The sequence below is a fragment of the Chanodichthys erythropterus genome, chromosome 21 (assembly GCF_024489055.1).
Source record: "Chanodichthys erythropterus isolate Z2021 chromosome 21, ASM2448905v1, whole genome shotgun sequence".
Taxonomy (NCBI): Eukaryota; Metazoa; Chordata; class Actinopteri; order Cypriniformes; family Xenocyprididae; genus Chanodichthys; species Chanodichthys erythropterus.
In genome coordinates this window covers 19,947,891-20,092,069 of record NC_090241.1, presented here as the reverse complement: position 1 = coordinate 20,092,069, position 144,179 = coordinate 19,947,891, and the positions used below count along the sequence as shown (strand labels likewise).

The 144,179-nt window shown below is 36.4% G+C and overlaps 4 protein-coding genes across 25 annotated transcripts in view; 1 reads left to right on the top strand and 3 right to left on the bottom strand.

Annotated features, from left to right (window-relative positions):
• Positions 1 to 32,857: 32,857 nt before the first annotated feature.
• Positions 32,858 to 120,706, top strand: lrrc7 (leucine rich repeat containing 7). 4 transcript variants are annotated; one of them, XM_067373818.1, is made up of 27 exons: positions 32,858 to 33,356; positions 73,789 to 73,991; positions 75,663 to 75,780; positions 75,907 to 75,985; positions 78,443 to 78,532; positions 79,718 to 79,774; positions 80,601 to 80,664; positions 83,989 to 84,063; positions 84,390 to 84,534; positions 84,631 to 84,703; positions 88,858 to 88,987; positions 90,028 to 90,143; positions 90,696 to 90,765; positions 92,219 to 92,318; positions 92,411 to 92,535; positions 92,759 to 92,947; positions 94,459 to 94,581; positions 95,720 to 95,806; positions 98,758 to 98,869; positions 99,927 to 100,107; positions 103,382 to 105,098; positions 106,214 to 106,363; positions 108,881 to 109,006; positions 109,882 to 110,112; positions 113,665 to 113,757; positions 114,664 to 114,738; positions 118,521 to 120,706. In XM_067373818.1, the coding sequence occupies exons 1-27, from the start codon at positions 33,332 to 33,334 to the stop codon at positions 118,626 to 118,628; spliced, it is 4,662 nt and encodes a 1,553-aa protein (XP_067229919.1). In that variant the 5' UTR covers positions 32,858 to 33,331; the 3' UTR covers positions 118,629 to 120,706. The 4 variants fall into 4 exon arrangements, with proteins under 4 accessions (XP_067229919.1, XP_067229922.1, XP_067229920.1 ...); XM_067373821.1 differs by having other exon boundaries at positions 114,681 to 114,738; positions 118,521 to 118,618; XM_067373819.1 differs by lacking the exon at positions 95,720 to 95,806.
• A 117-nt stretch (positions 120,707 to 120,823) lies between these two features.
• On the bottom strand, positions 120,824 to 127,767 carry lrrc40 (leucine rich repeat containing 40). Its single transcript, XM_067373659.1, has 15 exons — positions 127,573 to 127,767; positions 127,106 to 127,287; positions 125,684 to 125,757; positions 125,464 to 125,593; positions 124,657 to 124,780; positions 124,429 to 124,571; positions 124,168 to 124,340; positions 123,688 to 123,778; positions 123,536 to 123,581; positions 123,306 to 123,414; positions 123,117 to 123,224; positions 122,905 to 123,015; positions 122,346 to 122,423; positions 121,528 to 121,713; positions 120,824 to 121,303 (listed from the first exon to the last, which is right to left on the bottom strand). Exons 1-15 carry the CDS (start codon positions 127,715 to 127,717, stop codon positions 121,198 to 121,200), a joined length of 1,806 nt encoding a protein of 601 aa, XP_067229760.1. The 5' UTR covers positions 127,718 to 127,767; the 3' UTR covers positions 120,824 to 121,197.
• A 1,700-nt stretch (positions 127,768 to 129,467) lies between these two features.
• Positions 129,468 to 140,066, bottom strand: meltf (melanotransferrin). Its single transcript, XM_067373534.1, has 16 exons — positions 139,964 to 140,066; positions 139,639 to 139,793; positions 139,320 to 139,419; positions 138,869 to 139,054; positions 138,631 to 138,781; positions 138,461 to 138,528; positions 137,996 to 138,180; positions 137,695 to 137,857; positions 136,795 to 136,946; positions 136,523 to 136,619; positions 136,096 to 136,290; positions 135,047 to 135,200; positions 134,890 to 134,957; positions 133,933 to 134,120; positions 133,665 to 133,857; positions 129,468 to 130,661 (listed from the first exon to the last, which is right to left on the bottom strand). Exons 1-16 carry the CDS (start codon positions 140,010 to 140,012, stop codon positions 130,594 to 130,596), a joined length of 2,172 nt encoding a protein of 723 aa, XP_067229635.1. The 5' UTR covers positions 140,013 to 140,066; the 3' UTR covers positions 129,468 to 130,593.
• Positions 140,067 to 141,245: 1,179 nt separating this feature from the next.
• dlg1a (discs large MAGUK scaffold protein 1a) overlaps positions 141,246 to 144,179 on the bottom strand; it is a 141,054-nt gene continuing 138,120 nt past the window's right edge. For all 19 annotated transcript variants that reach the window (XM_067372569.1, XM_067372570.1, XM_067372572.1 and 16 more), the window contains one exon: positions 141,246 to 142,974. In XM_067372569.1, the coding sequence (XP_067228670.1) occupies positions 142,868 to 142,974 (107 nt within the window). In that variant the 3' untranslated portion in view covers positions 141,246 to 142,867. The remainder of the gene's footprint in view (positions 142,975 to 144,179) is intronic.

The window sequence follows — 144,179 nt, the reverse complement described above, 5'->3', positions numbered from 1 at the left end:
ACTGTGATTTATCTTAATAATTATTATTATTTTTTTTTTTAAACTTAGGTAGGCTAAAAAAAAAATTAAAAAAAATTGGCAGGGATAGATCTTGGATCTTGACCCATATTTTCTCAGACCCAATACCTTTCAAATCAACATAACATCAAAAGAGACCCCAGTTTAGTATCTTAATGCATATTTTTGGTCATACTGCACACAATTCATCAGCCTTCATAGTCTCCTTTTCTCTCTTTTGCAGGTGCATCTGGAAACAAGAGGCAGCCTCTTTCGGTCAGTGCTTCAGGACTGAGAGTGTAGCATGGGCGATATAACAGGATATGCCATCAGAGTCTAGTGGCTGGCAGGATTTGGACAGGAGGCTGAAGATGAGGAAAACATGAGTGTTTGCACACAAATGAACTGGGTGGCTGTCTGTACCCACCAGTGATAATCTACACAAGTCCTGCCTGCTCTGGGAGTCTCTACAGAGAGCGGCCAATAAAATCTACAAAAGGTCATCCCATTTCTACTTCGGTAAGTGTGAAAAATGGCAGAATAAAAAAAAAAAGCAATATACTGACAATGACCCCGCTGGTGCTGTCTGTCTGTGGTTTTTTTTAAATGTAATGTTCTCTGTTCTGTTTCACATTAGAGCTTGGGTTTGAATGCTTAAAAAGAATATGAATGAGGTTCAAGGAAAATAGTATATTAAAAGGGATGTGGTAGAGCTGGCCTTTGTTCTGTGCCTGTTACTGTTGCCCTTGCTGTACAAGTTACTGCTACTGTCATGACAATCCAAATGGCTCCATAATTTCCTGTGGTCATAGAGGTCTATTGAATGGTTGAGTGAACTTTTCTTTTGTAATGAGCTCACTGAGCTTTATTGCAGTCTGAATGTGAAACAGATAATGGCATCATTTAACTTCTGGCCTTGCCCTGTGATCGAGATTGGTAACAGCTGGACACAATTGTCCAACAGTTTTGATTTGGTGGCTATAGACTATTGAGTTTTGTAACAGTACTTTGCTGAATACGAAGATGGGCGAGAATAGAAACAATTGAGAAAGTTATGTTTTTTTTTTGTTTTTGTTTTTTTTAATTGAAAAAGGGGTGTGATTTTGCAGTAGAGTTTAGCGTGTTTCATATGAAATATTTTATGTTGGAAACAAGAGCATGGCCAAAACAGAGCAAGTATATATTGTTACTAATGTACTTCTAAGGTAAAACGGGGTCAAGTTTTCTCTTGAAGGCAGCGTATTTATATTAAAATTCTACCCATAATTCTTTTCAGGCTGATGTCTCAGTAGTCTATAAAATACTGTAATTAAAAAATATTTTCTATGTTAAAATTCCTTAAAAATATAAAAAATTCTATATCAAAAACTAATAACTTATCCACATACTAGGGCACACTGCCTATTATTGATGTTAATTAATGTTAAGTAATATCCAAATAGCTTCTTAAAGGGATAGTTCACCCAAAAATGAAAATTTGATGTTTATCTGCTTACCCCCAGTGCATCCAAGATGTAGGTGACTTTTTCTTCAGTCGAACGCAAATTATGATTTTTAACTGCAACCGCTGCCCTCTGTCAGTCAAATAATAGCAGTGGATGGGAACTTCAACTATAACAGTAAATAAAACTTGCTTAGACAAATCAAAATTAAAACCTGCGGCTCGTGACGACACATTAATGTCCTAAGAGACGAAACGATCGGTTTGTGCGATCGGTTTACCTCTAATACACCACTATGTCCAACTTCGTTCAGCTTCCTGTTAGTTTCCTGTTATATTTTAAATTATATAAATACTGTTCGGTTTCTCGCACAAACCGATCGTTTCGTGTCTTAGGATATCAATGTGCCGTCACGAGCCGCAGGGTTTAATTTGGATTTGTCTATGGAAGTTTTTTCGACTCTTATTGTTCAAGTTCACAATCACTGCTATTATTTGACTGACAGACTGCAGCGGTTGCAGTTAAAAATCATAATTGGCGTTCTACTGAAGAAAAAAAGTCATCTACATCTTGGATGCCCTGGGGGTAAGCAGATAAACATCAAATTTTCATTTTTGGGTGAACTATCCCTTTAAGTTACTGTTGTAAATAAAGGAGTCTAAAAAATAAAGTAAAGAATATGACAATAATAGCAAATAATGACATAATGATATATTGAGATGCTATTGGATATACACTTGACCTTAAGATCAATCAATTCCCGATGGATAAAATGTTTCACTCTACTTTTTATGGCCAATAACTTAAATAGTTTCTATTAAACAATTATATATACAAAGTATTATTTTGCCTAAATAAATAAATGCATAAAATACTAAAAACTAAAAGTTGGGCATCACAACTTTATTATCAGTATGAAAAAGTATGGATACTCATTTTGATATCTGCTAAATTACATTTATCAGTGTTGTTAAATTATTACACTTTTTTAATGGTTAACATTAAGTAAGCTTTAGATTGCAGCAAAGTAATCAAAATTTAAAAACCGGCCAATATATATCCAATATCGACCAAATGCCAGTAAATTACCGATGTAAACTATATGTTCCCATTAAATTGTAAATCTCTAATCTTTCAGCATTCACATTCATTTGGGCCATGCTAGCCTAACTCTGACTCCTTGGTGAAAATTCCTAGATGTATTTTTGTGGGTGAGTCTCAGTCTACTCATATGTTCAAATTGGGTCTGAGTGATCTACACAAGTGAGTGTCGCTGTGAGAGGCCTAATGAATTGCTTCAGGAACACTTCTCGCTCTCAGCTATTCAGCCAGGTGTTCTCATTAGCACCTTCTCGCTTTGGTGAGGAGAAAAGAGATATCAGGTAGAAATGAAGTCATGCTGAATTCACTATGCTTTAATTTTTGACACACATTCTCCTCAATCCTTGTGAGACTATACTCTTAATGTTTTTGTTGAGTCATGTGTGCTTTATTCATTTTGCAATTCATTTATATGCACAATCGTACACCAATTATGCTTAAGATTACAACAGTCCAATATGCGTAAACACCTGATTTATTTATCAGCTGAAGGCTTCCTCCTTTTTTCGCTCTGCTCATAAACCCGTGTTACAGTAGTTTGTTCAGAGCGTGCATGTTTTGTGCACATGACCGCTTAAGTTTTAATGTCTCTAAGACCGGAGAACAATTGCAAGGTTTTTATCATCATGTTGTGCATGTAACACAAATTTACAAAGCTTTGTTGAAAAAGAAACCTACTGTATAATTATGGACAAGTTCCTAAGATCACATTTAGGCTTCATTCAGTTTTTAAGGGTTGAGATTATAGCAAGTGTAATATTTGGGACACTTGCCGGATATGTCATATGAGAATGCTGGAATTTGGTGTACAACAGGTGTTAATCTAGCCGAGAATAAGCTGATCAAACCTTTAATTCACTGACGAACCCTGTGGGATCACTTATTGTCCTATATATGCAGATTGTATATGCAGAATGCAGAATATCATGCTATACTAAGCAATTATTTTGTTTATTTCAGATGATGACAGTTTATAAAACAGAAGGGTTGTATCAGATAGCAGATGGGGATTTCCTGGCCTTTATCCTCTTGTCTATTGTACTGATGGGAAACTATATTGTGGAAGATTCACAGTTTAGAGTAATGGTGGGATAACTGGATGAAAGCAGTGAGTTAGAAGGAAACAGCTCTCTGGAGATCGAAATCTTCAGAAAAATGTAATGCAAGTGGTCAAACTCCCACCCACTCTGAATCTTCATTATAATCCTGTGGAATTTCAGATAGTAAGGTTCGGAATTGTGCCACTATTGGCTCGTCTTGCATTAATAGTGATGCTGAAATAAAAGTATTCCACATAGTATTTTGGCACAAATTCATCTGGCATTTTGTAGCAGTGGCCAAATTAGGTAGATGACAACATAAACACTGTCTCTCAGTCTCATCCTTAAATTTTTTTTATTTAACCTACATTATACTTCACATGCAACAAGTATAAACACAGTATGTGCAGACTGCAATGGGTTTTAAGTAGTTAACTAAACGTAAAACCAACAAAATTCAAGAGATATTTAGAAATCAACATTGTATATTATATCTATTCAGCCTAATTTATGTTAACAATTTTTAGTGTTGTAGTTAGTTAATAGATTTTCAGTGTTTAACAAGTCAATTATGCAGTAATTATTCTAAAACAGAAATTTAAAGTATAGCCTGCAACTATTACTAGTGTTTTCTGCACCCTCTAGTTAAACCGTTTAAGGTCAGCATGTACAGATCTTGTAGGGAAGATCAGGGATTGTTTAACATTTTAGTTTCAATGTCTATTGCACATTGTTGTTGTTGCTTATTTATTATCAACAATAATGTTATGGTAATAGCCATTGTCAGCAAAGGTTGTGGTAAAGCACACGAAGATTCAGGCAAACAGTCTTTAATAAACTCCATAGTTAAATCCAAGGACATATAATCGAAGTTAACACAAACAAGACCAGATAAATGAGAACTGAAAAGACTGCAACTTAAATACAAGGCAAATGAGGGTAATAATGACAAACACCTGTGATCATTAAATGAATCTCCATGACAACTCATAAGTGCTAGGAATCTAAACAAAGGAGAAGAGGAACTAATGAATACAAGTCCATGACAACTAAACTAACAACATAACCCGTGACATCCATGCACTGTAAAACCGAAGTGTGAAATTAATTAAATGAAATTAGTTTGTTTCACTCAAATAATAATGGAAGTTAATTGTACTTAATAGAAAAAAGTTGTGTGAACACCAAATTTCATTGTATTAAAGGTGATAAAGAGGATCTTTTCGTCGACTGAGAAACCAAAGACTGTTACTGAGTTTTTGAAATGAGCGCATGCGTAAGAACAACCTTTAGAGGGAACGCCTCCAAAACTCGTAAACACTTGTATTGGAACACGAGTGTTTACCACCGGCATTCGCTGTATCGTGTTAGTGGATTCATTACGTCGGACTCACCGCAGGTAACTCATAATCTGCAGTTGTTACTCCTGTCTCCGGACAAAAACATTGCATGCGGCGGCTGTTGAGTGTGGAAAGTTACTGGAGCGCGCAGCGATTGACAAGCCAGAGGGCCAATTGGCTGATGTTTTTAAGGCCCTACCTTGTGCACAGATGATGTATATTAATATTATTACTTTCAGTGCACCTAATAAATAGTCTTTTATCAGTTAGTAAAGACAGTTTCAAGTAATATTGCAAAAATGTGTAAAACAAAACATCCTCTTTAGCACCTTTAAGCTGAACTTAATATGATTTAGTTGAGTTACAGCAGATTTCTAATTCCCAGCATGCTTTGTGTCAGACTGTATAAAAAATACTGAAATTAAAGCTGCTGTCTGCAAGTTTTGCCTCTTTGTCGCCATCTCTGTTTGCAACCTGCAATTGCAGTGATATGTGGAATTATTATCTTTACGTGGGTTGTGCATCGGCATGGCTCCTCGGCGCGGATGAATCTAATGTTTGTTGTCAGTCACCCGACCTATGTGGATACTCTACTTTGGAATCACAGATTGTAGTCTTGAGGTATGACCAAAGTAGGAATTTTCACCGGAAAATGTTGTCTGAACAAGTACATTTCTGCCACTTTTGTTCTGACCAACTGTGGGGAAAAGCATTAGCCTACAATAAATCGTGCTGCCGATAATGATTAAATCTAACGATCGCATAGCTCATATAGCATCAAACCGTGCAAATTATTATTGTTGTTATACTTTGTTCTCAAATTGTTAATGTTTACAACATCAGCATTGCGTGACTGTGTATTTAGTGTGTATTAGCGTTACCTGTAGATTTCAACTTCTGTAGCCACTCCGCAGTCCGAAGTCTTTTGCTTGTGACTATGGGTGAATCTCCAGTTGTCACTGATGATTGTCATTTGGACTTTTCTGGATTAAATTCCGCCATCAAAATGATAAGTTTAATTATTGCAGCTGCTGTGAAAAAATATAAATGATCCGCTACCAGCAGCATCCTATATGTATATAGCTGGGACTCCTTCCTTTCTGTTTACAGATGTGACGTAATGACGCAAAGACGATTTCCCGCGGAAATCTACTAGTATAATTTTATTATAAAACATTATTACAAGCTTACTGTTGTGAACCGGGCTAAGGTAAGGAGGTAGTTTTGAACACTGGCTGGTTATATACTAAAAAAATTATTTTGGATCATTTTTAACCAAAAAACTGGACTGCAGCTTTAAGTGTTATTTTGTGTGTTTTTGCACAAGATTAACATAGGGAGACATTAGATAGTGTTTAATCTTGTGTCATGTTGGGATTTACATGGAGTTTTGTTAAGTTAGTTTTTTTTTTTTTATGTGGTGAAGAATAGAGCCTAGTTAGGTTGAGGATGGGCTGCAAAACTTTTAAGACCACATATACTATAATGTTGTTTGATTATATACATGCAAGTAATGCCAGTCTCTTTGATAGTTATAATAGCATGTGTTATTTACTATCTAACATTTAACCAAGATCTGAATGTGATGTTTATGTAAATGAACTGTATGTAATTAACATTATTTGATTAGAAGGGTGAGGCTGAGAACAGTGAAGGGATGCCGGTGATGATGTGATGTAATGAGAGACACCTGTGCACCACACTGGCCTTGCTCCGCTTCCACGGTTCTCGGCCCCGTCCCACTTGTCACCAAGTGTTAGTTTATGAGTTAGTTTACTTAAATGTTTTGAGGTAATAAGTTTCCTCAAATGTTTTGGGTATTCTGAACTTATTTAGTTTTACAGTGTGGTATTTTTGCCAATTTTTTAAAGGTGTAAATGAAAAGCTAGTTAATTTTATTCATCAAACAATAGCACCTCCTGATTGAGTTCTGCCATTCAGCATTTATTAACATGATCACAAATCAGTTGCTTTCTTACTTTTTAACTGTCACCTCTGGTGGTCACGATCATGTCATTTCTCCCCTGTAGCACTTTTCTATTGGTCACACTGATTTTACACTAACTTATATTCCAACACTCCTCTACAGATCACAATTTAGTTCTAGATAATGCATTAAGACCAGTTTCTTTATGATACATTTTCAGAAATGATATTGTTACTAAAACCCATTCTTCTGCATGAGTAGCACACACAGAGCTGTGGCTAAATGTGCTTTAGCTTTTATTTTTAGACTCCCTATGTGTGGGCCTGATTCTATTGCCTGGAGTATTGCAGTGTGCTTTGTATCAAATTAGGCAATTATAATGATCCTACATACTTACTTTATACACTACATTTGAGAATGACAGCACGCTGCTAGCATGTAGCCTACAGCTCATTTGCTATAGACATGTTTTTAAAAATTGTCAGAAGAACTTCAAAAAGAGTTACAAATACATTTTTACAAATACAATATGAGCAAATAAAGTGTGGTGTGTGTGTTTGAATTTTACCCTAACACAATTTTATAATATATATTTTAATTTTATATATTATATATATATTTTTTTTTTCACTCAGAAATTGCTAGTACATTTCACAAACAATTACAAAGAATGGCAAGTGACACATTGTAAAATGTACTCCAGTAATCTTTGTTTTATTTACAACTTTTTTTTTTAGTGTATATTCTTTTTCAATCATTTGCAATTAAAACCAGTTTTGTATTTGTTTCACAGCCTTGAGGTTTTTTACAATAGCACCTAGATTATTTATAGTCTCTATTTCATAATTGCAGTTAGAAACTTGTTTCATTTTATAACACATACTTGAAGTTTGACCGAACACTGATTATTTGTTCAATTTTAGTGACATTTTTCAAATGAGGAGAGTGAAAACTTGATTGTACATTGAGGAGAAAATGTTGTTCCGCTTTCACTCAGAGGTCAACCTAATTACGTTCAGTCATATTTCCAAAATGACTGGCTTCAGGGCTGGCAATGATGAAGATGCCGTTGAGTCATGCTAATAGATCAGACGAACAGATCTCCCTCCATGGTCTTATGTAGATCAGTGGGACTTGTTGCCATGGTAACCGCAGCAGATGGAGCATAGCTACACCTCAGCAGCGTGGATAGGAGAGAAAGCCTGGAGTCCCTGAAGAGGCAATGTGGTAGGTGGTGTAACACTAGTTCCTGCAGTCAGCCCCCCTTCTTCCTCTCAGACACCCACTCTCAAGACTTACCAGTCTCTGTGTCCATTTCTTCTTGTGAGTTAGGCCTCATGATCACTTTTCATGCTGATATTGTCTGTTGAATGACACGTTATTCTGATGTTTGCATTTTAAGTCTAATGAGATTCATAAATAAAACATTTAACCCCCCAAAATTTAGTCAGGAAATGTGAGGCTCATTAGCTCACATTAACATACTGTACATGCAAGTCATGAAATGAGCTTCTCTTTGGAAGCTCATATATTTGCACTGTCTCAGGGTAATCTCTATTAACATTTGTTGCAGGCATATATTTTCTTATCATAGTAATTAAATAATCTGAGGGCTGTGCAATGCAATCACAGTAAAGTAATTAAAACAATCTTGAGGCCATGCAATAAAATATTCTGTTTACAACTCAAGCTTAGAATGAAAGAAAACATGTTTTCAGCATTTCATAATTCTCATATCTATGGATAGATGAGATTTGTACGGTTAAATCCTGTTCTCCTTCATAATGTTTCCATGACATTCCACTTGGATTGTCTCCATGACATCCCACAATGTTTCCATGGCACCACAGAAACCTAAACCTGTCTGCCAGGTTCAGATATGTAAACCGGATTCAGTTCATAACATGACTGAATAAAAGTTGCTACAGATAAATGAATAATTAAAAAGTGCATAAAATATAAATATTCTAGTTATACTAAAAGTATAGATGTGTTTCTTTAATTATAGCACTTTTATGTTCAAAGAGGGTGATTTTTATTTATTTATTTATTTACAAATTTAACAAATTTCAGATTCATGATTTTTGTTACATGATGTTTGCATTAACTATTTTGGAAATTTCATTTACATGCTTTCATGCTTGCTTTTCTTTTTTTTTTTACCTTTTAGACCCAAAGCTTAAAAATATATATATACATTTTTAAAATGAGGAGTGAACTAATTATAAATTGTTTCATTGTTTGTAGTGTGTAAATGATTTACGCAAATTATGACTGTCCCTCAGTGGCATAATTTCCACCATGACTAAACAATTTTGCCTCTAAGAAAGATTTAAAAAGTTAATAGGCTGCTTGTTGGAGTTGGACATTGTATTACAAAAATGCTGTTTAAAATCTTATTTATAGCAGCATCAAACACAATCAAATTCAATGTTCATGATGTTTCACAATAATCCCCTGGTGATGCATGTACCTGTATAGACTGTTGAAACTTTTCAGAGTTTTTCACAGATCACAGATTTGTTCTCAACAAAATTTATGTGAGAGTTAATTGAGAGTTTTCTCGTAATCACCACTGCTGGCTGAGGTTTCACACTTCCCTATGCCTTGCTGAGTCTGGCACAGTCTGAGGTCTGCCGGTGAGGCCTGTGGCTTGCTTGCCTTTCAAACCTTCATTATACCAGCATGACAGCACATATCCAGTCTGTCACAATGAGGCTTTACCCTGTGCTTATCTGAGTGGATATAACATCAAGTTGAGGATCTCAGGACCTGAAAAGTGATGCTTTCAATGTGTGTTTAATGTTATGTAAGATGAGATCAGCTATAAAAAGTTAAATATAATTGCTTTACTTTTAGTCAGCTGACATCTCTGTAGTTTTTACATTTATGGATAAAAGATGGAAGGATCAGCTGAAATTAAATACATTCATTATTCTTATTCAAACGTATACATTTGAAAGAGATTTTATCAACAAAGGACCCTCTCTGTAGCGGAAAAGATAAAGCTCCCTTGACACTCCATGTTCTGTTGAATATGGCTTGAGAACTGATCCAAAGGAATATCTTAAATGATTTATTGCATCGTGGTGCAGCACAGCAATGGTCTTTGTAAAGCCCTAGATACTTTCTCTTGCAGAGAAAAAGATGTTTGCTTATCATAACACTTGAGCATATTACTATTTTATGACACCAAATGTACTGCGCTGAGTGTGGTAAGGCGGGCTAGTCAGCACATGACATATGAATACATGTACATTTTAAAAAATATTATACATTTTTAATTATGCATTGTCTTAGGCATTATTGGCTTCTATGTTTTAATCTGTCCTTCACTTTTTCTTGCGTACCGGCACTTCTCACATGTTGCGGTACTCTGACCGGCCCCGAAACCCAATTTCAACCCTCGGGAGTACCAGCACTTTTTTTTCCCACTTCGAGGACTGATTTTAGAGTTAAAGGTCTGTAAACTAAATAGATATGTCCTTCGGAAAATTACCAGTACCTTTTGGCTTCTAAAAAGGGAGTTTATTTTGTATAAAATAACATTGCAGTTTCCATGACTGGTTAAAAGCAGAAGCATCATGCCCATTCACACTGATTTTTGAGCCAAACGGATTTTAACTTAAAAAAAAAAGTATAGATGTGTCTTTGATAACTGAATTGCATGATTTTTGCAGTTTAAAAAGTGTTTATTTAAATAGTGTGCACCCTGAGTAGGGAACAACACACTGCGTCAGTAACTGAGGCTATGGGAACACCCCTGGGTGGTACCGATGGTTTAAAGCCCATATACAGGTGCTGGTCATATAATTAGAATATCATGAAAAAGTTCATTTTTTTATTGTAAATTATTTTTAAAAATGAAACTTTCATATATTCTAGATTCCCTACATGTAAAGTAATACATTTCAAAAGGTTTTTTTTTTTTTTTTTTTTTTTTTACAGCTCTTGAAAGTCCAAAATCCAGCATCCAAAATATTAGAATATTTCCTAAGATCAATCAAAAAATGGATTTTCAAAACAGTAAAGTTCAAGTTCTTTAAAGTACAGTACAGTCCAAAAGTTTGGAACCACTAAGATTTTTAATGTTGTTAAAAGAAGTTTCGTCTGCTCACCAAGGCTACATTTATTTAATTAAAAATACAATAAAAAACAGTAATATTGTGAAATATTATTACAATTTAAAATAACTGTGTACTATTTAAATATATTTGACAAAAGTAATTTATTCCTGTTATGCAAAGCTGAATTTTCAGCATCGTTACTCCAGTCTTCAGTGTCACATGATCCTTCAGAAATCATTCTAATATGCTGATTTGCTGCTCAATAAACATTTATGATTGTTTTCAATGTTGAAAACAGTTGTGTACTTTTTTTTTCAGGATTCCTTGATGAATAGAAAGTTCAAAAGAACAGCATTTATCTGAAATACAAAGCTTCTGTAGCATTATACACTACCGTTCAAAAGTTTGGGGTCAGTAAGAATTTTTATTTTTATTTTTTTGAAAAGAAATTAAAGAAATTAATACTTTTATTCAGCAAGGATGCATTAAATCAATCAAAAGTGGCAGTAAAGACATTTATAATGTTACAAAAGATTAGATTTCAGATAAACACTGTTCTTTTGAACTTTCTATTCATCAAATAATCCTGAAAAAAAATATTGTACACAAATATTTTGTACAATTGTACACATTAAATGTTTCTTGAGCAGCAGATCAGCATATTAGAATGATTTCTGAAGGATCATGTGACACTGAAGACTGGAGTAATGATGCTAAAAATTCAGTTTTGCATCACAGGAATAAATTACTTTGTGAAATATATTCAAATAGAAAACAGTTATTTTAAATTGTAATAATATTTCACAATATTATTGTTTTTGCTGTATTTTCAATTAAATATATGTAGCCTTGGTGAGCAGATGAAACTTCTTTTAAAAACATTAAAAATCTTAGTGGTTCCAAACTTTTGGACTGTACTGTATGTTCATTTGTACACTCAATACTTGGTCGGCAGCACATATTACAACAAATGACTTGCTCCTAGCACAAATTACAGCATCAGTGAAGTGTGGCATGGAAGTGATCAGCCTGTGGCACTGCTGAGGCACTATTGAGCCTTCAGATCATCTGTATATTGTTGGATCGACTGTTTCTCATCTTTCTCTTGAAAATATCCCATAGATTCAGGGGTCAGGCATGTTGGCTGGCCAATAAATCACAGTAATATCATGGTCAGCAAACCACTTGGAAGTGGTTTTTGCACTGTGGGCAGGTGCTAAAGTCCTGCTGGAAAAGGAAATCAGCATCTCCATAAAGCTTGTCAGCAGATGGAAGCATAAAGTGCTCCAAAATCTCCTGGAAGATGGCTGCATTGACTTTGCGCTTGATAAAACACAATGGACTAACACCAGCAGATGTCACGGCCCCCCAAATCATTACTGACTTCAGAAACTTCACACTAGACTTCAAGCAACTTGGATTCTGTGCTTCTCCAGTCTTCCTTCAGACTCTTGGACCATGATTTCAACATGAAATGCAAAATTTACTTTTATCTGAAAAAAGGACTTTCGACCACTGTTCACTGTCCAGTTCTTTTTCTCCTTAGCCCAGGTAAGATGTTTCTGATGTTGTTTCTGTTTCAGAAGTGGATTGGTAGTCCTTTTCCTGAAGATGTCTGAGTGTGGTGACTCTTGATGCGCTGACTCTGGCTTCATTCGACTCATTGTGAAGCTCTCCCAAGTGTTTGAATCGGCTTTACTTGACAGTATTCTCAAGCTTGTGGTCATCCCTGTTGCTTGTGCACCTTTGCCTACCCAATTTCTTCCTTCTAGTCAACTTTGCATTTAATATGCTTTGATACATCACTTTGTAAACAGCCACCACATTCAGTAATGACCATCTGTAACTTACTCTCTTTGTGGAGGGTGTCAATGATTGTCTCCTGGACCATTGCCAAGTCAGCAGTCTTCCCCATTAGTGTGGTTTACATATAGGATTTAGTTTTAATCCAAATGACGCATATGTGCTGAGTGAGCGATCAGCCACCAAGAGTATGCAACAGAAGTGCACATGCTCTCTCTGTTTCTCTTTACACAGTCAGATAGTAATATGTTTCTCATTTTACTTTCTTTGCTATTGACATATCCGACCGAACTATAAACTTTCCTGTGATGTCTGTAAAAAAAGGGATGAGCTCAACAAGCTTGCACGTCTGCGCTCAATCCACTCCGTGTGTTTCGCTTATCAACTCACGAACAGTAGTAAATATTTAATTTTTTAACTTTTAATATTCTTTACTTCATAGATATCTGTTTTTTATATCTCCATTATTCTCTCTGATTGCTCTGTTGTCAGTATTTCTTTATTTGATACAAACATTGTACACACACTGCGTGGTATCAGGTTTTTGTTTTGGTATCGGAGCATTTTAATGAGTATGAGTACACAAGCACAGTATCGGGTCCCATACCAATATTGGTATCAGTACATCCCTTGCCTTGACCAACCCAGGATCTGACAAGATTTGTAAATTACTGATGTGCTTGAAGGGAAGATCAAGCCATCGGGAGAACCATCTTAACATTCAGAACTCAAAGTGAGGCTAATTCCAGCAGGACCAGAATGACCCTCCAGGAGCACAGAAAGGTCCCAGGAAGGAATAGAAGGCACATGGAAAGGCCTCAGCTGTCTCACTCTGAAGATAAAACTGGAGAGCAGGGAATGCCTTCCCAAGAAAGCACTATCCACCTCCCCTTGCTTGGCAGCAGCCGCCATATAAATCCTTAATGTGGTATAAGCCACACTGGTAGTGAACTGCTCATGCAGAAAATCCAGCACTGAACTCAAAGACCCCCCCACCCCCCCCCACCCCCCCTTAAGAGCATAGAGCTTCCTAGTGGATGGTGTTCTGAACCTCAACAGAGATACCATAAACATCAGGAGTCCCCACTCAGGGGCCAAACCCAAAGCCTCCATATCCTTGGACATGAGTGCCAAATCCTGCCTTGAGCCTGCGTCAACAGGTCCGCTCTGATTGGGATCTCCCGAAGAGGAGACTCCAAGAGAGAGATCAGCTTCGCGAATCAAATCTGGGTCGGTCAGAATGGTGATACTTGCAAAAAGCGAATCTTGTCCTCCTGCAATCTGCTCATCACTAAGGGAACAAATTGTATAGTGGAGGAAATATAAAAATGCAGCTTCGGCCATGGGTGAGCCAGTGCTTCTATCCCCAGAGGTGCAGGATGCAACAGGAGACACTGAGCTGACTCGCTCAAATCAAACAGATCCACCTCCTCCCTGCCGAAATGTTTGTCTGAGGATGCAACATTCATTCACCAGACCAGAGTCCGTGCCTTGAAAGGAAGTCTACTGCTAGATTCACTGCACCTGGTATATGAAACACCCTGACAGACAAGAACCTGTCTTGTCCAGAGACCAGCGCGATCGATGTTGTCTGTCTGAACAATGATGTGATTACCTCAGAGGACTGAAAGAAAATGGCTCAAGCAAGATGGACCTCTAACATCTCTAGGCAGTTTATGTGCCAAGAGAGACACCTGTCGGTCAGCCCTCGAAGACCGGTCAGGGTTACATCTGTCATGATAGAAAAGCGACAACAGACACTGCTGCTCACACCTTGTACAAGAAATTGAGGGTGAAACCAAATGGTGAGAGCCCGAAGGCAACTGCAGACTATTACCCTCCGGTGGGCAGAGCAAGAAGGATGAATACTTATGGACCTCATCCACCACTGAATTGGCCTCGTGTGAAGCAAGTGGCCGTCATGAGGCCCAACAATCTGCGGCAAAGATCCACAGACAAACTTTCGCCCCATCTCAAAAGATACGAAAGCAAACCAACAAAACACAACCAGGAGACAGCCGTGCCTGCATAGTGCATAGTCCGGTTGCATTCCCAGAAAGACCGTCTTCTGACTCGGAGTGAGGACACTTTTCTGGGAGTTCAATCTGAGGCCCAGGACCCAGTGGTGTTATAGAATGCAGTCCCAATGACTGCAAGCCAACTGCTTGGACTGTGTAATTCATGGCATGAATGCCCTGGAGTCTCAGAGGAACTAGGGCAGCATCCATACAGTTCCATACATTGCCCCCCAAAGCGAACCTGAGAAATTTCCTGTGTCTCTGAATGATCTGAAAATAGGTATCTTTCAGATCCACAGAAACAAACCAGTCAGAATCAGAATCAGAATGTGCCAAATGTGCACAAACACACAAGGAATTTGTTGTGGTTTTCTACAGAAGCTCTTGGTACACACATACGTACAGTATGACATGAGAACAGAAACATTTAAATAAGTAAACTAAGAAGAAAATAATAAATAAGTAAAATAAAATAAATAATAATACTAAAGTGGTATATATCTGGATCAGAGGACATACAGATTTGTATTGTATATACAGCAGGATGAATAATATATATATATATATATATATATATATATATATATATATATATATATATATATATATATATATATATATATATATATATATTTACACAACTAATTTTTACTCTCTCTCAAGTACTAAAAGTGAATACTAAAACAGAAATTGCTTTGTTAGCTGTTTAGGCTGGAGATAGCATTGGGGAAAAAACTGTTCTTATGCCTAGATGTTCTAGTGCACAGAGATCTGTGATGACGTTACCTGCCCGTTTCTTCACTCTGTTGTTGAACAAGTCCCAAAGGTTGTCCTAAAAATCCGTTGCAGTTTTCTTATATCTGACAGAGGAGTCTTTAGAGGTGCAGTCATTTGTGTAGAGGGAGAAGAACAGTGGGGAGAGAACACAACCCTGAGGAGCTCCAGTGCTGGTGGTGAGGGTGCTGGATGTGAGTTTTCCCAGCCTCACTAGCTGCTGCCTGTCTGTCAGGAAGCTGGTGATCCACTGACAGATGGAGGTGGGTACAGAGAGCTGGGTCAGTTTATTCAGGAGGGTATCCAGGATTATGGTGTTGAAAGCCGAACTGAAGTCCACAAACAGAATCCTTGCATAAGTTCCTGGTTTGTCCAGATGTTGTAGGATATAATGCAGTCCCATATTGACTGCATCATCCACAGACCTGTTTGCACGATAAGCAAACTGCAGGGGGTCCAGCAGTGGTCCAGTTATGTCCTTCAGGTAGGCCAGCACCAGTCTCTCAAATGTAAGTAAGGAGGTCTCTCTCTCCTCCCTTGTGTAAGAGAGTGAAATCTTCCTGACGTGGATATGATTTCCACGAGGCGGCCGGACTTGTTGCTGGAATGGACTTGTGTTGGGCTGGTTCATTATTTTGAAATGCCATAAAGCACTTCACGTGCTTATCGTATCGTCGCTAGCAAAAGAGCAGGCTTCAGACAATCAGTACCACCCATAGCATCAGCTACCAACATTCTTGTTTAGGGCTATTTTTGGATCACAGATGACAACATAGATCAGTGATTCTGATATGATGTTGGGCTTAAACTGTAGGTTTGTCAAAACTAAATAAAATGAATACCAGTTTTTATAGATTTAACTATTGCATTTATAGTTTCTATTTAGAAGATATGCTTTGTAAAATGAATAAATTGTTTTATTAATGATTATTATTTATTTTATTACAATCTTTATGTAGAAATAAAGCTAATGTAAAATAAATGCTGCATGCAAGTAGTGGGTATTTCAACGATTGACTCGATTGTTTTGTATCCATTCACCAAAAAGGTATTGAGATTCATTCAATTCGCTTTTCTGCACTTTATCGCTACACCAGTAGGTGACAAGTGAGTTGTAGCTGAATTTGTGCCACAATTCTGTGCAATTGAATCATTTACTCATCTGATTTTCAAAAATTATTTTGACCGAAACAAGTCTTTATTCCCCTTATTAAATGTTGCATCTGTACAAATCTACTAATAGACTTAGACTAGCATTAAAGCAGTCTACAAATGACAACAGATCTAACCTTTTGTCCTTGGTTTTTGATTCGTTCACTTTTTACAAAAAAGATTTGTACTAAAACACTATGCTGCTGTTACGGTGCTGTATGCAATAGAGAGGAGGCATCAACGGAAATCCACAATAATGGGTATTTTAATGAAGAAACACTGAGACGAAGCATAAACACTATACAACATAATATAACATATAACAGAAAAGGAGTGAAGGGAGTGAGTCCATATAAATAGGGAGTGTTGACGAGGGAGTTCAGGGGATGGTCTGTGATGGGGAGATGATGAGGGAAGTGAGTGCAGGTGTGGAGAACAGGAGTATTATGGGAAATGTAGTTCGGAGAACAAGGGATCTGTGACAGCTGCCTGTTTGAGACAATAATATTGTTATTATATATATATATATCACTCAAAAAGTTTAAAATATTAACATAAACATTTAAGGAACCAGTTTAAAGATTTTTTTTCTATTATTCAGAAGAATTGTTTCTACAAATAATATAATCCATTTTGTTATCATTATTCTTGCCTTTCTGAAGGTATTCAACTTATCTCATGTCTAAACAAATCAGATCGGATATTTAGTTTGACAGACAGTAGGTTTCAGAGGCTAATCCTGTTGCCTGACTGGAATGAATCCTGCCTAATAATTAAACAATAACAAAGGAGAAGGGAAGACAGTGACTTGGAGCACCCCAGAGACAGTTCTTGGAATACTTAAAGCATAGATTTGCCAAATAGAATTGCCCTGCCAGGCAGACAAGTGATTAACCAGTCTGCCTCAGATAGCTAAGATTAGCAGAGATATGTGGTTATGCACAAAACATTTGTTTGCCTTCAGATCCATTTGGCCCCATGCAGTTGTCCAATTCAGTTCCGTAAAGGTGAATTATATCGATGTGTAATTCTTGCTTTGGGCCTCAGGATTCCATGTTATATTCATGCCATCTGTTACACAAGCTGATCTGACACAAATATGCATCTGTTCAGCTAGTATGTTAACATTATCCCGGAAGCTAGCCCCACCTGAAGAGACAAATCACAATGTTGTTTTCAAAGTGCATCCATGTGCTGTGTAACACACATAGACAGTAAAAGAAATGGACACAGCGACCCCATTGGAACTCAATTGAGTCAAGTGAAGCCCATTTTTAGCGATTTTTAGCACTTCCTTTTCTGACGCGCAGACTCACACTAAGCTTGATGACGTCCGCAACCTGTCTGACAGATGTAAATCTTCTAGTAGCTGTACGTGCAAACTGCCATCGTTAATCTTGCAGAGACGGCGAGCTTGAGCGGGGAGTTCTTTGGCGTGAGTGAGCAGGAGTAAGTATTCTGATTAATTATTTTGTATAGTATTTTAAAATGTAACTCCAGTACGCCATATTAAGATAATCTCCCAGATTGCCTGCGAGCTTCTCCTCCTGTCTGTACGGTAATTTCGCTACTGTGCGACAGAGAGTCGAGTGTTTATGACGCAATCGTTAGCTTATTTTTACAAAAACTGTTTCTACGGGGCCATAATGTAACATAGAAGATAATGGAGCCCTTTATACATTGTCGTGTATCTTTGGAAATAAATAATGGACAAATGGAGTCTTTAAACGCCTCAGATGTAAAGTTATTCACTGTCAAAGTGACGCCAAAATGAATGGGAGTCAATGGGGATGCTAACGCAAGTGAAGTTCTGCTACAAGATGGCGGCACCCGGCCGACTTCAACTTCCGGTCGACTTCCTTGGGCACTGGTAACACAGGGATGCCTATGAAGAAAATAAATAAAAAAGAGAATACATGAAGAAGTGTGCATTGTGCAATGTGAATTGAAATTTATAGAAAAGACTGACAAATGGAGCCCGATCACGCGGAAATGCGTATCAATAGTACAAGTTTGTAATCTCGAAGAATATATACGCCAAAATGAGTTTTGGTGTGCTTATGGTACGCCAGTGGCGATTTCTTTAAGACTGCAAGGGAAGCTCGGCTTCCCTTATAATGTCACAAAATTAATGGTCAAATATGTACTATTGTATTAACATTTTATTGACTAAAAATGCGTTAGAAAACGTTCATCTCAAAGACGAGTTCGTTCAGAATCAGTTACATATAGCAGGTCGGCTGACTCGATTTCCTTCTCATACATTCCCGCAGCGTCACAGTGCATTTCCCTATTGAAGCCCAGCGTCCATTGACTTCAATGGGGCTGCCTTGAACGGTTTTTTTCAGCGCTTCGAAACTAGACGGTCATTGGATAAACGCTGCGATTATGTCCCGCCCACGGACGCTCAGCGTCTCTGGGGGTGAATGGGGAGTGGGCTGGCCCGGACTCCGAGCTTCTGCGTGATGATTGGAGGGTCTGTCGAAAGACTGCATCTCCTTTTGACTGACAGCGATTCTGTACTATAAGGAATCCCTGAAGCTATTCACGCTCAGTCCCATCGCGGATTTCTCAAGTTCAGTCGAAATAAAAACTGCTGCAACCTATTTCTTTGATATTTGCTTGGCGAAATTGCTTGATTTTCATCATACATTTCACACAATTATACACCACATTCCTTGTTTCAGTTTTACAGAGTTTAATATTTTTTTTAGATCGTTCATTCATTCCTTCATTCATTCATTCATTCATTCATTCATTAAGCAGCCTAGCTCTGCTGGCCATTGAGAGGACACTGGTCAAGTCACTTGAAAAGACTAGTTGGTACGACAGGGTCACAGACCATTTTCTTGAAAAGGAACGTAGGGCAGAATTTACTTTTAAATAAATAGACAATTTTATGATGTAGGCCTGAGCTTCCCCTCTCTGACAGACCAGTAGCCGCCACTGTGGTACGCATATATGAAACGCACTTTATGGCGTATTATACGTATGAAACCCCGAGCCCCACACCCCCATCCTACCCAAGAGTGTATCATATACACGCCATAAAGTGCGTATCATATGCACGCGAAAAAAACGCATAAGAACGCCAAAACTCATTTTGGTGTATATATTCTATGAGATTACAACTCGTACTATTGATGCGCATTCTCATGTGATCGTGTTGGACAAAAGATATTGTTAGAAAAGTTTTTACTTTTACAGTTCATGTGACATATGGCAGTAACCAAATGGTACAACAGTCTCAATGATGTCTATGGAAACATCTTGTTGTTAAAAATGTATATTTTATTTTATTTTTTCACATGCCTGTTTGTGTATGTAAAAATGTTAAAATTGAATGTAGCTTCTTTTTAAAATACTATGACATTAATTGAGTTGATATTTATAAGTGCAAATTTAGATAACCTGAATTACATTTCTACAAATGAAATACAGTAGTACAGTGTGTGTCTATGTATATGTCTGCTGTAATTCAGCCATTTTTGGTCATTTGTCTTTGTCTGTGGAAAATGTGCTTAGCTGACAAAACTTGCCATCTTTTTTTGCCATTATTTTGCTCTCTTTGAAGGATCTGGACTTAGTTCCTAATCCTGTTGTCCTACACTTCCTCTTCAAGCACTTTATCCATCTCCTCAGCTCTCACCCAGAAAGAATGGAGAGAAGGATGAGGTTGCTATGGCAACAGAGAGCCCACAGGGAAGCTAAGTACAAATAGTGTTGCAGGGTTGAGATTCCTGCTTCAGATGAGGCGCAGAATTGAGCTTCAGAAGCTATAAATATTAGCTTTCTTTCCAATTTTGCATCTTCATTAAATAAGATAAATAGCGTCTGCTGCTTGGCCATTGATGCATGATGTCATGCTATCGTCAAGCCTGTGTAATGGAACATTAGATAGTGAATGTATTTCAGAAACTCTCTGAGTCTGCAAATTTACACCTGCATAAAGGATAAATTGGCATGTCATCACAATGTATTCTCAGGTGTTGGCAAAAGGATATATTTTAGGGTTTGTAGACGTATGTTTCATCATTAGGTTTGCAGAGGTCTTGTTCACAAATTACAAATTCTGTCAGACCTGATTTTGTGAATAGAAAATATTGCTTTCAGTCAGGAAACTGGAGATTTTCCCTTTTCAGTTATTAGTGTCAGTGACCAGCTATCTAGCTAATATGCTAGCACTACTTCCTTAGAAAAATACAGCAGTCAAAAACATTTTCAATGTAAAAATAAAGCATTATTCCTAGGGCAGATGAACAGCACATTTGGCACAAAGAAAGCTGCTGTTCCTATTGCAGGAATATTGCATTGCAAGAGAAAAAGTACAGCTCTATTTCTTAAGCAGAAATTAATCATTGCATCTTGAGCAGAACAACATTGCCTCATGGGAAGAAATACAGGACTCTTTTGGAGTAGATATAGCAGCGATGGGACAGTTCACTACTGAACTTTTCTAATATCCCAGGTGCTCTCACATGGGTGGATTTTGCCCTGAACAAAAAAAAAAAAAAAAAAAAAAAAACTGTGACTAGAAGTTCCACCCAAAACATGGTTTGGGTCAAATATAAAGCTTTATGTACTGTAAGGCAAAGGACTGGCAAACTCCCTATTGACCATGATTTCTGTTGTTGTTAACCTTTTCTCTACTTTAAAAGGAACATTTCACCCCAAATTTTTTAAAATCATTTTTCAATGGTATTTCAACTTGTTTTCTCTGTTAAGTGAGATTGTATAGCGTCTGAACAAAGTGCAAAAAATTGCGTGACAAACCAGCGCGTTCACGTTTATGAAGTAATATAACAACAATTAAAGGGTTAGTTAACCAACATTAAATTTCTGTCATTAAGTACTCACCCTTGTGTCGTTCAAAACCCCTAAGACCTTAGTTCATCTTCAGAACACAAATTAAGATATTTTTGATGAAATCCGAGAGGTTTTTTATCTCCCATAGAAAGCAACGAAATTACCACTTTCAAGGTCCAGAGAAGTAGCAAAGACATCATTAAAATAGTCAATGTCACTACAGTGGTTCAACCTTAATGTTATGAAGCGACGAGAATATTTTTTGTGCAAAAAAAACCAAAACAAAAATAAGTAATGTATTCAACAATTTCCTGTCATTCTCTAATGCTGTTTTCGTTGAAGAAACAGTGCAGAGTTTCCATGTTATACATCAGAACGCCTACTCTGTATTGGCCAGCTCCTGCGTCACGCATGTGTCGTGGTGCTCACATGAACAGCATCGGCCAATACTGAGTCGGCATTCGGACGTAAACACGGAAGCCTCTCACATTACAAATGCACTCGCTCTTACCTTAAAAATAAGTTGGATGTTGCTCAAATCTCGTTTGGGGTTATGTCTTATTAAACTTGTAACATCACGACTGGCCATGTGACACACAGGAACCAATGGCATTTGGCATCACTTTATTCAAGAGAGAGCATGTGTGAGTAATTCTTCCCAAATGTTGTTGACTGAGCTGAAATATTTTGGAAAATAAAGGATCACTTTGGTTTCACACTGGGTGCTGAGTGTTTTTCTCCCACATTCTGTTTTTTTTTTTCTCTGTGTATTATGATGTTATGTGACAGCAAAGAAAGGTGAAATTGAGTTGCTATGACCATAATGTCTTTTCAAAAGCAATCTGTTTTATCTGATATTTTCAGAAGGAAATGGTAGGGAATGAAGACAGCCATTTTGGAGTAGCAGTAAAGGGCCTTAGGGGGCCTTTATTTCCCAACAAAAGTATTTTCACCTCAGTGAGTGTAAGAGGGAAGTAGTGTCCAAATAGATCTGCAGGTCCAGAAAGTGTTGTAAAAGATATGTACGCAGGGAGAGAAAAAAAATCCTTGAGCAATACTCAGTGGTCATTAATAATGATGAAAATACTCATGTTTTGCTATTGAATTGATGTGGTTTAATGGTTATGACCCTTTAATGTGTGTGCTCATGTCTTTATTGAGGAAATAAGTCATTGAGGATTAAGTCATCTAACACACAATGCATCTGACTGATATGAGTTTGTGTACACCTCTCTAGTTGTCACGCTTTTGACTATAGCGCAGGGGTGGCTAACCCTGGTCCAGGAGAGCCTCAGTCCTGCAGAGTTTAGCTCCAACCCTGATAAAAACTCACCTGCCTATAGCTTTCCTATAGCAACACTTCAGACCTTGAATAGCTTGTTCAGGTGTGTTTGATTAGAGTTGGATCTGAACTCCGCACTGTGGCTCTCCAGGACCAGGGTTAGCCACCCCTGCTATAGTGAATGTTATACAGAAAAGTCTTGTTATTAAAGGTGCAGCTGGTGATCTGGGAAATACTAACTTTACCCTGCTAGCATTGAAAGCATTAAATCCCACCCTCCATGCAAATCGCCGTCCAAAGCCACACCTCCTCCAAAACACATGAACGCGCAAAGGTTCAAGATGACCAGAGACAACGTTATTGGAGTACATCATGTGTCATTCACTGGTGAGAAAACTTTACAGTACAGTGAGTAACTTTGAAAACATAAAAATGGTTCCCGATAAGACGCTGGGTGCTGCTGTCGTTGAGCTAATTCATAAAGGTACACAAACTACATTACTATCAAACCTACCTACTACCTACCTGTACAAAAGAAATACTGTAACCATCATCTTTCAGACCCTTTGACTCCTGCAGAACTTATATTAATTCTGTTTTAGCTCTTTTCTGATCCAGACATCACAGCCTTTTCTAAGGCTGTCTTTCTTTTTTAGATCCTTTGACAGTGTCACTTGTTGTCGGTTCAGAAGGAAAGTTAGGTTTTTGCTGTTTGCCTGTCATTCTCGCTCTGTCTGCACAGCATACAAGAAACGCGCTGATGACGTATGATGTCTGTGTGAACAGGCTGCGCAATGGTATGCAAACACATCATTTCGTTCGGACTAAAAATACAACGGTTGAACGAACATTTTATGGTCCTACGCTTCCACAGATAATATATAGCCTATTTTTAAAAATACATTTAGATCGCTTAACACAGTGATTGGTATTAGGATATGAGGAGACTTTCAACCAGTATAACAAAAAATGTTTCTGTAGATAATCACCTATTGCACCGTTAAGTCAGATATTAAAGGTGCCATAGAATTTAAAATTGAATTTACCTTGGCATAGTTGAATAACAAGAGTTCAGTACATGGAAATGACATACAGTGAGTCTCAAACACCATTGTTTCCTCCTTCTTATGTAAATCTCATTTGTTTAAAAGACCTCCGAAGAACAGGTGAATCTCAACATAACACCGACTGTTACGTAACAGTTGGGATCATTAATATGTATGACCCCAATATTAGCATATGCCAGCTCATGTTCAAGGCATTACACAAGGGCAGCCAGTATTAACATCTGGATCTGTGCACAGCTGATTCATCAGACTAGGTAAGCAAGCAAGGACAACAGATAGAGCGATAATAACTAACATGATCCATGATATCATGATATTTTTAGTGATATTTGTAAATTGTCTTTCTAAATGTTTCATTAGCATGTTGCTAATGTATTGTTAAATGTGGTTAAAGTTACCATCGTTTATTACTGTATTCACGGAGACAAGAGAGCTGTCGCTATTTTCATTTTTAAACACTTGCAGTCTGTATAATTCATAAACACAACTTCATTCTTTATAAATCTCCCCAACAGTGCCATGTTGGCAGTGTTAGCCATGGAGCGTAGCCTCAAACTCATTCAGAATCAAATGTAAACATCCAAATAAATACTATACTCACATGATCCGATGCATGCATGCAGCATGCATAATGAACACTTTGTAAAGATCCATTTGAGGGTTATATTAGCTGTGTGAACTTTGTTTATGCACTGTATTATAGTCGAGAGCTCGGGGGTTGGGGAGCGCGAGGAATTAAAGGGGAAGCAGCCTGAAATGGTGCATTTATAATGATGCCCCAAAATAGGCAGTTAAAAAAATTAATAAAAAAAAAAATCTTAGGGGTATTTTGAGCTGAAACTTCACAGAGACATTCAGGGGACACCTTAGACTTATATTACGTCTTGTGAAAAAATGTTCTAGGGCACCTTTAAACATTTTCACTGATATTTCCTAGAATGAAGGATACATTTCACACACATCGAGCCCAATAACAGGGCATGTTGTCACACTATATGGGGTAAACTGTCACAATGAAACCTACAATTAAATACCTATAACAGTCTTTTCAGTGAAGTTTGAAACACTAACAAAACATAGAATTAATCAAACAGTATTTCTAACAAGTAAATTTATAATATTCCAAACACTCATGATAGCTTGCCAGACCTGAATAATACAAAAAAATTTCAACTTTTTTTTTTATTACTACATTCAAGGTTTATTGTGGTTTATTGTATTTAAAAGTGAAAAAAAGTTAAAGTGACATGACGTGTAGCCATGTATGGTGTCCCATACTCGGAATTTGTGCTCTGCATTTCACCCATCCAAGTGCACACACAACGTGAACACACCGGGAGCTGTAGGCCGCCATTTTATCGCTGTGGCTCCCAGGGGTTAGGTGCCTTGCTCAAGGGCACCTCAGTTGTGGATAATGAGAGCGCTATTCATTCACTCCCCCAATACATTTCCCGCGGGTTGCAAGTCTGACTCTCTAACCATTAGGTCACGAATGCCATTTCTTTACCCAACTGAAATTACAAAAATAGTTTTGTGAAGAAAAAAAAAAATCACACTTTCCTTGTATATATGCATTAAAAAAGATGATTTTTTTTCTATACAAACTCTTTAAACTAGTATATTCATCTGAATGTATTACATCCACTGCCATGTTAGCATTTTACATGTGAACTATAGAGTGAGTTGTGTCGTTTCCCTGCCATTTGACTCCTGGTTGAGGAAGAAAGATCTTTCTGAAGATAAAAAGCATGAAATGGTGCAATGTTGTGCAAAAGGCATGAAAACAACTAATATTGTGTGAAACTGAATGGAGATTATCAAATTATCACAAGATTTGTGAGTGATTTAGAGCACAGCAGAACTCGGTCAGATAAAGGCTTATTAATGAAAGTTCCTGTCAAAAAAATGTATTGTATTAAAAGGGCAGCTATAAAAAAAGCCAGTGTTGAGCAGCAAACAGGTATTTGAAGCTTCTGGTGTCTCTGGAGTCTCGAGAAGCTCCCCAATGCAGGCTTGCAGTTGTGTGTAAAGATGCATTTCAGCCACTCCAAACCAAACCTCACAAAGAGAATCATTTACAGTGGGTTTAAAAATACATGAAGACTCATTTTTAAATAGTTTTATTCACTGAATAATGCCGTACTACTACTGGATGGTCTAAATGGATGGATTCCTGGATGGTTGGTGAATGGCCACCACGTTCCAATAAGACTGCGTTGTAAATGTTTCTCTTTGTTAGGTTTGGTTTGTGGTGTTTAAAATGCATTTTTACGCACAACTGCCAGCCTGCATGGTGAGGTTCTCAAGATTCCAGAGACACCAGCAGCTTCAAATACCTGTTTGCTGCTCAACACTGGCTTTTTTTATAGCTGCCCTTTTAATACAATACATTTTTTTGATAGGAACTTTCATTAATAAGCCTTCATCTGACCGAGTTCTGCTGTGCTCTAAATCACTCACAAATCTTATGATAATTCGATAATCGCCATTCAGTTTCACACAATATTAGTTGTTTTCATGCCTTTTGCACAACATTGCACCATTTCATGCTTTTCATCTTCAGAAAGATCTTTCTTCCTCCCCATATTGCATGAGAACCATAACTTGCTTAAAAATGTGGAACAACCTCTAAGTAGGGTTTCCATAGATCTGGCAAATTATTTTGTCTGAGATTTATACCAGTTGTCTAAAAAGACATGGATAAACAAAGAAACAAACATTTTCTTAGAAAAACTAAAATCTGAATGTTTATTGTACTGAAATCTTACTGATATGTCAATTGCATAATAATTTGGAACGCAGTGTATATGCGTATTCAAACACTTGGTTGGTGTCTGAGGCAAATTGTTGGCTCAGAGCAAAAAAAATCAAAACAGACTTTTAAGTAATCCATTATGTTTCAAGAAAGAAAATATTACTATTGACAAAAAATGTATCCAAAAATTCTGTGTTGAGTCAAAATTCCATAGGAGATGAATACAGGTCAATTTGACCCCTCTTTAAGCATTCTTGGGGTAGTGTTACAAAAAACACATTTGCTTGTCTATCTCCACCCTGTATCTATTTCACTATCTGAATAATCACTAAATTCTTTATTATGAGAAGAGTAGGAGGCTGAGTGTTTGAATGGAAAGTGGAGAGTATAGTTGTAATAGCCATGTTGGGATTAATTATGATCAACTCCCTTGGAATCAATATATTATCATGAGTCTGAATTCTTTTAATCAGTGCTCTAAAAGAAGTTCACATGGTTTTTTTGACCTCCAACAATAATCTACTTGCTCTTAATTTAAGATCATTGGAAATGTGAGCTGTGACAACAAATGACTCTGAAAAATATATACATATATTTCAATGAGTCCTTATGGAAATAGATATTGTACATATTCTCATCAGTATTACTAAGATACATTTAGTGTTTAATCTCCTCATAGATGGAATCTTGAAGGAATCTTTAATTTATTTTAAATGGCATGATCAGTTGAATCCCTAAAAAAAATTAAAAAAAATAAAATAAAATTAAATTCTTGTTTATTTTCAACCATTTTTCAACCATTTTTCAGTGGTTTATCATCTTGAATATTGTATCTGCATATAAAATGCATGCATTCATGCACAAATAACTAAATACATTTCGCTGAAAAGTTTACAGATAAATGTGTTATTTTTTCCCCCTTTTTTCATGCCCTCAGGTTTCACTTTCGTTTGACTAAATTGTCATATTTGGTGTCATTTTACCGATCTGTTTTGTTCCACTGCATTCAAAAGAATGTCTGTTAGGTGAAGTAATGTGAGAGAATAAAGAGACAAATCTCTGGGTGTGTGTAATGTGTTTTGGTAGCAGGTACATTTTGCTGTCACTTCAGAGTGTTCACTTCAGTTAGCTGATTTGACAGTCATAAGACACTGAGAAGGCTCTGCTAGCAGTGTATTTAAAACACATAAAGCTTCTCGCTGAGGTACTATGCAAAGATCCTGATATAAGCATTAAAGGGCCCCTGTAGATAGATATAGCATGCAGATCTTTAATGAAGCAGTCACTACCTGAGTAGCCCTGTGGGGATTTTTATGAAACCAAAAAATGCAAATTAGGCCGATGTTGCTGCAGTGGTTGACAGCATTGTACAACTTAAGCCTGGCTTATACAGACATATACTGTATTTACATCTGAGCATTAGGAATGTGTATGTTAGGTGCTTCATTTGCGTAGTGATATTAGCTATTTAGGATGCCGAAAGCATTCAAGATGGTTTAGAAGCTACATTTTCTTTGATTTTTGTCATTGTCTTTTTATTTAGAAGCCACCTTTTCTTTTAACTTCCCTTGTTTTGTTTTGTTTTGTTTTGATATTTTAAAATCTGAACAGTGAAGCATATTTTTCGATTTGTTGATTCTTGCTCTGTGACTAGATATAGTTCACCCAAAAATAAAAATAAATATTGTGTCATCATTTTACTCACCCTCATATCATTCCAAAACTGGATGACATTCTTTCTTCTGTGGAGCAAATAAGAAGATAGTTTGAGATATGTTTATACATTTATTTGGAAATTTGGAACAAATTCTAGAACAATGGAAGTTATAATGTAATATTATAAAAAAAAAACAATGTAAAGTACACATGAGCAATTCCCTGAACCTAGCTTTATTTAGACTTTGTAATGTCATGACCTCACACCATGAAGGAACATAAAGAAAATTGCCATTACTTTCAAAGCAAGTACATATAAATGACACTAGTATACCACAGAACATCTCTACACACACACACAAACACACATGCGCACACACACACACAGATATATATATATGTGTGTATGTGTGCACGCGTGTCTGTGTATTTTCCCCCCTAGAAGCAGCTGACCATGTAATCCATTTAAGAGTTCAGCCTGCTTTTCAGAATAGAATCATATATGTGAACTTGTCAGAAACTGTAATGGAAGTCCTTAAAAAATGGAGCAAACCAAATGTAAAAGAAAAAAATATATATATTTCCTGGAATATCGCTATTGAAAACAGACAGGTTACTCTTAAATGCACTTTCACAAGTTCATAGTTCAAGATTCAAGATACTATCATGGCACTTTTATCCAAGGTTTATACAAGTCCTGTTTATACCTGTCAGGCAGAAAACTTGTATCTCCGTACTGTATATATCATTACAATTGGTTACCATTTACATCTGTCTGTGGGTTTTTGCAAATATTTAATGAACTAAACACACATACTGTACAATGTGTAAATGTGTCAAATTCTAAAATATTTTTTTCAAGAATTTGACTGAAATATTATCAAATATAGAAGTGTCCAAGGGGATATTGTACTATTGGGTGTTTGGTGTCCTTTGGGTGTTAGACACATTTCCACAAATTTCTCAAATTTTGTCTGTTGAACTGTTTGTGGAGACTGCTCTGCCATTATTAGACTGCTCTACCACTTTATTGCTCACTAGTGCATTATTGTGAAATCATTGATTTCAGATTTACCCACCCCTAAACATCACGTAAAAACAATGGGTACTTTGTAAGCTGGTTATATGTTCTCTTCTAGTTTAAGTGGATGTTTCTTGGCTAAAATAAGCTGTGGAGTGGTTATATGGTAAAAAAATAGTCATTTGGTGGACTTGGTAAACTGAAAAGGTACAGTGTAATGGTCCTGAAGATCATTCTTGGTTTCTTCTTGATTTTCCCAGTTAATAACTGAGGTTGATTCTAAACAAACTCTCTAATCATAACAATGAAAATGAATTCACATGTTTTACGTGGACAGAATTTTATATAAAGTAAATATTGTGGGGTTAAAGTTTATTTTTACAATAAGGTTTCATTAGTTAGCATTAGTGGGATACTTCTACTGCATTTATTATTCTATGTTCATTTCAACATATACTAATACATTATTAAAAATCAAATTTCAAAACATTTTCAGCTGTTAACAATAGCAGCAGAACTTTATGTCAGACAGCATACAACATATAAGTTGAACACAGCATAATAAATATTAAATAAAGTTGTATACAGTGCAGATGGAAAAAACAGTTCATTCCTCAGAAACAGATGCAGTGCAAATTAGAAATACATTAACAGCTTTATTCTGGTAACGTATAAAGGTGACTTTAGTGTCAAGGTGGTGCTTGCCGCGGTCTCGGGGTTCAACAACAACTTCATTGCGCCATGTTACCTAAACACATTCACATTTGAATGTATTAAAAGCTAGATAAATAAAACAATTTTAAACTGGACAGACTTTGTCATTTGTTTACATTTATATTTAAGAAAAAAATCAAGTCAGTAGTTAGTAGTTAATTAATTAGTTGGAGACAAAATACATAAATAAATAAATACAACACTTTTGTTCAGGCCCCCCCTTTAAAAAGATTTAGCCCCCCTATAGTGACTGTCTCTGCTGTATGGTCATGTAAATGCATTAAACTGATTATGATATTGGTCACTGGCCTTGTGAAGAAATTAATTTATATGTGCATGTCAAAACAAAGGTAATTCTAGGTGGTATTGAACACATTAAAAATCACCATGAAATCAAAATCGACTATTATAATATTACAATGTTTATTATAAATGATTTATCTGTGCACAACATTATTTCTTTTTTTAAATTCAGCCCTTGTACTCTTTAAACAAAATACCACATAATCAGAAAAGAGATGTCAAAGTTACTTTGATTAAAGGTTATGACGTGATTTTAAAATAATAATAATAATAATGTTGGTGATGTGCATGGAAAAATCATTTATAATAAATATAAAAAAAAAATTGTACATTTTGATTTCATGGTGACTAATTTAAAAATCACAATAGGCATAGGCTATAAAGATGATTTTCATCGTCATCTAAGAATGTGGACTACAAAGTTTTGTGGCTGACATCAAAATACCACAGTTTTAAAGGGTCAGTTCACCCAAAAATGAAAATTCTGTCATTTATTACTTACCCTCATCTTCAACCTTCATTCATTTTCAGAACACAAATTAAGATATTTTTGTTGAAATCCGATGAGGCCTTCATAGCCAGCAATGACATTTCCTCTCTCAAGATCCATAAAGGTACAAAAAACTATTATATTTAAATCAGTTCATGTGAGTACAGTGGTTCAATATTAATATTATAAAGCAACGAGAATATTTTGGTGCGCCAAAAATAAATAAATAAATAAATAAAATAACGACTTAGGCTATTTAGTGATGGCCGATTTCAAAACACTGCTTCATGAAGCATCGGAGCACAAATGAATCAGCGTGTCGAATCATGATTCAGATCGCGTGTCAAATTGCCAACGGCTGAAATCACGTGACTTTGGCGCTCCGAACCGCTGATTCATAACGTTCCTAAGCTCCCTGAAGCTGCGTCCGAAATCGCATACTACATGAGTAGGTACTACATTTGAATTTGAACGTACTTCCCGACCGTTAAAACAGTACGTTCTATATAGTATGAATATGGGTAGTATGAATGGAATTCGGACGTACTACATCCGCCATGTTAATGTTGTCACTTGTCATGCGTCGTCACAACAGCGCGCAAATTTAAATATGTCAAAGTATAATCACCTATTTAGCTAGGAAATTTTACCTCAGAATAAAAATACATCTGTGAATATCACGACAGAGGCTGATTTGAAGCAACGAAATTAAGCAATTTATTGTTAAAATGAATGCATATAAAAATACACGAGAAACAAAAGACATGAATCAATAAACTAGCTTGAATACATTATATATAAATAGTGTGTAGATAGACAGAGAGGGCGAGAGAAATGCACAACATGGCCTAAATATTATATACAATATATACAAATAAATACAATGATAATAATATACATATTCTAAAAAAAAAAAAAACTACAAACTGTGAGCCCTATAAACTACTGCTGCCTGAATGTTGCTGTCCGTTAAGTTTTCTAATCTCATTAAACTGCTTAACAACGAACGTCTCCGTTAAATAAAACAGTGTTAACAAGCGGATGTAACGTTATCTCGACCTGTTGGTTAGCTCGATGTGCTGTCAGTAATAATGATTAAACATCTTTTTACAACCGACTCTTAATCTTCTCATTACATTGTTTAAACTTTCAATAAGTCAGCCGTTTACTTACATTATGTTAAACAAGTGCAATTTAACCACAATAAACAGTTTTTCCCTGAGGTACTGAAGGACTTGAATGAGCTGCATATCGCCGCTTTCCGCCATTTTTGAATATGAAGAATCCTCTCCTTCGGCATCACGGGATAGCGCAGCGTCCATCGAATGCCTACTACAGAATTCGGGCGGAAGCAGTAGGTCATCCGGGTACTTCTCGCCTACTGTTTTTCGAATACTATGAATTCGGACATACTACTCGCCTCGCATACTGTTTTTCGCATACTATATAGTAGGGAAGTATGCGATTTCGGACGCAGCAGTGTTTTGAAATCGGCCATCACTAAATAAGACGTTATTTTCTTTGTTTTTTTGGGCGCACCAAAAATATTCTCGTCCCTTTATGATATTAATATTGAACCACATGAACTGATTTAAATATATGTTACCTTTATGAATCTTGAGAGAGGAAATATCATTGCTCCCTATGGAGGCCTCACAGAGCCATCGGATTTCAACTAAAATATCTTAATTTGTGTTCCGAAGATTAACGAAGGTCTTAGGGGTGTGGAACGGCATTAGGGTAAGTAATAAATAACATAATTTTCATTTTTGGGGGAACTAACCCTTTAATATATGGTATTTTGACTTATTTAGGCTAGTTATCTTGGTAAAGTTTTGCGAGGGTAGTGAGAGACACATTCCCATTACTCCATCCTACAAAAAAAAAAAAACATTGAGCAGATGGGCGGAATAGTGTCGTTAGAGAGACTGGAGTCACGTCACACCGGTTTTCCTCTCTGCCTCTCCTCCGCACGTTCTCTCTCACTCAGACCACTCCTCTCTCCTCTCCTCCGATCACTCCCTCTGATGATCCGATTCTCCGGTACCGGAGACGGACTCGCGCTGCGCTCTTGCTATCCTGAGGAACTGCCTCGCGTTCATCCGCTGTCCCACCGCGCTGGATTTGATTCCTTAAACAGAATAAGGGACAAGATGGCTCGAATACAAGAGGGAACGAGCGGGCCGTAGCTCTTTACTCTATCTCGTCACGACATGTCACTTGTCATGACTGAGCCGTCTATGGGCTTCATTGAATATGCGTAACGAGAGAAGCAGATACGGTTTAATCGTTGGCAATGAACTTGACTTTCCATTCCTCCACATCAACAGGAGGACATGGCTCAATACACAAATTCCTAAATGCTTTGGAACATAATTCATTTTTTGCATCATCTCAATAAGGCACCAGTAGAACAGTTTGTCAGTGCACAGCGCATTATGTCCGTTCAGTGCTGCATTGATGAAACGCTGGAGCGGAGGACAGACCGAAACGTCGTGTGATGTGACTCGTGTCTCGGCACAAGATCCGTCCTGGGATTACTGCTGGAGTACCAAACAATCTGTAGAAATAGTCTAATGGACAATTACTCGACGATTCAGTGTAAGTAATCTTACTTTAACGCTAATATTACGTGATGATATTCAGATGCATGTGATTAAGCACTTTGGGTATAACGGTTTAAAGGCCCCGTGTAGAAAAGTGTTTATGGTTACAAAGTATGTCGATTGGTTTCCCCCTATATATTAATATTAATATTAATATTAATATTAATGGGGCAACACAATTTATTAGAAAATAAATTAACAGAGCGCTGTTCTGGTATTTATTTATTTAGTTATTAAAAAAGAAAAAAAGAAAAAAAGGTGATGGGGGGCCATACTCGGGCTAAAAGGGCTAAAATTGTATACTTTTGAGATTGCAATATGTTTTTTTAAACTAACAAATAAGTATTTATAAGCATTTTATTTTTATATCTCATCATGAGGTGTATAACAAACTCCTTTATAACAAATCTTGAAAACAATTTGTTGCAATTCAGGCATTTTACATCGTTCTCCTCTGCCAAACTAATTTTTGGTGCCTTTTCTTACCAGAATGGGTCTTTTTATGAGGGGCCTTTAGCCCCTGACTCAAAGTTTTTTTTTGTTTTTTTTTTTTTGGGGGTGGGGGGGGTGGGGGGGGGGTATTCTCACATGCAAGCAACATTTTCAAAATTCTTAAATCTTATATAAAACTAGTTAAAATGTGCATTTTGTCAGGATTCAGGTTGAGGTTTGTCATTGTATGCAGTGACCTTGCAGTGCATATGTGACAAAACAGGTGTTTAGGAAAGGTGATGTCTGTTGGTATGTTTTGAGAGACAATAAATTCAAAACTTCCTTTCATAAGGAAATTTTAATAATTTTACCCTACTTCTTTGAAAATATAACCCCTTTAAAATGCTATACAGGTTCACTGCATATTTACTTAAAAAGGTTAAAGGGTTAGTTCACCCAAAAATGAAAATGCCGTCATTAATTACTCACCTTCATGTCGTTCCAAACCCGCAAGACTTTCATTCACCTTTGAAACACAAATGAAGATTTTTTTAATGAAATCTGAGAGCTTTCTGTCCCTCCATAGACATCTATGTGACAATCACTTTGACGCTTCAAAAAGTTCATAAAGAGATCATAAAACAAATATGAACATATGATTTGAGTGGTTTTGTCCAAATTTTCTGAAGAGACACAATTGCTTCAAACAACAGTTTGAGTTTAGGTTTGAATTTTGCCTTTTGATATTTTTAGAGGGAATACGTCAAAAAACACTCATTGCTAACAGTTATTGTATTAGTTAGCTTTGGCAAAAATGCTCTGTCCATCATTCTGCACTTCCTGGAACATTTAAGCAGATATTTCTTAACATAGCTGCTGTGAATTTAGTTTCCCATTCTGCTTAGAAAGGCAACGCTATTACCCCTTACATGCTAAGCTGCCATATTCTGTATGCTGCAGATAAGTTGCTGGACAGGTGTAAGCAGATTAGGGGTGGCAGTGCCTCATTCTGCCAGAGAAATAGGACCATAGCAAACGTGACGGCTGAACAAAAGCTGAGTGGCACGGCTGGTGGAGAGATGTTTGTATGATGGGCCTTGTGGCTGTCAAGAGATAAATAGCCCTCTGCTAGAGGAGGGAGTTGGAAGGCCTGCTGGATCTGTTCCAGGAGCTTGGAGAGAGCAGAGGGGAATGGAGGCTGCCACCAAGGGCACTGATATGAACCGTCCTGCTGCCAAATGCCAACCGCTGTCTGCGTATATATATAAAAAAAGATGATTTGTTTTTTCAAGCAAGATGCCTTCAGTGAAAAGCCTCATAAAGACAAATAGTTCAATTAGCAGAATAGGATCAGCTTGTGCTACAACTGGGTTTATGTGACTGAATCGGCCTAATACCTGATTTGTATTGTCGGTCTTGTGTGAATAGATCTCATCAGTTGCTATTGTGACAGGAATTTGCAAATTTTACATGTTCTGTTCATTTATATCCTTCCAATCATAAGCTGTGTTGTCCATTAACAGTTACAGTGTCACAGCCACATTTTGGATGAACTCAAATAAAAATGAGTTTTGGAGTGTTAATAACTCCAAATAATCAAGTACAAAATTGAGGCTGGGGGAATACCCACAAGCCCCTGTGCTTGAATAATTTAATTATGTATGCTTGATCAAAGCATGTGAGCTTATGGGGACATGCAGTAGTTGTTATTCAAAGATAAAATAGGCTTTAGCTCTTTTGAGTATTGTTGATGGCTCACATGGGCCATGTTAAATTCATTCCATTTCTCCCATGCAAATATTTTTTATAAAAGTGCAGTTTTATGTGTATTAAAAATTAATTTGGGAGAAAATCAAGTGTGTTTGTTGCCTGACCCAATGTCCAGCCAAAATTTCATTTTACAAATTACAAATGTAAGTTTCATTACATTACAAATGTAAGTTTCTTCAAATGTTTTGAGTAAATTTAACTCATTAGGGTTTACAGCAGTGTTATTTTATTATCACTGAGATATGATTACACTTTTTATTTATATATATATTTTTTATTTATTTTTTTTTATTTTTAATTTCCATTGAAGTTAGTTTTAGTAATTTTATTGTGTGTTGTTATTTTTATTAGTTTTTACAATATGTCTATAGTTTTAATTTTTTTCATTGCAGTTTTATTTTAGTACAGAGCCCGCACATGACAATTTGTTCCCTCCATTTACTAAATCTGCGCACGATTTATATTTAGTTCCCTCGATTTAATAAATTGTGCGTACAATTTAAACATGCGCGCAATTTTGTAAATCGAGGGAACGAATTAGTAAATCGTTTTATGCGCACGATTTAGCCTACTATTTTTTTCCTGCACGTCATGTCCGGGGCTCCGTAGTAAACTAAATGAAAATGAGAAATGTTGCCTTGGGAACTAGCTGAAATAAATAAATATTTTTATATTTTGTTTTATTTCAGAAAATGTGATCATTTTTATTTCAAGTAACAAATTTTTTTATAGTTTCAGTTTTAGTTAACTATAATAACCCTTAACTATAAAAATGTGCAATTTTTCTTGGTTTTTTGTGTTGTATAGGGTTTTCTGCTACTTGTCTAAAGCTGCTTAATTTTCTGTTTATTTCTAGATTATGTCATGATACTTATGTTTGATGTCTCAGTGATTTTGACAGAATACAAGACTCAAAATGTTATGCAATGTTACTATCCTTAGACTAACTTTTAGAGTTTTTCTCTTTGTATGATAGCGCAACACAATTAGACTAATGCTTTTCTTAATGCTGCCCAGAGTTTTGCCCTGTGGTCTGCAGCCCACTGCTTTCATTTGCTCTTAAGGTACATTACAGTACATTGCATTTCTGTTTTCTGAAGGTTTCTTACAATGAAGACCATTTTCACAGCCTTAGGCTACCATTACATGAAGTATGGAAGTGGCTTTATAAGACGAGTCCAGTCCATACAGGTCCATTCTATTTTTTTAAGTAGTTTCCACAAACTTAAACGTTAGATGTCCTTAGAAAACCCAAACTGTGATTTCCATTGATTATATTCCTTGAATTGACCCCTGTCTCTCTTTTTTTATGATTTCTAAAATAGTAAATCTTCATGGTAATAGTCTTAATTAGCTAAATGGGCTTTATATTTGCATAAATAGTCTCAGTTCTTTGAATCTTTCATATTTTGTGTGGGGTTTCATGCAACATTGTCAAAAGCCATTCATAGGCCTGTAGGCAGTGACAAGAAAGAGAAACAGTTCACTCCATTAGCAGTGTGTCTGAAGACATGACGCAATGCTTTCTTCCCCCCTCACTTATTAATTATAGTAGTCTGCTGAGATTTAGATTAAAGCTTTGCAGTCAAGACTGTATTTGGTGTATAAACAAAGTAAAAGTAATTAAAGTTTTTCGAACTATTAAAATAACATATATAGCATTTGATTTAGAAGAGCACAGATGGAAACAGTACAAACAGAGATTATATTTGATTTATATTTTGAGTGGTTGCGTCACATTTGGTGAGTAATGTCATGATTCTCCATATGTGTTTATTCTTTGTCTGCAAACAGTGAAAATAAGATATGGCAACAATGGTGCAAGATATCTCGCTTAGATGCACAGACATCAATATTTTTAGAAACATGCCTTGACTTTCTCCTTACTGTGAGCGTAGAATGTCAGATCTGCTCAGAAATGATCATCACAGGCAACCAAAAGAGTCAGTGTTTCAACTACAAATGGCTAAAGGCTAAAGTTTTGTATTGAAAAAAAAAAAAGTAATCTAATTAACTGGTTTTACAGTATTCAAGTAAAAAAAATTGAATTGATTGAATTGAAATTTGAATTGATTAATTCAAATCTGTCGTCTCACATAGCCAGATCTATATAATCTATAGTCTCAAATATACTTTATAATCAATCATAATCAATGTAATTAACTCATCTGTCAACATGATGCTGGTGAATTGCAGAGCTGGTGCAAACATATCCACATATCCACATTGCTATGATCAAATGCTTTCTAACTGCAGCTTTGTCACTGCTGGCATTTTTGTTGTGTGATTATTTTGTTATTGAGAGGAGAGCGCACAGCACATATTTACATATTCATATAATCTCTCAACAGTGTGGATGGCGTTTGCTAACAGTATACAGCTGCAAAACTTCTGAGCGAAGAACGAAAAAGAACTTCGCCATGAATAGTCTATATTGGGGTCTTATATCACATTCAGTCTCTTGTACTTTACTTGTGCACGAGTGCAAGCATGAGCAATAAGTTGCTGGCTGCAGTTCACTAAACGGAAAGTGGTGTCGCTAATCACAAGGGTTTTCTGAATTCTATATAGAGCCTTTAAAGGTGCCCTAGAATTATAAATTGAATTTCTATTGGCATAGTTGAATAACAAGAGTTCAGTACATGGAAATGACATACAGTGAGTCTCAAACTCCATTGTTTCCTCCTTGTTATATAAATCTCATTTGTTTAAAAGACCTCCGGAAAACAGGCAAATCTCAACATAACACTGACTGTTACGTAACAGTCAGGGTGTACGCCCCCAATATTTGCATATGCCAGCCCATGATTGAGTTATAACACAAGGGCAGTTAGTATTACACAAGGGCAGAATGTCTGGATCTGCACACAGCCGAATCATCAGACTAGGTAACACCCAGATAAATACAATACTCACACAATGACGAACACTTTGTGAAGATCCATTTTGAGGGTTATATTAGCTGTGTAAACTTTGTTTATGCTGTGATAGAGTCGAGAGCTCGGGAGGGGGCGGAGACCGCGCGGTTTAAAGGGGCCGCAACCTGAAATCGGCTCGTTTCTAAATATGCCGTAAAATAGGCAGTTAAAAAAATGAATTAAAAAAAATCTATGGGGTATTTTGAGCTGAAACTTCACAAACACATTCAGGGGACACCTTAGACTTATATTACATCTTTTTAAAAAAAGTTCTAGGGCACCTTTAAAGGGCGTAGCCATCATTTTAGAAGCGAGGGGGACAGAAATGTTGGGTGTAATACCATTTTTTATCTGACCTTTTTCTAATTGATAGATTTTTTTAATCTCTTTTATGCTTTTAATTTGAAATCAATTTGCTTTTAATGAGAAATCAAATACACTGCTGAACAATAACCAACATCTAATATTTTCCCCTATATTTTATGACAATTTTATGATTAGTTTATGTACTACAAACACTTGTGCATTAAGTCCTTATGGATTTTATACAATGTAAAAAAAAGAAAAAGAAAAAAGCAGAAAATACAGTACCTATCAAAAGTTTGGAAACATTACAATTGTAACTGTACAATTGAAATAGGCTTATGTCTCTTCTGCTCAACAAGGCTGGATTTATTTAAACAAAAATACAGTAAAAACAGTAATATTGTGAAATATTATTACAGTTTAAAATAACTATCTATGTGAATATATAGTAATTTGTAATTTATTCCTGTGATCAAAGCTGAATTTTCAGCATTGTTACTCCAGTCTTCAGTGTCACATGATCCTTCAGAAATCATTCTAATATTTGACGCTCAAGAAACATTTCTGATTATTATGAATGTTGAAAACAGTTGTGCTGCTTTATATTTATGTGGAAACCATGTTACCATTCAAACATTTGTGGTAAGATTAAAAAAGAGATAATACTTTAGAGATAAATTACATTTATCAAAGTGACAGTGACAACAAATGCAAATAAATGCTGTTCATTGAACTTTCTATTCATCAAAGAATCCAGAACAAAAGTATCATGGTTTCCACAAGTAAATAATCAAATCATGCTAAAAATTCAGCTTTGATCACAGGAATAAATTACATTTTAAAGTATATTCACACAGAAAACATCTATTTTAATTTGTTATAATATTTCTGAATATTACTGTTTTTACTGCATTTTTTGATGAAGTAGCCTAAATTCAATCTTGGCGAGCATAAGAGAAAAAAACATTAAAAAGGTTGTCAATTAGCACTGCATTATTCATATACAATTTATATTGTCAATAAATACCTTGAGATGGCTTGAAAAACACACATAAACCATATCTTGTTGCAATTGTGTGTTTTCTTCATGTTTCTGCATTTTATTCAGCTGCTTCTTGAACGAATAGCTGGATTACTTCTATGAAACCGTTTTGGACAAATCTGCGAGAGAGCGCCCTCCGGCTTCCAGTATGAATGAAACATATATTACAGGAGAATGCTCCATAATCGCCTCATTTTAGTGAAGAATAAAATGACAAGTCATGCAAAAAGTACGGGGGACGAATTTATGTTTTATTAAAAGTGCGTGGACTGATCCATGTGCGATTTAGTCCAAATTTTCTGCAGAGACAATCATCATATAAACAGTTAATTTATTTTAGAATTTTCCACATTTAGGTTACCTGACAAAATATTTTTAAAGCTCATATTGTCACATTAGAACCAACTAGATGTGATTAAGAGGAACTGAAGTGCATTTGAGTTAGAAGAGCACAGGTGCAAACAGTACAAACAGAGATAATGTTTCACCCCAGCACTTCTGCTGCAAGCTGGTTTGTACAGTTGTGCGTTTAGAAACAATTTATTTAAAACTGTCAGATACCTGTTCAAGCTGTACTGAATTACACATCATATTTGAACATTCATGTAAATAATAATTATAATTATATTATTATTATTCTCTCTTTTGTGGCTGTGTCCTCATTTTGTGTTGTTTCCATTAGCAGCAGCAGTAAGGTGAATTCAGGCAAATTAGGCCACATTGTGACAGTCATCTCAATGTCAAAACAAGGCTCAGTATATCTGAATTTAATCAGTATTTGAAACAAAATTGCATGCTAACTCCCTTAAGGGTTTTTAAGATTCACATCACATTAAAGCTGTTTAGTAAGTAGTTGTTGTACGTATGTGGTGGTGGCTTCTTATGCTTAGGTTGGTCTTTGCAATGCTGTGTGTTCATATTGTGCTGTGTGTGCTGATTTTGAAATTCTATTAAAAAAATAAATAAAATTATTTAACAATCAGCGTAACATTCTCTGAGATTAGAGGAACCCAGCAGTCTCTCATGCAGAAATGAAATCCCATAGGGCCTCATCAGAATCATAATGCCATGTTAAGTAAAGACTAAACAGCCTGCTGACAGACATTCAAAAGCATTATGCAAGTGCCTAAAAACTTTTTGAACTGGCAGGATGTTGTCACTTCATAGGTAAATTAGGTTTTGGAGTGACCGAAACACGTTTAATTACCGCTTCTTTTGACTGTGTTCAGTGTCTATTTCGTGCACACAACATAATCTACAACAGTTAAACATGTCAGCTGTGTGTACACTAGCTCCGGATTGACAGTATTAATTTCTCAATTTTAATTGGTAATGATAGTAATTAGTCGGTGCTGTTTTCTGTTGATGCGCAGCGTGAACAAAACTGTCTGCCATCCAATAATCACAAAAAAAGCTTTGTGCTTTGTTCCTTTTAATATTAAAATTTTAATTTTAAAATTCAAACAATAGGCCTAAATGTCGTTTTGCCGCTCCTTAATACGTTGCGCAGCACGGATCAAGCGCGCATGAACTGATCATCTCATCTCCTCTTTACTACATCATGAAACAAACAAGGGTGAACACCAGAAGGTATGTTAAAAGAGATATTTTACAACTTACCGAAATGAATCCTGTCTCATGTAATCACTCAATCAGTATTTCAACCAGGGAAAGACGTCAATAAAACAGCTTGGAGGCTATACAATGTAACTTAACAGTAGGCTACATTTACCTTTACATTTCAAGAAAGCTATTCAATGTCCATAAACTCATTAGTTTGCTGGAAAAAATAACTCTAGAGAAGAGAAGTTTGCTAAATATACATTGTATTACATATGCATTATATTTTTACTTAACCTGTTAATGATGTATTTAATGTATGTTGGAATGAATCTGTCATGAAAACAAGTTATTACAGTTTATTGTTGTTTAAATGTTTATATTTCACCAACAAACTGAGTGCAAACAATTCTGTTATTAAAATGTTACATTTAATCATTTGCTGATGGTTTTATCCAAGGCGACTTACAAATGAGGAGAACAATCGAAGCAATCAAACCAACAATAGGGCAACAATATGCAAAGTGCTGTGACTAGTCCAGTTAGTCTAGCACAGTACACATGAACAGTAGATGTAGCAAGTTTTAATTAAATAAAAAATAAATAGATGAACAGAATAGAATAGTAAGTGTTAGTATAAAAGGGTCAAGTGTTGCCGAAAAAGATTTCATTGAATTCATTGATTCCATTTCTTGAAAATGGCTAAAGACCAGGCCCGGCGCCACGAGGGGGCAAAAGGGGGCATTGCCACCTCAGATCTGATTTGTGCCCCCTCAGTTTCAATTTGTACCCCCTTCACCCCCGATTTTAACCCTTTAAAGCGTGCAATCAATGTGATTAGAACGTTCACTGCTAAATTCAAACCTGCTATCGTGCTGCTGGTGCTGAGCCAGAGATTGACGCACTCAGTGCTTTTCATATTTCACAACTATTCAGTGTTTTCAACCACATAATGTTTATTTGATGTTTCAGATATTTAAGTAGACATTTATATAAAGTACTAGGGTATATAAAAAGACATTTGTTTGTTAAATGCAAATTCCATACACTGATATGGAAGCTTCAATAATCCTTTCAATTATAATTTGACAAAGTTTTTTATTCATATCAGATACATTGCGTATGAAACAATAAAGTTTACCCTCTTCTCCCTGTTCACCAGCCACTTACGTTTATGCATTTCAGGAAAAACGGATGAATTTACGTGATGAAAATGCGACAGATCCTCTGTTTTATCAACTAACATGATCATTATAAATGTGTTTAAACAACAAAACACATTCACTTCCACATATTTGACATATCGGAATATATAATATAATTCATGATATAGTTAACAAGTTTGTGAATATTTTGAATAAAAAAATAAAAAACGAAATAAACGCGATACCTGTTTGGCTGCATGACGTGTCGCCAGGGGACATTCTAAAATGCTTAACGTGGCTTAATGTACCCTACTAAGACAGTAAACAGACCAAATTCAGTAAAAGCATGCTAATAAAGTATACTATGTACAGAAAAGCAGTTGAGCCCAGAATTTGAACTCAGCACATTTAAAGCTGCAGTCCGCAACTTTTTTTATGTTAAGATTTACAAAAATGATATAATGAGAATATACAAAATGAATCCATTTTCCAAACCATGTTTTTGTCTTATCCTGAATCATTATGGTACACTTATAATAAGTGTTTATATTCTGACTATTTCAGACCAGATTGGTAGGACTCGCCGCAGAGTATCATAGTAACTGCGTGATTCGCCATAGACATACACGGAGAAAAGTAGCTCCGGCTAGAATGTTCCTCCGCAAGACGTGTGCAGTTCTGTTTATTAACCGCTAGAGGGCCAAAAATCACGGACAGCAGCTTTAAATTCACGTTTAACATCGTTTAACATCGCTTAATGTAAAACGTTCAACATCGCTTAATGTAGCCTATAAGTGATAGGAGATCAAATTCTGCACAAACCAATTTTTCTGTAGGCTATAGTATGCTTTATTAGTATGGTGTTTACTAAGTTTGGTTTGTTAACAACACTGTCTTAGTAAATTAAGCCACGTTAAGCTTTTCTCATTAAGCTTTTTCACGTTAAGCACTTTAGAAAGTCCCGTCTTAGGGGAATTTAAAATAATGCTCTAAAATAACGGTCGCCTTAATATAGTATATAATATAGAGCCCCTAGAATATAGATATAACCCCCCCCCCCCCCCTCCCTTCCCCATTGGCCCCCTCCAGAATTATGAATGCCCCCCAGGTTCTTGTGTCCTGGCGCCGTCTCTGCTAAAGACTCAACAGCTCGGGTTGAGTTAGGCAGTTCAGTCCACCAGTATGGAACAGTCAAAGTAAAGGTCCGTGAAAGTGATTTTGTGCCTCTTTGGGATGGCACCACATGTCATTCACTTGCAGAACACAAGCTTCTGTAAGGCACAGAAGTCTGAAGTAGTGAGTTTAGGTATAGGGGTATGGTTAGGTATGGTTTTTCTGTAGGCAAACATCAGTGCCTTGATTTTGATGGCAATTGGCAATTGGAGAGGTGTGACATGCACTCTCTTCAGCTCGTTAAAGACCGCTCTTGCTGCAGCACACTGGATCAGTTGTAGAGATTTGACAGTGCATGCTGGAAGGCCTGCCAAGAGAGCATTACAATAGTCCAGTCTGGATAGAACAAGAGCTTGGACAAGGAGTTGTGTAGCAAGCTCCGATAGGAAGGGCCTGTTCTTCCTAATCTTATATAAGGCAAATCCGCAAGATCGGGCAGTTCTAGCAATGTGGTCTGTGAAGTTTAACTGATCATCAATCACAACTCCAAGGTTCCTGGCTGTCCTGGATGGGGTTGTGTTTGATGAACGTAGCTGAATGGAGAAGTTGTGATGATGTGTTGGGTTGGCTGAGACCACAAGCTGTTCTGTCTCTGCAAAGTTGAGTTAAAGGTGGTTGTCCTTCATCCAGCAAGAAATGTCTGTCAGGCAGGCTGAGACGTGAGCAGCTACTCGGATCATCTGGCTGGAATGAGAGGTAGAGTTGTTTGTAATCAGCATAGCAATGATAGGAAAAAACATAGTTTCTGAGTGATGACATTTAGATGGAGAAGAGAAGCGGTCCAAGCACTCAGCCCTGAGGCACCCCAGTAGCTATATGTTGCGACTTAGACAGCTCATCCCTCCACGACACTCTGAAGGACCATTCCTGAGAGGTCAGACTTGAACCACTGGAGTGCTGTTCCTGAGATGCCTTTCATCATGAGGCTTGACAGGAGGATCTAGTGGTTAATTGTGTCAAAAGAAGCAGACAGATCCAGCAAGATAATGATGGTTTGGAAGCTACTCTTACCTGTCTCAAAGCTTCAATAACTGAGATAATACAAAAGTAGTGTTAGCTATTTGAGTGTTGATTATTTAATAAGTTTGAATAATTAATTGATTAATCATTTATTATTTATTTTTTGTTTTGTTTCTGTTGTCGGTCAAGTGCATCCTGAATTTTCGGTTTTGGCCCAGAATTTTCATTTTTGTGCATCCATAGTAATAATAAAATTTGACTTCTAAAGATGATTGATTCCCTTTGCTTTGATCAGTGCATTAGCTCTTGGCGACTTGACAGAGCACTGCACAAATGAGATCTTATAAAAGAAGCATTCAAAAATGGATTATTTTAGTTTTTAAGAATGAATGGATGGTGCCGAGTCATCTCTGTGCTGAAATTGGGCTGCGCCTGAGGGCATTTATTCACTTTCTGGCAGGAGATGTGGATTTTGCTGTGAATACTTTCTTTTTATTCATTTTTATTCATGTAGATCATCGTCTCATTCATTTATATAACTATATTAATTTTATTGTTACTAATAATCACAAACATTATCACTCTCAAAGACTTTTGCATTGACTTCCATATCATAATTTCAGCAGTTGCTTACTAAATGCTCATGTGGTGTGTCACTTGGAGAACATCTTCATGTAAGAACGCTATTACCATACTGTACATATTGCATGCTATCTGACTGGTTGTAGTTAGCTATTGTACTGAAAAACGTTGAGAACAGAGTTTATATTTATGTACATGAATTCAGTGATTTGGTTAAGAAAACATTTTTATGCATGCTGTTTTATGCGTCCTTTTTATCCGCTTGCTGTGAAAATGTCCATTCCTACATACTCTATTTTCATCTTCTTTTCTTACTGTATATGCTAGAGCTAAAAATCCAAAATGCACTGTAAATTTGCTCGATTTAATCGAGCTTGTACTTTAGTATTATTGTAAAAAAATTTAACTCACTGTAGGTGAGTAGCTTTTGTTAAATAAAACACCACTTGAAGTAGCCTTGTACTTTTTCTCTTCCCTAATGCTGAAGCAATCAGAAATAAGTAGGCCAGTGTTAAACGTGCCTAAGAAATAATATATGATGTGATAAATCCATGCATGGGCTGCTGCCGCCTGTGGACTTTAATGATATAAAGCACTTAATTTAAACACCCTTTAATTCAGCCATTTCAAATTTTGAGACCAAGAAGACCACTGTCTTTGTGTGGCAGGATGTGGTTATGTTTGTTTGTATGAACAAAATGTCTTATTACATATATATTTTTTTCCTCATACAAAGCTGTCAAAATGGTTCTAGCTGTGCACAGTATATTTATGTATTTGTGTGAGCTATATTTCACATAGAAGCTTTTCTGCTTTTCTGCTACCTTAAGATGGGAGGTTCTCCTTTGGCACTGCCCTTTTGAATCAGACTCAGCACAATAAAGAACAAGAAATTTCCATTTTCCCATGTGTCTGCCTGTGACCACATGACTCTATACTGTCTAAGTCAGTTTAGTGCAGAGAGTCAGAAGGGATTACTCTTTCTTGTATAAGACCATACAAATGGAGATTTCACATGCAGTGCATTGCTTTTTAATCTGTTACTTGGGTCATAGTCTTGTGGCTCAGTGCGTCACGCGTGGGATCCTAATTAGACTGTGTTTGATTTCTGGCCAGTACTTTGCTTGCAATACGTTTTGGTGCTCAGTTGTGATTGTTTTAGACTCGTTGTGTTATGGAGAAAGGGTTTTAGACATGGAAAAAACATTAACTTAGTACTAAGACATACATTTTAGATACTTACTCATTTGACTATGTAAGTATCCATACTTTTCAGACTATATGTAAACATAAAAATCACCATTAACTTCATTCATATACCATATATGTGTACATATGTTGAATTAGATTTTATTTTTATTTTAGTTCATTTTGTTGTGTGTTTTATTATTATTATGTTTAAGTTATGTCTGTATAGATTTTAATTACATTTTATTTATTTGTTTAGGTTTATTTAGTTTTAGTTATTTTATTACTTCAAGTTAAACTAAACAAAAATAAGAAATGTTACCATGGCAACAAGCTAAAATAAAATGTTTAAGGTTTTTTTTTTTTTTTTTTTTAAATATATATTTTTATTAATAACAGAGCAGCATTTGATAACATATTAACATCATAAGCTGAAAAGGCAAACTCTTGATTATCTTATCTTATGAAGTAATGCAGTACCTTGCACAGACTCGAGTTTTGTTTCTAAATGAGGGTGATGTAAGGTCAGTGACATAATGTTGGAAAGTAGAGAGGAATTAATGAATTGTGAGAAATGAATATCAACCTCCAAATGTAAGATATCTTTGCTGACTGTTCTGTAATAGCAACTAGAGCTCAAGTCAAACAAAATAATCAAGTCAAAATGTAGTTTGGAACTTGATTTTATCCATCAGGATTTAATTATTATCATAGGTTCCATTTTGTTTTCATGCTGACTTTAAGGTGTTGTCTCTACCTGAAAATACCACCTTCGTATTATAGTCTTATATTATAGTATTTCTGACTTTTAAAGCAATTAATTTAGAAGATACCACATGAAGCACGTTTTGAGGTTATCTTTTAGGTTATTTTTCAGATTGTAATTTTACAAATGGTGGGAGATGCTGCTGCTTGTTGGATGTTTTCCAGCTGGAGCATTTTAAAACTTTACTGCTTTCCATTATCTCCAGCCTGTGCTTACACAGAGGGCTCATGGAATCTCTCAATTCACTGCCAGTGCACATGGTCCATTAACTCGGCACAAGAAAGTCATTGCAATCAGCTTACCATTTAATTAGTTTTTACTGGGGTATTTAGGAACTTGTTTTTCTTTTGAATTTCATGAATACTGCACAAAGTGGGAAATTAATAGTTGTCACCCTCTATCAGCTTGCGAGCAACTTCCAGTACCACCGTTAGGCCCAGTCACAGCACTGGATAATGCTAGTGAGATTACTGTACATGTAAACAGACTTACATTGCTGGGTTGATGACATGGTTTTAAGCTACCAGCATGGATGTTGTTTGCTTATCAGGCCTGAGCCTGTGGCACACTGATTCTTTCCCATATCAAGACCGTTGTAGTTTAACATGGATGCTGCTGCCTGAATGAGATTATCCTATTTCTGCCTCCTTATTTGCATTCAGACAATAGCATGTCACACTACATTTCCCACTCATTGTATTAGAGGCAGCAGTTTTTATAAAAATAACTTTGTCTTAAAGGAATAATTCAGCCCAAAATGAAAATTCTGACATTATTTACTCGTCCTTATGTCATTCCAAACTATTTTTTTTTCTATGAAACCATTCTCAGACTCTGAGGAGAAGTGAAAAGTTGCAAGATTCCAAGGGTGAGCTACCTGTTCTATTTCCTTTCCGTCTTATCTAAAAAAAGCTCTCTCTCTTCTGCCTTGTGTCCTGGATCTGTCTCCATTAGCGCAACTGTCCCCGGGCCCCAAGATCCACATAGGCAGCTAGGACTCCCTTCCATCAAGGTGACCTAAAATACCCATATCTAGAATGTTTAGCCTAAACTTTGAGTTTTGTGCATATTCTCTTGGTGTTTGGGAGTAAGATTATCTCTTTTATCACTGTCATGTCTAATAAATCTTTAGGATAGTTACGTAAGAGGGTTTTTTAACTTTATGGGACAAGCTGTTTTGGGTCCATAACTAATTTCACTTTGATTATTAAATGACATATCCTTGCCTATCAGTTCATCTTCTTATGTTGTTTCTGCTTCCTCCCAACATACTTTGACTAAAGGCCTTCTCAGGTCCTAAGATCTGAACCCCAACCAAATCGACATGAATCACTTCTTACTAGGGTTGGGTATCGTTTGAATTTTACTTATTCCGATTCCGATTCTGCTTATCAATTCTGATTCTTATCGATTCCTAATTTCGATTCCAGTAAGGTTAAAAAAAAAATTACATATCATTTACATTTATTTCATTGTAGTTAAAGGCTAAAGAACACTTACACAAGGAACTTTTGCCTATGGTTTAAAAATACCATAGCAAAAACAACTAGCCTAACTAATATAAATTTCAAGCATTATTAAATACAAGTAAACACCCAATAATTAAAAAAGAACTAATAAACCAATTAGCAATCACAAAAATGTGATACGATTGAAATAAACACTTTTAAGATTTTCAGGTATTCAGGTACTTTAATCAAATGTAAAATAAAACTGCACTTTATGAATAAAATATACATTACAAAAATAGTCACAAAAGTTATTTAGTCAAGAACAGCGAATATTAGCCTGCTGTCACTTTAAAAGCTGCACGGATCCAATGTAATGTTATGCTTTTTTTTGTTGTTTTTTGTTAACTGTTTACATTTACTTAAGACATAACCGATTGTGTTTACGAGGATATTTTAACATATTTTTGTGTGTATTTGTTCGTTCAAGTGCAAAATACGTGGAAAAGAACTCAGTATTCACTATTCAGTATGAGAAATGGCACAGCAAACAAGTCTTCTTGTTACCTCACTCTGTTGAACAAATTGCCGTACTGTACATGTACTGTACATCAGCTCTAGAAATCATACAGCAGGGGTGCAAAACTCAATTCCTAGAGGGCCACAGCTCTGCAGAGTTCCAGCCCTGCTCCAACACACATACATGTAGTTTCAAATAAGCCTAAAGGACTTGATGAGCTTGATCAGTTGCGTTTAATTAAGGTTGAAGCTAAACTCTGCATAGCCGTGGCCCTCCAGGAACTGAGTTTTGCACCCCTTTTGGGTGTCGCACATATTCGTGGATGTATGGGAGCCGGATGTTTTGGAAATAGACATGGGGGGTAGAGACTATGGCGAGAAACAGGTGGATGTTCTGATGTGAGGAAAAACACATTAAATTTAAAGTTCATCAAATGAATTTGTGTTTGATGTTTTTTGCACATCTACATGGTGTCAGAAGTGGGATCCTTCTGGGGGCACACACAGTAGGATGCACCAATTCATCCAGGCGCATGTGATATATGACTGGAAGCTTACCAACAGTGTCAGTACGAAACAGCTCCCCATAATCAGTTATCTCGGGGGCCTGTTGTTGTACAGCATGTACTATTTCTGGGCTAAGTTGTATGAGATTTAATGTCATACAGTGTTGTGCTCTCTTATTTGTCAGTGTTTGATTTTGAAGAAATGTTTTGTACTTGTGTGAACAGTGCAGATAACTTCAAATGGAGCAAATGTAGCCCATCAAGACTATTCCTGGACAGGGACAAGAGATGCTCCATTTTTGCAGATTTTTTAAAGTGTTACATAAGCAGGACAGGTGACAGGTCTTATCTACATAATATACATAGACGTAAAATGTAAAAACTTAAATGTCTTGGAAATAGTAGCCAGTCAGTTGTTTTAATTGTCATATTTGAGCATGCACATCAAAATACATAATAAATAGCACATTTTATCTCCGAAGCAGATGACTTCTAAAAAATTGTAGACCAGTGTTACAGGAAACAGTGCTATCAGTTAAAACAGCTCAAACATGCATTTTAGTCTGGGACTAGGCTTAAGCCTTGTATGTGAAACTGGAGGAATATTGCCTATTCTTTGTGTATGTCAAAAATGTGAGAGAATATGTTTTCTGTGGCATCAACTGCATTTAAATGGTTTCTTGTAATTGATATCTGGCAACAGAACATAATTTTTCCGTTTCGGCGAGCAATTCCTAGTAGATAAACCGTTCAAAAGCTTTGTGTTGCACCTCAGATGAAAAGGAAATTTATATTAAAGGTGCCGTAGAACGTCTTTTCAGAAGATGTAATATAAGTCTTAGGTGTCTCCTTGAATGTGTCTGTGAAGTTTCAGCTCAAAATACCCCATAGATTTTTTTTAAATAAATTTTTTTAACTGCCTAATTTGGGGCATCATTAAATACGAGCCGATTTAGGCTGCGGCCCCTTTAAATGCTCACACTCCCCGCCCACGGAGCTCGCGCTTGCCTTTAACAGCATTAACAAAGTTCACACAGCTAATATAACCCTCAAAATGGATCTTTACAAAGTGTTCGTCATGCAGCATGTCTAATCACGAAAGTACAGTATTATTTGGATGTTTACATTTGATCCTAAATGATTTTTAGGCTATGCTCCGTGGCTAATGGCTAATGCTACACTGTTGGAGAGATTTATAAAGAATGAAGTTGTGTTTATGAATTATACAGACTGCAAGTGTTTAATAATGATGGCTCTTGTCTCCGTACATTAGCAACATGCTAACGAAACATTTAGAAAGACAATTTACAAATATCACTAAAAATATCATGATATCATGGATCATGTCAGTTAATATTGCTCCATCTGCCATTTTTTGCTGTTGTCCTTGCTTGTTTACCTAGTCTGATGATTCAGCTGTGCACAGATCCAGACGTTAATACTGCCTGCCCTTGTGTAATGCCTTGAACATGAGCTGGCATATGAAAATATTGGGGGCGTACACCCCGACTGTTACGTAACAGTCGGTTTAATGTTGAGATTTGCCTGTTCTTCGGAGGTCTTTTAAACAAATGAAATTTATATAAGAAGGAGGAAACAATGGAGTTTGAGACTTACTGTATGTCATTTCCATGTACTGAACTCTTGTTATTTAACTATGCCAAGATCAATTCAATTTTTAATTCTAGGGCACCTTTAATGTTAATAAGTAAATCTCCACACTCATTCTTTAAATGCCATGGGTATTGCATAGCACAGTTTTATGAACAAGAAGGGGGATAATAATGTTGTCAGAATTATTTAAAAATTATTTATGCAAAAATGAGTACATCCCACAACAAAAACTAATACATCTAGTACTTTGTATGGCCTCCATGATTATTAATGACAGCACCAAGTCTTCTAGGCATCGAATGAACAAGTTGGCGACATTTTGCAACTTCTATCTTTTTCCTTTCTTCAAGAATGACCTCTTTTAGGATGCTGGATGGAGAGTGATACTCAACTTCTCTCTTCAGAATTCCCCATAGGTGTTCAATTGGGTTCAGATCAGGAGCCACTGAATCACTTTCACTCTGTTTTTCTTCAGAAATCCACCAGTGGCCTTAGATGTGTGTTTAGGATCATTGCCATGTTGAAAAAGTGCACGACGACCAAGGGCACGGAGTGATGGTACCATCTTCTCTTTCAGTATAGAGCAGTACATCTGTGAATTCATGATGCCATCAATGAAATGCAACTCCCCGACACCAGCAGCACTCATGCAGCCCCACATAAGGACACTGCCACCACCATGTTTCACTGTAGGCATCATGAATTTTTCTTTGTATTCCGCATCTTTGTGACGCCATACGGTTTTGAAGCCGTCAGTTCCAAAACCATTTATCTTAGTCTCATCGCTCCAGAGTATAGAGTCCCTTGTTAAATTAGTCATTTGTAGTCTAAAATTTAGCTTTGCTCCAGAGACTTTCAGTGGGGTGTACTCATTTTTGCATTACCCTAATTTGAGTAAAATTGAAAATTTTGTTCTTTAAGTTATATTATTAACCTTACTTTCATGTTATAAGTTTAACAGATGTTATATAAACTTAGTCCTATCAACATTTTGGAAATTGTTGTTGTGTTCAGTGAGATATTGTTTAAAATGTTACTTTTCAAAGGGGGTGTACTCATTTACGCTGAGTACTGTACTTTCAAACATTTAAAAGGATATTTCCCCTCAAAATGACAATTCTGTCATCTGTTTTTTGTTTTGTTTTTTGCTTCAAACAGTATTTTACAATATTTTCTATATGGTTTTTCTTTTTGTTTTACATAAAAGTCATATGGGTTTGGAACAGCATGAGGCTGAGTACAAATTTTCCCATGTCTGGAATGGGAACTGGGCCGTGGATCATTTACTGAGGTTTCAAAAAACAAACATTCAGACAAAGATCTCAAAAAGAGCATGCACATATTGGTAAACACGAGCGTTGTTAACCAGATAATTTACAGTAAAATCCTCAGATATACATGCATACATTTACACTGTTTAAAATGTAGCTCTGTAGAAGTACATTTAATGTAAAAGAGTTTGCTTTACCATTATTGATTTGACTTTGTACTGAAACAAATAAAATCCAAGAAAATGATTCCTTGCCAGCGGATCATTAATTGATTCTGAATTTAAAGCCGTGACTCTCTATTTGCTCTGCTCTGGGAAGGATAGGTTTGAAGATCCCAGGGGCATATTTGTTTTCCTGCATGTCTTCTGCCTCTGATTATTGGAGAAAGCTGCAGTGTCTGCCAAATAGCTGTGCCTCATGCTGAGGCAGCAGTGAGGCTGTTCTGAGCAGTCATGGTCATTGAGAAGGAGAAATGGTGCAGAGCCAAATGGAGGGAAAGCAGGTTGCCTGGTCATCACAGCAGTTATATCCAAACAGTTGTCTCCTTTTTTGGAGAGGTTCAACAATTGTTCAGTGATCCCAACAGAATGTCTCTGACAGGGCATGGTGAGGTTATAAGTATTTGTGGCATCTGTTTGCTCGACTAACAGACACAGAAGATTCATGTTTTATCAAACGATTCTCGCATGAACGCTTGTGACAGATGTCTCTACAGCAGTGGTTCTCAACTGGTTTGGCCATGGGACCCACATTTTCCCATGGACATTAAGCCGTGAACCAAATTTTTAGGAACTTGAACCAGGCAAATTTAGGTCTCAAAAATAGTTGAAACACACAAGTACCATCCCACTTTACCTAACTCGTTTTCAAAAATACTATAAAGTTAGTAAGTTGGTATGAGCAACCACAGTCTTCAATAATTGCACATATTTTGGGTTAAGGTTATAGAAACTACAGTAACCATGGTAAATACATAATACTAAAATTAGATGTTAATAAAACATAAGAACACAAACAGATCTTGATGAATAGATCATACCTTTATGCAAATCCTTCCCAGTTAACAAACAACATACCAGTTATGTTACTTATTGGTACTTTTTTTGGTAATGTCATGATTGACAACGTAACTACGATGTTGCATGGTCATAATTTCATTTGCTCCTTGCATAGCCTATAGTGAAGTGTGCGCTGTGAGCACAGTAACGTCTGACGGGACAGGAAAGTTTGCTTTTCTGAGATTAGACTGAGAGACTTTTTTATTTCGTAACAAGTTATGAAAATAACATTAGAATAATGACTCATGCAGGCTAGAATAATGACTCTAGCCTGACAACATCTCATCTGACAGCAGATACTGAATCAGGACAACACATTTTTCTCGAGCACTCTTTACTTAAACTGTGTCTGACACACGAGTCAACAGTTTTCTTGCACGTCTTCCAAAACAAAAGTCTTGCATCAGAAAAACATTTAGAAATTTTGTTGTTGTTTCTTTAACTATACACTCCGTGACCCACTCAAAATGGTTTTGCGACCCACCAGAGAAACACTGCTCTACAGAATGCTGTTTTTAAAATCAAGCCGTTTTCATGACTATATTTGTTGTACTTTGTTAAATCTTCTGACTGACCTTCAGCTTTTCAAAAACTACAATGCCAAGCTTCACTGTGCTTTCCCAGCAAGTGTCTATAAGATGAATACGTTTTTCGAAAATTCTGCAAATCTGTTTCTGTAACCTGCTGTTAGACTGAAAACTGACCCTTTATCTCATCATTATACTGCATGTCATGAGAGAATGATGTACATTGTGTACGTTGCTGGCAAATTATGCTGCCAATGGTAACATCCTGTGCCCTCTAAAATTACACAGCCCACATATGCCAATCTTTCCGCTGCTATTTCGTTGTCATCTTGTATATTGAATTAAAATACACTGTGGACCTACACAATCTTTTCAGGATCTTTCAGTCGCAGCTGAAGTTTTTTTTGGATTGCATTATTGTAATTTAATTGGCATGCACAAATGTTGTTTTGTGTGTGTGTTTTCCATAACACATGATTAATCTATAGATATTTGAAGTTGTCATAGTTTTGTAAATGTCTGTAAATTTTCTTTGTAAATAACATTTTTGTATTACCATTTGCTCCAATAGCAAAAGAAAAAAAAAAAGCAGTTATTATTATTTAAAAAAAATACATGTTAATTCATTTTTTTGTCATTCACTGCCAAGGTAATAACACAAGTTTTTTAAATCTATACTAAAAATATTCAGCCAACACTGATTTGTTTAATGCACAGATCTATTTTGAAATTTGATGCTTTTCATTTGTTGCTATGGTTATCACTATCAATCATCTCAATTTCGTAACTCACAAAGGCTGCGCCCCAAATGGCGCATTTCATGTTCACTTGTGGACTTACGTGGCCGCTGCGTGAGTGTGTCCGTTAAGTCCATGAGACCGTAGGGTGTTCCATTCATAGTTTTAGGTTTCATAAGGATGCTTGCGAGCACCCCCTATGATACGGTCTAAATCTTAACTGAAAATCCTCGCAAATTCTATTTCTTTCTAAGAAGGAACATAGTTGTGAGGATACTGACTTTTCTAGAATTTTTACAGAAATGGGAGATTCGAGATCAGTCTGTAATTAACTTATTCTCTGGGATTAAATTGTGTTTCTTTTTAATGAGAGGTTTAATAACAGCCAGCTTGAAAGTTTTGGGGATATATCCTAATGACAATGATGAATTGATAATATTAAGAAGAGGATCTGTGACCTTTGGAAACATCTTTTTTTTTTTAATAGCTTAGTTGGTATAGGGTCTAACATACATGTTTGATTTAACAAGTTTGGGCAACTCTTCCTATCCTATAGAAAATAATGAATAGAATTGTTCCTCAGGAGGTCTATGGTGGACTGTCTGCTGCGATGCTGTAGTAGACGGTTGCATGGTTTAATTTTCTCTCTGATAATATCAATCTTGCAAGTAAAGAAATTCAATTAATTACTGCTGTGCTGTTTGGAAACGTCCAGACTTTTTGAAGCTTTATTTCTTGTTAAAGGGATAATTCACCCAAAAATGAAAATTTGATGTTTATCTGCTTACACCCAGGGCATCCAAGATGTAGGTGACTTTGTTTCTTCAGTAGAACACAAATGATGATTTTTAACTCCAACCGATGTCTGTCAGTCTTATAATGCGAGTCAATGGTCACACAGTTTATAAGAGTCAATAAACATGCACAGACGAATCCAAATTAAACCCTGCGGCTCGTGACGGCAAATTGATGTCCTAAGACACGAAACGGTCAGTTTGTGCGAGAAACCGAACAGTATTTATATCATTTTTTACCTCTAAAACACCACTATGTCCAACTGCATTCAGCAATTGCTTGGTGATGTCTGATCGCGCTCTGACAACGGCAGTGATGTCTCGCGCATATACTTCAGTGAGTGCCAGACGCACTGCCATTGTCAGAGACTGACAGACAAACAAACGGTTGGAGTTAAAAATCATCATTTGTGTTCTACTGAAGAAACAAAGTCACCTACATCTTGGATGCGCTGGGGGGTAAGCAGATAAACATCACATTTTCATTTTTTGGGTGAACTATCCCTTTAATTTAGCCACTGTACCAAATAAATACCTAGGGTTGTGTTTGTTTTCTTCTAAGAGAGTAGTAAGCAGATCTAGCAGTTTTTAAGGTTTTTTCTGCATGCAGTAACACTGTCCTTCCATGCAATGTGAAATACCTCTAGTTTTGTTTTCTTCCAGCTGCACTCCATTTTCCATGCTGCTCTCTTGAGTGCGCGATTATGCTCATTATATTGCTGCATTGGACTGTGTTCCTTAAACTTCTTTAAGCGCAAAGAAGCAACCGTGTCTAAAGTGCTGGAGAAGAGAGAGTTGATAGTTTCTGTTGCAACACTGAGTTCTTCTAAGCTATCTTTTATGCTGAGGAATTGAAACGAATCAGGAAGATTACTAGTACTTGATTATACTTGAAACCAAACCTCTGAGTAATACTGAAAATATTACTTTTGTATTTACTAGTTTGGGGAACAGACACAGTCTCTATATTAAGATATTTAGATGAAAGAATCTCCATGTGTTGAGATTTATTTGACTTTTGTGATGTGAGGCGACTAGCAGACAGTCGGTTTAGCTAGTCTGTCTGCTCCCTGACCTGGGCCCCAGTTAAGGCGGGTTCAGACTGCACAATTTTAGCCCCGATTTTGGCTCACTGACAGGTTTTGAGAAATCGCCAAAAATAGCCCAAAATCGCAGGCAAATTGGTGCTCGTTCACGTGAGTGACAATCACTCAGTGTGAATGAGAATGAGAGATTCGCAGACGAGTCGCCGACGCCTGTGAGATATTTGGCATGCTAAATATCCAACCCGATCTCACGGCAATACGTACGTATTTTACGAGGTGGCTAAATCGTATGAATTCATACGACCTCACTCGTACTAATTCATACGTTTTTTTCTAAATCGTATGTGTTTTACGAGTTGACAAATTCGTATGAATTCATACAAATGACCTACCCCAAACCCCGCCCCTAAACCTAACCGTCACTGGGGTTTAGACAAATCGTACGAATTCGCACGAGTGAGGTCGTATGAATTTATACGAAATAGCCACCTCATAGAATAAGTACGAATTGGTCGTGAGATAGCGTTGAAATATCTGGACCTGTCGGCTATTCAAAATCCTGCTGTGTGAAAAGTGTTCTGACTGAAAACTACATAGGGGATGACCGACAGCCAATGAGAGAGCAAGATACAGAGCAGCAGGGAGTTCGGGGAGGAGTTGTGGACCACAATATCAACAAGCATGGCTTCGTATACATAAACATTACAATTCTATCAAACAGAAACAAAGCACAAACATTTGCTTGACCATCCGCAAAAGCAGCACGTTGAAAAGTTATGTATTTACCTCAAACTCTCATTGCAGAACACACAGTCCTTGTTCCTCGCATCTCCCCAACCATTTCTCCTCCATATTCTTCTTTTCTTTTTCTTGTTTTAGCTGCAAATCAGCGCACAGGCAATTTGTATTGCAAGCTTCTTGCAGGCTAACATTTTTAATAATAATCCCAGTGTTATGTGAGAACTCCGTCTTGCACGAGTGATATCGCGTTGTTTCCTTGTCACATCTCACGTGTGTTTGGTTGTGAAACGTAGTTTGCATGTCAGACAGAGTTGTCTGCGATTCTTCCTATTGTAAAGTCATACAGTGTGAAACCTTCTGTCGCCAATCCATCGTGCAGTATGAACACAGCAGCGACTGAATGCTGGCCAAGATAGTCATGCAGTGTGAAAAGATCAGTGACCCAACTACTTTGAAAATCGTGCAGTCTGAACTTGGCTTTGGTCAAGTTTCAACTCTAAGACTATGTGCCATATTACTAGAGAAAAAGAGTGGCACCACTCAAGGAGGGATGAAGTCCATCTCTTTTCAACAGGTCAGTTCTGCCCCAAAAACTTATCCAATTACAATTGTCCAGTCTCTGAAATCTATGTTGTTCTGTGGACACCACTTAGAAATCTAGCCATTGAGTTAAGACAAACATTCCCGGCAAACATTTGACTATGGTGGCTGGTGTCTCTAATTTCACGTTCTGTAATATAGATTTGCCAATATCTAGGGCACTTTCAACAGGTTTCTCAGTGGGTGCATCACTTAGTGGGGAGAACCTGTTTAATGTTTTGATTGGACTGGTAGAGTGGTGTTTTGTCCTGCTACTATGCCGTCTCTCAGCCACCCAGTTGCCCTGCTGCAGGGGCTCTGCAACAGGAACCAAACAATGTATGGGGTTCACAAAGCTAGTCACATCCAAAGCCATATCTAGAGCCCTTGCATTATTACTATCCTCGATTAAAATTCGGATGTGTGTCTTTAATTTTTGAATTTTCCCCCCTGCATATATCACATGTAAAACCCTCAACGCTGACAGAGAAGGCTACTCTAAACATGTGGCAGGCAGTGCAAGTGACAATAACAGGACAAGATACCATGACTCACCATAACAGTATACAAGATCAATGAAAATACAAGTGTGTTGATATATCTGCAGATGAAAGTGTAGCAATATAGTTAAGAAATTGGCTTTGGAATGTAACATTCTTGCCATGTTTTTTAACAATAAAACCTAAAAGAAAAGCTAATAAATAACCTAGCATTCTGATCTACAACAGTATAGACATCTTGTGGAATAGTTTTCTCTACTAATGTGCAGATGTGCTCATATAATCCTGTTTCCCCCTTGAGCTTAACTGTCCTGAGGCAGGACTCCCAGGAGATCAATGTCAGACTCAACCACAATCACAAAACCCACAGTCTCACACATGCAACTCTAGAAGAGATCAGAGGCTCTATTTTAATTAGAAATAATGGTAACACGTTAGCTAACATGACATTAGTTAGCATGAACTAACATTGAAAAATACTTCTAAGGTGTCAGTATGTGTTGCAGCGGGGATGAAATAAAGTCGATTGATTAACAACGCAAAAGAAACCAAATATATTGAATAGAACACCGGAACGGAACATCCAACTTAATAAGATGAGAACGGATAATGAACTGAACAAACACAGGGTATAAATACACAGGTAAACTAATTAATGAAATGAATATCAGGTGCAACACATAATCAAATAAATGAAAAAAAATTGAAATGAACTCAAACACAGGAAACAGAACTAAAACACAAGCAAAACCCACCCAAAACAAACACAAGACCAGATCACCCATGATATAAAGCAGTAATCTTAATGTTAATTTTAACCTTTACTAATATATTATTAAAATCAAAAGTTGTATCTGTTAATATTATTTAATGGACATGAGCTAATAATGAACAATTGTGCTTGTTAACTAACGTTACAAAGACCTTAACAAATTCTGTAACAAATGTATTCCTCATTGTTAGTTAATATTAGTTTTAGTTAATTCATTAACAAATGGTACCTTATTGCAAAACGATACTGAAATAATGATTGTTTTAAGAAGTACACTAAAAATTGCAGGATTTCACTTTTTTATTTAACAGTTACTTCCAATACAATAGTTTTTACACACATATTAAAGCGGAACTCAGTAAGATTTGCGAAGCTCCCCCTACAGGTTCCTTCAGTGAATCACACTTCCGTAAATACTCCAAGCACAGCTCTGGACTACAACGACTACAACGCTCACCAGCGCAGTAGTTTTGCAAATACAGTACAAGAAATCTCGATGGAGGTGGGTAATTTTTAGAAATTGTCTTATAAAGTCATAATATATACATTGTTTTTGAATTACCGTAAAGCATTTTGTCACTCTCGCGTGAACGTGAATATGAGGCGAGGTCGGCGCAGCTCAACTTGCAAGTGCTGTTTTCTGGCGTAGGCGTGCCAAAGGGGCCTCAAACACACCACTACAAGTCAATTAACCATCGTAAGGTAAAAAAGTTACTTAGTTCTGCTTTAAGATATTCAGAATTTACTCTGAAATCAATGCATTAAACTTAAATGCATTAAGCTGTCACCTACTACTGATGTTTAAACAAATTTCTGTAAAACATAGCATTGGACAATAGTGTAAATAGTGTTTTGTTTGAATTCACAATGTGATATTGTGGCGACCAGGGCGGGCGCGAGCCGTGAGGGAACGGCGCGAGGCCGGTGGCGCGAGTGTTAATGAGCTTCACCTGGGAGGCGCACCGGCCTTGAGTCCCTCACGGAGGAGCTCCGGGAGCATAAAAGGAGGAGCGACTACAGTGAAGGACGAGAGAGGACCAGGCCTGGACTTTATTTTATGTTTTTTTATGTTTGTGTGGCCAGCAGACGTCCGCGAGGGTCTGCCGGCATTACTTTCGTTTTGTTGTTTGTTTATTTTTGGAATTAAAACTTTTGTTGAACGTTCGCCGGTTCCCGCCTCCTTCCCACATTTACGAACTGTGTTACATTGGTGCCGAAACCCGGGAGGAAGGAGGGACATGCTGTCGGAGAGCCCTCGCTGCTGAGGGGGATCGCGGTGCTGCGGAGTTCGGGCAGCGAGTGTGTGTAGACCGTGAGAGGCTGCCCGAGGCGGTGGTACTGGAGCCTTGTGAAAGGTGGGAAGGAGACCCGGATGCCGTGCTCCTGGGATGAGGTGGGGTGGCTGCCGTCCAGTAGGGAGCGGAGGAGTCGCCGCCGTCTGCCGTGGGCCGGAGCCTGCTGCCATCCGCCATTAAGGGGAGGAGCAGGGGACGGGGGACTCGCTGCCGGCTGCCCTCAGCCGGAGGAGCCATCGCTGGCCGCCAGGAGGCAGTCGAGGATCGGGCCGTCCACCAAGCGTCCAGTGCCATCGCATGTGGCACCGCGAGGAAAAGCCTCTTGGCAGGCTGAGGACCGAGCGGCAGTGTGTCTGGGAACCGGACCCAGAATTTTTTTTTCCTCTTTCTTTTTCCTCTCTCCCCTCTCTCGTCTTCTCACTCCCCTTGCTTCCGTCTCCTTTCTCTCGTCTCGTCTGTCCTTACCCCCAGGTGCTGCGGCCGCCGAGACAGGTCCCGGGGGGGAGTAGAGCGCAGTCTCGGGAGTATGGGGGTATGTGGTATGTGGCGACCAGGGCGGGCGAGATCCGTGAGGGAACGGCACAAGGCCGGTGGCGCGAGTGTTAATGAGCTTCATCTGGGAGGCGCACCGGCCTTGAGTCCCTCACAGAGGAGCTCCGGGAGCATAAAAGGAGGAGCGACTACAGTGAAGGACGAGAGAGGACCAGGCCTGGACTTTATTTTATGTTTTATTATGTTTGTGTGGCCGGCATATGTCCGCGAGGGTCTGCCGGCATTACTTTCGTTTTGTTGTTTGTTTATTTTTGGAATTAAAACTTTTGTTGAACGTTCGCCAGTTCTCGCCTCCTTCCTCCTTCTTCCCACATTTACGAACTGTGTTACATATATGTTATTTTGTTTTTTAAAGGGTTAGTTCACACCAAAATGAAAGAGCTCACCCTCATGGCGTTTTAAACCCATACACACATTTTGTTCAACTTTGAAACACAAATGAAGATATTTTTATAAAATATCTGTCCCTCCATTGAAAGTCCATTCCAATACAGCTTTGCTACAAAATGTTTAAGAGATCAAAACAAGGGGTGTAATCTAATCTGAAAAGACACAATCACTTTTATTCATACATAAACATGGATCAACACACATACAGTACGTAAAGCACATAATATATGTGTATGTACAGTACTGTGCAAAAGTCTTAGGCCACCATTAGATGTTGTTTTAGCAATGATATAATGACCATAAATAATTATTATTCAGTCTCTTTATTAGAATATAACCAGAAAATATATTAAATTTGTATGCAGTATTAAAAAACAGAAACAAATCTGAAACAACAGCTTTTATAGGCTAAAGTAGCAAGTATTTAGTGACCTACCCTTACACTTGAGCAATATCAACAACCTGGCTCTCTTAAACATAAATGAAACTGAAAAGGACTGGCCAAGAAAACTGTCAAAATCTGATGAGAAGTTTCTCATAGTTTCATTGTTGAGAAAATGGAAGGATTCCAGGAGGTCACACTAAATACTAATTTTTTTTAAAAGAAACAATTTTGTTCAGATTTTTTTGTGATATTTTCTGTTTATATCGTAATAAAGAGACTGAAAAATAAATATGGTTATTAAAACATTGCTAAAACAACAAAGCTGGTGGTGGCCTAAGACTTTTGCACTACTATATATATAGGCATATATATATATATTAATTTGATTTATAAGTTGAAACTTTGACCTTTATGTGGCTCATTTTACTGACTGAGAGAAGAATGTGTGAAATTATTGTAAGAAAATACATTTCAGCTTCTAGAGGTGGTTTCCTAGGAAACAGTTTTCAGCTATTACGAGCAATATGTATCAGGCTGGCTGCATGTGGCTCTGAGAATGCGGTTGTTAGATATACATGCATTTTTAATGGCCATATACAATGTTCTGCTTTTATTACCTTTAAGAGTGCCTTTACCCCTTGCTTCAGTCAAATAAATAACCTTTATAAAACAGAAGAGATGTTAAAGTCTGTTTGGCAGGATAAATGTAACCTCATTCACCGGCTGAGGAGGGACACTGATAGCATTTCATCTTGTGGCATCTCCGCTCTCTGTAGATCTCACATAATGCGGCCTGGCTTCACCAAAGTCATTAGAGTTATCCTCTACGGGAATGGCAGTGAATTATCGGAGATGTCTTTATGTGAGGCGACTGCAAGACAGAAATTAAGCCATTTTGCTAGAGCGGAGCTGGGAAACTTGTGAATGTGTCCTCTCGCCTTTGCAGAAGCAGCTCTTGCGTCATGCAGTTTCCATAGCACCCTGGGCAGATCTGGCTACTCACTGAAATCACTCAAGACTGCTTGTTTATGTACTCGGCTGCAGGCTTTCCTATTGGATAAAAATGTTGTTACTCTGTGTTGGATTTAAAGTCATTAAATGGATAGTTCTGTTTGTGAATGCTGATTGGTCAGTACGGTGATCCAGCCGTGTTATATTCCAGGATTCAACAGCTTTGACCTGTTTACCATACCACTGCGCATCTCCCATGGTGGATCGTTATTTTGTTGCATAGCAACGTGCTGTCATATCTGGGACTGTTTCTAAAAATAAAATAAATTTTTTGTAATGAAAATTTGTATCCTTAATGTTTTTATTATGTTGTAAGTGTTGTGTAATAGGAAAAGATTGAGCATTATTGTGAATATAATCACAATATAGATCTGCCATTTAAACCTTATTTATAAGGCTATAATATACCAATATTATGTGAACATTAAGTAATTTGATTATGTAGAGGTTTTGATATTTTCTTTATTCCATATTTCGTCTTTTGAAAAGTAAACAGCTGAATTGTTGGAAGTGTCGAACCATCCAGAGCTAATGTTGTTGAGCTAATAGATAACTGACATGAAATTTTAGAAAGTTGGCATTTCCTGTGGTGTGACATTCTGTACTCCATTTACAATTTTTTTTTTTTTTTTATTAGGCAGCTTTTATGATCTTGACCTCTAAAAATAATATTTGTACTTTTAAAAATGGATCTATCACACTGTAGGATCATTTAAATGTGATTTAAAAATGTAAAAACATGAAAAAAAAAAAAAGTGTAAATGGTGAACAGTAACAGGACATAAGTGTTACGGTTTGCTGTTGTAGAGATGAGGCGTTTACGGATTTCCACAATAGATGGGTTTTTATTGACACAAGCAAACACTACCATATAACATTTGGGATAACATTTAGGACAGACAAGGAGTGGAGGGAGGGAGTCCATTATATAGGAGGTGATGATCAGGAACAGGTGCAGGTGATCCTTGACGATGAGGAGATGACGAGGGAAGTGAGTGCAGGTGAGGAGACTAGAGGATCATGGGAAATGGAGTTCTGGAGACGAGGGAACTGTGACAGTACCGCCCCCTCCCGGTAGGCGCGACCACGCGCCGTAGATGTAACACCGGGGAGGGGGGGTGGGCGCCCTGGAGACCTCATGCCGGTGCAGGGAGAGGCATGGGTAGGAGAGGAGGGTCCATGAGCCATGGCGGGTCAGGCGCAGTGGGTAGCCATGGTGGGTCAGGTGCAGTGGGCAGCCATGGCGGGTCAGGTGCAGAGGGCTGCCACGGCGGGTCAGGTGTTCTTTGAGGCCCACCTACATGTATCCCACCCCTGGGTACTTGCCCCCCCCCAAAAAAAAAATACTTGGGGGAGGTTAAGGAGGGACTTCAGGAGTCGGAGGAATGGCGTGGGTTTGTGGGCAGGAGTGGGCTCGTGGACGGCTGAGACTGAAGCGGCTGGCTCGGCGGCGGCTGAGACTGGAGCTGAGGGCTCGGCGGTGGCGGCTGGAGCTAAGGGCCAGTCCATCCCCTCATACTCCACCAGAATCCCTACAGCCACTGGAGAGGGCTCGGAGAGGGCTCGGAGAGGGCTCGGAGAGGGCTCGGAGAGGGCTCGGAGAGGGCTCGGAGAGGGCTCGGAGAGGGCTCGGAGAGGGCTCGGAGAGGGCTCGGAGAGGGCTCGGAGAGGGCTTCTTCCTCCTCCTCCACCTTCTGGGCCCAACGGAGGATTGTGGGTCCAGCGTAGACCAGGAAATCAGTTCACTGGAGGGATATGTGGAGGAAGAAGGAGTCTGACCAACTGGCCTGGCCACCTCGGTTTCTGGAGGGACTGGACGGGATTGACACATATCCTGAACCTCATCGACACAGAAATTAGATGAATGGTTTCGCTCAAGGAGAAATAATTTTCAGGTTCATCAAAATGGATAGTGTCATCGTCCAGTCCGTCCAGAAACAGGGTGTTCAAAAGTGCATCTGACCAGTTAGTCAGGAAAGCAAGCTCTAAACTCCTCCACATACCTCTCCAGTGAACGACCAACCTGGAAGATGAGATGAGCCGGTCGGCCGCAGATGTAGTTGTGAAAGGCTGAGAAGGAGTTGGAGCCTCGGGGATGAGGAAAATTCCCATATTATCCTTTGTGGATATCCAGTGGTATTGGTCTGTCCTTCTGTTACGGTTTGCTGTTGTAGAGATGAGGCGTTAACGGATTTCCACAATAGATGGGTTTTTATTGATACAACGAGGAGACAACAAGCAAGCACTACCATATAACATTTAGGATAACATTTAGGACAGACAAGGAGTGGAGGGAATGAGTCCATTATATAGGAGGTGATGATGATCAGGAACAGGTGCAGGTGATCTGTGACGATGAGGAGATGATGAGGGAAGTGAGTGCAGGTGAGGAGACAAGAGGATCATGGGAAATGGAGTTCTGGAGACGAGGGAACTGTGACAATAAGTTTGTCCTCCGCACTGTCCTCACCATATATGGTTAAACTGATAATCATGATTATTTTGCTCAAAAATTATGATCACGATTATTATTCACACTTGAGAACAATGAGAACATTTCATCAGAATTTTTTTTTAAATCATTTATCACATCTACAAAAATGTACTCTCTCCATTATGAAAACTGGTAAAACCTTAAGAAGCTTCTCTCAAAAGCTAAAACAGTGGAATTTCTAATATTAATTACAATAATTCCAAATTATGAATTACATTTTTGAATTAAAACAAAAGACTTTGTATGAAGCACAGATGTTGCGTAACTGCATTTAATAAGCAAACACAACTGCAAACTATACAGTCAAGTGTGTTTGCCACATTGGGAAGATTATGTAAACACTAGGAAGAAAATGTGGTAACACTTTATTTTACAGTGCCGGAGTTACACATTACTACATGCACTTACTATAGTAATAACAGTAAATTATGCATAATTACAAGTAACTAACACTAAACCAAACCCTAACCCTAACTGTATAGTAAGTACATGTAGTTAATTAATAGTACTCAGTACTTATTTGAGTAATTACAATGTAACTACGCCACTGTAAAATAAAGTGAAAACGAAAAGGAATCCATTTAAGAGAAAAATTCTAATTGGGGGATTTAAACTGGCAACCCTGAGCATAAAAGCTCATGGAGGCTCGTTACCAATGCAAGATAACAGAGACGTAAAACAAATTCCCTTAAAGACAAGTCATTTCACTCGGTGGCCATCTTTGAAATGCCTCTTGGGCATGCAAATGCAGCTCCTATCTCTTTGAATGAGGAAACATCAAATTCTCCAAAGCTGTTTGCCAAGCTTTTAGTTAAATTTCATATTTGAAATCACCAATGAAATCTGACAACAACTGTCTCATACATTTTGTTTCTAAACGCTCAAATCATGACAAAAAAAATATTTTTCAGGCTAGATAAAGCTAATGCTTATGCGCAATCCTAAATGCGCGTCTCTTGTGCTTTCTCATTTCGAAGGCACGCATCTGACTGTTTCTATAGGAACCGGAGCTTGTAACGGCCACTGCAGTGACACGATGACTTTACCAATTGTCGATTGGCTCTTATTTAGAAGGCGGGACTTAATCCACCATATCGCGCATTGCTCTTTCTCCCATTCACAATAATACGTGTGAAGCGTCTTGTGTTATTCTATAGTCTTTGACATAAAATGAAAGAAAAATATGGTTTCAGGATAAATAACCAGCCAGCAAATATCACAGACTATTATGCTCAATTAATCGAGAAGCAGAAATCATGATCACGATTGAAATGCTATTAATCGTACGGCCCAACTGTCCTTAATACATTCATAACCTAAAATCTTGATTTTTTTCTTTTTGAAAGTCATTGGATTGTGCTAATGCTTCTCTCCATTCCTTTAGAGTTGAATACACTTTAGTTTTCATTTTAGAAAATGAAAGACAACAATGATAATCAGAATCTCTCACATAACAGATTTTGCTCTCCATGTCTTCCCTGAACCAGAGTCGAGGGTGCTCCGATTACCCGACTTGTGGCATGTGTGTACCCACAGCAAACTGGCAAACACATGAAACAGTGGATGATTACTGTAATTAATTTGTCTAATGTAGCAATCAACCAAACATTTCCTCCTGAGGAATAATAATCCCAATAATGAGAGGAAGGTGCTTTAAATGCACTTAATGAAAAAAACTAAATGAACTGTAGACAGGAGAATGTTCAAATAAATAACAGGTTTTCACATATGTCTTTACAAGACATTAAACAACCTTTTAAAAAATATTAAAATATGGTTGTATTGTCAATATTATAGTCCCCTGGTAAAGTATTCCTAAATTGTAATCAGAACACTAACAATTTGAATCTAAACATCACAAAAATGTATATTGGTGTGACTGACCAGCGAGTGTTTGTACTCTTTGCATACTTGAATAATGAATATACAGGTGCTGGTCATATAATTAGAATATCGTCAAAAAGTTGATTTATTTCACTAATTCCATTCAAAAAGTGAAATTTGTATATTATATTCATTCATTACACACAGACTGATATATTTCAAATGTTTATTTCTTTTAATTTTGATGATTATAACTGACAACTAAGGAAAATCCCAAATTCAGTATCTCAGAAAATTAGAATATTGTGAAAAGGTTCAATATTGAAGACACCTGGTGCCACACTCTAATCAGCTAATTAACTCAAAACACATGCAAAGGCCTTTAAATGGTCTCTCAGTCTAGTTCTGTAGGCTACACAATCATGGGGAAGACTGCTGACTTGACAGTTGTCCAAAAGACGACCATTGACACCTTGTACAAGGAGGGCACAAAAGGTCATTGCAAAAGAGGCTGGCTGTTCACAGAGCTCTGTGTCCAAGCACATTAATAGAGAGGCGAAGGGAAGGAAAAGTTGTGGTAGAAAAAAAGTGTACAAGCAATAGGGATAAACACAACCTGGAGAGGATTGTGAAACAAAACCCATTCAAAAATGTGGAGGAGATTCACAAAGAGTGGATCGCAGCTGGAGTCAGTGCTTCAAGAACCACTACGCACAGACGTATGCAAGACATGGGTTTCAGCTGTCGCACTCCTTGTGTCAAGCTGCTCTTGAACAACAGACAGCGTCAGAAGCGTCTAATAACAAAAAGGACTGGACTGCTGCTGAGTGGTCCAAAGTTATGTTCTTTGATGAAAGTAAATTTTGCATTTCCTTTGGAAATCAGGGTCCCAGAGTCTGGAGGAAGAGAGGAGAGGCACACAGTCCACATTGCTTGAGGTCCAGTGTAAAGTTTCCACAGTCAGTGATGGTTTGGGGTGCCATGTCATCTGCTGGTGTTGGTCCACTGTGTTTTCTGAGGTTTATGAAGATGCAGATTTCACTCCATGCCACGCCGCATTGCTGCAGTAATTCAGGCAAAAGGAGCCCCAACTAAGTATTGAGTGCTGTACATGCTCATACTTTTCATGTTCATACTTTTCAGTTGGCCAAGATTTCTAAAAATCCTTTCTTTGTATTGGTCTTAAGTAAGTGATAATCTAATTTTCTGAGATACTGAATTTGGGATTTTCCTTAGTTGTCAGTTATAATCATCAAAATTAAAAGAAATAAACATTTGAAATATATCAGTCTGTGTGTAATGAATGAATATAACATACAAGTTTCACTTTTTGAATGGAATTGGTGAAATAAATCAAATTTTTGATGATATTCTAATTATATGTCCAGCACCTGTAAATGCAATGAAAAGTTTATCATGTTGCTGAAAACATATGCTTGTGTATTACTACAAGTCCACGCATAATGAAGGGCTATGCTAGGACCAGCCAGTTATTCAAATTAACAAATGATACATCTTCGTGGTAAAACATTTTTGCTCAGGCAAGAATATACTGTCTAAATGTCTTTACTGTTACTTTTGATCAATTTAATGCATCCTTGCTGAATAAAAGTATTAAGTTCTTGCAAAATATCTTAGTGACCCCAAACAAAACCTTTTGAACAGTGGTGTATTGATGTCGTTTTTTGTTCTTTGTAGCATGTCTTACGTACTTTGCCCTTCACAATGTCTCATGCACAGAAATTGACCATTAATATGCATGTTTTGAGTGTATTATATAATGAAAATTTTGTTTCCAGTTCAATTCAGGCTTTTGTTATGTAAACTCATTTTCATTCAGCTGCAGTGATGACTGTAGTGGCACCTTGGCATTATCTTTTCTCCGGATCCAATAAGAGGACACAGAAGGACCCATAGGAGCTGTACAAATGACTAGGGTTCACATACAAGTGAATCAGAAAAATCCACTATATTATCTGAGACGTTTTTATTTTCTTGTGGGTGAACATGACTTTATCTTATCAGAACCGATTATCTCTCTCTCCAAGCACATCTCCTGAAAGAAAGTCTGTTATCTCGAGCCATTGTTTTGTTATCTCACAATCCCCAAGGAAACGTTGTTTTTCCTTTCACGTGGTGGCTGACAGATCTCGGCATGTGGCGGTCATTCAGATGGAAGGATATTAGATCTTAAGCTTGGTAAGGTGACCAGATAAAGCAGATACAGTGGCCTGTAGTGATATTGCATTTTTTTGGAGTGGTCTTGTGAAATAATTATGCCCCCTCCATACACTTAGTCGGTTTTCATCCGATTCATTCATTTAAAGTATCACCTGTCCTGTAACTCTTCCTTCTTCTTGCATCATTCTTGCCTATTGGTTTAGTTACTATGCAACGCCTCTCAAGACGACATCATCAGTGAGAGGAAGTGACATATTCACACAATAATATAGAAGAAAATTTATATTTCCCATATGAGGAACTTCATAGACTAAAAAAAAAAAAAAAAAATTAAGATGTATTTGTATTTGAACTGCATATAAAATTTCCATCCATTTACATTACTATTTTACATTTTTGCAAGTCCATCCACAATGAAGGGGTATGCTTGGACCAGCCAATTATTCAAATGAGTAAATTATACATCTTCGTGGTAAAATAATTTTGCTCAGGCAGGAAGAACAAATGTCTTCGCTTTGAATTCAGTTATATACTGTATATATACTGTATATATTGTACTACCCTTCAAAAATCTGAAGTAATAACCATAATGTGATGCATATTTGTCAGTCAATGATAAATGAAACAGGTAAGATTTCTGTACTCAAAAAAACAACAAAAAACAAATAAATGAAAATCATGACATAGTTCATTATTGTGGCATAGTTTATAGTATATTTGCATCGATTTGATTTTATTTAAAATATGTTTTAAATAATCAATTGTTCAAATTGCTTAGAATCAGCAAATATTATTATTTTAACTTTTTATTCAGTTAAAAAGTATGGAAAAAATATGGTTAGCTCTGGAACAAGCAATATTTAATAAGTTATAATGTATGAGATTAAAACAAGTTAGATTTATTCATGATACAAAAATAACTCTGGTTATTGTGTATTTAATATACATAGAGTTTATTAGTACTATTACAGAAATCATACCTGTTTTCTGTTCTTTGCATTTATGCATGACTGTATGACATTCATTTATGTACTGTATGTCTGACAAATATCCATAACATTAAGTTTATTATTAATGCGAAAACTGTGTAAATCCAAATAGATGGAAATTACATATGCAATTCAAATACATAAATGTTAAATTTAGGTCTTTTTTTGAGCAGCAGGATAATATTTGCTGTGTTCAAGCAATAGCAGCCTAAAATTTCCACTCTCTTACACTAACTCTTCCTGAAATTTTAATCTCCAGAATCCTCTGTGTAGTCGTTCATCCAGAGCGGCTGCTTGTCTTTGTTGAGTGGAGGATGTTTTAATTATCAGTGATACATTTGCATTTGCAAGGGACAAAAGCACTCTGCATTAGTGCAGCTTGTCTTTCATTTCAGACATTATTCCCTAATGCCCTCTTAAACATTGTTTTAGCAGCGCGTTTCCATCCCTGAAGAACATTATAATGCCCGCTGTGTCTCTTCTCTCTCTTTGGCTTCTTGTCAGGACAGAGGAAGTAGAGACATTTCTCGTCACAGTTGATTGATATAAGCAATTTTGTGTTATACTGCTTCCTTTTTCGCTGACTGATATTTGCGATTAGCTCCCAGACGGGTTTCTCTCATGGGTATTAAATGAGCTTTCATAATCAGATAAACTGCTTTGATTTATGACACAGGTTACTGCACACTAACACCTCTGAAGTACAGCATTGAGTCTTTATGTCAGATTGTTGTTGTCTTAAAGGGCAGAAATTATGTTATCAGACACTTTATGATGCTCATCTCAAGGCTCAAATTAAGGGGATGTGGCGCATTTTATGTGGGATCTGGTAAGGCCTACCATCTCCGCCTCGCATGCAATTACAGCACCCTGTCCGGCAGGATTAGACTTTTTTTTTTTTTTTTTGCAGTTAATGTATGATTTTGAATTTCGTTATGGAAGTCTGAATGATAGTGAGAAATTGGTAATTCAGAAATATGTGACTGCACATGGAGGTGTTTGTGTTTATTGGAATGCAGGTTTTTGTTTTTTATTTGCTGTAAATTAAAGGAAAAAAGGCATTAAAAGACTATTAATTTATATAAAATCCCTGACAAAAGTGTCTTATGATTTAGCACATTTGGCTGTTGATTATCCTGCCTCTTACACTAACATTGCCAAAATAATAAATAAAACTGAACATGAAATATTAATTTGAGTTGAAATTATTTTAGCTTACTTGTCGATTATCTTGAAAAAAAAATTAGGTACAGTATGTGAAGCATGGCAGCTGGTTTGAGCTTGTTTAAGCTGGTCTTTAGTTGGTCCTCCTTAGCTCAGGCTATAACCAGCTCAGGACCAGCTCAAACCAGCTCATGATCAACTAAGGACCAGCATAAATGCTAACATGTTTTTGTCTGTTTTAAGTGCTCTATTATCCAGCTATTTGTGTCTCTTATTGGTTCCTTGCTGGGTTTTTTTTTCTTCACACTTTAACTGGAGACTCCTGAATTTCTAACAATGTATCAAAAGGTTTATGCTCACTTAAAAAAATAAAAATTTAAATCTCAGAGGCTATTTTTACGACTTGAGGTGCTTCAAGTTACGTTGAAAAGAGAGAGACCATGGAGTGATACAAGAGACTTGAAAGTAACACTTGTCTGTTACACAAAAATTTACACATGAAACAGTGGATGATTACTGTAATTAATTTGTCTAATGTAGCAATCAGCCAAACATTTCCTCCTGAGGAATAATAATCCCAATAAATAATGAGAGGAAGGTGCTTCAGATGCACTTAATGAAAAATCGAAACTAATTGTAGACAGGAGAATGTTCAAATAAATAACAGATTTTCATATCTTCACGAGACATTAAACAACTTTTTAAAAAATATTAAAATATGGTTGTGTTGTCAATATTATAGTGCCCTGGTAAAGTATTCCTAAATTGTAATCAGAACAGTAACAATTTGAATCTAAACATCACAAAGTGTATATTGGTGTGACTGACCAGCAAGTGTTTGTACTCTTTGCATATTTGAATAATGAATATAAATGCAATGAAAAGTTTATCATGTTGCTGAAAATATATGCTTGTGTATTACTACTTTACATTCTGCAAGTCCATGCATAATCGAGGGCTATGCTTGGACCAGCCAGTTATTCAAATTAGCAAATTATACATCTTTGTGGTAAAACATTTTTGCTCAGGCAGGAAGAACAAATATCTTCACTTTGAATTCTCTTTGGATATACTTTATTTTCCCCTTTATGTTGTACTCTATACCCTTCAAAAGTCTGACAATTTAAAATAACTTTTTTATTTTGTACTTTTGTATTTTTTGTACATTTTTATATTTTAGAATGTATTCCTGTGATGGCAAAGCTGAATTTTCAGCATCATTACTGCAGTCTTCAGTGTCACATGATCCTTCAGAAGTCATTATAATATGCTGATTTGATGCTCAAGAAACATTTACTATTATTATCAATGTTAAAACCAATTGTGCTGCTTAATATTTTTGTGGAAAGTGTGATACATTTTTTTCCTAGGATTATTTGATGAATAAATAAATATATACACACACACACACATATATATATATGTATATATATATTTTTTTTTTTCCTAGGATTATTTGATGAAGAATATATATATATATATATATATATATATATATATATATATATATATATATATATATATATATATATATATATATATATATTCATCAAATAATCCTAGGAAAAACAATTTATCACATACGTATATATATATATATATATATATATATATATATATATATATATATATATATATATATATATATATATATATATGCTGAATAAAAGTAAAATGGACCAACTTACGTTGAAAAGAGAGAGACCATGGAGTGACACAAGAGACATGATGAAAGTAACACTGGTCTGTTACACAAACATTTTCACAAAACACTGTTAACCAATGTTCGTTTTTACTTATTCTTATGTAACTTTATTACTTTGAGTTTGGTGAAAAATATTCACAATTTACCAATGAGAAGTACTCCAGAGAGGTGTGTAATAAGCAAAGATAATGATAGTCTATAGTAAGTTAGTTTCATGGATAATAAAAATCTCAACCTCAGCTTGAATAAAACACAAAGCTCCAGACAATTTCCTTTTGGTACCAATTATAGGGACAAAGTGGTACTCTGCAATTTGTTGTAAAATGCGTAGGATTTAAATGATAACAGCTTTAATATTGTAGAAATGTATTATGTGAATGTGTTTGTGATTTAGTGAATCAGCAATATACTTATGAGAATCCCTTTTTTGTATGTGTTTTTCTGTCATAAACTAGCATGTTCTTTTCCTTTCTCTTCCTTAAGTGCAGTGTCTGGAGATGACTACTAAGAGGAAGATCATCGGCCGCCTGGTGCCCTGTCGATGCTTCCGGGGGGAAGAGGAGGTCATCTCAGTGCTGGATTATTCCCACTGTAGCCTGCAGCAGGTCCCTAAGGAGATCTTCAGCTTCGAGCGCACACTAGAAGAGCTCTATCTTGACGCCAACCAGATTGAGGAGCTGCCTAAGGTAAGTTGTCAAGTGTCAGCTTAAACATGCATATTGTCTGCCTAACAGTGGATACATCAACTCCTGAACAACATCTTGTACAGCAGTACAGCAAAGTGGTGTATGAAATTGTGATTATTGATGTGATTGTTTCCTTATAAAGCAAAAGTTTTCAAAAGTTTTAATATAATTGATTAGTTTGTCTATAGCATTTATTCTGATATACTCCTTAGATAAGTGTTTAAGCGAAAGTATTTTCACACTTAAACTCAGTGCCATTCTTAAAGGTGCAGTATGTAATAATTTTGTCCGCTAGAGGTCACTAGAAGCCTATTCAAAACAAAGGCGTAGCTTGATGACGCCAAGTTTGAGCGCAGAATCTTGGGGCATGTGGTCTTCATCTCAACGGACGGTGCAAAAGAACAGGGATAGGACTGGGGAACAAATCATGTTCATGGATGTGATTATTAATGTTACTGTAGTATGAAGCAGAGCAGGGCAGAGTGTTGTGGGAGCTGAACGAGGCTGCTAGAGCGACTGTGCAACACACGCCTCACGATCAGCGGAACTTTTATTATGCCACAGTCGCTGGCGCCGCTTCCACTTTTCCGGTCATGAGTATGAGGTAACACAGCTCTGTTTATCATATTAGATACATTTGAGTGTGTTGAAAATTATGTTATAACGTAACGTGCGTTCGCTTGGCGGCTGCTGTGAGACACTTGTTTCAGACACACTGCGGTAAGATAGATCGATTTTAGAATATCATATTAAATGCTGGATGGCTTGTGTTGATCAATGGCATGCAGTTCATTTTCACTCAAGTGAACAAAATATATAGCACTGGCCTAGTGGTTTTTGGATATTTTACTGCAAAAATATTACACATTGCACCTTTAATCTGTTCTGCTTTGTAACATTGCTATGTAGCAATGTTAATTTTTGCTTATTCTTATGTAACTTTATTACTTTGAGTTTGATGAACTTGTTAAGTTGTTAAGACTTAGTTAGATTTGTTAGAACTTCAAATCTTTAAACTGAGTTTACTCTAATGATTGACTAAACCAACAATAAAATATAAGTGAATTTAACTTAATGTATTTGAGTTTACAGTACTCATACTTATTGGTTTTAAAACTGAAATGGTATAAGGCAATTGGTTCCTCAAAGGATTTGAGTTACCGTAATTATCAGGTTTTACAGTGTGGGTTAACACTGTGTTTCATGTTTAACACTGTTCATGCTTAAGTTATTAAGGTTTTCAGCATCCTTCAGAAATCCTTCTAATATGCTGATTTGGTGCGCAAGAAACATTTCTTATTACTGCAATGTTGAAATGCTGAAACTAATACTTTTTTTTTTTTTGTACAGACTTCAGTGAATGAATGAATTGAGACTACAAGATGGTTTTAAACTGATTGTCGGCTCAGAAATATATTAAAAAAAAGGTCACTGTTTAAATTTTAACTCTTATAGATGGAGTATTTAGCTTTTCATTTCTTAAACAAGCATGTAGGAAGACACATCATGGCCATATTCCAGGATGACAATGTCAGGATTCACCAGGGTTAAAATTGTGAAAGAATGGTTCAGAGAGCTATGATGGTTCTGCATATACTGTAATATTCAGAGTTTCGTCAAAAAATGAACACAACCTTCAACCAGGTCTCCCTATTTCTCCGTCTTTCTCAGCAACTCTTCAACTGTCAAGCGCTCAAGAAGTTGAGCATGCCTGACAATGACCTCTCCAGCCTGCCAACCACCATCGCCAGCCTTGTGAATCTAAAGGAATTAGATATTAGTAAAAATGGTATATCCTTTACTCAATTTATTCTATGTATAATTAATTTAATTTGTTTTTCACATTGGTATGATTGTATATGATTGTACCTTTATACACAAATGTATCAACATGGTAAAACTGACTTTATTTCAGGTATTCAAGAGTTTCCAGACAACATTAAATGCTGTAAATGTCTATCAGTTGTGGAGGCCAGTGTAAATCCTATAGCCAAGTAAGTAGAGTTGCTCACATCATAAAGACTGGGAACGTAAAGGGTTAATTCACCCAAAAATGAAAATTCTGTCATTAATTACTTACCCTCATGTTGTTCCACACCCGTGAGACCTTTATTCATCTTCGAAACACAAATTAAGATATTTTTGATGAAATCAGAGAGGTATATGACTCATCATAGACAGCAATATAATCAACACTTTCAGCATCCAGAAAGGTACTAAAGACATTGTTAAAACCGTCGACGTGACTGCAGTGGTTCAACCTTAATTTTATAAAGCGACGAGAATACTTTTTGTGCAATAAAGTTGTTATTTTTTTTGTTTGTTTTTGCACACAAAAAGTATTGTAAAATATTGTAAAAAGTATTTGCACACAAGAAGTTCTCGTCACTTCATAAAATTAAGGTTGAACCACTGCAGTCACGTCGATGGTTTTAACGATGTCTTTAGTACCTTTTTGGGCATTGAAAGTGGTGGTTATATTGCTGTCTATGGAAAAGTCATTTACCTCTCGGATTTCATCAAAAATATCTTAATTTGCGCTCCAAAGATGAACAAAGGTCTTAAGAGTGCGGAACGACATGAGGGTGAGTAATTAATGACAGAATTTTCATTTTTGGGTGAACTATCCCTTTAAATGTTTGATAATTATTGTATAATGTACATATGGGTTATTGACAAATCCATGTTCATTTTTATTTTGATTTTATATTGATAGAGTTTTGGTTAAATTTTAACCTTTTTTTAAATCTCATTTGCCTTTGCTAGTTTATTTAAATGGTACTGTGAAGTGTTTTTGTTATTTTTTAATACAAGTATTCTATTGTAGACCCTCATATATGAGATGGTAATACTAAAACTGTGAATAATAAATATAAAAAGAAGCATGCCATTTGAAGCATTTCTTCTACTATTTTTGCCATTTCCTTCAAACTCCATTTCCTATCTAGTTTAGTTTATCATACAGTATATGAATTGGCTGTATTTATTATCTTCCCACTCAAATGGAAGAAGTTAGTTGTGTTCCTGGTTTCCTTAAGATTAAAGTATTAAAGGCCCCGTTTTTCGTGGGTTTTTGAAGCTTTGATTGTGTTTATAGTGTGCAATATAACGTGTGTTCATGTTTCGCGTGTAAAAAAAACACAGTATTTTTCACATAATTTACTTATCTGTATACCGCTGTTTCCACTGTCATAAAAACGGGCTGATGACTTCCTTGTTCTATGAAGTCCCTCCTTCAGAAATACGTAACGAGTTCTGATTGTGCCAGCGGTTCCTGTGTTGTGATTCGACAGCAGCTTAGCGCCCCTTGCCCGGAAAGGTCACGTCTCTTACCATAACGTGGAGATGCACATAGTTTTACATGTGGATTATTGTGGTGTTGTGCCGAATGAACACAAAAGACAAAAATTCCCGAGAGACTGAACTCTTTAATCTCCACAAGCAGCAACAGAAAATGTACAACATTAGCACTCACTCAGAAGAGTACCTCATACGGAAAACAGCGATATACTACATAAACATAGTCCCCTCTTGTGGCCATTATGTGCACTGCAGTCCAACATTAACTATTGCAGTAAGGATACCACAATTGTAATTTTCGGGAACCGAGTTAAACATAAATTGTAACCATTGATCTCTAAGTACAGCGTCCCTGGGAAGGCCAAACAAAGGTGATTGGACTGCGTTTCGACGACATGGCAACAAACACACTCTACAAACGCAACTCTTGCTCTTCTCTGTGGGAGCGCAACAAGACCACGCCCCCTTTTTGTGTATTCCTGTGGGCGGAGGTGTCAAAAAACTGTTTTAGTGACGTCATTAAAGAAGGAAGTTGAGGGATGTAGTCCAAACTGGCGAAGTCGGAATGCGCGTCTGAAAAGTGTCCCGTTTGTTGTGGTCGTAAAGAGGCAGTTCTATATAAACGCAGCGTTTTATTTGGCGATGTTTTAAAAAAAAGATTTTTATTTTTGGTATTGTATATGCTCTGTTGGTGGTTTGTGGAGTAGCATCACCCGGGGGGGATATTTTTTTTTTCGCACCCTGAGTATATGTAAAAAACTAGATATTTTAATAGTAGTAGACATCATGCCTTAAAAATGAACCAAAGTCCACTCAAGGAGAGATTAGACATGCATTTCTATTTTTAGCTCAATTTATTCATTTGGCCTTCATTCTGAAGCTGAGCTTAAAATCTTTGATTCAAAAGTTTATGATAGAGGATCAAACATTCAGGATCCAGTGCATGGTCGCTGCAGAGAGCCCTTTTCTTCATATTGTGATTAAATCAGCCCTCAAGTGACTCCATTTACTGGGATGCTAACAGAGCCAGTAGAAGGGGAAGTGTAGAGGGATTACAGATGGCTCTCACCGCTCCTGAAGTACTTAACGCTTATCAAATCTTAAGGGCACTGGCCTTTGAGAGGGTCTGATCACCTCCTCTGTTCCTGCAGGCTCCCAGACGGCTTCACCCAGCTCCTCAACTTGACACAGCTCTTCTTAAATGACGCCTTCCTTGAATACCTGCCTGCCAATTTTGGGAGGTAAGCGCTTCATTGTGGGCCTCTCTGTTCCTGCTCTGCTGGGAATTGTGAAACAGCTCTTTAACACACCTGTCTGAGTTGGTCACATTCTTCTTGTTGCCATCGAAGTGTTTTTATTTTTAGATGTTATTTTGTATCCAAGGAGCAGCATGGTGCTGATTCTGGCAGTGATTTGCCTAAAGCTTTCATGAATAAATGGGTTCTCGCAGCTCATATTGGGTTTAATGATAAATAGTTATTTCACTTGCATTGGGGAAAGAGGGATTCATTATCACAGCTTACATTGGTCAAGGGCTGTTGCATTTAGTTTTTATAAAAGAATCTGCAGGAATTCACTAAGAATTAATTGCCCTGATAAAACTGTGTATTTGCACAGACTGTCTGTTGTTATTATAGCATTTGATTCTTTTCATGCTCTTTTAGAAGGTGGTAACAAAATGTAAAGGTGAATAGAGCTAGAGCGTTTGAAAATTTTATAGCAAGAAGGGCACATTAAAGGATTAGTTCACTTTCAAATGAAAATTACCCCAAGCTTTACTCAGCCTCATTCCATCCTAGGTGTGTATGACTTTCTTCTTTCTGATGAACACACTCTGAGATATATTAATAAATATCCTGACGTATTAATAAATGTCCTGATATATTAATAAGCTGTAGTATGAAGGAGTATGAAGCTGAAGAAAGTACCTTCATTCACATCCATCCATCATAAACGTATTAATGGCTAATTTGGAGTGAAGCGATGCAAATGCATCACTTGCATCGCTTCACTTCAAAAGGCCTTTATTAACCCCTCGGAGCTGTGTGTAGTATGTTTATGATGGATGGATGTGGATGGAGGCACTTTCTTCAGCTTCATACTCATTGGCATCGTTCACTGCCATTATAAAGCTCAGACGCATCAGGATATTTATTAATATATCTCAGATTGTGTTCATCAGAAAGAAGAAAGTCATATTTACCTAGGATAGCTTGAGGGTCAGTAAAGCTTGGGGTAATTTTCATTTGAAAGTGAACTAATCCTTTAATGTGTCTGGATAAACTGCATTGTGAGTGATTAGTTAATACGTATTTTTGGTGCTCAAATACCACATGTGAAGTGGAAGAACTGTTGTTTAGTAAATTCATCCCTCTGCGTTTGCTGTAGAAAAAACTTTGAGATGGAGATTTTTTCTTGTTTTTCAGATTGTCTAAATTACGGATCCTGGAGCTTCGTGAGAATCACCTGAAAACTATGCCAAAGTAAGTCACTAATTCTTTGGGGCCTGCTAACATGGGATCAATAAATAAATACATGCCGTTAAAAAGCAAAAGAAAACTGTTTGGTGTAGGACCTTGGGTCTGTGGCTCATCAAAATGTTTTGTTTATTTAGATTCATCATATTTAAAAATAGTTTTAAGGGTGTACTTTTGCTTTATTTTTAGTCTTTACCTCTTGTCAAGTATTTTAGCCCCACAAATCATTTTGAATAAATTATATTTGAATTTCTTTACTTAGAGCTGGATGGAGCTTTTGTCATTACACTGAGCAAATAAGGCAATATTGATGTTTGAGTTTAATGCTATTTCAAATAATTACGTTAATATATAAAACTCTTCTCTTATCTTCCCTGAAAAGAAATTCTTATTTTCCATTTTGTTCATCCCTTTGTAATGTGTGACATGAGTTAGTAACAGAGAATCAGTGTAGCAGAGTCTACAATGTCATTTGTCACAGTGGGGAAGACCTTTGGACTCCTCTAGAGAGAGACACATATTGCACACTGTGGTTTATGCTTGCTGACTTGTTCAGATGTCCTGGTTCAAGACTATTTTTATCTGCCACCAATAATACTGCCCATCCTTCCTTCCAAACCAGACTGTATGAAGTAATGTTCTCCAAACTGGGAAAGAGGTGTTTGCCCACATGCAGCAGCATACTGAATGTGGGCTATGTCATTACGAACATTCGAGTAAATTGTTACAGAATTGTCTTTATTGGATGGACTAGCATTTTAAATCCTAAACATAAAGGTGCATTTAACAATATGTCAAGTGAGATTTGATTTCTTTTCTTGTCATGTTGCAGGTCAATTCATAGGCTTTCGCAACTGGAGCGGTTAGACTTGGGAAGCAATGAATTCTCTGAACTGGTAAGAAAGATGTTCTCCTATTGAACACTTTTATCAATGGGACAGCTGTTACCTCACTCAGTCTTTACCCAGCATGGATTTTGGCTTAAGCGGGAATAGAGGAGGGGGTAGGGGAAGCTATTGCCTCCATTCGCAGAGTTTCTTGTCTCTGGTGCTGCACTGCGTTGGTTGCATCATGCGCTGATCCATTATTCATGAGTTGGTTCAAACACGCAGCGTTTGCCATGACAGAACGTTCACCACTGAGCTGCATTTAATTGGCTCACCCAAGCTAGAGTAAACAATGGCAAGGAATTTATCTTATGTATTCCAGGTAGCCGCACTCACAACCTGCCTATAGCAGTTTCTTTCAGCAATTGATGCTGGCAGTTTTGCATTAATTTATTTAAGTATAAATCAATGAACAGGTCTGTGAGCGGGCAAGTTACTGTGTCTCGAGGAACTGTGGCAGTTGAACTCCAAATTAGCCATTAATAGCAAATTTCTTCCAATAATGACTTTGCTTTGGTGATTGTTAGATTAGGAGCTATTGGTTTCCATTTTGGAAACAGTTTTAATAATGGCTGGAAAAACAATTTAAGCAATAAATCCTCGATATCGATAATAAACTAATTGTACTTGTAGTATACTTGAAAGTATACTATTGTAATACTTCTTGTGACTAAATTTGCCCACTTTTTAGTGTTTGCCCAGCCCTATTTTAAGCTTCCCTCTACCAAACAGGTGGAGTTTGTAGAGTTGTGAAATTACTTTTAAACTTTGTATAAGTGGCATACACACATTTGGAATATCCAGGGCACTTTGTCCTTGGGTGATGAAAAAATGCATGCGCGCATCAATGCTTCCAAAGGGAACAGATGGTTTGGCATTGCAGTAAGCGTACTTTACTGCTCAAAGCCCCCAAGTAATAAGAGAACACCCATCAATACTTTCTGGTTCTGCTGTCTGGACTTTCAATCTCTGTTTCCCAGTTCCGGATGACTTTTCAAATAACTTTTGACCTTTCCTGTTGGCAGCGCCATCAATGCTCTTTTAATTTGTGCTCAGGCCCCTATTTTCTTGAGCCACACTCTTGATTAGTGGTATATCATCCCCTTTAATAGTAGTATTGTTTTTCTAACTACCACTTTTGGTGAAACCTCTTCATGGAATGATGGAGTCCCATTGCTTTTTGAAGGCATCAGAGGAACAAATCCTGTGTTTTCTTGTATAACTATAAACTATAAAAGTAAATTATTATCAAACCTAAAAATAACATAGCCTGAAAAAATAGCTTAAATATCTGTGATAATGGTGATTTTTGGTCTGTCTCACCTCAGATGTATTGTTATTTATTAATTCCATGTTTTATTAGTTAAATGACAGAATCACACAAAACCAGACATATTATAAGTTTTAATATCAGGGCTACAAAAATTGCAAGCCTCATAAAATGAACAGAAGATTAAACAGCTCATATAATATTTAATTTTACCTTCTCTGATTGACGTTCAACATTATCTGAAGGTTAAGCATCTCATTTCAATGAGTTTCAGGCCCTGTTTTGTACTCTTTCATGGAAAGTACCACATCTTTAATGAGAAAAACAATAGCACATTAACAAGCAATAATCCTCAACTGAAATTTTACTCAGTGGTTTCCTCAAGTATTTTTGGATGCATTGCATCATGTCAGGTAATCATGGCATAGCAGTTGCACAGCCTGAAAACAATCATAAGTTTCATTTATTATAGCTCTGATGGTGTCATGAGAAATATTTCTCTCTTACAGCACACAGTCCTCAAACAATGGGTATTGAGAATGAAGCACCGATGGCATGAGGCATTTGTCAGGATATCTAACTCTTGCTGTGATGTTGGCAGATGTTGGTTGGTGTGGTGCCCTGAGCTGCAGATATTTTCTTAATTGAAGTCCTTGCTGAGGGGATCATGAAGGGACAGATGCTGAGGCTCAAAGAGAGAGAAAAACAGAGAGAAGCCATTAAGAACTAGATGAGTCTGTGGCACACAGAGGATTTGGGTCTTTTGAAACTCGATTTAAAACAATCATTTGTTTCTGAGGCCTCTGAAACGTTGATATTTGTCAAGATCTTGCTTTTATTTTATATGAATTGGTTATTGATTTCATTACCTTATAATATTTGTGCTTATAATGATTCAAAGGATGTGCAGTAAAGTGGTTTGATTTAATGTCTAATACCCACTTTAAAGTGATTTTCAGAAATGAAAATAGGCTCCAGTATTTCCTTTTTACAATAATATTTGATTTAGTTTTGCTTTTTGAATATCTTAGATGATGTAGAAAAGCAAATCAAGGTTCTCAGAGGATTTAAAATACTTTTATCACCACATAGTGTCTCTCTGTTTATGTTTTAGCCCCAGAATCATTCAAATTTTCTCTATACATTTAATCTTTCAGTTAGTGGGTTTATTTCACATATGTTAAAGGCATAAATATGTATATACACTTTGCCAAGGAAAGTATTGTACGATTCCTCAACTTGAGAGGAAAAACATGTTTTAAAAAAGCTACTCTCTTTGAAGAGGTTAGAACCATAAGATAGAACCATAAAGGGTTCTGCATTTCATTATATATATATATATATATATATATATATATATATATATATATATATATATATATTATAACCTTTTTGGGGTTTCCATCATGGGATTATTTTATGGATTTATTTTCAATTAATGCATTTTCTTTTGATTCATTTTTTTAATAGAGCAGCTTGTAAACATACTTTATCACTAGAAAAATGTTAAATGTGAAAGCATTTTGCAATCATTTAAGACATTTCTAATTATATAGAACCATTCTGACATAAGAGCTCTTTCAAATACAATACAAATGTGTCAGTCATTGCTTTGGTTAACAGATGAAATGAGATGTAAATAGTGACCATGTTATGGAGTATGATCAGATATTTCTTTTAATTTTATTATTAACTTGCGTTAACTTTGCTCAAATAGCACACTTGGCCAGCTACAGAGAAACTGGCATCTAGGCAAGAGACAAGTGACAAATCCTAAATGGCGACATCACTACACACATTCTGCCATCTACTGTTAGCCAGCCATGCTGAGAATCCCAGACCCAGAATGGTTTGTAATTGTGCTGTGCTGAACCAAGCTCAAGAAGAAATATAACTGGAACCATTCCTTAAAGTTCTTAGAACCGTTTGGTCCGACGGTGGAAAAGCAGCTTAAGAGTGTATACCTTAACGATTTAATTAACATTCATATATTGGTTTTCATTTGTGATGCAAAACTGTATATATTGTTCTTTTGTTGGTCATGACCCTCTTTAATGTTACAGCCAGAAGTGCTGGAGCAGATCCATAGTTTAAAAGAGCTGTGGCTGGACAACAATTCATTACAAACCATACCAGGGGTAAGCACAGGATACATCCACTCGCAATTTCCAGAGTAGCATACTAAATATGAGTATACCTTGTCAACCCTGTTATAAATTTCATACATATATTATATCAGTAAGGCTAAATTAGCATTTTATCATTATATAATTAGTTCCTTGTCATTCTAACATTCCATTATTATGGTAAAAAGAACTTGAGTACCAGTAAATGATGACAAAATCTTTGTGGAAACTATTGGAAGTTGACAACATAACATTTTAATGTAGATACTGGACAATAATATATGTATAAAGGATAATATATGATTTCTTTCATTTATCTCTCTTGCTGTCTGCCGAAGTCTGTTGGGAAACTGAGGCAGCTGCGATATCTAGACTTGGCCAAGAACAGGATTGAGAGTCTAGATGCAGATATCTCTGGCTGTGAGTCCTTAGAGGACCTACTTCTTTCCTCCAACATGCTGCAACAGTTACCTGATTCAATAGGTAAAGTTCCACTGCTCACTTTTTTGACAAATTTGGGGTTTTAAGGTTTCAGAATATAAGATAACTTGTGTATGATGTATCTTTATGATGTTACAGGAAAGTTGAAAAAGTTGACAACATTAAAAGTTGATGACAACCAGCTCACCTCACTGCCTAACACTATTGGAAGGTTAGTAACTCACTTACAACTCACCCAGCTGTGTAAAAGAAAAATGACAAAGGCAGAAAATACCTTTGAGACGTCTTAGATCGTAATCCCTGAACATTCCTCTGATGCCGTTTTTTAATGTTTAAGTATAGAATTTTTGTTGTGGTTTATAGCTATATAATAGACCTATAATGCAGGTCTTTAATGATCCGAGACTTTGTAATTATTTATATACAACTTTTTATGATGACATTTAGTGACACTGAACTCTAGCTTATAGTCTCTGTATTGGATTTCTCAGTGAATTGCCATCTGGGGCATGATCTAACAATTCTGCAGCTCTGCTGCTGTCATTCTGGCAGTTTTTCTCACCCCAGCATGAGAAAATGCTGACTGTCAACTTCAGTGTGACTCTCAGCTCAAACAGTACTTTTCTGTTTTTATTACCTATATTTGAGGGAAATTGTGTGTAGAGTCCTGATTGGAAAAACAATATTAGATTTTGGGATTAAAATGTACAATTCATTTAAAACCCTAAACAAAACCTCCTTAGAATCAATATATTGTTTATCTAAAATCTAATAACTTGTAAATAAATAGTTTGATCTATTGTTTTGGTCGTTCTACAAAATGAGTGTCATTTGTGTCTTTCATATGCTACTGTTCAAAGGTTTGGCGTCAGTAAGATTTATTTTTTCAAGAAATAATACTTTTATTCAACAAGGATGCTTTAAAATGATCAAAATGTTTTACAGTATTTTTGTAAATAAATGCTATGAGATAAGAGACTTTCAAAAACATATAAACATTTTTTTACTGAGCCCAAAACTTTTGAATAGTAGTGTTGACATATAAAAATTGATTTTAATAATGAATAGCTAATGCCACTTTTTTTTTACATTTTATTATAGTGATATCTTTTCAAAACGACTGATCATTGAAAGTGGATATAATTAGAAGTATCAGCATAGATTTTTTTTAAAGCGGTACCTTGTACTCATTAAACTTTAAAACTGTCAACCCTGTAATCTTTCTGAATAATTATATCGCAGCATACTGTATATTTAGATGTTAAATTCATTTGAGCTGGCACGATGCAATTAACATTGAAAAATATTACCTTTTATTGGTCTACTACAATGTTTAAAAATCTTCCAGAAATTAATTTCACAAATGACCTTATCAAACCCGTTTCATAAGTTTGACTTTGAATATTGAATGCAAAATCAAATGGGAAATTCAGGGACGAGGTGTATACACCATATTTCACAGCATCTGTTAATTGAGAGGTCATATTTTCTGCAGACTGCCTTTTTCATTTATCATAGCTGTCACCACTACCTCATTCCTGTGATACTATACTCCATGCATCTCTCTTCTTGGTTTGTCATTGCTCGGTTCTGTGTGTTGTGTTAATCAAACATGCATCTTAAATGGGCACCTCAGTGCACGTGGCAAAACCGGGTAAGTAGACCAGCGAGTGTTTGTATTCCCCACACGTCTGCCACAGCATGTTTATTTAGGCAAGGGCATACCTTTGCATCCATATCTTGCTTAAAGAGACACAATGATAGCCCTACATATGGAAGGCCAGCTGGACCGGTCTGCTAGTACAAATGTTGTACTAATGACCTTACTTAGCTTAACAAATATACATTGACCTCTTTCAAATTCATTAAATTAAAATATGGCATAAAGGGGAAACGTAACTAAGAAACAAAATACATAAGAAAAAAAAAAGCAAAAATGTTTTAAATGACTAATGTGAGGTCCAAATGCATTCGTTACTAAAAGTACTGAAACTTGTTTGACTCAATAAACACTGTGGCATATACCAGACCCTTGTAAATGCTATAAACTAACATAAGGTTTGTTTTAAGAGCCCAGTATTTCATAGGATAAGAGTGTTTTGTAAAACCAGCAGAACTGCATTGCAGTGTAGTATATTTAGTAAAATCATCATTAATCCCTTGAACATGTCTTCTGTTAATCATATCTTTGTTACGTGGAGACAGTGGTCCCACATAACTCATAATTCTCATTTTCCATTAACAAAACTCATTTATTCCTTGTCTTAAAAAAGATATGAGCCCTAGACACTCATACTACTTGTACTGAATGTACTCAGGCTTGGATTCTTTGTATGCGCATTGTAAACATTTTAATGGGATGTTTGAATGTAAATTGGATATTAAAGGAATAGTTTACCTGTCACCATTTACTCACCTTCATTTTCTTCCAAACCTTTCTGGCTTTCTATTCCTCCATGTACATGCCACTATTTTCCAATGAAAATGAATGGGAACTGAGCATGCCAAGCTTCAAAATGACAAAATAGCACCACTCGGTACTGCATGTTCCAAGTCTTATTAAGCCACACATTCTAAGAAAAGTCTGTAAAAAATAAGGCCCAATATGAAATGTTAATATGTAGGGATTTTCCGTATTGATTTTTCACAGGTGTTTTACCTATATTCTGAATTATGCTTTTTAAACATTTGATTTACACGTTTTAGAGTTTAAAGGTGCCATTGAATTGACGATTGAATTTACTTCGGCATAGTTGAATAACAAGAGTTCAGTACATGGAAATGACATACAGTGAATCTCAAACTCCATTGTTTCCTCCTTCGTATATAAATCTCATTTGTTTAAAAGACTTCAGAAGAACAGGCGAATCTCAACATAACACCGACTGTTACGTAACAGTCGGGGTGTACGCCCCCAATATTTGCATATGCCAGCCCATGGTCGAGGCATGACACAAGGGCAGCCAGAATTAACGTCTGGATCTGTTCAAAGATGAATCATCAGACTAGGTAAGCAAGCAAGGACAACAGCGAAAAATGGCAGATGGAGCGATAATAACTGACATGATTGATAACATGATATTTTTAGTGATATTTGTAAATTGTCTTTCTAAATGTTTCGTTAGCATGTTGCTAATGTACTGTTAAATGTGGTTAAAGTTACCATTGTTTCTTACTGTATTCACGGAGAAAAGAGCCTTCGTTATTTTCATTATTAAACACTTGCAGTCTGTATAATTCACAAACACAACTTCATTCTTTATAAATCTCTCCAACAGTGTAGCATTAGCCGTTAGCCACGGAGAACAGCCTCAAATTCATTCAGAATCAAATGTAAACATCCAAATAAACACTGTACTTACACGATTAGACATGCTGCATGACGAACACTTTGTAAAGATCCATTTTGAGGGTTATATTAGCTGTGTGAACTTTGTTTATGCAGTGACAGAGTCGAGAGCTCGGTAGGGGGCGGAGAGCGCGCAATTTAAAGGGGCCGCAGCATGAATCTGCGCATTTCTAATTATGCCTCAAAATAGGCAGTTAAAAAAATTAATAAAAATAAAAAAATCTATGGGGTATTTTGAGCTGCAACTTCACAGACACATTCAGGGGACACCTTAGAAGTACATTACATCTTGTAAAAAATTTTTCGATGGCACCTTTAAAAGAAATGTCCGTAAATGTACTAAGTAATGTCCTGGCAGAAAAATGCCAATACGTTTTCCATTTTTCTATGTATTTTTTTTTTTTTGGACAGTGTATGATTACTTGTGAAAATACTGTATATTTATTAATTACCTTCCACTTGAAATATAATTGACGTTGATTGTGCTATATAGGATTTTCTATAAATAAACATTTTAGGTCTGTTTCTCACACAAGGCTTTTATATGGCTTTAGAACACTTGGAAAATAGTACACAAATTGTTATGGACTACTTTTATGATTCTTTTGTTGTCATTTTTGGAGATTGACAATCTGTATTGTCATTCACTTTTATTATATGAGAATGTTCTTCAAAAAAAAGAGTCTTCAACAAAATGAAAATCAAATGGGTTTGGAACAACATAAGGGTGAGCAAAAAAAAAAAAAAAAAAAGGTGAACTCTTCCTTTAAGACTTTGGTTAAAACACCTAACCTGGTACTCAATCTAAACTCACAGAATAGTTACAGTTGAGGCAATTATGTCTTTATCTTTATGCACTTTAATTATGTCTTTATCTGATGGACTTTAAAAAGGCATCACATGATGCATACATTAATCTTATCATCTCATGAAGTGTTTTCAATAGGCTTTCAATAGGCATTAATCTACTTTGCATAACTGCACACTCCTCACCTGCTTTCTCTTACATCTGCCAGTTTATCACTTTTAGAGGAGTTTGACTGTAGCTGTAATGAACTGGAATCCCTGCCTCCCACCATTGGCTACCTGCACAGTCTTCGGACATTTGCGGCCGATGAGAACTTCTTGGCTGAGCTGCCCAGGGAGGTGAGTAGTATTAGTGTCCTGCCTTTTATACAGAATTAATAAGGGAAATCAAAGATACATTCTTTATATATCTTCTAGCTTTGTGCTGAAAATACATCCTACTGTAGACCTGCTAAATTTGTTAAGATGGTTGCCAGTTTAAATAACCAGTTCAAAACTATTAAAACTGTCAAAGGTTCAAGCATGTCTACAATAGTATCTTAGCCAGATCAACACTGCTCAGCTAAAACCAGTTAAATCCAGACCATTTTGGATTCTGAACAGGGTTCTGAAATTATTCACAAAAACAAGGCAAATTTTAAGCTCACCTTTTAGGACTTTGGGGTCATATAGATTATATATGAAGGATTTGATTTTTAATATTTTTGAAACGAGTCTCATCATTTGTTTTTATCATTTATCTTTATTACAATTTAAAATAACTCTTTGTTATTTAAATATATTTTAAATTCCAATTTGGAATGAATTATCAGCATCCATTACTCCAGACTTCAGTGTCACATGATCCTCCAGAACTCATTCTAATATTCTGATTTGCTGCTCAGAAAAACAATTATCAATGATGAAAAAATGTGTGCTGCTTAATATTTTTTGTGTAAATCATGATACATCTTTTTTTAAGATTCTTTCTTTCTTTCTCTAAAACAAATCTTACTGACCTCAAACCTTTGAACAGTAGTGTATTTGCCTCCCACAATCCCAAAGAAATAATGTTTACTGTGTACACACAACACACAAAGCAATATTAAGGATATAGACAAATCAAACTAAATATAACACATTTAAAAATGATACAATATTTAAATAGGATATACATTTTTAGCGTTCTCTACACATACATTTTGAGATCCAGCACAGCGAAAATCTGTAAAACCAAATGCTTGGTAATGCCCTGCTGACCTTCACTTACCTCACTCGCTGTATTGACAGTTTACAAGAGTCATTTTACCTGAGAGAAAGAGAGAATGCTGATATCCAACAAAAAAAAGCTGACAAAATTGCACCTTACCAGAGCTATCATATCCTGTCCTGTGCTGCAGATTGGAAACTGCAAGAATGTCACGGTCATGTCCTTGCGCTCCAATAAACTGGAGTTTCTGCCTGATGAAATTGGACAGATGACAAAGCTACGTGTTCTCAATCTAAGTGACAATAGGTAACACCTGATGTTCCTGTAGTTTTTTTCCTTTTCATTCTATACTCTGTACACACATTTATCACACCAACACATGATCTTCAACATTGTTTAATAAATATAAGATGAGACACATGAAAATCTGCTAGAAGCATAGAAAGTACTTAAAACCTGTTATAGGTTTGATGAATAGTCCCGATCGGTTTATGTAAAGCAGTGAAGATGGTGTTTATTATTTTCCAGAATGGCACAGTAATGGGGCATGACATCTGAAAAGTGCCTGGCCTTCCCACAGGCCAATTAAAAAAAAGCTCTTTATGAGCTGTGCGGACAGTTTAGTTGCTCTGAATGCGAATACCTGGAAGCAGAGTAATTAAACTTAACCAAGACTAAACACGGCATAGCCATTAGAGTACCTGAGTTAATGGGCCCCTTAAATGGACAGAATCACCACAGGTCTTCATAACATTTTAACTACACCAAATAACTCCCCCAACTGTCTCATTTGGCTTTTGACATCCATGTTTTACCTTTTTAAATTCTCATGAACTAATTCTTTATGTTCTGTTTTAGGTTAAAGAATCTTCCCTTCACGTTCACTAAATTGAAAGATCTTGCTGCACTCTGGTTATCTGACAATCAGGTTGTTATTTGAACTTCCTTTTTAAATTGTGTACAAAGTCTATACAGTATTTGGACCACTTTTAACCATATTTTACAAACGATTTAATACAGTGGGTCCCCAATTAGTGTTTGGGCACATATTAAACTTGATGTTTGAATGTCATTGCATTATATAACAAAACATGAAACTAAATAATTTTCCCCTCAGAATTGACTCTAAAAAATAACTGTAAAAAAAATGAAACTAATTTACACAGTAAAATACCGTTTTCCATTGAAACAGTAATATACCATAAAACAATGCATTCTGGGTAATATTTGTCATTTTCGAGAAAGTAGCCTATAGAGGTGCGTCTGAAATCGTACACTGTCTGAGTAGGTACTACATTTGAATTATAACTTACTTCGTGACCGTTAAAAAAAGTATGTTCTATATAGTATGAATGGGGGACGTATGATTGTAATCCAGACATACTACATCTGCCATTATCATGTGACCTACCAGTGTCAGTTATGTCGCTTCACCTCCATTCATAAATCCTCTCTTGTGGTCTCATGGGATAGTAAAGTGTCCATCAAATGCACACTTCAGAATCTCGCTGGAAGTAGTAGGTCATCTGGGGACTTTTCACCTACTGATTTTGAATTCGGGCATACTACTCTTTTGCTGAACTGTTTTTCACATACTATATGTGACCATGGACCATAAAACCAGTCATAAGGGTCAATTTTCTGAAATTGAGATTTATAAATGAATACTGAATAAATAAGCTTTCCATTGATGTATGGTAGGATAGGACAATATTTGGCAACTATTCGAAAATCTGAGGGTGCAAAAAAATCTAAATATTGAGAAAATCACCTTTGAAGTTTTCCAAATTAAGTCCTTATCAATGCATATCCACTCACAAAAATAAATTTTTGATATATTTGTGGTAGGAAATTTATAAAATATATTCATGGTCTTTATTTAATATCCTTATTTTGGCATAAAAGAAAAATCGATAATTTTGACCCATACAATGTATTGTTGGCTACTGCTACAAATATAGCCCTGCGACTTATGACTGGTTTTGTGGTCCAGGGTCACATATAGTAGAGAAGTATTCGATTTCGGATGCAGCTTAGGTTACTTTCTCGAAAACGGCAAATAAAATTACCCAGAATGCATTGTTTTTACGGTATATTACTGTTTCAAATTTACTGTTACTGAGTAAATTTGTTTCTTTTTTAGTTTTTTAGAGTGTACTTTTTTTTTTTTTTACTATTACTTTGAACCAAATGCCACTTTGTTTTATTTTTATAAAGTAATTCCATGATGTTCATACATTTATGTATCCAAATATTTTAAGGGGGCCACTGTATTTAATTGTCTGTTAAATCTGTTTAAAAGTGGTCATAATAAATACTACCATTTAATAAATTTCATTTGACAGTTGTATTTGTTTACAACAGTTCTCTTTGTTATTCAGTCCAAGGCCCTTATCCCCCTTCAAACAGAGGCTCACCCTGAGACCAAACAGAGAGTCCTTACCAACTACATGTTTCCTCAGCAGCCCCGGCATGATGAGGGTAAGAATATAGTAAATCAGCCGTTTCTCTTTTCTTCTTTAAATTTTACCGGATTACATTTTTTGGATGGATGTGTGTTTTCCATGCTGCAGATTACCAGTCTGACAGTGACAGCTTTAATCCCACTCTCTGGGAGGAGCAGAGACAGCAGAGGATGACTGTGGCATTTGAGTTTGAGGACAAGAAGGAAGAAGAGGACAACTCAGGAAAAGTGAAGGTCCCCTTAGGAATTTAAAATGTGAAACAGCCAGCCTCTTTGGCCCCGTTTAAACCTGGCATTAACATCCATCTCACGTGATCTGATCACAGATGTTAATATCAGATGTAACCGGGATGACTGCTGTATCTGGTTAGCTGTGATTAATGAAAAACCACCTTTAAGCATCAGAAAAGGTCATATCACTGCCATATGGGCTGAATCCTCTTCTCTCTATCTGCAGGTTGAGATTAATCTGAAGCGCTATCCCACCCCTTACCCAGAAGACCTAAAGAACATGGTGAAGTCAGTGCAGAACCTGGTGGGTAAAACCACTCACCCCCTCAACACTGAAAAATGCTCTTCTGGGACCAATATGGAGCTCCACAGCCAAGACAAGTATGAGCCCAAGTGGCCCATTGCTCCTAAGGAGGTAATGCTTCTTTATCTTTTTTTCACAGTGCCGTACCTGGGTTCATACATCAATGTCTCTGCAATTTGGCTACAAAGTGCTTTTTATTTTATTTTTTTTTTTTATAAAAAGGATAGATCAGACTCTGAATTTTGATTGGAATGCTGATAAACAAATACCTGTGACTACTATATTAATGCAAGTTATAGTTAGACCAGAACATTTCAAAATAGGGTCAAGGGACCACCTGGGAGACCCTGCAAAAAAAAAAAAGAAAAAAGAGGATATATATATATTAGGGCTGTCAATAGATTAATTTTGTTAAAATCGCGATTAATCGCACACCTTAATTGCGATTAATCGCAATTAATCACACACTTATCGTGAAATTAAGCAAACACCATTTATCTTGTTTAACACGTCCATTTTGCCATCATTGCCTATATCCAGCAAAGTAAACCATCAGATTGAAGTGTGATTTTCACAAAACATGAATTTTTCAACTTTTTTCAAGGTAAATTTGTAAAAATGTCTTTCCAAAATAGGACATTGAATATTTTTTATATAATTAATATATTTATATGTACCAAAGCCCCCATAAAAAAAAAATCACAGCAAAAACACATTTCAGAATTCACAGTGTATATGTGCAAGAGCAAAGAGCTTGTTTGCATTTTAGACAAGTCAAGTTGCGATACTGAACAGGCCCACATGGAGATGCCAACAAAAAAAACTAAACCAACTGCCTTGACCAAATACACAGGACAAATCCGAACATTATCCTGAATGTGTGTGAAAACAAGGTAAATGTACTGAAATGTGTCTGTGCAAAAATACAATGTGCGATCAGTGCATTGAGAGCGCTCATACATGATTTCATGCTGATACATGCGCATCAACATAACGGACTCACGCGTGCTTAATGTACGACTCCTGTACGTCACCACAGTCATCTTTACTTTGATTGCAATCCTCATCCATCAAAACTTTCAAAGCAAGAAGCTGATTTGCTTTATCCAGCCGAGAAACAGTTTTCATATCATCTGGCCATGGGATGTTTCGACGTTCTGTTCAGACAGGAACAGCGCGATGCGGAAGGGCTCACGCTCTTCAAATACAATGACACAATATGACAGAGAGTTCCTGTTTTAGACACTGGAATGAATAATTCTCTCTGCCATCTCTGATATAATCAGCATGGACTTTAAGATCATCTACTACGTGACGCAATTTCACAAGCTTCAGTAATTTTTTGCGTTAAATATGTGTCAAGGATTTTGAATTAATCGCATGCGTTAACACGTTAACGTTGACAGCCCTAATATATATACACACACACTATTTATTGAACCATAGTTTATTTTATTATATTGATGTTGCTGCAGTTTTATAAACACAGTCAAAGGCAATATGTTACAGTGATTACACCTGGTAAAATAAAATTTGTGACTTATTGCTTGAATATCCACAGTCACTGTTTATTTTGTCATTGAATCACGAGACGCTTTTAGATTAGCGTATGTTCTTTACAGGTGACGGAGCGAGAGGTCAAAGACTTTTCTAAACCACCAATGTCTGATCAAGGTGTCATCCACAACTCAGCCATTGACATCCCAAAACGCAAAGACAAAGAGGATCTGACTGAGAGCTCGGAAGTATGACAAGTTTTCTCTTTTAATTTAGTCTCTTTTAAATGCTGAAAGCCTCAGCTTTATCCTCTTAAAACATTTACGCACAGTAATATCTCGGGGTTGCAGCTTATTTTACGCTCCCTTTAACCTTTATAATGGTTAATTATTGTAACTACAAAACACATTAGGGATTTATAAAGTCAATAATTTTAAAAGAGAAGGACGAGAATGTGTAATGAAATTTAGGCAGTAGTTTCTTTGTCTTTGAAAGCCTGTTATTGGCATCCTTGGTGTCTGAGTCAGTTTGGTTGTACTGTATGTACAGAAAGTGTTGTGTAGTGCCGAGAGTGTTTGCTAAAGGTTAGCCGAACCTGCGGAGATAAAATACACAAAGATCAGTGCAAATGTTTCATCTCTCACAGCCAGCAACCCCCCTCTCCAACCGTCAGAGCTGCAGTGTTGTTTAGGACACAGGATAACAAAGAAGTCATTAACTTTGCCTATGAATATTAGAGCAGAGCTGGTGCAATTAGTAATGAATGTCACAGTCACCTTGTAGAATGCTTAATTTTTTTTTTTGGTAACTCACTTTTAATATATCCTACAATTATTTACTAGAGATCTAACCTACAATGTTTTTACTCTCGCTCAGTCTTCAGTTTTATATCCTGTAGCACTGCTCAGTTGTACAGCTGAAAATCTTTTAGTAAACAGAAATAAAGGTCAGAGTGAAATGTCAAGAAAACTCAGAGGATCCATTAAAGGTCCCTATATGAAAATATTAATTGAGTTCAGGAATGGTTTAGATGATTTGAGTAAACCAGAATAAATCTCAAAAACAGCTACATTCATAATCCATTCATTGATGCCAGGCTTTTCTATGCTTGCAGTAGCTCTTTGTTTAGAATAGCACACAAGTGCATGGTGTATTGTGTCCATCGCAGCTTGGCCTCACACTGCTTCCCCCCATGGTCTCAAAGACCCCCCCGGCCAAACTGTGGAGCTACAAACATTATTATTTTTATCAGGGTTATCGGGACCTTGGGAGTACCAGTGCCATAAACCTCATGTTTCTTACGCATACTTTTCTTTCTAGACCATGAGAATCCATTTTTGTTTGTTTGTTTGTTTGTATATATGTATGTATGTTTGTTTTGCTTAGATTTCTTTACATCGCGTCGTTCCCAAGCCGCAACAGCCAGAGAATACGAGCCTGGCCGTTACTTCCTCTTCCTGTTTCTGCCTCATAGTAAGTGGCTGAGAGACCAGACAGCAGAAAATCAGCTAAGCATATGGGGTGGCTCATTTCAACTGCATTCAAAGCAAATTAAATTCATTTTCTCAGACACCCCCATTGTGGGTGAAACATTTGTTAAATACATGCATGGGTTTGTTTCCTATAATGAAAGGGGAAAAAACAAGAGGTGAAATTCGGTCACTCCCAGTCCATCAGTTTCCAGCATAATGTGAGTGTTTGAATTATAGGGGGGGCTAGAGAGGAGATTGGCCAATTTTGAATTGTCATTTAAATTTGTTTACAAATGAATACAAATGAATGATTCCAAAAAACCTTTTTGATAAACAATAAATAAGATCTATTATAAAAGTAATACATACAGTACCTGTCAAAAGTTTGGACACACATTTTTTTTATTTTTTTTTAAAGGTGCCCTAAAATTAAAAATTTAATTTATATTGGCATAGTTAAATAACAAGAGTTCAGTACATGGAAATGACATACAGTGAGTCTCAAACTCCATTGTTTCCTCCTTCTTATATAAATCTCATTTGTTTAAAAGACCTCAGACGAACAGGCGAATCTCAACATAACACCAACTGTTACGTAACAGTCGGGATCATTAATATGTACGCCCCCAATATTTGCATAAGCCAGCTCATGTTCAAAGCATTACAAAAACTTCTGGATCTGTGCACAGCTGAATCATCAGACTAGGTAAGCAAGCAAGGACAATAGCGAAAAATGGCAGATGGAGCAATAATAACTGGCATGATCCATGATATCATGATATTTTTAGTGATATTTGTAAATTGTCTTTCTAAATGTTTTGTTAGCATGTTGCTAATGTACTGTTAAATGTGGTTAAAGTTACCATCGTTTCTTACTGTATTCACGGAGACAAGACTGTCATTATTTTCATTTTTTAAACACTTGCAGTCTGTATAATTCATAAACACAACTTCATTCTTTATAAATCTCTCCAACAGTGTGTAATGTTAGCTTTAGCCACGGAGCACTATCAAACTCATTCAGAATCAAATGTAAACATCCAAATAAATACCATACTTACGCGATTAGACATGTTGCATGACGGACACTTTGTAAACATCCATTTTGAGGGTTATATTAGCTGTGTGAACTTTGTTTATACTGTTTAAGGCAAGCCAAGCTCCGCGGGTGGAGAGCGTGAGCATTTAAAGGGGCCGAAGCCTAAATCATCTCATATTTAATGATGCCCCAAAATAGGCAGTTAAAAAATTAATAAAAAACATCTATGGGGTATTTTGAGCTTAAACTTCACAGACACATTCAGGGGACACCTTAGACTTATATTACATCTTTTAAAAAGACATTCTACGGCACCTTTAAAGAAGTTTCTTCTGCTCTCTAAGGCTGCATTTGTTTAATCAAAAATACAGAAAAAATGTAAATATATTAAAATGTAATTTATTCCTGTGATGGAAAAGCACCACTCAGCACCATTCAGTCTTCAGTGTCACATGATCCTTCAGAAATCATTCTAATATGCTGATTTGGTGGTCAAGAAACATTTCTTATTATTATCAATGCTGAAAACAGTTGTGCTGCTTAATATTTTTGTAAAAACCGATACCTTTTCTTCAGGATTCTTTGATGAATACAAAGTTCAAAACAGCATTTGCTGCATTTGAAATAGAAATATTTTGTAATATTCTAAATGCCTTTTACTGTCACTTTTGACCAATTTAATGTATCCTTGCTGAATAAAAGTATACATTTCTTTAAAAAAAAAAAAAATGAACAAACTTTTGAATGGTAATGTATAAGAGGTCTTTTATTCCAAATATCAGGCCTCCCTGGAATCTTTAGTATAATTCGAACACTGCGCAACATGCATCAAATGGCCCCCATGCTGAATTTTGTTCCCAGTTCATTTAACATAAATAAGAAAGCATTAGCCTGCCGCATCAATTTACACAGTCACAATTCTTTTGACCCTTTGTGCCAGAGAAGAAAAAAGACAAAATAGAAAATATGAAGGCAGAGAAGGGGAGAGGTGGCTTTAAAGGAATAAGGAAATAACACAGAGACGTTGTTCTGAGAGAATGTTCTGATATGTGACTTCCCTCTTGCTCTGCTGCCGGTTGTGTGAGCCAGCCTGCTGATGAACAGTCAGGTCTGAGAGGTGTGAGTGTGAGACAGCTGTGAGAGACCTGGAAGCAACTGATTTGCTCCTGGGGGATTTGACCAGACAAGCCAGGACAAGGCCTGTGAATCCTAACAGTCTACATAATACTAATGATGAATCTCAACTTGATGTTGAGGTGTGAGATCACACTCTGTTACTTCTGATATAGTTCTCAGCTTCAGTTTTGTTTAACTTTGAGGTCATTTGGGGACAATTGTGTTTTATAAGCATGAAGCTGTCACTGTAATATAATAAGGGAACTGTTTAAGCATATTCTAATGAATGACTCATTACTCATACTGTAAAAGCTTTAGGGAACCTACAGTAAATACTAGCTACATTCATGTATTTCACGTTTTAGCTTTCTGATCCTTTTGTAACATTTTTAAACTGGAATCTCTTAACGCAATGCTATCTTGTGTGTTTTAACGGCTTAGTTCTTCTAAAAGCAGGTCCTGCCTAATAGAGTTTTATGTAATATGCAATTAGGCAAACAGATTTTTATACAGCCAAAATGTCTGCAGTTAATATAGCAACCTTTTTCAATATAATTTGATATGTTTGAAAATAAATTTATTTTGATTTATATTTATTGACACTGTGATCTTAAATTGGATTACAAATATATCCTAGTATGTTTTAGTATAAACAATTTATGTTGCTTGATTTTGCTATTTAAATGATAGATTGTAATTTGATTGCAGGAAAACCTCACCTCACTCCCCTTGTGCCTGTTATTCATTCCTTTTGTCTAGTGTTTAATTCACTGCGAATTTGACACTTGTGTTTCCAGGACTCAATGGGAGGTTCCCCCAATGATATCCGAATTTCTGACATGAGGCCAACATTGGTAGAGCCACCTATGTACAAACCAAAGGTTGTGTTACTGGGCAAGGAAAAAAAAGGTTAGCGAGACGAAAAAGCCTATAGAAGTTAAAGGGTTAGTTCATCAAATAATGTCATTTATCACTCACCCTCATGTTGTTCTACACCCGTCAGACCTTCGTTCATCTTCAGAACACAAATTAAGATATTTTTGATGAAATCCGATGGCTCAGTGAGGCCTCTGTTGCCTGCAATGTCACTGAACCTCTCAAGATCCAGAAAGGTACTAAAGACATATTTAAAACAGTTCATGTGACTACAGTGGTTCAACCTTAATATTAATACATTTTGTGTGGCAAAAAAACAAAATAATGACTTTTCAACAATATTAGTGATGGGCGATTTCAAAACACTGCTTCGAAGCTTTACGAATCTTTTGTTTTGACTGATTTCAATTCACTGATTCGAAACAAAAGATTCGTAAAGCTTTATGATGCATATTGTTGAAAAGTCATTATTTTGTTTTGGCACACAAAATGTATTAATATTAAGGTTGAACCACTGTAGTCACATGAACGGTTTTAAATATGTCTTTAGTACATTTCTGGATCTTGAGAGGTTCAGTGACATTGCAGGCAATAGAGGCTTCACTGAGCCATCGGATTTCATCAAAAATATATTAATTTGTGTTCCGAAGATGAACAAAGGACTTACGGGTGTAGAACGACATGAGGATGAGTAATGAATGACATAATTTTCATTTTTGGGTGAACTAACCCTTTAATGTTGGCATCAAAATGAAAATCTATTTTCCAAATGCATGTTATTGATCTTATTGTGGACAATTCATTCTTTGACCAAAATATCATAACTCAATCTTATCTTACGTTGCTTCCATTTTTCAAGAAATCCTTTCATTCTCTTTTGATGTTTATTAATAAAGTTAAAATCCTTCCGAGAATGATGTTCTGGTATAACGATGTATTATGTAATTGCACTGGGGAACACTGTGGAATAATAGTTGTTGTGAGAAGCACAATAATTGGGGTTTATTCCATACAAAAATAGAGTTGTTGCCCATGCATATAAACTATTTTACCTTGCAAACCTTTCTACCCATTTTATCTTTTTTTTAAGAGTCCACCGATGAGTCTGAGCCAGACAAAATGCATTGTTTGAACAACAGTGGATCATCTGCCACTTATTCAGACTACTCACCCTCCCAGGGATCATCTGGCTCCTCCAACCCACCTGGAAATGCCAGTAATCTGCAGACATCTGGGAAAGAGGGGCCATCACAGACTCACTGGACCAACAGGTTGGCAAGAGTTTAATCACTGCCACTATTCATTTATATGAACTAATAGACCATCTGTGCTCTCATATGACAGGACAGTTGATCAAACAGTTTAGATATCCAGCTAACTGACTTTTGGGTGGCCCAAAACTGACATTGACATTGTGTCGCTGTAATAAACAACTCTGCCAATAAGACAAAATTATTTGAGCCAGTTGGAGCCAATCAATTGCATACTGTTTTTAAGAACTGACAATATTTATGAAACAAAGAATTGCAGTTAAAATGTTTACTACTCTTTCATATGTTGTTCAGTGAAAAATCTGCGCCTTTGTTGGGGTGTCCTGTACACCAATGATGATGTTGTTATTGACCTTTTATTAGATTGAAGGTGCTCCTTTTAAATTTCATATTTCTTTCCATTTAAATTAACAAGACAATTCTAAAGCCTGGGATACACTGCATCATTTTAGCAATCCTATAAGATCATTACTTTATCACACATGGATCTATTAAACTTGGGTACAACATGCATGTAGACTGTATGATGATGACACTTATTGACTTGTAGGCTACGATGCAAGTTTCTACAGAAGAATAAAACTTCATCAGCATGCGCTATTGGTCAACAAAAAGACCATGTTGAATCACACTTTGGCAGTTGTAGTTTTTATGTGCGCTGAAAAAAAAAAAAGAAGCGGTGAAAGAAGAAGGGAAAAGAGCTTGAGGAAAGCAATTTTAAGTTTTAGCCCCATGTCGCATTGATTTCATGTTTCATTTTTATTGGCTGGTCAGTAGACGTAGGTCGTAGCAGCAAACACACTGTGCAATGATCATGCTGAATTTCTGATACTGTCAGAAAATGATCATAGGCTATCTTTGGTCGCAAGACTCTCTCACTGTACGACCAGAGCCACGATCACAGAAATCGCCATGATTGTTTCACGATGGCAGTCTTTCGTCTGGGACAGCCAAAAAGCGTGCAGTGTATCCCAGGCTTAAGAGGGCTCTATCTGGGCTTTTGTGTTTCTTTTAAAATGTCTCTATTGCTCACATCAAATTTTCTCTCTCACTCAAAGTCACGCACAGCAGTATGACTCTTGCTGTCATCTTCAATAAAGCGCAGCTTAAAATCCATCTGTGTTGCTAACAGTAAAAGTTGTATTATCTTAGTACTGCTGAAAAACTTTTCACTGCCTGTTATTCAGGAGAGCTCTTTGAGAGATTTCTGTTTTGATAACCTTGCAGAAGTATTACGTGGCGAAATTTTAAACTTTGAAAATCTATTTGATGACGATGGCAGTTCAGTCAACCACAGAGATATTTCTTAGCACTTTTCAATTTGAACTACATATGGTGTATTAACAGAAGGCCCAGTTAAATTTAATTTTCAATATTTAATCCCCAATATTACATGAAGACATCAAATTAAGAGATTTTTAAAGCATCAGCTAAAATAAAGCATAAAGCAATGAGGGGTAGTACACAAATTTGGGCTGTACATAAAAAAATGTTGCAGATTCAGCCCCAAGCAGGAATGAACAAGGAAACAGACAGTTACTAAGATTGCAATTTCTATGTTTTAATCATAGTGCTCTTGAGCAAAGTACTTAACCCCAGCTTGCTCAAGGGCTATTGTGCCTGCAGTTAGTGTATGAACAAATTAAAGGATTAGTTCACTCAAAAATGAAAATTATACCATAATTTACTCACCCTCAAGCCATCCTAGGTGTGTATGATTTTATTCTTTCACTCAAAAAAATATTCTGGCTCTTCCAAGCTTTATAATAGGAATGACTGTAGTAACTGATAGTAACTGATATTGTGAAGCTCAAAAAGCATATCCATCTATCATAAAAGTAATCCATACGGCTCCAGGGGGGTAATAAAGGTCTTCTGAGGCGAAGCGATGCGTTTTTGTAAGAAAAATATCCATATTTATAACTTTATAAACTAGAATCACATCAACATGTGATCACATCAACATCACATCAAAAAAAAAAAAAAAAAAACATTAATAAGCTTTTCTAAGAATGAAGTACTTTTTTTCAAGTTTCATTTTTCTAATGAGACTTTTTTTCTTCATCAGTATAGTTGTATCACCCTGACATTTTTTACTTTACATCCCCAAATTTTGAAATTAAAAACATCAACATGTATTTTAAGGGTTAGTTCACCCAAAAATGAAAATTCTGTCTTTAGTTACTCACCCTCATGTCGTTCCACACCCGTAAGACCTTTGTTCATCTTCAGAACACAAATTAAGATATTTCTGTTAAAATCCGATGGCTCAGAAAGGCCTCCATAGCCAGCAATGTCATTTCCTCTCTCAAGACCCATAAAAGGTACTAAAGACGTCGTTACAAAGTCCATCTCACTACAGTGGTTCTACAATCATTTTATGAAGCGACGAGAATATTTTTTGTGCCCAAAAAAAACTAAATAACGACTTATAAAGTGATGGGCCGATTTCAAAACACTGCTCCCTGAAGCTTCGAAGCGTTATGAATCAGTGTATCGATTCATGATTCAGATCACCAGAGTCACATGATTTCAGCAGTTTGGCACGCGATCCGAATCAGGAATCGATACACTGATTCATAAAGCTTCGAAGCTTCAGGAAGCAGTGTTTTGAAATCGGCCCATCACTTTATAAGTCATTATTTAGTTTTTTTGCACACAAAAACTATTCTCGTCGCTTCATAAAATGATTGTAGAACCACTGTAGTGAGATGGACTTTGTAACAACGTCTTTAGTACCTTTTATGGAAATGACATTGCTGGCTATGGAGGCCTTTCTGAGCCATCGGATTTCAACAGAAATATCTTAATTTGTGTTCCGAAGATGAACGAAGGTCTTATGGTGTCGAATGACATGAGGGTAAGTAATTAATGACAGAATTTTCATTTTTTGGTGAACTAACCCTTTAATTTTATAAAGTGACAAGAATACTTTTTGTCTGCCAAAAAAAAAAAAAAAAATACAAACAAAATAACGACTTTATTCAACAATATCTAGCACTCGTCACTGAACTAAACACTGCTTCATGAAGCTTTGAAGCTTTACAAATCCTTTGTTTCGAATCAGTGGTTTGGAGCATGTATGAAACGATCTCAAACTGCTAAAGTCATGTGATTTCAGTAAACAAGGCTTGAGTGATATGTCGATGACCCTATGTCTGAGTTGGAATTTTCTGATATTGAATATGCTTGTTATATCCAGCTCATGGCCATGTTCTTGTGTACAGATTTCTTTTCCATATAGTGCGCTGATCAAATCTAAATATGTCAACAGGCTGGCTCAGTCTTTCCCAAAGCCCATTGAAACCAAGCCCCTTCTGAGCCAGAGGGAAACACCTCCTTCCAGCACGCTGCAGCAGCGAGGTGAGAGGCGGCCACTCAGCGACACCTTCGACAGCTGGAACGATGCCCCCCACTATGATAACACCGGTTTTGTCTCAGAGGAGACGCCTCTTGACACTCCAAGCAGCAGTGCTGGAAACCCCATGCTAGGCTCAAAGCCCCGGAGTGCCTCAATGGCACATGGGCGACGGCCGCTCATGAGACAAGAGCGCATTGTGGGAGTTCCCTTAGAGCTCGATCAGTCGCAACACACTTTCCACACAGTTCGCAACACCCCTGAAACTGAAGTGCCTCCTCCCTCTAACCCCTGGCAGAACTGGACAAGGACTCCCAGTCCCTTCGAGGACAGGACAGCTTTCCCTTCCAAGTTGGAAATTACCCCAGGCAACAGCCCCAATCCTGACCGTAAGGACTTTGAACAGGAGATGGGAGAACTACCCAGCACTTTTCCCTCAACTAGAGCCTGGGGGTTTCTGGACTCAACGGACTCAGGGACGGGACGAGGTCATCCCAACATTTTTTCACATGTCCAAGGTGGAAAAGACCCAAACAAAGGAAACACTATGGTAATTAGCAAGAGTTCTGAGAGACTTTCGCCAATGATGAGGGAGGTAAAAGCGAAATTTAAGAAATCTCAGAGCATAGATGAAATCGATACTGGGTCGTACAAGGTTTACAGCATCCCCTTGGACAGCTACAGTTCTAGCATAGAAAATCAGGGAAGTGTTGATAGAGCAGACCTCCCTGTACCACTAGAACAGAGCATGTCCAGGAGCCAATCAGCTCCAATGCTGGATGATGATCTGGATGGCTACGGTTTGAATAAAAGCTCTCAGCAGCAGAAGCCTGCCATCCCAAAGAAAGTTTACCATTTTGACCAAAGCTTCAACCCGCAAAGAGCCATGGATGTTTTGAAAGCGGAGAGGAGAGTTCCTCCACCATTCCCCAACACCCCTGAATACGTAAACCAACCTGGGAAGACATTACCAAAGGAACTTGTGAGCCCTAGAGGCTACCGAGGCTATCCTCCGATGGAACAGATGTTTTCATTTGCTCAGACTGCAGTCACCGACGATGCCATCAATCCACAGCTCTCGGTCCAGCCCCAGCGCTCCAGGCCGGGCTTCCTGAGGCGAGCTGACTCTCTGGTAAGTTCGACAGAGATGGCGCTCTTCCGCAGAGTAGCTGAGAGCCAAGAGCTACAGCTGGCAGAGCACTACAATAGGCCTCAGCAGATAAAGAGCATGCTGGAACAACAGAACAGCTTGTCTACCATCGCTGACACCCAGTTCCACAAGAGGAATGGTAGGTATGACGAAGATTACTCATCTTATCAAGAACCTAAAAAGCCCATCATGGGTTACCCCACCAAGAGTCTGACACAACGTCGTCCCCTGTCTGCACGGAGCTACAGCACAGAGACATACGGGGCATCTCAGGCAAGGCCAGTGTCTGCCCGACCCACCATGGCTGCACTCCTGGAGAAAATGCCTTCAGATTACAATCTTAGTACATGCACTGAGAAGAGCCCTGAGGCTGACATGAAGCTAAGACCTGTCCCTCAAAAACAAGAGGACCCGACCTCCAAAATGCCAGTAGATTGGAGACAGCAGCTGCTTAGACACATAGAAGCAAAGAGGCTAGACCGGGTGAGTAAGCTTTGCTTTTTCTTCTACAAAGTTAGCTTGGAATTTATGTGAACGCTCAGTATTTTCAAGAATATTATACTATTTTATTAAATAACTACATTTTGGCTTTGCATAACATGTTTGTTTTACATATTAGAGACAAAGCTTAAATGAAGGCCACTCTTTAGTGTACAGACATGTGAACAGTTGGGTAAATCTCATGTTAAGCATCAAGAAACGTCTGGGACATATTTCACTCCAAAATCAAAAGTAACAAAAAGGAAATTATATTCTGCGTAAAGAAAATTAAGCTTTTTCATTATGATTTTTTGTGCATTTTGACATTATTTTCATAAAATTCAAGCAAACCATTCCCTTTTTCAAAAACCTTGTTTTATAATCATTTTGCATTTTTTTTTTTTTTTTGCATTTTATTTGATAGGAGAGTGTAGATTTTTTTGACAGGAAGCCACTGGGAGAGAGAGGGAGGACGGGATCGGGAAAGGTCCTCGAGCTGGGACTTGAACTCGGGACACCTGAAGCGCAACCGCGTCATATGTCGGCGTGCTGCCCACAAGGCTATCGGCCTTTTTTATTATATATTTTTTTATACAAAACCTTTTTTTTCTCACTTCTCAGATTTTTTCCCCCTCACTTTTTTCGATAATGGGAATTTTAGAAAACAATTAATTGACCTTTAAATAATTGTCACAATGCAAAAAAATGTAATGGTCCTTAAATGACTTCTAATTCTTTCTGCAAAATATCTTCTTTTTTTTTCTTTTTAATTGGGGTGAAATATGACCCTGACATTTCTTTCCTGAGATTCACCCAGTTATGTACATGCAACTTGTGAGCATTTGTTTCTGTGTAAGTGGAATACAATACTACAGCATACTTCATGGTTCACACAATTTAGTCCCACACTTCTGCTGTTAATATTCTGTAAATGTAACCACTGTGTATCACTAATGTGTCACGTCGGCAGTAATGACGTACTGTTGTTGTTCTGTTTGTCAAGCTTACTCACTCTGTTACAGCAATGTGCAGTCCAGTGTACCCCAGCCACAGCCTTTTGACCTTTCTGTGTGGCACACCCATTCACTCATGTCATGTGGTTGTTTCCCTCCAATCAGAGCGCTGTCCTTAAGCACAACACAGTAAACTTCGGCATGCTGTACTCTGGAGGCTATGCTGCACCGCATGCCAGCAGAAGCATGACAATAAACTTTTACAATAACACAAAGCATGAAAACCAAACAACTCAGTGGCTACCTCTACCAAATGTGAGTATGAAGGACTTCAGCCCCAGTTTCAGCATGAAGAAGTGCAACTTATATTAAAAAACCATCTTCTATTGAAGACCTTCTTTTTTAGATCTATCTCTTTTGAGCGGCTTCTGCTTTTACTTCTCGAACAGTGGTAATATTATCATTTTAGCACATTGTGTTGTATGGTATAATAGGCTTTCTATAAGGCAGACCATCTAACACATTTCACAGTTTAACACTAATCTAACACTTCACCTGTTCTGACTTCCAGGCTAGACACTGTCTCTCACTGTGATGTTAAACATATATAGGTGTTTTCTGTTGCATGTGCTCAGTCTTTGTGTTTGGTCTATACACTACAGTCTTCCTCTGTCTTTAACTCACAGAACAAAGCAATCTGTGACTGATTTCTTTTAACGCAAATTTGTCTTCTTTGTAAATTAGTTTTATTATGTATATACAGATATACAGTGTGCTTACATCTTTTTTAAGAGCCCAAGTCTCTGGATAGCATAGGTTAAAGGCCCCGATATACTTCAAACAAAATCGAAGAACGAACTGATGTGACTTCATTTCGAACAAAATCAGGCCAAAACGAAGTTCGTTTTGTGTTCTTTTTGGAAGTTCAAAATGGCTTGCCAGCTCCAGCTGGAAAACACCTTCATACTACCATTGGTCCGTGACGATAACGTAATAGGAGGTGTGCGCCGAGGCTCCGCCTTTACTCGCGTGGAGCGCTTCTTTGAATCATTTCGTCTGTAGAGTTCGTTGAGGTAAAATCTCCGTGGGTAAAAACATGAACACACTGGATAGCCACTTTATAGTACAAAATGAAGTTGTGTTTTGTTTGATACTGTAAAGCTTCTTGATTTTAAGCAATCTATTCAATAAAGTGCTATACAAATAAATGTGACTGGAGAGCTAATTTGCAGAGCTCGTGCTAACATACACATGTTATGATCAGACACTTTTCTTATGCTTTCCATAAAAATGCTTGCAGTTTTCTCATTTTTGTTGTGTTTATTTTGTTACTGAGTAGAAAGTGTACAGCATATATTTACATATTCATCTAACTGTCGCTCTCAGCTGTGTGAGCGGTGTCAGATGTTCGTTTACAGTATATCGCTGGTCACGCATTTCGAACTTCGTTTGAAATATATCGGGGCCTTTAAGTATGGCTGTAAAGTCCTGGTTAAGTATGCCAGATTGCAGTAGACTGCTGCATCCGCCACAACCTAGCACTCAGATGCCTGTTGCACGAAGTAAGCAACAAACTTAGCAGGGTTAGATTTGTCAAAAAAACCCAAATCCAGCCCATTTTAGATCAAGTTCAGTGGGCTCACAATTAGGCTTAAGCCTTGTCTATGAAAGAGCTTAAAGCAACACCATGGAACTTTTGGTGCTCAGTTAATAAACAAAACTGCATGCGTCTTGCAGAAGAATATTCTAGCCAGAGCAACTTCTCTCTGTTTATGTCTATGACGAGCCACAGAGGTACTGGGCTACTCCGCAGCGGTGCCGACACGACCAGTCAAAAATAGTCAGAATACAAACACTTATTATAGGTGTACTGTAGTGATTCAGGATAAGACAAAAACACCTTTTGGAAAATGGATTCATGACGTATTGCTCATTACATACATTTTGTAAAATTTGAACACAAAAAAGTTACATAGTGCAGCTTTAAATAAAAACATAAGCTTAGTAAATTTTAAAGCTTTATTATTTCTTAAGCTTTAATTTACATGTATATATTTATAAATTAATTCAAAAATGTAATATTAGTTGTAATGTTGTAATTAGTAATGTAATGTATTATGCTTATGTTTAATGCATTAAGGACAATTTAAATTATATGTGATTCATATTATATTATATTATATTATATTATATTATATTATATTATATTATATTATATTATATTATATTATATTATATTATATTATATTATATTATATTATATTATATTATATTATATTATATTATATTATATTAGCCATGTAGTTTGAGTTCAACGTATGTTGGAACTGACCGACGAATTGGGGATCCCCAACGTACGTCTCTTTTCCCTCCTTCGGGGAACGAGGGTTACATACGTAACCGAGACGTTACCATTGCGATGAACACCAATAAACCAAAAAACAATTAACCTTCTTGTGTCTGAAAAAAAGGTTGCTCAAACTAAACTCAAACTTTCCTGGGTAGCCATTGAAACCAGTTTCGTGCAATAGGCCTAGAACCAACTCGCAATATGGGGAATTCTGCCATTCAAAATGCTTTCAGCACAGATTTTGTTTTGCACCGTTATGTACTTATCATAGTGTCTTTAATGAATCGGACAAAATAAATAACATTAACAACAGACCCCAAAACATTTTTAGTCCTTAAATTGATGAAAGCATGTGAATGGAAGCTGATAATTGTGTCCTTCTCATATTTCAGTTCTTTAAAACGAGCATATTTTTATTTTGGCAGTGTAATTTTAGAGCACTGTTTTGGATTCTGCTCACTGATAGCACTATATCCTTTCAGACACCTTCACAACAGAGCAATATTTTAGATAATGGACAAGAGGTGGTTTCCCCAAGTAGTCAGTGGGCCCCATACTCACTGGGACGAAGAGACGTGCCACCAGAGAACATGAATGTCATCAAAAAGGTATTGATTAAAGTTATTTTTTAGTTTTATTTATTTTTTGATACAGCATTTTGTTTGTCGTACTTATTGGTCAAAGATTCCGAAAGCCATTAAGGCGATTATTGTTACAAACAAGCTTTATTGAATGTATTCAGAATGCTGGAGATATAAAATAAAACATTGTCAAAATTACGATTTTTTTTATCATCAAGTTTTATGAAGTTTCCTAAAGACCATGTCATTTGACTAGTTTCACAATCCCTCCTTGTCTCGGTAGAACAAAATGATCACTACCTAGTCTCAGATAATATGATAAATCCTCAGCAATCACTGTAAAACTTTCTCACCTCTAAAATAGCTTTCATAAGCTATGCTGAACTGAAATGATTCATTGCATTTGTCTGGATCTCATTATAGTTTTATTATTTCCACAATACGTTTTTAGAGAGACACCCACATGTCTCTGTGTATTAAACCCTGTCATGTTCTACTCTTTAAGTTTTCTCTGGCTTAACCTGTTCTCTGTGAGATAGACATCTCTGTTGTATCGTGATTGCCATGTTCATTTTTTCAAATGCCAGGGTTAATTACTACCTGCTGTCGTGATTCATTTCACAACGCGTGTTCCTGCTTGGTCTCCTTAGCAACCTCAGTCTATTGGTGAATGTCTTTAGGTTGTCGCTCAATATTGTGGAACATTTTGCTTCTGCTGACACATTTAGTGTTGTGTAGAAAAGTCTAATGTAATGAAAATTAAATTAATTAATCAAATAAGGAAATCAAAATGTCTTGAGGGCCTGTGTAGCTAATACATGTCTCTGTTCCTGTGATGATATAAAGGCGCTTGCCAGCTGTATGTACCATTCATTAAACATTTGCTTGATGTTTGCCCACAGCCTGGCGTTCACAATCCCCATCAACAACAGGGGATGATGATAACCTCAGCCACCCCACCCCACCGGACGGCCCGTGACCAGCAGTATGAGGGGGCCATCAACAAGGTGTCCATCCAGCAGTACCAGTCACCTCTGCCCATGCCCATCACCACCACCAGCCCCCGGCCTCAGAGCGCCCGCTGCTTCATCCAGACTAAAGGCCAGAAGAGCATGGATGGCTTTCCAGAGCAGGTACCATTGATCAGAATAAAAATGCAAAGACAGAAATGACCAATTGCAATTCAGTATGCAAATGGAAGCAAGAAAGAAGACCAATCAAGATTCATGCCACAATCATGGAATATTAATCAGTCCCTCCAGGATTTTACAGGATTTTTTTTTTTCTGATTTTTGTGGCCTAAAATGACAGAATTTGCTGCAGCTTTTCTCAAGATTTGTGCCAATATTTGCGGCATTTCTTGTTGTTTTGCAGAGAAAATATACCACAAACATTCTTCTAACACTGTTATTACTTCTCTGACATTGAGAACAATTGCAGGGCTCAGGAATAACATTTGAGGGCAGTAGCACCGGTGTGCCATTAAGTTCTACAGAAGATGGCTCCAACAATTGACAGAAAAACACTGAGCATTCAGTCGAGATGCAGATAAAAATAACTTTTATTACTATCATTCCTAATTTCTAAATATAAATTACTTAGACATTAGGAATGTATATGTGTATATGTGTGTGTGTGTGTGTGTGTATTAGAATGGCTAATAAGCCAATACGTGCTTCTCTGCAACCATCTACTACAGTGGTAATTTAATGTCTTTTTTATTTTTAAATAAGTGTTTGATTTCCTACATTGTGAAACGTTTTGTAAACTAGTTTTATAAATGTGGACAACCTATGAAGGATGAACAAATAATGTTTTAGTCATCACATTAAAAATAACTTTCAAATGGGGTAATACTTAAAGCTTTGAAGTGCTGAAAAAATTTGTGTGAAGCACTTACTGTAAAAGTGCTTGAAAACATTAGACCCTTTCTGTTAGTGTTTCTACATTAAATCCATGGTGAATGTTGGTGATTTGCGTTCTCGTGGTTTTATTGCAGAGTTTGGTTGATTTTGCAATAAATTCAGCGATTGCAGAATTGCGAAATCCTGGAGGGACTGATTAATAGAGTGTTTCCTTGTTCAAATCATCTTCTTCTAATGACTAAAGGCCCGTTCACACCAAGAACGATAACTATAAAGATAACTATATTAACGTAAACACCAGTGGGCAATATCGTTCTGTTTATTCTAAGCATGTTCTTGTCGGTCACTTTAAATGCTCGAGCTCATTACAGCAGGATGGATTCTGATTGGCTGCCAATGATTTTATCGTTCATCAGCTACATAAAATCACTCTTAAAGTGATTCCAACGATATTGTTTCTCTGTGCCATTATCGTTATAGCTGTGGTATGAACTCTTTAATATTGAGAACAATTTTTAGAACTATATTGTTATCTTTATAGTTAAAATTTTATCTAAAATTTTATAGTAATTTTTTTTCTTGTGTTCTTTCGTGCACAGACAACAACGTTGTCAAAACAATCCTCGTTCACACAGATCCACGAAAACAATTTAAAACACTGTATTATGCATGCCAGGCCAGTAGTTGTAACTTTTGGCGATGTAACTTTTGGGCAAACGTGACCTAATGGTTAGGGAGTCAGACTGGTAACCTGAAGGTTGTGGGTTTGAGTCTCAATACTGGCAGGAAATGAATGAGGTGCCCTTAAGCAAAGCAGCTATCCCCCAATCGCTCCCCTGGCGCCACAGCAAAAAATGGCTGCCCACTGCTCCGGGTGTGTGTGTTCACTAATCACTACTCCTAATGTGTGTGCGTTAAAGGATTAGTTCACTTTAAAATGAAAATGACCCCAAGATTTACTCACCCTCAAGCCATCCTAGGTGTATATGACTTTCTTCTTTCTGATGAACACAATCGGAGTTAGATTAATAAATATCCTGACGCATCTGAGCTTTATAATGGCAGTGAACAATACCAACGAGTGTGAAGCTCAATACCGCCTTCAGTATTCAACTTATGAAAAAACGTAAAACTTAGCGTTAGCATTTTGAACTGCAAGAGGCGTTACACTTTCTTCGTAAGATGAATAGGGAAGGCATTCTGGCGGAAGCTATATATTTTACTTTATAACTTGTTAAATATGGTTCACTGCCATTATAAAGCTCGATGTGTCAGGACTGTGTACCATACCTGGCCTTCATATGTCACTTTCAACTATGCTCCTATAGACTGAACATGTAATACGCATGTCCATGACATCACCGTTTTCACAAATTCGCATTTTTGTAGTTTCCTCGGAGGCAATAACGGAAGTGTTTTCAAAAAGTTTGCATTTTCAGTGCCCTAAAACGCCATTGTCATGTAAATTAACAGTAGCCTGGATGCCAGCCGAACTTAGCCCCGCCCACAACATTATGAGGTTGGGGAGTTCGGTCTGGACTCGATCCGTAGAGGAGTAATTATGCCCCAACAGAAACTGGTCGGACCAATCACATTTGTCAGGGCGATGAATGACAGATTATCACCAGAAACTTAATCAACCACGTCATCAAAGAGCGCTTGGGTTTAATTAGTTTACAACAATGATGGCTGTTGTTGAAGAACTGAGATGTGTAGATTCCGCCATCACGTCCATTATAGAAGATATCGACAGCGCATTAATTGATAAGTACTCCGTGTATACTTATTCTTTTTACAACACCGGCAAAGATTGTTTACGCTCATCTTCTACTAGTTCCAGCATGTTCCTGCATTTGAGTTCTGTTGACAACTATGCGTCGCTCAACATACATCACTTACTCTGTAGCTCTGATTGGTTGTAGGTCTATCCAATTGAGGTCTTTCCTGGATCGGTTGAAATACGCCCCCATAATCAAAGCCCAATGGAGCAGTATCAGACTCATATTCAAACTAGAATTGAGTATGACCACGTCAGGCTAAATTAACAGCCAAAATGCATTAAAATTTTAAATTTTTAGCTACAAACGGTGTTGTGTAAACAGCCCCTAATCACTGCTTTCAAATGTATCTGGGTTAATGTATGTAGTCTTAGGGGCCCTAAGACTACATACATTAATCCAGATACATTTGAAAGCAGTGATTTCATTTCAAAATGTTCTCTGTCCACATTACCGTTTTCCAGAAGTCTGAAAATGCTTAAATCATCTTACTGAGATGACATGGAGAGACCAGACATAAAGTTCTCATGCTATACTTCTGCCACGGTCATTTTATTTGGAAAATATCTCACCACTTACTGGTACATCTAGGTTGTACACAAAATCTTCATTCCGCATATGGTCTAAAATGCGATTGCTCTCATGTTTTGCAGAAAGACAGCAATTTTCTATTATCTTTGCAGGAATGTAATATAAAGACTGTTCAAAGAAACATTTATTTTAACAATACTATGAAAATGAATACTAGGCACAAAATGCTGGTAAAACCATAGATATCTAAGGGTTCAATATGTGTCACATGACTAAACATGCATTGTTGTTTTCGAATACTTCCAATTTCAGAGTCCACACTACAATGCGAAAACAGCATTTTCAAATGTATTCACTTGGACATGGATCTGTCTTTCTTGGACAAAAGCGCCATCTTAGTGTGGATGGAAGGCCAAAAACGTAGAGAAAAAAGATGTTTTCTCAAATGTATGTGGATTAAAATAGGGTTAGCCTAAAACCCGGATTTCTGTTTTATTTATGTTGTTGACAGCTCTGTGTGAGAATTGAGAAGAACCCTGGCCTTGGTTTCAGCATCTCAGGGGGAATCAGTGGACAGGGGAACCCCTTCAAGCCCTCGGACATGGTAAGACCATTTCACTCTCTGTTTTAAAGGACAGAGCACAACGTAGTATGCTAATTTCAGCATTTCATTATCATAAATTGCATTAAAACAATGCTTTATATAGAACAAAATCAAAGCTATCTCTCTTCAGTCAGCAAAGTGTGTCTCTCAGTAGAGTTTCCATGGAAACATGCGCTACTGCAATGCACAACCTTGCGCACCAGCTGACTGCATTACCTTTTAACCTTTTCATGTCTTGGCAACATTTGGTGACAGTTAAAACAAAGTGTTTTGACTCAAATGTTGCTGATATTCATTTAGTATATGGAAAAAAAGGATATTCTACATCTGTTTCATGTGTAAGTAGCTTGAATGTATATTAATACTATATTGATTAGATAGAAATTGTTTTCTATTAATTCTTTTTTCCCCATAAGGTTTTTAACATAGCATTAAGAGATTGTTTGTGTTGTATATTGTTGCTTTGGGGATGAATCCCTGTGAGCCCTGAAGAAATGATGTAAAGTTTGGTGGACTCTCAATATGTGGTGTCGATAATAATAAGACTTGATATGTGTGCACATGGTGCATACTGATGGGTCCCACATGTAATTAAAATATGTATGCTTTATAATCTCTGCCTTAATTTCAGCACAAAAACAGTCACTAATGGATCCTCTAACTTTACTCTGAAAAAAAAAAAGAAAAAAGAATCATATAAGTTTTACATTCGCTTTTCAGTTTAACACTTGCATTTACTTATTAATTGTAAATGGTAATTTTATAGATAAAGACAATTACTTTTGTGTTTTTGAGGAAAAAAAGAGAGAGAGAAACCAAAGAAAATCTAAATCCAGATTAAACGGCAAAGATTCTAAACCATAGTCACCATGTGGTTCCTAACCTCATATCACTTTTGACTTATAGGGTATCTTTGTTACTAGGGTACAGCCTGATGGACCTGCCTCCAACGTTCTACGACCAGGGGACAAAATTCTGAAGGTAACACTGTTCTCCATCACATTGTCCCAAGAGTTGCGACAATGCATCCTCCGCCACACTGCCAGTGGAGGGCTTTGCATGTGGCATTAAATGTCCTATGTGTATGTGTGTGTGCGTCTCAAACAAGTGAGCATGGACTTCTGTTGTCATGTTTGTCCAACTTTGACATGCATTATTGTCCTCTCTGATTTCAAAGAACAGACTGTTATAACATTTCAAGCTGCCACATGTCTTAGAAGTCAATTTAATGGCATGAAATAATTATATATTTTTACATTGAATTATGAATTTTATTTATCAGATATTATAAAATGAATGTAAATAAGCGAAACTAATCAGTACAACCAACTACCTCAATTTTATGTTTATCTTTGATGCAGATTGAATCTGGTCTTTTCCAGTGTACTGAAATGTAACCCATCACCTCCCAATAAAATAACTAATTAAAGTGCCCCTATTATGCTAGTTTAAAGGTTCTTAATTTTGTTTTGGAGGTCTCCTGCAATAGATTAACATACATCAAAGGTAAAAAAAATATTTTCTCATAATATACATTGGACATCACCCCATTTCTAAGAGTCTGAAAACGGTTCATTAGAAGGGTGCATTCACACTTGGTTCAATTGCCTGATCTGACCCTGAGTTCGATTGCTTCCCCCTCTCCCTGCCCCTACTGGACTGTGTTCAGATTATATTATTTGGGTCCGAACTGCAGTTTGCATCAAAGCAGCAGCTGGTAACCCCATTACTTGGTAATGATGGAGCAGGAGATGGCGGCAAAATGCATAGCCTCATTCACCTCACTTTTATATTTTTGATTTTGAACTGTTGGTTTTGTTTCCAAAGCTTCAATACATAACGGCACTTGCATCTATCTGGTCTGAATGTACTGTAAATGTTCTAAAGAATGCTGAAGGTGAGCAGAAATGACATATACAGCTCTCTGCTTGCAGTGCGTCAGTCACACTCATCAGGAAAGTGAGTGAAACACACACAAACACATTTTTATAAAATCATACATCATTAAATAGTGGTTTACTTCCGCGATTTGTGTTAGTATTAAGTCATTAAGTCAACCGTAAAGGAGTTCACATGAACCGTACCCCAGACCACCCTTTTAAAGCGAATTTGTGTACAGTTTGCAGGTTCACACCCAAGTTCGGAAAACAGCGTTCACATTATCCAACGAACCGAACTCTGACATCATTCGAACCCAGGTGCACATCATAAATGCAAGGGTGAATGCACCCTAAGTCTCTCTAAAATTCTCCTTTCCACGAGTCTACTCTGTTTTTATTGGTCAGATGACCTAGGGCCCTATTTTAACGATCTAAACGCAAAGTGTAAAGCGCACGGCGCAGGTTCACTCAGGGCGTGTCCAAATCCACTTTTGCTATTTTAACGACGGAAAAACGGTCCGTGCGCCGGGGCGCATTTTTGAAATGGGTTGTACCTATTCTCTTAATGAGTAATGGGCGTAACGTTCAATAAACCAATCAGAGTGTCATCTCCCATTCCCTTTAAGAGCGAGATGCGCTCGCTCCATGGCGGATTGCTATTTACATGCCGGAATTTGTTGGTGGAAAAGCTGAACGCTTTTCAAGCGAAGAAACTGATCTGCTCGTGCGCAAAGTTAAAGCATGCGAGTAGATCATCTACGGGACAAGCAGGATATAACATTATATATATTATAGAATTATATATTATATAACATATAACATTATAAAATACACTGACTTATTAAACACACCGATTCAACTGAGGAATTCAACGAGTGATGTTTTGCTGAAATTACCTGTTAAGTGGCCAGTCAATCTTTCAGTCGTCTGCGTTGGATGCAGGCTTTCAAATAGCTCTGCGCCATCAGTCAGTTAATATGTGTGTGTATTGGCAAGATTGTTCAATTAATTAGCCAGTTTCGTTCATCATTATAAGTAGTAATAGGCTGAATTGAAAATAGGTATCCTAATTCTAATACACACAATGACTATTCATCATTACATTTTTATATTTATGTAGCCTACACAATAATATTCTTTTACACTGTAATCCTTTTGTTTTTAATATTTGGCATATTTGTGTGATGCGTATCCCTGTGTGTAATAAGCAAAGTCAACGAGCACTGTGGACGCGCCCAGAGGCGCAGTTTCTACCAACGCGCTCTAACCAAAAAAATATTGCGCCACTGACTTTAGACTTTAGACCAGGTTTGAGTTGGTCTATGGCGCAGTCTATTTTCAGCTCCTTAAAATAGCAATGCGCCGGCAATGCGCCTGAACACACCCTTTTTTTAGACCAGCACGCCCATGGGCGCACTAACTGGCGCAAATGCATTTACTAATTTAAGGACGTGGCGCTGAACGGGAAAACGCAAACGGCGCCGGACGCAAACTAGCAAACACACTTGCGCTGCGCCTTGCGTCGCATTGCACCGGGTGTATTATAGGGCCCCTAGTCTGTGTCAGAAACAAAACTGCCATTACCATATCCGAATTTTAGCTCCGGAGGATTCCTCAACACTTGTATAGACATTGATATGCAAAGTGGATTCACAGTACTGAAACAGGGTCGACAACACAACCCAAACTCTTCCAGGCCTCAGCTACAACTACACTGTTTGAGGGCGGATAGACATTGTTTGCAGGCAGCTACTGAAGACCTTAGTGCAAATTTGTAACATTGTTACGTTGGTATGTAACAGGAAATGGAAAAGCAACACTGGAATTGCTGATGACTCATTTCAGCAGTCCAGAATCGATTGATTTTTTCCCCCACTGCATGGAAAGGTAATATTTGAAAAAGCATAATAGGGGCACTTTAAATAAAATATATATATTATTTGATTAAAAATTAAAAAGAAATACAATAAAAAAACAATATTTAAAGTATTATTACAATTTAAATATATATATTTTAAGATTTTTTTTTCTATTTTAAATATTTGTAATTTATTCCTTTAGTGGCAAAGCTGAATTTTAAGCAGCCATTTGGTGCTGAATTGGTGCTTAAGACACATTTCTAATTATTATCAACATTGAAAACAGTTATGCTGTTTAATTATTATTATTATTTTTTTGTTTGTTGTGGAAATCATGTTTTTTTTTCTTTGATGAAAAGAAACTTATTACATTTTTAAAAGTATTTATTGTCATGTTTGATAATTTGAATGCATCCTTAGTGAATAAAAATATTAATATTAAAAAAGTATTTAAAAAATTACTGACGGCAAAGTTTTGAACTGTATTGCGTGTGTATACAAATATAAAAATTGTATATGATTTATTTCTGGACAGTAACAGGAAACTACAAAGAAAAGCACATGTCTAAATTACTATTCAGACAGTATCTGTCTGTGTATTTTCCATAAAAGCAAAGTGCCTGGCATTGCTGCCTGTATCTACTGTATACAGAGGCAAGCCAGGCTCTGTGTGCCTAAATAACTTTATGGGAAGTTATTGGGCTGTCTCTGGTTGTATGTGTTGCTGTCAGTGTACACCACTAGAACCATCTGCAGAAAGCAGCTCCTTCTCTTTCCACAGATCCAGTGAGTCTAAAGACCAGCTTCTTTCCACCTTCTCTCCTTTTACAGCATGATCTCCTGTGTGCATCTCTCTCTCTTTTCTCTCCCTCACAGTGTATATCTCTTTATCCTCTTTGAGCTAGGCCTGTTCCCAGCCCTCCTGTGCTGCCGTGCCTGTTCCTTGCTCCCTTACCCTCCCTCCCTCCCTCCCCGCCTCTCCCAGTTCATTTTGTTTACCATGTGCTTCATTCTTGCATTGCAGGCCAACGGACATAGTTTCTTACACATGGAGCATGAAACAGCAGTGTCTCTTCTGAAGAATTTCCCGAAAACTGTGGACTTGGTAATCTTAAGGGAGAGCACAATATAAATATTTTTATAGCTTAAAGACTTCTCACCCAGATGGAACACAGGAACTTGTACATCATCTTTTTATCTAGGAACAATTTTGCCAATTGCTGGACCAATGGCAAATTCCAGTGCCAAATGTATACTAGAGGACATATCTAATAACGTTACATATGGCTTACACATTCTACACGAACATACATTTGTTGAAATCTTTCGTTGATGTTGTTGATATTCTTCTTTATCTCAGCCTGTGGCTGTAAGTGGGTGCATTTTTTCCTGCTTATTTATATGGCGTATTATTTTGTACCTATTTTTCCTAGCAGCTTTTCGGTTTAATCTTGGAGCATGAAAGCACATCTGCTTTTAAGGACATTTACCCACCATAACACTGCCTCAACTTTGTAAATGCCTTGTGTAAATATATACATTTACAACTCAAATGTGATTAGAGCATAGAATGTGAATGAAAGACACATTGATGATTTTCTAACACACTGACGAGTTTTTGTAACAATTTACAAGAGATATCCTTCTCATGAAAACGACAATTTAGGGAAAACAAAACGTCCCCTTTTAACATTCTGTATTTGCACAAATCAAATGAGAGAAAAGATTCCCTAAGCAATATTTCTTCCGTTTTTATGGTTTTCCTGCAGCACCCTCTATTGGTATTCATGGATTTTTCCAAGCTCAGATCAGGGTGGGTCTTACTCATTCGCTATAATGTGAATGTACATTTCCATGTTCTTTGAATTTGTTTGCTGCCAGGAAAATTCATGCACATGTGGCAGTTTATCGGCAACACTTTTCTATATAAAAATGTACTTTCATATCACATGCTACAGTTTAAGTGGAAGGCAAAAAAAAAAGCTTAATTCCAGTTGCTTTGTTGTTGTTACGCTGCTTTAAGGTTTTTTAATCTTTTTTTTTTTTTTCTAAATGGAACAACAAAGGGAATTCCTGTCATAATAAAACGGACTAGATACAGTGTACACATGTAAGGCTTTACTGATTAGAGCATGCTTTCACTCTTAAACTTGTTTTATTAAGATGCTTATTAGGGGTCTATGTGTTTTGGACAAACTGTTTTAACATACCTATTGTTTTACATCTCTTTTGGCATTTTTTCCCCCCTTTTAAATCAGTCATCATTGTGATAAACAGTGCCATAATATTCCTCCCAAATAAGAAAAAAAAAATAAAAATCCTGGGCATGTTTCAAATGTTGCTAAAAATGTAGCATTTAAAGGGAGGAAATGCACTCTGAAAGACCCCGACACAACACCCACTGCATTTAGCTTCAGAGAAAGATTGTTGAGTATTAAAGATTATTATGGATGATGCAATTAATTATTCAAATACTATTGTGAAAGAACATTTGATAATGATTATTTTTACTAAATGTTTTGAGATAACGGTTTCTAATATATTGATATTAGCTATGCTCAAATTGTTAAATTTTATAAAGAACACAAAACCAATGTATGGACCGAGAGTTGGATTGCGAGGGAAGGAAACACTAGAAACAAATATGTACAATTCTTTCTAAAGTAATTGTGAATTTGTGTCATAAACATATATGTATATGAATATACAAATGGTCATTTTTGTATGTGTTTAAAGACCTATTGAATATAAAAGGTAATATATGGTACTATTCAGTCTAATTGCAGTATTGATGTAAATAACTATGAATGGAGACATTTAAATAATTTATTCCAATAGATTGTGAATGTACTTAAAGCTTTCTGCAGTATTAAGACTTACTGAACTTGAATGCCGTTTCATTTTTGTGCAAAAAGTAATTATATCTAGAATAAATTATTCAATTTAGTTCAAAAGAATTAGTGACAATTTATCATATCATTTATTTGCACATGCAAGTTTACTCCTTCCAATTTTTTTCTGTATTACCGCAAATATGTAATTGATGACATATATTCTGTGTCTAGAATGCATTTTGCAGATGATATATGTACATATTTAAAATAAATTTTAGTTACAAAAAAGTAAAATAACAAACCTGTATAAAAAGGAGAAGAAAGTCCAATGCTGTTCAGCAAATATTGGAGCCATTTTCGGCTTTGGAGTACAGAATTTTTTCAGTATCTAAGAGGTGTTTTGAATAATGTATCTTTATTGTACAAATAATAAAAATGTCACTATTGTTACTACTGGTCATTCTGTGGTCCTTTATAGATGATAAAACACAAACCAAACTCTTTATTTTTTATCATTTATTACTAGTGCTTTCATAATGGAAAATATAAACATTCACACTGAAAAGCAATTATAAAGTTTAAAACTTGAACACACACCTTTTTTTTTTTTTTTGTTAATTTGAATGCCTTTTGTCTTAATTTCATTACAAAGCATGCCGACGGTTTATTTATAAACAATGTCAATACATTATTCTGTAATGATTTTACAATGTCACTTTTAAGGGTAAAGTGGCAGTTAAGATCAATTAAAACAAGTGGCAGGAAATTCTTGTATTTTTTATACGGTCAGGAAATGCAAATATCAGTATTATGGCACAAGAATTGATCGTTTATCACCAGTGGTTGAATTTACATTAAACGTGAAAATTATGTTGGAATACGACTTCGGAGATACTCAAGGATAGCATCTGTTCCTTTACTAAGGATGGCAGCTCTTGGATTACGGAAAGGATTCCCATCAAGCATTAGAGCCCTAAAGACATAAGATAAATCATATGATCATGTTAAACTAACAGGCTCTTTGTCATGTTAATAGTAATCTGTTTTCCAGAGTTTTTGTCTAATTGGAAAGACAGCTTTTCAGTTGAACAGTTGTACAGTACGTTTGTTCTCACTGCCTCGTTTTCATTAAAATATGGATTCTACCCAGACTTAAGTCCTCAGTTTGCTAGAATCAGAAGGAAACATCAACCTCACCTCAGACTGGTACAGTTGCCAAGTTCTGGTGGCACTTGCATGATATCATTGTTGGACAGATCCAGAGTAGACAGCCTATTTAGGGTCTTCATTTGGACAGGATCAATGCCTCCAACTTGATTGTTACTGATTAAAATGGTCTCAAGGGATGAGATGCGGTACAGCACATCTGGGAATGACTTGAACCTAAATATAAATGTACATAATAGGGGTGTAACAATATATCACAATACAAAAATGCAACAATATGTATCGTGGATAGTGACAATATGTGTAGTGCATAGTTCACTCAAAAAAATCAAATTTACATTGTTTTAGTGTCAGTACTACATTAAACTACTATATATAATGTTGAATAATGTATAATGTTGCAATGGGGGAATATTTGTGGGTCCTGATAATGCAAATATCTTGTTACCAGTAAAAAAGTGGCCTGCATTATTTTAAATATATCTAGTCAATGACAGAGTGCAAGAATATTCGTATTTTTCTGTATTTTCAGCTTCAGAATCATGAAATATTTGTATTCTGGTATCAACATTGTCCTGTGCATTGGGTTAGCAGCACCAAATCCAAGCCTATTCATTTCCACCCCCAATATAATACCAAATGTAGCATTTTAATCAATGGTACATTTTTGTTAACCTTTTACCATATGTCTTGAAGTATCGCAATATCTATTGTTATATGTATCAAAACGTGACATGAGGGTATCGTTACATCCCTAGTAAATAATGATTTAGACCACAACAAACACAGAAACAGTGATATTATATATTTAGTTACAATTTTGTGAGAGTGGTAATGTTAGAACTTACCTATTAAAAGACAAAATAACACTCCGCAGCTTGGTTAAGCCTTCCAACTCCATTGGCAGTGAGGTCAATAGATTGTTTCTTTAAAAAAAAAAAAAAAGATAATATATATATATATATATATATATATATATATATATATATATATATATATATATATATATATATATATATAAAATTTAAAAATTAATAAATTAATTCAGTGCACTTTGCTGTTGTAAATTATGGTAAGATGTCACTTTTAAGTGACATCAGAGCTCTTATTTAGAGCATTCAGTATTTCATTCAGAGTCATATTCATTATTTATATTTTGCTTTAAAGCAACATTTATCAGAATACAAAATATCTGAAGTCAAAGATCTGTCCTTCAAAAAGTCAGATCATTCTAGAATTTACCAGCCACAAGATAATTAGTTGTGTTTTCCTTTGTGCCATCTTAGAAATACAACACTATCGAAAGCAGAAAAATTTTGCTGGTGTGACAAAAACAATTGAGAACCACTGAATTACGTAGGAGAATGAAATCTTGAAATTGGAGCCTTAAAAAGGCTTAAGGATTACCGGAGATCTATCTGTAGCAGCTGTTTTAGTTCGGAAAAGTCCATTGGAATGGTCGTTAGCTTGTTAAACCCAAGATTAATGTCAGCCAGGGTGTCCTTTAACTCCATAATTCTGCAGGAAATGAGAGAATACTTTTGAATAAGCACTGTAAAGTGTTCAGTAAATCTCCATAACGCTTCTAATGAAATGGAATGGCCATGGCTGTGCTGTACCTAGGTGGAACTGCCGTCAGCTGATTTTTGCTGAAGTTTACGTTAGCCACAGGACTATCGTCAACTGCGTCAAACACTTCATCGGGAATGGATCCCTCCTGTTTCTCGCTAAGAAAAAAAAAGGCAAATCTTCACTGTTAAATACACAAATTCCTGGTCTCAAAGTTGCATATGAGGAATTTTTGTTACCTGTAGTCTAGTGTTTTCAGAGTTTTGATGGCATGTACATTGATTTTAGCTTGGCTTGGGAGAGTCATTGCTGTTTTTGGCTCTTCTTTCAAGCTCCCATCAGGTTGCTCTACATTTCAAACGTGACAAAAACCCATAATGATGTTACAAAGAACCTTCTTTGTCTTTTTCATAATGGATAAATCAATGATAATTTAAAAATTATATTATACTATTGATGTTAGACATACCTTGTATTCGACTTCTGAGATATTTTAGGAGTTCACCAGTGCCTTTCTGCAAAGAAGATACTGTAACACTTTCTGATGCATTTCAGACTTTTCCGGAGATTAATAAGAACGAAAGAGGACGGAAATTTGTTTAAAGCTGTGATAACACTCACAGTCAGAAGGTCTCTGCGGATTGTCCTCAGTGGATTGCCCTCCAAAGCCAAAAACTTCAGCTTAGGTAATGCGCCAAGTCCACATGGCAGACTGTTTCACAGAAGAGAGAGACTTTGTATGACAACAGAAGATATTTCAAACACTGTTGACCATTGACTTCCATAGTATGGACAAAAAAACCCACTGACTTTTCTTAAAATATCTTCTTTTATGTTCCACGGAAGATAGAGGATGACAAAAGGGTGAGTAAAGAATGACAGAATTTTCATTCATTCATTTACAGTATATAATAATCACTATCCCTGTAAGTCATAAGATAACTATCCTTTTTGGTCATTGAACAGTCATGCTAAGGAACAGAATAAAGAAAGTCATACATGTTTGGAACTTTATTCTACAAAAAAGATAACAAAAGTAATTCTTATATGTTATCAGGGCTCAAATGTTACAGTATACATGGAATAACATATGTCCAGCACCTGCTGATGTCATTGTTAGTAAGATCCAGGCGTTCCAGGCCTTGCAGTAGGGTTATTTCTTCAGGAAGACTCTTCACCTTGTTATCTCTGAGCTCTAAGAAACTCAGAGCACTCAAGTGCTTCAAATGGTCTGCCTCCAACACCTCGATCTGGTTGTTCCCACAAAAAAGGTCCTTTAAAACATATAAACAGCCTTGTGTTAGTCTTTCTCTTTTAAGACATTCATAACTTATTCTTTCCACATCAGTGGTTTTGGTTTACCTTGAGTGTTTTACAGCAGGGCAGTTCGGGAAGATATCGTAACTTGTTGTGTCTTAAGTAAAGCTGCTCGAGGGACTCCATCTGAGCCAGGACAGGAGGAATGCTCTCTATTTGATTCCGCGAACAGTCCAGCATTCTCAGGTCTGTGAGGGTTAATAAAAGAAGGATGAGTTCACGGGTTAACCAATAAACATGATTCACATCTAGTCTACTGCTGTCGAAGCATACTTTTCATTTCACTGATGGAAGGAGGGAGACTCTGGAGCTTGTTGCAGGACAAATTCAATTTCACAAGACTTTTCAGGTTTGCTAGGCTTTCTGGAATATCCATTAGATGATTATTGGAGAGATCCTATCAGAGGGAAGAGCACGAAAGAAGTAAATAATTGGAATACTAGAGTACATCACAGCAATTTTTTTTATATTTCTAAGATATAACAAATGATAATACTGCAGTGGATTACTTCTGATGTACACTACTGTTTAAAAGTTAAGGGGTCAAGATATTTTTTGAAAGAATACTTATATTCAGCCAGGACACATTCAATTCTCATAAAATGCTGTTCTTTCTATTTATTAAAAAAAAAATAATAATATTGCAAAATATGCAACAGTTTACACAAAAATATTTAAATAAATTTGATAATATGAAATGTTTCTTGAGCAGAAAATCAGCATATTAGAATGATTTCTGAAGGATCGTGTGACACTAAAGACTGAAATGATGCTGAAAATTCAGTTTTGCATCACAGGAATAAATTACATTTTAAAATATATTTAAATAACAGTTGTTTTTTTTAAATTGTAAAAAAAAAAGAAAAAAAAACAAAACAACTGTATTAATGTTTTTACTATATTTTTGATCAAATAAATCGAAAACTCTTCCAGACCCCAAACCTGGTAGTGTATATCTATGTAAACAAAGATGTTAATATTAATATTATTTGAGGAACTAGGCTTTTATGATGCTGTTGGAAGGTTATATGGCATGCACTGTAGTTTGTTGCTAGTCAAGACAAAAGGTCAGTCACTTACAAGGTCATCTAAATTAACCAGCTGCCCCAAGTCCAGAGGAATCTTTTTGATCAGATTCTGTTGCAGATGCAGACATCGCAGGTTTGTAAGCTTCCAAAGACCCAAAGGTAATTCTGTCAGTTTATTGTGACTGCGGAGAGGACCAGGTATTATGGCACAAGGTCTACACTTTAAATGGGTATATATATTGCTTTATACATAGTGTTGCCTCCATCAGTACCTCAATATGAGCTTCTGTAGTTGCTCTAAATCTCCAATAGAATCAGGCAGTGAGCTTAGTTGATTGTCATGGATCTGGAAAAAGGCAAAAATTACAATTAACCTGTTAACTCACCCCACTTTTTTATAGACATGCACTATCAAAACTTAAATGGTTGTAATTCAAGAATACTTTGGAATACAGACATACTGTAAGACTGGTCTTGTTTTAAAGATGAAATTTGGCAGATTATTGTAGAAGTGAAGTGAAACAGAAAAAAGGTTATAGAAGTTTAAGTTTATGAAAATGTAAAAATGTTATATTTTATATAAAATATATATTTTACAAAAGTTTTACTCTAAAACTGCACAGAAATCAAAGCCAAAACAAGTTGTGTTCCAAATTTCAGGTTGATATCTCAAGAAATGAGCTTTCAGTAAGATTTTATTTGGGCGCAGTACCACACTTTTTCACTAGATGACAACCAAGCTCCATTACTAACCATATAAGGACGCCTCCATTTCCATATAAGGATTGAGTGATCTGAACCATATACTTCCATTATTTTCATACTTCATACATTTATGAAGTAGACATCCTATATAGAAGTAGTATGGGAAGTTTGGGAGAATTTGATATGAATTCAGCCTCTAATAAAAAATTACAAACATGTATGTGGGTTATAGATCACCGCCACGATCATAAATGTATTTTTTTTTTCTATTAAAAACATTTTCAGACCTTTTTTTCTAAAAAAAATAAAAAAAAAAATAAATAAAAAATGAATGGATGGATGCTTTTTTTTAACTCTTGATATGAAAACAAACATGTTTCAACCAATCTGTAATGTTTTTTCATGTTCATTGCTATTTCAAAATAAAGGTCTGAACATGCCTTATGAGTATGAAAATATGCTTGTTGCAAATTGATAAACTACTGCTCCTCTGTAATTCATTTTGAACATCACCAAATATAAAAACTACAGATTCTAAGCTTTCAAATTATATATAGTTTGTCAAGATTAGTTTAGGTTTAGTATAGGATATTACTATTTTAAATATGTAATGGCTGTGGGCCCAGTGACAGTTAACAGGTTAAAATACTAAGACTTTAATTTTTTTTTTTTTTTTTTTTTTTTTTTTTACATTTTTCTGACATTTTTGACTCACTCAAAAGTTATGCTGATACTTTATATAGAAATTTACTAATATTTACTAATGGTCTTAGACTTGTGGACCCCACTGTATATATAACATAATATAATATAGCATAATATAATAATGTTACATTGATTTAACCATAGTAGCCATCTATGTACTTTTTATTTATTATATTTAAGACAAAATAAATAGAATAAAAAGTGTTGTCTTACAGTTTTTTTTTTTTTTTTTTTTTTTTTTTGTAATAATACTCTCAAACAGAATGAGATGTGTGTAAACCTACATCCAAGACAAGCAGGGCAGGGAGGAGTTTGACATCTTCAGAGAGACTCTGGAGTTTATTGGAGGACAGCAGAAGTTTGGTCAAATCTGCCTGTTCCCACCACCGATCTGCAGCTCCAAACGACACGTTCTGCTGCGCCTCCTCAGGTGTGTCTATATTCAACCTCCACACACTCTGAGGAACTGAACCCAAATACACGATCACACTTAGTTAATGGAGAAACTCACCATGGTAAACATGGTTTCCCCCAATATACCACTGTTGTTTTTACTGTAAGTAATGACAGATCTCTTTCAAACTTTTTTTTTAAAGAAAATTAAACAAAATCTTTGTCAATTTCATTTCTTTTTCCATGACATTAATGACAAATGTCATATCTGCAGTACTGTATGTCGGCGCCACAAATGATGGTTGCTTTTGTGAGGTTAGTGCACTGAAGTGGAATAGTGTAGTTCCAGTACTGTTACCTTCAGTTAGACCGCGCCCGGATAGATTGAGCTGTCCGCTCTTTCTAGCAGCTTTCAGTAATCCATATGGGACAGGACAGTCTTCTTTCTCCTGTCTGAATCCTGCTCTAGAGTCCACATGTGCTCCTCTTTTGAAACGAGACATGAATGCGGCGTTATGCGTTTAAAACACCTGTAAACGTGAATGAGGTTGTAGTGTTGTGAAGTAAACTATGATAAACTATAACATACTTCCCTAAACATGGCCTCCAATTTTTATAATAAAAGTCCTAAGGAATGAAAGTAGTTTTCTATGTGGCATAAAAATATGAAAATGAAAATAACTATTACAATTAATACTATTATTAAATATTACAATATAATAACTATATTTCAGAGGTATCAAAATATTTTCTAATAATATAAATATTTCTTATATAATGGAAACCTTTTATGATTCGTTTACCCTTAGAGATACAGATAAAAACATTAAAACGTTAGCTCCAAATAGTTTTGATGTTCATTAAAAATTGTTTTCATTTTTTTTTTTTCTGTATTGTTACAAATGTTCCTCCATTTGCTTATGCTGTGTTATAAAGCTTTATGGATGTACAGTGGTATCCAGTATGGTAATATAATCAGCAGATGGTGCTACTTTATGAGTGAAAGACAACAGCTGTTGCAGCCATTGAGATGATGACCACAATAAAGAGATGGATTGATATAATTAAATGTATACATTAATTTAGATATAAAATGTATTTGTTTAAATATATTCTACTAGTCATGTTAATATATATAAATATAAATAAATAACATCTATTTGAGGAATAGCCTATTTTGAATCTAGTTCAAGCTTTATGTATAACTGAAAGTTACTTGTATAAAAGAATTTTTATAAAACAGGCATTTAACTTTAGCTTTTCAAAAGCTTTTGGGAGGGTTAAAAGAGATATTTACACTTTTACAACCCCAGCTAACAAAAATATGGTCTAAGAACATTTTGCTAACATTCCCATTGTTGTAAAACATATGTTTAAAAACGTTCTTGGTTATGCCAACGTAGGAAACATTCCATTTGATCATTCTGCAAACAATTCTAGTTTTGAATGTACTTTAAACATTCTGAAACAAGTAGTAACATTTGAAAAATGTTAGATTAATGTCCAACTAAAACGTTTCAGAAAAAAAAAAAAAAAAAAACATTTCATGAACAACATATAAATAATGTTTTTGCGCTAACGTTTTAAGAACATTATTAAAGACCAGATAACTTCTGAGAATGTTCCCTGTTAGCTGGGAATGTGCTTCTTCAGGAACGTGTGTTGGCTTACAGCATGGCACTTAAAACTCTAGAAAGTATCTCCTTCAAGTTCAGTTTACAATATGACTTCTTCATAAACTTAACAGGAGAATAACAGATCTGTACTAAAATGAAATTAGGACATCTCCACATAATGCAGGTCAAGGAAAATACAATTTTAGAAAAAAGCCAAATTTTATGATGCTTGTTTATTTAAAATAAGAGACAGTATGTTGTAATACTTGAGCAGACGCACTGGCCTGGCAACTAAATATTAGTTATATCTCAATCATTTCATTAAGAAATCGCAACCAAGAAAAAGCAGGCTAAACATTAATGCAAGACATTCATGTGTCAGCACATATACACTGATATGGTATCTGAACAACATATAAAAATAAATCTCTCAAAGAAACACCAAATTACAAAGCAAAAAAGTAAATACTATATTGAAACAGACATCAAAAGAACACACTGATGTGAAAAAGAAAGCTGAAGGGATGATGATCTATAAGATATATATATATATATATATATATATATATATATATATATATATATATATATATATATATATATATATATATATATATATATATATAGTCCAGTGAGAAATGATACAAAATCTGCTGAAGGTCCATCCATTGTGGCTTTTAGACAAAAGACTCTTGTTAAGACCCATTTGCTTGGAATTAAATTTTGCTGAATAGTATCCTTGAATATTTATCTCACAGTGTAGGGGTTCACCTCACTCACATCATATGCATTAGTTACTGTCACAAAGAAAGGAAATTGTTGCAAAGCAAACTGTCACCTTACTAATATACAGTTTGAGAACATTGTTTAGTAAATGGAATTTAACATTTGCTTTGCAACAATACTCTAAATGGTGAAACAAAAGGTTTGTAATGTTGCAACAGACTGCAAAGGCACTGGAAAGATATATTTCTCCACCAGATATGAAAGCATTACTGAGTGTATCAGAATTCAACAACTTAGTGACTAATTATCAGATTGGTTAAAAAATATTTTGGATTTGATATGCATGAGCACAATATGCTGTTGATTTGGGAATGCAAAAGCAAGTGAAAAAATAAAAAAAAAAAAACACTGAAAACTCATTTTCTTCTGCTTTCAGTCTAGGGAGAATATGAGAGGCAAAGAACCTTTTCAATCCATTCAGTAGTAAAACTCCAAAACTCCAGTGCATGCTGCATTCAATGGCATGATAGTAGTATCATCAAAGGAAAATGCTAGACACAGCATATTCCCTGATATGGCATGTGCCTTCAAGTAGTTCATAATGTAATAAAACGTCAATTTTAAAAGCTGCAATAAACATTGTGCAATAAATATGTAACAGGCAAAGCATATGCACTGATATGGCTATTGCCTTCAGCAATTTCGGAGTAGAATAATATAAATGGTCATAATAATCAATTAGCTTTGGTTTAAACTCTAGTTTAAAGAAAGACTTCAGCCAACTCTTTGTGGTTCCTAATTTAAGACGGTCCTCAAAATCTCCCCAGACCCACTCAGAAATCTTATCATCCGTACTGTGTACCATGTATCATTATAATCACAGATAAAATGCATTGCTATTGCTTAAGCATATTGTAGCTTTAGATTTGGCAGCTTGATTTGAACTTGAATCACCTATAGATATATTGGTACAGGTATGAAGGTCAGAGTCAAGAAGAGATGAAGTTGCCCAAACCCTGCTGTGGCTGGCAGACCTGCTACAAAGCCAACAGAGACACCAGGGAGCTCACAATGGACATCAGCAATAGTGAGGATGAGGAAAACACTGCAAAAAAAAAGAGAGAAATCAATGCTCATACAGTCAAAGAGTTACTAGAAGAATCTAAGTATTGTAAATTATTTAAATTTTAAACAAAAGAACACAAGAGAAGAACATCAAGAGTTTAACACATTATTTTAAGTTTTTGTATGTACAGCCTGTTTTCTCTTGAAATTAGTGCGTGTGTGTGTGTGTGTGTGCGTGTGTGTGTGTAGTATAGATCTCTTTAGTCATTACTGAATAATAATAATGATTATTATTATTCAATGTAAAAACATTATCATTAATGGGTTCTTTAATGTTCTTTACTGAAGAATCTTTATTTTTCTTTTATTATTTTATAGTCTATATTGTCTTGAATTATTATCATTATTGCATGTTAAAACAAACATTTTTCAATATTATTAATTACTATTACTTTCTTCCTTTTTTATTTATTCTTTAATGAAACATTAATATTATTATTTCAACTTCCTTTTTTATTTATTTATTTATTTTATTTTTACATTTATGCATTTAACAGACACTTTTCCAAAGCGCGTTAAATTTCATTCAAGTTATACACTTTATCAGTTCACGCATTTCCTGGGAATCCAACCCATGTCCTTGGTGTTGCTCTACTCAAACAGAATAGCACTGCACTTGTTTTGATTCATTGATTCTTATTTTTTAAACAATGTATTTTACAGGGGTCATGAACTGAGAAATCAAATTTCCTTGAGCTTTATATATATATATATATATATATATATATATATATATATATATATATATATATATATATATATATATATATATATATATATATATCCTGTAAGCTTTAGAACTGAAAACTGCTTTTAATGTTACCAAGCCCAGCGAAAGACTCGTCCCAGAATGTGCCTATATATGACATAATAGACAGGTGAAAGACCACCTCTGCAGAAGAAAATCAACACCTACTTCACCATTTTTGATCTTTGGTCCTGACCACTGGCATTAGTGAGATGAGGAAGAGAGAAGAGCACAGGATCACTCACTGTACTAAAAATAACACCTTCCAAAGGATCCTAATTTTAGGAATGTGGTTATTTTATTTTCAACAGTGTGAATGTCTCAGTTGAGCATTATGTACTTTTATATGTGGTACATTTCACTGTGGATTCTTTGGTAAATCAAAATTGAGCAGTCTTTGCAAACCGACGTTTATGAACATGTAAGTAACCGTGTTAATTCTACTGCCTGATCTGTGACCAGTGATTTCTGACTTGTAATGATTCATGTAAAGTCAGATGTTCTTTGTCTATATACCAGTAAATCAAATCAGTGATAACTTAAAGGTGCCATCGAACGTATTTTTAACAGGATGTAATATAAGTCTAAGGTGTCCCCTGAATGTCTCTGTGAAGTTGCAGCTCAAAATAATTTTTTTAACTGCCTATTTTGAGGCATAATTAGAAATGAGCCGATTCAGGCTGCGGCCCCTTTAATTGCTCGTGCTCTCCACCCCATCCCAAGCTCTTGACTCTATCATTGCATAAACAAAGTTCACACAGCTAATATAACCATCAAAATGGATCTTTACAAAGTGTTCGTCATGCATGCTGCATGTATATGTCGGATTATGTGAGTATTGTATTTATTTGGATGTTTACATTTGATTCTGAATGAGTTTGAGATTTTGCTCAGTGGCTAACGGCTAATGCGTTAGAGATATATAAAGAATGAAGTTGTGTTTGTGTATTATACAGACTGCAAGTGATAAAAAATGAAAATAGCGACGGCTCTTGTCTCCGTGAATACAGTAAGAAACGATGGTAACTTTAACCACATTTAACAGTACATTAGCAACATGCTAACGAAACATTTAGAAAGACAGTTTACAAATATCACTAAAAATATCATGTAATCATGGATCATGTCAGTTATTATTGCTCCACCTGCCATTCTTATCTAGTCTGATGATTCAGCTGTGCACAGATCCAGACGTTAATACTGGCTGCCCTTGTGTAATGCCTCGATCATCGGCTGGCATATGCAAATATTGGGGGCGTATACCCCGACTGTTACGTAACAGTCGGTGTTATGTTGAGATTCGCCTGTTTTTCGGAGATCTTTTAAACAAATCAAATTTACATAAGAAGGAGGAAACAATGGAGTTTGAGACTCACTGTATGTCATTTCCATGTACTCAACTCTTGTTATTCAACTATGCCGAGGTAAATTCAATTTTCAATTCGATGGCACCTTTAATGGTCAACTTCACATTGTTTCTCTTAGTAGGATGAAAATAATCTGTTTTAAAACTGATTAAATTATAAATAGAAAGAAATCAAAGAATGCTCCCTTTGCAATCGCTGGAGCTGTCAATCAAACAGTGGGAGTTTATCAGTGACTCATTAATCAACGAATCTCTTATTTATAGTGTGTTTGCACTGTTAGTTACGATGAAAGCATTCGTTAGCGCGCAGAAATCGAGTTGCAATTACGTGATCACTGCATTCATGTGCTCAACATGTCTGTGATCGGCTACATTCTCATCATAGCAACCTTTCATGCCACAATCTAAATATAATTTCATGGTTCAAAATATAATCAACACTTTAAACGATTAGTTAACCTTGAGAGCTATAATAGTAAAAAACGTGCTAAAAATTTCAGAGAGTTAAACATGTAATACTTAGCTATTTCATAAGCAAAGATGTTAGCCAATCACAACAAAGGGCATTTACATTGAAGTCTTACAGCAGACACGCCCCTTAAAACAGAGCGTTCAAATCAGAGGGCAGGAAAATTGCCTTTTATTTATAAATTATGACCATTTTTAATGTAAAAATCATACTAACAGTTTAAGTGCACCACAGTAAACATTCTAAAACAATGCAGTTCATGACCCCTTTCATTAGATATTTTGTACATACAAACAAACAAACAAGAGACTAGTAGAGGGTAATAGAATTAAAAATAAACAGTGAGAGAGAGAGACAACATGACACAAAAAATATAGGCCTATATGCAGATTGGCAGTACCTGTTGATGTGGCTGAACACTCCATGGCTATCACAGCATCCAGGTAGCTCTGGCCGAGCCACTCCTCATACGTCTTCTTCTCTCCCACACCAATTAAACTGAGAGTTGAGTCCTTGAATATCAGGTCGGATCCCTCATAAGCTTTGGAGTCAAACATCTTGAAGCCTGAAGTAGCATCAACTCCAAAGAATTTCTGAAAGTTGCAAAAACAAAAGGTCACACCTCCATTTTCATATTACCCTGAAAAATGACATTTGGTGTAAGCTACCTGGGCTTTGTCCAGAAGGCCAAAAATGACGTGGTGGTTGGTATCGGGTCTTATCATTACAGCGTGGGAAGGGACACGGGCCAGGTTGCACTTAGTGTACTGAGTGACTTCAGCACGAGACTCCTGAGAACAAAGCAGCTGAAATTCACGGGAATCCAAGTTTGCTGCCCAAGAATCAGTATTGTTTCCTGGAAAATAATAATTCTGACATGAGAGAACTACTATATACTTAAACACACACAAAGTAATTGACTGCTTGCTGTTACATAATTGAACTGTTCAGTTTATTTTCCTAAAACTCAGAAGAGAATGAGCACTTTCGAGCCATGGGTTCTCTCTGTAATTTCCATAGAGGTTTTAATTTCTAAATAGTAGTTTTCTTTTTTTTTCTTCTTAGATTTCTCTCTTAAGTATTGTTAATCAGAGACCTTAAATCAAAAACTATTCTTATTAAACATATTATTATTATAAAACTTAGTTCCAACCATTCACATTTTTTAAAAATCAGGTGATGGCATATTTTGTTTGATTAGCTAATGATTAGCATATTTAGTCTCTTTACTCATCATCATTATTATAATTAATATTATTTCTGTTGTTTAAATAATTTAAAATGTATTATTAATTAACACATTTTATCTTTCTTTTTTTAATTCTATACTTTTGTTTTTTGCTATTGTCCTTTTTTTAGTTTGGTTTTTATTCATTTACTTTTTGTTATGCTTTCTTTTTTTTTCTAAAATTCTTTATATTCTGACTTTAGTAGATTTTATTAAATGAAAGGTGCTATAGAAACTAAAATATATCTTCTTCTTCTTATTATTAAAGACTTCCAGAGGGAGCCCATGGCAAATTAGCCTTCCGGTTTGGACCACAAATTGTTATCATGACTGAAAAAGCTCTATAAAGACGTTTAAGGTTTTGAACTAAAAGCAACAGAGAACTTTTGAGAGTTACCATCTGTGTTCTGAAATACAGTGGAATGTTTGACAAAAGCCACATCACCATGACCTGCAACAAGGCACCTGGGAATACAAACAGAGACCATGTTAAAATGTTTAGTCGTCATGCAGATTCATTAGCTCCAGATCTATTGTGCAGTGGAGTGGGTTACCTGAAAGCTCCATCATAACCGTCGTATAGGTCCTTGCCTTTTTCACACTTGTTCTGACCACTGGAGTCTCCAATGCACTGCTCACACAGATTACTAGGGAAACCTTTCTGATTGGCTCCAGGTACACAAGATGATGCAAAGAACTCCCCAGCAGCTAAAGGCAGATCACACTGATTTTTTTTGGGTATTCATATAGCAAACAACATATTCATAAATAAAACACAAAAATATTTGTGACTATGTGATTATTAATGACAATAAATTAACTGGCAGTGTTAATTTCATTGACGAATAATTTTCGTCAACAACATTTTTTCACTGACGTTTTGATGACAAAAACTATGACTAAAATCTACTGACATTTTCACCAATTAATAAAAACGAGATGAAAATGTTAGGGTGGGACAATTTGGGAAGATATCCAATCAGAACTGATATCCTTCATGGTAGATGCGCACATTTAAATGTGTTGATCTCCCCGGTGGGAAATAAGTTATCATACACTTGCTGCATGTCTCATAAAAAACTTCTGGGAGAAAGAGAAGAGCAGACATATGGATAAATCTGAAAAAGCATGATGACAAATCTGAAAGATTTGTCATCATGTGCACACAGAAAGCCACCTCTCACACAGCGCACGAGTACTGAACTGTGCTCTCTTTTGTGTCTTTATGCACTTGAATGGACAAATACACACAAAATTATGTCAAAATACTTTCAAATTTTCATGACTTTCAAAGAACACAAACGTTTTGCGAGTGAATGCAAATTTTCTCGGGAACGCAAAACTTTTGTGAGACAATGTAAACCATTGAAATATATATCTATATACCAATATCATTTTTTCTGTTAACTAACATTAACAAAGAATAATACTGTAAAAAAAAAAAATGCTAACTGAAAGTTAAATTTAGATCACTAATGAGACCTTATTATAAAGTGTTACCACAAAATCTTTCATTTACAAAATAAAAATGTATTTTGAGTGAAACGCTTAACTGAAACGTTTAACTGTGGTCTCAGACTTTGGGAGCCACTACATGTCCTACCTTGGGGCACTTGGCATGACTGCGGTCTGATGATGCCTTTTTCTATTAGCAGACCCATGGGAATGTTCCAGCCTGCAGTCCTGCCATAACCTGTGTGACAAGAGCGCTTGCTCTTGAGGTCACTGAATCTCTGGATGTCTCTGTTGCTCTTCCTCAACACAGCCACGGCATAATAAATGCTTCCGTCAGTGTCTCCTAAGACAGAGAATCACAGTGGCTTGTGAAAATGAATCATCAGTTATGAATAAAACAGCTGATGTTTCATCAGGTGCTGCTGAAAATCTTTCCCAAACACAAAATGTTTACCCAGTGAGCACATTATAAAATGCTTACTTTTACTATATTCAAGTAATTTAGTATAAAAAATATATATGGAAGCATATAAAGCTGGTTAAATCTAAGTACAATGACAGTGTATGTCACTAACCTGTGTAGCTCTCCCCAACGGCAGGTATCAAACCAAAACTCTTCCCCGCTGTGTAGATGTAGCCTCCATCAAGATTGATGGCATCAGCCTCCTTGTTCTGGAGAAAAAGAGTCTTATTCAAATAGAGCACATCTTGGAGCAAATAAAAGGGATTTTTTGTTTCAGAACTTGTCTATTGCACTAAAATGCAGATTTTAGTAAGAAAAATGTAGAAAAAAGTAAGTCTGGATAAGATGGTTTGGTATATAAATGACTGTTGATTATTGGCATACTTGTATTTTCTTCAAACAGTCCTCCACAGATGTGCCGTAGACACACTGAATATCAGGAATCAAATTTTTGCTTTTGAAAGCCACAGCCATGTCTGCGCATTTTTGCTGCTCTCCATAAGACAGGACACACCATCGGAGTTGAGAGGGGACATCTATTTAACACACAAACACCCATGACAGAGAAACAGATTTAAAGGATTAGTCCACTTTTAAATAAAATGTTCCTGATAATTTACTGTTATAATTTACTGTACTGGACTTCAATGGCCTCCAGATGGTTGAAGGTAAAAACTACAATTTCAGTGCAGCTTCAAAGGGCTTTAAACGATACCAGACGAGGAATAAGGGTCTTATCTAGCGAAACGATCTGTGATTTTCGAAAAAAAATACAACTGTATATGCTTTATAGAAATACAAATTATCGTCTTGCACATGCTTCTGCTTTCCGCATTCTTCAAAAAGCTTACGCTGTATGTCCTATTCCTTCTCTATTCTACTTACAGAAAAAAACTAAACTGGCACCACGTTCATTCCGTAAGTTGAATAGGGAAGGTGTAGGACATTCTTTTTTTTGAAAATGACTGATCGTTTCGCTAGATAAGACCTTTGTTCCTCGTCTGGTATCATTTAAAGCCCTTTGAAGCTGCACTGAAACTGTAGTTTTTACCTTCAACCATCTGGAGGCCATTGAAGTCCACTATAAGGAGAATAATCCTGGAATGTTTTCATCAAAAACCTTAATTTCTTTACGACTGAAGAAAGGAGGACATGGACATCTTGGATGACATGGGGGTGAATAAATTATCAGGAAAATTTTGGACTAATCCTTTGAGCACAATATATTTAAGAAAGAAAACAGACCATTTTTTTATTGTTTGAGGAAGATGCGAAGATGCACACCTGACTTTGAGCAATCCATAGCTCTCAGTATGTGATAGTATCGGCCCATCCATTCGATATAGTTTTCATTTCCAGCTTGGATAAATGTGGTTGAAGCGTCGCTGAACAACAAGTTTTCCCCACTAAAGCCTGCTGAGGAGAACACGGGGAACCCAGACTTTTGCTGAGGAGAAACACACACAAACGTGTTCAATTGAAACAGTAAGTTGCACAACAAAATAAAATGTACATTTTGTATTTACTTGATTAGAAAATATCCAAATAAAGTTAAAAATCCTTCAATATTACTAAATGATCATACCAGTCCCTCCCGCAACATGTTGTAAACCACTGAACTGCTGATGTCAGGGTGGACAACAATCCCCCTCGATGGCACTCGAGCCAGATGGCATTTCTCATAATCACTGACTGGACTGCGTGTGCCGTCCCGACACAGGAGCTGATAGTCCTCAGAGAGCAAGCCCTGAGCCCATGATTCCCCCTGACCTGAGAGACAAAAGATGTATTAACTTCATATACAGATCATAATCTATCACTTATCAGAGCTATAAGTATACTGCATTAATGTTAACTAATGGGACCTTATTTAATATACATTAAGTGTACATTACATTACAATATACATGAATTAAATGTTATTTTATTAATATTGTTATATTACTTATATTAATATATTATCAATATAATCATACATGAATAATACATATATTTTTTAATCATTCTGGGGCCCCTTGGTTGAGAACCACTGACTAAACTAGACATTTACCATCAGTATTCTCAGCTACAGTGGTGTGCTTTACAAAGGCGACATCACCTGCATCCTCAACCAAGCACCTGTGAAGCCCAAAACCTCAGTTAATTAACTGACGCACTGAGAATATGTCTCATTATCAAAGCTCTAATTGCACCAGATTTCGGTGACAAAGAATATGGTACCTGAATGCCCCGTTATATGCGTAGTATTGCTCATTAGGGCTTGCTTCACACTTATAATTTCCAGTTTTATCTCCCACACAGAGCTGACACAGGGATGCAGGGTCGTCTTTAGCCCCCGGGATACAGCTGGCATCAAAGAAGTCAGCAACCCCTAAAAAGCCAAGATAAGATACTTTTCCATCTGAAAAAGTCAATCTGACCATTTTTTGATGCGCTGCACCAAGAGTAAATGAAGTACCTTGAGGGATGTCACAGCCCATGGCAGACATCATTCCACTGTCAATCAAATACCCTAAAGGGATGTTCCAGCCAGCTGTGCGGTTCTTGCCAGTGTGACAAGACTTCTTCCCCTTCAGATTGTTGATGTTGATGGCTGAATTTGTCTTTTTAACCACAGCAACACCATAGTAAGTTATTCCTTTCCCTATGGCCAAAATATGACTATGTTAGTCTACATTTTGTTGATCTAAAAATTTATTTTTTTTAAAAGTTTAACATCAGTACTTGCATTACGATGTTCCTTTATTATAGTTTAATTATAATAAAGTAAGTAATCAAATTCAGATAGGCATAATCTGTTAATAATCAACCTAATGTTGCTGCTGACAACAATTATGTCCTTAATCAATGTCTCTCCATTTCAACCAAGTTCAGTATTGCATAATCTGGTATCTTTAAGTTCATCATACCATCTGCTCCAGATTCTCCAGCTGCAATTTTGAAGCTGGCTTGCTTGCCAATGCTGTATATGTCTGCAACACTGGCTGAAAAGGCATCAACTTCTTTTTTCTGTTAAAAGCAATATTAATCACAATTGCAACTTAATTATTCAACAGGCTTTTACGTTGTTGAAAAAAAAAAAAAAATCAGTGTACTTCTGCAAATAAAATGGAACAGACAAAACACTACACAAATTAAAAAGCATGCTATCTGAGCAAAGACACTATCATTTGTCAAGTTTTTAAATTCTGTGATGCTACAAGCCTCCAGATAGATAGATAGACTTACGGTGAGTTTTTGAGCACATTCTGCTTTAGATGAGGCGCGGACGCACTGCAGCGCTGGTCGAATTGAAGCACTGGTGAAGGCCTGAGACATGGCTTTACATTTGGACTCCTCCGCCTCAGAAATAGTGCACCACCTTATAGTACTCTGCCCTGACACTACACAAAGTTATTCATAATATAATCATTATTATTTTCCCAAAAGGTTTTGATTTCCTTAATTTGCTCAGAATGCTGCTTACATATAGGCTATATAAAACGTAGCTATAATAACCACAGTGGGGGAAAATTATGTTTTTTCTTCGTATTAAGTTTTAAATGTTTCTTACCATAATGCGTGAGCGCAAGCAGAACGCTTAGAAAAGCCCAGATGTCCATCTCTGTCTCGAGTGCGCGGATCTTAGTGTTACTGTAGCTTTATATCTGAGAGTCCGTTGCAAAGTCCAAAATACGACTCAGCCCTTCGGCATACCTAGATGGGAAATGGTACCTTATCATAAAAGATATATACCACTACGTGCAGTCAAATTCGAAATTTATAGACTATAATGTGACTAGACATGAGGACTCAACGACACGTCCAAGGCACGGGCGGAGGTCCAAGGTGCACACAGAGGGGTCTTTCATTCTTGGAAACTCCACCTTTTTCCATAAGAGAATGAAAAAGAGGCTCTGAATCAAGGGCAGAGTTATATGAACCCAGGTAAAATAACTTTTACCTTGAAAAAGAAAATGTTTTTTTCAAACGAGCAAATGACGGAAAACGTTTGGATATTTTGTTCAAACTGAAGGCAAAATGTGTTTGGACACTTTCTGGTTGTCAAACCGCAAAAAGGCAGGTTTGTTTGTTAAAATAATTTAATCTAATGTGTCCGAAATTGTCCATAACACTTTCTTGAGCAGGCTAACAAGTTATATGAACAAAACAATCAACACTTCCTCAGTTTACTAAAGTGTTAATGTATCTGAGATTATGATTTTGGCTGACTTGGAGCTTTTGCATCCGTTGTAATAATACATTTTACTGTCATAATAAAATATCACACCATTACACACATATCAGTTCAGCTCCTGACTAGGGACATGTCAATAGTGACTTGTGATTGCTTAAATGTTTTATAACAGGAAGAAAAAATGCTTAACGACGACATATATATAGCACAATAATACAAAATACAGCACAATTTATTGCGGCAGTGTTTTAACTGTTATCCAAGACTTCTAGAATATTGCTTAAAGTGATAGTTCACCTAAAAATTTAACTTGTCATCACTTCCTCTCCCTCATGTCGTTCCAAACCTGTATGACGTTCTTTCTTCTGTGGAACGCAAAATATGATATTTTGAAGAATGTTGATAACCAAACCGTCTTGTTTACTATTGACTGGAGAGAGAGAGCGAGATTTCTCAAAAATACTGTATCTTCTTTCATGTTCCAAGAAGAAAGAAAGGTGAACTAACGAATTTTAGGTGAACTTTCACTTTAAGTAAAACTCTTGCTTTCTAATACTTTTGGCAAACTAAGTAAATTACTTTATTTGTCTCTATGACTCAATGAAAAAGACACAATCAACACACTGTGTATGAGAAAAAAAGTTTTTATTAGCTGTTCTCCTCTTTGACAAATGGAATGAATCAAGTTGGCAGATTATGTACATAATCTAGTCATAAAAGTGTGTTAGAAAGCCATGAAGACAAGTTAGAGAAGCAATCTTTTAGAAAACAATCATCTCCGAGTAACTTAAGAATGAAAAGGGGATGCTGTCAGCGCGCCCCCTGGTGGAGAGTTAAAGGCTTGTGTTAGAGAGTGGCAAAGCAAATCTCTCTTATGGGCAATCGACAAGTTCACACACATGGAGGCAAGAATCTCCTAGCCTCTAACGTTACAGTTCATGCTAACTCTGACATTTTCACAATCCCAGGTGAAAACAGAAAGAGAAGCCCTATCCTCCGCTTCTCACTCATATTTAACGTGTCAGACTATTGCTTTTAGAAATCATGCAAGTCACATGAAAAAGTAAACATGACATAACTACATAGGAGAGAGAGAGAGAGCTGAAGACTACAAACTGCCAACTTGAGTTTTTTTCATATTGTTTGAGCAGATGCAAATGGAACACCACCATTCAGCCCGGGTGTCCTGCGAGTCAGTGTTTTTGCATAAAAACAAACCATAAACAACAAAAGTGATGGAGGTAAAAGTAAATGAAAATATATATATATTTATATTTATTTTTATATACATACACACATAATTATATGAGTGTATGTTTGACATTATAAAGAAAATAATTCCCATAGGTATAGAGTTTAATTAAAGCTCAATATAGACTTTTATTATAACAAAATAGGCAGTATACTGAGGGATTGAATATACATTACAATTTATACTCTCTTATTTGCATTGCTGTTTCTTGAAGTAAGAATATGTCATCACCTGGATTTGAAAGATAATCGTAAGCCGTTCCTTTCTTCACCTCAACTATAAGCTACTCCCATATGCACCTTGATTAAAATGTACACAGATTGGTAAGACAAATAGACATTTAATATAAAAAGAAGAACTTTTGTGCCAAATGTTTTTGTCCTCTTTGTGCACTTGTGACAAAACTGATCAGCTGCGTAAAGTGAGTGGGCTGCTTGATTTTACAAGATAAACGAGAGAAAACAAAAGTAATATGACAGCTGCAGTTCACATAGCTCAAATGTGTCTGACAAAAATGTAAGAACATATGTTAACTGAAAAAGAATAATCCAAAACATGCTCTTAATGCAAAAACGTGCAAAGTGTTGCTTCATGTCTTTTCAGAGACAGACATGAAAGCTTTAACTTCTGATCATATTTGGGAAAAAAGAACAAACCAAAATGTATATAATGCATTAACTCATTGGTTTTCCTTCGAGAAAGTCACCTCCCTTAAACATTAAGGAATCTGTACCGTATAATCTGTCCAGTAAGTCGCTGTTCAGGCATGTCTCCTCCCACCAGAGGATGAAATGCGGAAATTGGGATGCGAGTTCTAGACAGCAGTTTCAAAGAGAGGCATGAGAGAGAGAGAGGTGGCTGTAAGACCACCATGACCCCAAGCCTATCCAAAGAAAATGTGTTTCCTATGCTCAGGGGTCAGAAAGCCAATGTCAGCAGCAGGCCAGGTTAGTATAAAAAAGGAGAAAAAAAAAAATACAAAAAAAAAAAGTTTAAAGAAGAATAAGTTTTATTCGTCTCCAGCCATCTCACAATTTCTCTTTGACTGGTACCCAGATGAACGGCCCAGACTGCTCCTCGATGATCTGCTTAACCTGGTTGTAGATCTCTTCTAATGTGTCCCCTTGTACAATGGCTGCAGGAAAGATAAGACGAACATCGATGAGTATGATACATCTCCTCATTAAATGGAAAAACATGAAAGGAAAGGTGAGTACAGGCGGCCCATAATGATTCGCCACTGATGCCAAATGCTGTCACTCCTGTTACTAATTTTTTTGTTGTTGTAATATTACAAAAAACAAATTCAAATAAATTTCCTAACAGCATCTTAGAATACTTTAAATTGTTGTATCATAAGCCTTACTATGTCTGTTTGTAAAATTATAATGCATATGACCATCTAGGAAGCTAGTTATTATAATAGTATATTATTATAGTATAAAAAGTTTCAAACATGGATATTTTTTTTTACAAAAAAAAAAGCTTCGCTTCAGAAGTCCTTTATTAAAGGGTTAGTTCACCCAAAAATGTAATTTATTCCACACCCGTAAGACCCTGTTCATCTTCGGAACACAAAATTAAGAATTTTTTTTTAGTAAACTCAGTGCAGGCTTCCTTGTTTACATCCGAATGCCAGCTCATTATTGGCCAGATCCTGTGTCAGGACCTAAACAAGGAAGCCTGCACTGAGTTCACTACGCATGACAACAGTTCAAATAATTGCATAAAGTTGTTATTTTTGCACACACAAAGTATTCTCATTGCTTCATAACATTAAAGGTCCCGTTTTTCGTGGTTTTTTTGAAGCTTTGATTGTGTTTATAGTGTGCAATATAACATGTCCATGTTTCGCGTGTGAAAAAACACAGTATTTTTCACATAATTTACTTATCTGTATACCGCTGTTTCCACTGTCATAAAAACGGGCTGATGACTTCCTTGTTCTATGAAGTCCCTCCTTCAGAAATACGTAACGAGTTCTGATTGTGCCAGCAGTTCCTGTGTTGTGATTCGACTGCAGCTCTTTGCGCATCTTGCCCGGAAAGGTCACGCCTCTTAACATAACGTGGAGATGCACGCGCTCAGTGTTATTGTAAACATGTCTTTAATTTTACCCTATCAATTTGAGCCGGAATCAGACCCGGTGATTGGACTGCGGGATGAAAATAACAGCGTTTCGACGACATGGCGACAAACACATTCTACAAACGCAAGAGGTTAGTCAAAAAACTGTTTAAGTGACGTCGTTAAAGAAGGAAGTAGAGGGATGTAGTCCAAACTGGTCGTTCGATGTAGGCGACTTCTGTTAAATAAAATATCTCGCTTGGCATTGAACTT

Excerpts from the sequence above, each read along its gene's own strand:
- lrrc7 (XM_067373818.1), top strand. The coding sequence starts at position 33,332 with ATGGACAATTACTCGACGATTCAGT. Across the intron at positions 88,988-90,027 it reads TGGCTGAGCTGCCCAGGGAG|ATTGGAAACTGCAAGAATGT; the intron begins GTGAGTAGTATT and ends CCTGTGCTGCAG. Across the intron at positions 114,739-118,520 it reads CAGGGGACAAAATTCTGAAG|GCCAACGGACATAGTTTCTT; the intron begins GTAACACTGTTC and ends CTTGCATTGCAG.
- meltf (XM_067373534.1), bottom strand. The coding sequence starts at position 140,012 with ATGGACATCTGGGCTTTTCTAAGCGTTCTGCTTGCGCTCACGCATTAT. Across the intron at positions 137,858-137,995 it reads ACATGTTGCGGGAGGGACTG|CAAAAGTCTGGGTTCCCCGT; the intron begins GTATGATCATTT and ends GTTTCTCCTCAG. Across the intron at positions 136,947-137,694 it reads TATGGATTGCTCAAAGTCAG|ATGTCCCCTCTCAACTCCGA; the intron begins GTGTGCATCTTC and ends TGTGTTAAATAG.
- lrrc40 (XM_067373659.1), bottom strand. The coding sequence starts at position 127,717 with ATGTCTCGTTTCAAAAGAGGAGCACATGTGGACTCTAGAGCAGGATTC. Across the intron at positions 127,288-127,572 it reads CGGGCGCGGTCTAACTGAAG|TTCCTCAGAGTGTGTGGAGG; the intron begins GTAACAGTACTG and ends ATTTGGGTTCAG. Across the intron at positions 123,225-123,305 it reads CTGAAAACACTAGACTACAG|CGAGAAACAGGAGGGATCCA; the intron begins GTAACAAAAATT and ends TTTTTTTCTTAG.